The following is a 117,605-nucleotide window of genomic DNA, read 5'->3' as shown; positions in this document are numbered from 1 at the left end:
TGGGATAAGCAAAAAAATCTTTTTTCTTAAACACTAATTTCAAGAAAAATTCAAGAAAAAAATTGCTTGCCCCATTGGTAGATTTGTTTGCTTGTTTTATGCACAAAATCACTTAAATTTAACATTAACTTAAATATTTTTTGTCTAAAAACTAGTCTTATTTTTTTGGGCATCTTGCTCATCAAGAAAAAGCATCTTAATCTAAGAATTTTTAGATATTTTTACCGAAAACAAGACAAAAATACTAAGATTTTTTTTCTTGAAAATCTGACTTTCTTAGTATTTTTGGCTTGTTTTCAGTAGAAATATCTAAACATTCTTAAATTAAGATGCTTTTTCTTGATGAGCAAAATATAGTTAGAAAATAAGTCTAGTTTTTAGACAAAAACTGTACAATGTAAGTGAATTTGTGCTTAAAACAAGTAAAAACATCTGCCAACGGGGGTGAGAAAATTTTGCTTAAATTAAGTGTTTAAGAAAAAGAAATCTTATTTTCAGATTTTTTTCCCACCCCAATGGCACAGAATTTTGCTTGTTTTATTGTATTTTCTTAGGTCATTTTGCTCATCAAGAAAAAGCATCTTAATTTAATAATCTTAAGATATTTGTACTGAAAACATGACAAAAATACTAAGAAAGTCATTTTTGCAGTGTAAGTCGCACAGGTATTGATAGATTTTTCTAAATATTTTAACCAAATGCTTTCAAAAAGTGGTGGGGACAAAATCAGCCATTTCAAAAAGTGGTGGGGACATGTCCCCAGCGTCCCCAGTGTAAATGACACCTATGCGTCAAATATTCCGTTCCGTGAAATAAAATGACTCATTCCGTGGAATAGATTTTTGGTCATTCCGCCCACCCCTACTCTACACTGAACCAATAGGTCTCAATCATGGTAACAATAAACAAACATCATTCTTTCAAAAATAACTCTAAATACAACATATAACTAACATTAATAACATAACAGCAAACATTAAAGTTATCTTTTTTATCAATATAAACCAAAGAAGTGAACATGCCGCAATGCATTGGTTTTTATTGTTTGTTCAGATTAATTAGCTTGGCAAGTTGGGCAAACGATTTGGATACACACTTAAATATCTGTATAATATTTGTTAGCAGTGTGATTATGCTTATTTTATTTGGTAAACACAAAATTATAAATTGACACCCTTCAACAAAAAAATATTTGTTCAAGTTACTTTATTATCTTTGTTGGAAGAACATTTTGAAGTTTGATTTTGTAGTTTTGGATACATTAAATGATTGTCTAATACTGTGAGTAACTATTAGGTCATGTTGTCTAAACATCTGTTCCCTCATGAGATGACCTGCTACTTGTAAAATAAAACAGCTTAAAGTAGGGTAGAATATGACTATGGAGTCTTTATCTCAAGTTAGTGTTTTTTCAAGGCTTTAGTGAACTTTCAAAATTACTCTTTCCAAAATATTTTATGAAAAATTACTGAATGCACCTTGAAACACAATCACTATTTGGATTATTTAAGTGTTGTTTTCTTTCTTGTTTCCCATTCTTACTCATTGTCTATGACTGTTCCTCCTCCAAATTCTCAAAGGGCTATTACAAAATATTCCTGGAAATTATACGATATATTGTTCATTCAGCCTGTGAGAGGCTTCGGATGCTAACAAAATGCCACAGAAAGGCTTAGATCTTAGCACATCCCTTACACTGACCTCTCTTCTGTCTCCTCTCTGCTGGAACACACACTAACACACACTGAGTGTTTAAACAGAGGAAATCCTCTTTTCCCGTTGGCTGAGTGCATGTTGACTCACAGAAGGACTCCACTACACTCCAGAACTGGGGTCATGCAGGGTCAAAGGGCATGGTCCCTTATTCCCCCTACACGTACAGTGCGTTCCCGATGTCTACATCTTCCTACTAACACATGCTCACACCACATACACCCGCTTACAGAAACAAGAGCAAACTGGCAAATACACAATGGTCTTGTTGACCCACACGTGTTTCTGTTCATCAGGGTGGATTTTCAACAAATTATTGAATATTTTATTTTCAATCAGAAAACACTTTGCATGTTATTATCTGGCATCCCTGGTGATAACTGGTGGGCACTGCTGATAGGATAAGCAACAGAGATCTAGCGATTCTTTACCACATGAAATGGTCAAAGCACATGTTATTTTGTTTGTTGCATAAGTAATTTACCTGTTTTTTTTTCACTTTTGTTGTAAAAGTTTAATATATAGTATTTATACTTGCATTTAGGCATGTTAAATTATTATCTTTATTTATTTTTCCAATGTTTATGGTGTCTACCCTTGCGATTTGGTGGTGGTGGATGTTGCCTGGAGCCAAAATGCAAATCCACACCTACTGTCAAAGTTAAATGGTTTCATTAAATAAACATTGTTTGCATAAGGTCATTTTTTAGTGATTTATTGTATTATTAATCAGTTACTAATATTGACTGAGTAAGGTAATGCCAAAGATTGAAATTGAAGTGAATGAAAGGAAACGTTGATTCTCCTAATCTCATACTTACATTATGAGACTTTAGCTTGGATTTTAGAGGCAGGGTCACACACAGTATTGTTTCATTTATCATACATGATATATGGCTCTGAATCCTTTATGAACAAAAAGGTCTTTGGAGTGCATTGGAAATGGTTTACCCTTATGATTTTGCCCCTTGTGAATTTTCACATAATTCCAAAACCAGACTGAATGGCATAACCCCATCAGATGCATTATCAAGTCACATTTAAAAGCTTTTTCTAACAACTTCCCTCTTTATGTAATTCTTTACATTTAGATTTATGCATTTGCAATACACTTTCATCCAAAGCGACTTACAGTGCAGGCAACAGCATGCCTATATTTTATCAGTAGCCTATGTGTTCTCTGGAATCAAACCAATTACTTTTCCCCTGCTAACGCAATGCTCTACTAATTGAGCTACTTCTTGTCAGTTGGATACACACATGGCCCGTTATAGAAGCCATTCATGCATGTTGTGGTCATTCATAACTTTATCAAGTGCGTTAACAAACAGCTTTGAGCGTGCAGTGTATGCATGTATTGAGTTTTTGTGAAGTGAGGCGTGACGTCAACACGCAGTTACCTTGCCGCAAGGGAGGGGGGATTAATCTGCGCGTGCATGCGTGTGTCAGGAGAGAGAGAAGCGCGTTAATCTCCCGGGAAATGGGAACGTTTGGAATAAGCGGTACCAGCCAGCAAGCGCGCTCTAATATTCCAGTGGAAGTGTTTCCAGAGAGAAAGAGAGAGAGAGTGAGTGAGTGAGTGAGTGAGTGAGTGAGTGTGAGAGAGTGAGAGAGAGTATGAGGCCAGTACTCAGGATGAGCCTGCGCTTTGAGGCTGTAAAACACTAGACCCTGAGGGCATTCTCTGAGGTAAGCTCCGGTCTCTCATATTTTAACAGGGTTTGACGCCACAGTGTTAAACTCCGCTTTATCTCAACAGTGCATCTATTTTCGTGACTGAAGTAGCGCGCGATAAAGGTTCGACTTTCCGCGAGCAAGAGAGAGGCAGAGAGGTCTCGCGCTCTGTTCTCTGCTGTGACCGTTGCGCTTAAATCGGCACACACAAACACGAGAAGAAACCTGTCCTGAGGTAAATAATGGAGACCGGGCCCGGGATTATCATCGGTATTAGTCGGGACCTGAAAGTGGATAAATTAGCTCAAAGTAGTTTTCATGACTCCGTGCGGCGTTTTGACAGTCACTTTTGAAGACATATAAGTGTCTTGAAGCCATTAAAGTTTATACATTATATTAAAGATACATTTAAAGATGTGTTGAATGCAAATATTAATATATTAAAAATTCAATATATTTTCTGATGCATTCCCTCTTCCAGCAGGCTGCAGCTAATCCTAAATAAACACCGACCAAAAAATAAACCATTGGCTTGCAGCAAGTTACTAACTACTACTAAAGAAACTACTTTAGGACAGTTTTGTGTGTGTGTGGCTGTTTTGTATGCGTGCATGGGTGTGTGTGAGAGGAGAGCTACTTTATGAGGGGAGTTAAACAGGTTTGTTAAATGTCACACCACATCTGCTTTTACTGTCACCTTCTCATAAAGCAGCTATTGTATTTATAACAGTTTCTAAATACGATCTCACCTACATGGAACCAGCGTAACATCCTGAAGTTTTGTATAGGCAAAGGGAAAACTGTTTTTACCGGATTATTGGTCAAATTTTAGTGAGCGTGTGACTTTTACAGCTACCGGCTCGTTTTAGGAGAAATCGGTTGTCATTGTTAAAGTGCTCCTCTTCTAAAACAGATAGCAGCTATGTTTCCTGTGTTAAAATGAATGAGAAGCATTGACCACATTGGCTATTACCTGCTGTTCCTTATTAAGTTTTTAAATTCATTAACATGCATTTATCTAACTGTCTGTCTTTCTGCCATGGCTGTCTAGATTAGTCATTGTTGTTCTTTTTGTATTTAAAAAATCTATCTATCTATCTGTCTATGTGTCTGTCTGTCTGTCTGTCTGTCTAGAGGGGTTTAAACTCCTGTATGGGGATTTTGTAGAACCCTATCCAGGTTCATTTAAATATGTTAAATATCCTAATTTAAATGTGCACCGTGCCTCACCCTCTGCCATAAGTGTCTCCTTCTTTCATTTAAAGGCTGACTTCTATCGCAGCACTCCCTCCACTGGAAAACAGCTTGAGCATCTCGCGCGAGGGAACAGTGAACTGTATCTGTCGTACTACTAGAGGTCTTTACCAAATAATCGGACGTCCTGCTAAGATGCCGCGACGCTGACGTTCCTGCCCCGGCTGTCGAACCGGACCAATGATGTTGACGATGTCCACACGACCCGTGTAGCGCAAAATTCTCTAATCACTGGACTTTAACGAGAGGTTCCGTTGTGATCTTCGCTCATTCAAACTTCAGATGGACTACCTTTACACTACCCTGACCAGTAAAATGAATTGGATCACACTTCTGCTGGCCGGCTTCACTTTTTGGAGCAAACTGTCAGTGCACTGCTTAGATTATGATGACAGCTATGAATATTACGAAGAGGAGAAAACAGAGACGATAGATTACAAAGATCCGTGCAAAGCTGGTAAGAAGCGTTTTTTGTCCCATTAATGCTTAATGAACATCTGATGTTTGTTTAATCAGAAATTTAATCAGTCAGTAAAAGTATGGACAAGTGTGTGTGTTAATACCAAACTTTAGTTGTTGTCTTCTTCACATTTGAATGCTACGAGTCTCGTGGCACACATTAAGCTCCATGCAGTGCGCGAGCGTAAACGTCGCTTCTTTCTGTGTGTTTTCCGCTTTGTCTTGACGGGGACATGTCGCACGACTCCTCCTTCAAAATGACGGAGCTTTAATTCGGTTTCTCCCGGGATGATCCAGCGGCTCGCGAGGCCACGTGCGCTGCGCTGTCATAAGCCAACGCGCCTCCCGCCCCATCTGTCCGAGCGCACGTTTGTCCGTGCAGGTACAGCGCTGCTGCTGCAAGCTGTTTACTTTTTAATGCAACTATTGTAGTAACCTCCAAATCCATGCCCTGTACTGACAGCTGGCAATCAGTTTATTTATTGTTCAACCACCCCTTTAATTCTAAATGTGCATTTATGTTTATTATTATCTAAGTACAAATTCTAATCGTAAGTAAATAAATTAGCCATGGATGGCTTTACCCTAGTTCAGGGGTTTTCAAACATTTTGATGTTAGGGACCCTGTCCCCTACATATGATGAACCTTTAGCGTGGGACCCCTTTCCTAAAATATATATCCACTTTTTTTTATAAAGAGAAATTTAAACTGTGTAGTAATTGTGATGATATAATGGCTGCAAATTGTTTACAAACTTAAACGATTTTCTGGGGACTCACTGGAACATTCTAGAGGACCCCTGAGGGTCCCTGGACCCCAGTTTGAAAACCCCTGCCCTTAACCATAGTTTAACAATGATATTTTTTGTAAACCCATATTAACCACGACAAACATAATCATTCTGTAAAAAAAGATTACTAGTCTGTACTTGACTATAGTACAACGATGGTTAATTTGCATAAGAGTGGTAATGCTAATATGCGTGTGAAAGTGTATGTACAGGACAGGTCTGGTTGTTCTTGTAAGAAACATTTTTACAGATATGGTGATGTATAAAAAACTGTTTTAGCTGGCCCTTCCTCAAATAACGTTTAGTTATAAATTTATTATAATTATGTTTGTGAAAGAATTAGGTGTAGAAGTAGAGATAATAGAAAATATTATTTGTCTTGTATGAAAACAAAGTCTATAAATTCTATGAAGTCTAAAAGAGTCTAAAAGTGTTATGTCTGTTTGTACAGCAGATAGTTGTGCATATGTTTGCATTTAACTTTAATGTAGTGTATATATAGTGTAGAGATGGTATAGGGATTATATGCATTAAAATAGACAGTAAAACTAACTGTAAAATTAAAAAATCTGGAGTGGCATATACGGTATAGATCCTTTATGTTGAAAGTGCTTAATAGAGATGATCACTAGGCCAGTAATATGATTTGTTTTTTCTGTCCTCCTTTTGATGTGTGTGTTTGTGTATGTGTGTGTGTGTGATGTAAACTTCACCTAAAGCAGAGCAGATGTTTAAATGCACACCCATACAGTTACAGTTACAAAGTTTTTCTTTCTCTCTTGTTAAACACACAGACTTAGATACATAAACTCCCTCATGTCTGTCTTTCTTCCTCATTTGCATTGTTTATATGGGAACTATAAATTTGATAATTTGTGAATGTGTTGTCATTGTTTCCATGTGAGTGCATGTCTGGGTTTATATGTGTAGGAGGATTATTACTTTTAGGGAGGACCTCTGTTTCTCCAAATTGTAAAATATTTTGCCTAGACATTTGACAGCCTTGTTGATAGCAGTACTACAGGGAGAGGGTGGACAGCATTTATTTCAAAACCTTTAAGCAGATGCATAAAACACATTCTTTTATTAGTGGAGTTCTGATGTCTATCACACACTAATACAATCACACTACTTAGAGCGAAAAAACAGCCTTTAATATTAACATGTAACCTGCTCCCTAAAAATGCCACAGTACATCCAAGAAGACTAAACAAATTACTTATGGTAATATCTGAGATATAATAAAGCTAAAGCCATGCTCATCTGCGGTTAAATTTACGAGATACTCTTGCCAGTGCCATGCAAACATAAATGTCTACTAGCAGTCATTTTTACCCTTTAGGGGAAAAGTTTGTGTTAAAGTGCATGAGGATCTGTGCATCGTACCAGATGAAATGCTGACAATCCAAAAACCATCCAAGTCATTGAGCGTTTTCGATCCGCCTCTCTCTAATTCCAACGTTAGCCACTCTCATAGCTGATAAAGCATTTTACTGACTTGTAACATAGTTTAGCCTGGCATTAGCATATCATCACTGTCTTAATGTTTTAGTAGAAATAGCCATGCTAATTGAATGCAAGGCGTCAATAGGCGTCAAACAGAGGGATATTAAACCTTCATCAGTCATATTTAAAGTAGCACACACATTTTCTAAAGCAAACTATAATTCACTGTTGTTCTTGACATTGGCTAATTGTATGACCTATGAGCTGTATAGCCAATACAGTCTCCTGAAGATGCGTATAATAGCCTATATCATTTTAAATTCCATGAATTATGACAATTTTTCTATTATTCAGTATTTTCGGTTAATGGGACAAATCAATAAAAGAAATACATTTTATCTCACAATGATTGCAAAACTGGAAACTCGCATGTACACACATGCACACATTTATTTCTGCATGTTCAACGTACACCACTTTCATAAGTTGCTATTAATGGTTTGTTTTGGTTGACATAACAGAAGGCTATTAGGTTCATTAATGAGATAAATGCATTGTATAGGACCTCTGTTCTCGTTTACAGAAACCGGGCGATCTATTGGTTTCAATAGGTCAGTAAAGGGGCTAGTTACATTATACAGTCATTAGGTGATGTTATCTGTTTCTGTTATCTTAAGACATTGTAAACTTAACGACACTGTTGCCACAGAATAACCAATCTTTTCTGATTATGCAAATTCAGCCCACGCCTCCTTGTTTAAGCAAGAGAAACATAAACAAACCTGAGGGAGTGCTTAAGGGGCAAATGCACAGAAAAGAGAGAGCTGATGCCCTTTTTCTATCTGTCTCTGTTAATGACACACACACACACACACACACACGCACGCACGCACACACACACACACACACACACACACACACACACACACACACACACACACACACACACACACACACACACACACACACACACACACACACACACACACACACACACACACACACACACACACACACACACACACACACACTTATAGTATTTACAATTCCAATCAAATGCTCTCTGTACTTCACTTTTTCTTTATTACTGACACATGTTTGCTTTCTTCATTAGTAATTTATTCCGGGTAGCGTTGGATTTTGTGGGGAAGTTGTTTATAGTTTTCTAGTTTATAGTTGTGTGTGTCATAATCAAGGGCATTGCACACAGCACAGCTTAATGACAAAGATCTGTTTCTTGAGCTAACATCACTCGCACGCATGCACACAGAAACGCACTCATTAATGCCTGAACAGCTGGTCAAATTAATGTGCAGGATGGTCTCATGACAGTCTGACAGCAGTCTGATCTCTGAAGCTGGGTTGTATTATTGGCATACTCTCCATTATGTGTACAAACTGTAACTGTTTAGTTTTAGTTAGTGTATGAGCAGTCTGTGTGTGGGCGTGTTGTCCTGATGCTACCGTCACAACTTTACAGTGTTGTGGTCTAACATCTGTTCTTGAACATACAGATTTCTGGCTTAGGGCAGATGAGATTATTTACATGCATTTAGATGCGCTTTAAAACTTTAGCTTAAGTTGGATTAAAGCAATCAGACCTATAACGTGTCAAGTAAACACTTAATCCATATGAAATGCTTTTGTGAAATCTGACTAACAAACTTAGGATAATGCTAAAACTTCACTTTGGCCAGCATGTGTAAACATTCATTAACATACAATTAGATTCGCCGTGGTGCACATGCTCCGATGTGACGTGCCTCTGCGTGTTATGCACCTGCTCTGAAATGAGGTGAGGCGTGATGTGTAAATATTCAATTACCCATGGGTCATGTATTCTTGGACAAAAAGAAATAGCTCAAAGCTTGACAAACAAAAACGTGGTTAGATTGATTACAACAGCCTCAGATGTTTACAGATATAGTAATGTAATTGTGTCTGTATCCACTGGGAACATAATTTGTGTATGATATATGTCAGATTCACTTGCATCTGTTTATATTTGACCTTGCATGTGTGTGTGTGGTGGAAATGTGGTTGGTCATCTTGCTGGTGTTCTTGAGAAAACAAAATGTGAATATTTGGCTGTGTGCTTATCTTATGGCATTAGAGTGCACTAAACACATTTCCATGTCTTTGTACACTGATTTCCCTGTATGTGTGTGTGTGGGTGTGTGTGTGCTTGCATGTGTGTGTGACGAGTGTGGGAGCTCACTTCATTCAGGCACTTATCTCTTCCTGGTAGCCTGCATCCTGCCACTTAGCTTGAGTCTCTCTCTCTCTCTCTCTCTCTCTCTCTCTCTCTCTCTCTCTCTCTCTGTCTCTCTCTCTCTCTCTCTCTCTCTCTCTCTCTCTCACACACACGCACACATTCCCATTCATAACCTTTACAAAAGAGGGCTTTTATTATAAAACTGTGCACACAGCAAAACAGGGACAGTGAGTAAAAGGAAAACCTTTAACTTGTAGTTGTATTGTATGCTTGTCTGTTCTCTTTAATGTTAATGTTTGGGTAGAGTGTGTGGATGAACATATAGGCCAATTTCTCTATGTATGTGGATGATAAAGTTTAGATTATTAATGTTTGAAATTTTTGCGTTTAATATCGGGTTCTTTTGGTATCATTACCGGTATAATTTCTAATATATTACATAACCTTGTTACATAACCAGCTAACGACAACTTTAGCAGCAGGAAAAATGTGCATTGAAAAGTAAGGATACCTAACTCTTTATGTTGATAATTTGCCTTTTATATTTATGTAGAATTACTTATTACTATTATTATAATACTTACCTAATTAAATACTTTTGTTTATAATAGTTTGATAGATACAGCTTCTTGATGAAAGTGCCAAACAATTCAATATGCTGATGATATTTATCGTTTTGCCCCAAACTTTCTGTGTCCATCTCTAAACAGCAGCCCATCCTACACACGTGTCACAGTCATCAAGATGTTGATGCCGTATTCCTCAGATGTTATATTCATTATGTAAATATTATGTGTGTATAGCAATTTTTTTATGTTAAGGTAGGTACATTTATGTACACCTCTTTAATTAAAAGAATAAGAACAATTGTAGACTATTTACACATTTGGTAATACAATGAGGTAATATAAAGTAGGGCTGTCAAAAGATTAATCGTGATTAATTGCATCCAAAATAAAAGTTTGTGTCTACATAACATATGTGTGTGTAATTATTATTTATGTATAAAAACACTCAATCATGTGTATATTTAAGAAAAATGTGTTATATTTATATATAAAATATTTATATTTATATATCATATAAATATATAAATGTATATAAAGTATTTAATGGCAAATATTTCTTAAATATGTACATGAATATATATATATATATATATATATATATATATATATATATATATATATATATATATATATATATATATATATATATATATATATATATATATATATATATATATATATATATATATATATATATATATATATATATATATATATATGCATAATTTACACACACATATGTTATGTAAACACAAGCTTTTATTTTGGATGCGATTAATCACGATAAATCTTTCCACAGCCCTAATATAAAGCTAATAAAAGCTCCCATAATATAAAAATAAGGTTGGAATTATTTGCTTGCAAACCAATATTTACTATTTAACACGGAGCAATGACAGACACAATAACTACATACACATGATTCTTATCACAGTGTATTATTTTGTCACTGTAAGGAAAGAATACATTTACAATGAATCTTGTCACATGTTGTGTGTTATAAAATTCTGCCTCAAGTTTCCAAGTTAAGACATCCATGTTAACTCTTTCACTGCCAGCGTTTTTAAAAAAAATGTTGCCAGCCAGCGCCAGCTTTTTTCATGATTTTCACCAAAGTTTAATGCCTTCCAGAAAATGTTCTCCTTTAAATATATAAACATACAATATACCAAATGAAAGAACAGACCCTCTGCTTTCAAACAAAAAAAAAAAAACGTTTCATCCTACCTTCAGTGGTTCTTTTGTAATCAGCTTTTGAATATGGGTAGGTTTCTGCAAAAACACCACATTTTGAGCAAAAAGCAGAGATAATTAAATTTTTGTGACAGACTTTTCATAGAGATCCCATTCAGAGCGATCTTTAAAACAGACACGGATATGCCGCCGCTTGCCATAGGGCAATACTTCCGGGTTTAAAAAGTTGCGGAAGGGCGCCACCTGGTGGATAATAGCGGTATTGCGTAAAGACGGAAAATCTTGTCATTGGCGGGGAAGCGTTTTCTCTTAATTGACGAGATATCTCGTCAATGGCGGTGAAAGAGTTAATGTTATGATAGAAATTATCCATGTTATAACAGTTCACTGTATTTATAGTTTTTCCACATAACTATTAATTAGAATCCATTTCAGGATACAGATTTACATTTTTCCGTAAACAACAATATTTAGGAAACATAACAGCTCTGAAAATGTGTCATGTGTAGCTTCAAGTGCAATTCCCTTTAAAATAGAAATAAAGAAACACTTAGTTGGCAAAGATTATTATTAACCATTAGTCCAAAATTATCAAGTCTAACAAATATTAATAGCTGACCTATGTTCTAAGCTGGTGCATTACAGAGACAATCTTGAAGCCCATGTCTCTACTGTCTAAGGAGCCAATCACACCAAACACGTTTATGGCAGTTGCAGGCACCTTTTTTGAATGATTTTCTATGGGCATTGAGCGTGATGTGCGCTGTTTATGCACGCCGAACGCCTTGCGGTTTTTGCTGCATGCTGTACCACGCGTTTTTGAAGAAGCGCTCTAAGCGGAAAAGCGTATGACATCATTTACGTTTTTTTATTGTCCAATAGAATGAGGGGAGAGGCGGGCTTTTTGTTGTGGTGACGGAAGTGTACAGTTGCTTGTACTGTTTACTTGCACTGACCACGTTAACTTGCAACCTCATAATGCGATTATAATGGGATTTGTGCAGTATTGCGATTACACTTTACGTCATATAAACTTTCATTTGATATTTTGTATGTTTAGATATTTAAAGAACATGTTCTGATAGGCATTAAACTTGTGAAAATCATAAAAAAATGCTGGTGCTGGCTGGCAACTTTTAAGAAAAAAATGCTGGTGGGGAAAGAGTTAAAGTGACCAAAAAAAGGCAGTGCGGCGCCTTGCGTTTCCAAGTGTTTAAAATGCGTTTTGGTGTGATTGGCCCCTTAAACAGCATTGGCACTAATGCTTTACGGGCAGAAACATGGCAAGACCACAGCAGAACAATCATCATTATAAGCATATATAAGGCAGCTTAAAGGCCTCTGCTTCCAGCTGCAATTCTTTCGGCATCCCCCCTCCCCCTCCCATCTCCTCCTTCACTGCTCTCTTTCATCCTCTGTGCAGTTTTGTTTGGGGGGGGGGCTGGGGGGTGTTGAACTTGGGGCTCGAGCCCCGGCCTCTGGTTCACTCTCTCTAAAGGTTCAATGCATAGGTTCAGAGCTCATAAATTCGTTTAGGATTATCGTTAAGACCCTAGACTGTAAAAAAATATGGACGTAGTGTCCGTGACGTCACCCATTGGTTTGTGAAGATCGTTTTTGAAGCTTAAAGTAGGCGTTGCCTGCCTTCACCATCTTGGCCATGCAACACCGTGAATCACTCGCGGACAACCGAAAATGGGTAAAGAGGCCGGACATGGGTAAAGCTAAGGTAGCTGGTTGCTGAAACCACGCCCGCCAAGTTCGATTTAAGTGACAGCAGTGGCTGTTCCCCCTTACCTAAGTGGCCACGCTCTTAATTATGCAGAAGTTAAAGGCTTAATATAATTTAAACGGATGAGTTACAAAAAAATTCTACCCCCTCACAGTTGTTATAAAGGGCAAAATTAGCTTTACTGACCAATAGGGGTGTGCCGGTTTCAGAATTGGTGATGACGGTTATGACATGAGTCAAATGTGACGGTTCGTAACATAACCGTCTGTGGGGGGCGTTTTGCCCGTTTAAATGCTTGTGGATTGACGCGAAAGTGTCATTTTACCATAAAATCATGAATGTGATGCCAAGTGTGTTTTAAACAGTAATGACTTTAAGCAATTTAACAGAGAGCAATGAAATATTAAAAAAAAAACACACACTGTTAACAGAAGACTGCGCTGTCACTCTCTGCTCAGCATAAATGAATCCTCTCTCATCTATTTTGATAATCTTCAGAGAAACAGATTTAATTGTGTCTATATCTGTCATTACATGGACCGTAATGTGGATTAAAAAGCGTCTGGAAGAGGTTTTGCTCATAAATGCATGTAAAGTAAAGTAATATGAACTTGAGATTTTTATACTGTTATTAAACTGCAAAGTATGCGCTGCAAACGCAGCCGACAATGGCCACGCGTGGCAAACGCTCTCCACATACAGTACGCGCTGTTCAGTGCTCACACCTGCGAAGACAACCGGCGTTTGAATAAACAAGACACTGATTAGCTACTTACTCTACGTTTATTTAAAATTTACAGCAAGACAAGCAGTGAATGTGCTTTCAGGAGAGTTAGTAGATTAGCACGGGAGGATTTGAACTTGAAAAGCGGAGTGTACTAACGCCTTTCCGCGGTTAAAACAACATCCTTCTTATGGTCATTCATGTTTATTTGATGCTATAAATTAACTAGAAGGAAGAGATGATTTGAAAGGTGAGACTTTGTTTAATATGTTAAACCTCAAAAGTAACTGAAAAGTAACCTGGTCTGTCCTGTATGTCAGCGCGTTGTCAGTGTCTGCCCCGCTCTGTATTTTTCACTGCGTGACAACATGGTGGGGCGTATAACACAGAACAACTGTTTTTAATTAGTATTTAAAAATTCTTTATGATAAAAATGTTTTTTAAATATGTTAATAACACGGTTTTGCCGGTTATAGAGTTCTAATGACGGTGTTCAACTATAACCGTCGGTCTCACGGTTATATAATGACCGTCACAGCCCTACTGACCAAAAACAATGTTTGCACCAGGCTGTAAACATATTATTTTCTACTGTAAAGTTGGCCATTTTTAACATGGTGGTCTATGGGAATTGACTCCCTTTTGGAGCCAGCCTCAAGTCAATGAATTGCAGTTTAAGTCACTTCCGTATTGGCTTCATCAGAGAGATCGGAAGGTTGCCCCTCAGTTAGACTGAATGCGCAAGCAAGCTAGTGAATTAGGTTAAATGTTCGCTACGTCAGAATTTATTCAGGAATTTATTCTATCCCCCATTATTCACATGTTCAAAACACACCTTAATAATTAAATCGGTACTGCTCAGTAAAGAATCTGTGTTCTTCAAATTTCAAGTATCGATCGTAAGTGAAAATATGTTGTACATCTTTTAGCCGTATTTGTGTCAGACATGTAGAGAACAGAATTACCTGCATGCCGGTGACATTAGCGGTCGACTTATGCCGGCGGAAGCAACAGTACACTGCTTCGACTAAAAAAGGAAGATACGTGACGCCATGTAAAAAGGCACCATTGAGCTTAAACATTTATAAATTTAACTTTAAAGTTATGCAGTTACGTCAACATTAACTTGCCTATTTACATAAAATTTATATTTCAAATGTTTGACAACATGTAAGATGGAGTGATAGTCAGTACATTTTTGCTTAATGAAAACGTTTTCCAGGAGCACTTTGGCCTCACAGCCAGCCTCTGAAAATTCCCAAAAATTCCATTGTTGGCACTATGGACTATTTGTTTTGGAGTAGGAAAGCATGAGTCAGCGATCCGCACACTTCCTTCTAGAGTGCACTTCACTAATTAAACAGTTACGGCTTTACACATCCTGATGTGTGAAAAGGTGCTTTGATGAACCGACAATATTTTGAAGTCCTTCTTTTACACACACACATTTTTGAAAGTTGAGGTGATGAATGACAGTGATGTTGTTGTAGTATAGTCTTTTAAAAATGTTTTTGTTTATAATTTGCAATACTATGTGCACATTAACTCTTTTCCCCCAGCGTTTTTTAAAAAAGTTGACAGTCAGCGCCAGCAATCTTTATGATTGTCACAAAAGTTTAATGCCTTCCCATATGTCGATACTGATTATTTCAGACCGATAACTGACATTTTGAACCGATATTTCTGGTGAGAAAGTTAAAATTAATTACAAAATTAAGACACGGGCTCTGACAAAACTTTCAATGCTTTGAAACGTTTTTAATATTTTTTAATATATGTATATATATATATATATATATATATATATATATATATATATATATATATATATATATATATATATATATATATATATATATATATATTATATAATAGCTAAAACTATTCAGTTAATCATCTTGCACATCAATGGATTAACTATCCTATGGATATAACAATTAATTTAACAATTTGAATTTATATATTAAATGTAAATCATTTAATTGCCTTCATAGCTTCATTGTGTATGTTGTTGAAAAGACCGCAAATGTTTTTGTAAAACTATAACATTAATACCCTATTATAGGCAAACTTAGTTCAATAGCCTATTCCTTAAATATATAGTGGCCAAGAAAGGCATTTAAGCATATCCGTGTGTGTATCTGAACATTCATGTGTAATAAATATGTTGCGAAAAATGGCTCACTTGCGAGCAGCTTGAGAGACAGCTGTGTGTGTTTTTGTAAATGACTTTTGATAGAGATCAGATTAAAAGAGATGATCAAAACTAGGGCTGTGCAAAAATATCGATACAGTTAGCTATCGTGATAATATTTCCACGATAGTGTATCGATATTTCAATCTCTGGTATCAATATAAGAAATTGCTAATCCCTCTGTGTGCGTCAAATGACCTCCTCTGCCGCTGCTGAATTTATCGCTGTTCAGTTGTCTGTCAAATACGGCCTTTCGGGCAATGTCTCAGAAGTAAGCGGGAGTGAGAAAATAGCAGAATATTTTAAAAATGCCTGCAGCTTTAAAAGCCGACGTGTGGAAGCACTTTGACTAAAAAAAAGGAAAAATAAAAAATCAGCTCTTTTTTAAATTTTTGATAAAAAAATTACAAAGTATTGCAATGTATCACAACATGCAACGCATTGTATCGTATCGTGATACATTGTACTAGGGATGCTAAACAATTAATCGCGATTAATCGTTAGCAGAATAAAAGTTTTTGTTTACATCACATATGTGTGTAAACTGTGTATAATAAATATGTATATATATAAATATGAACATGTATAATTTTAAGAAAAAATGTATATATTAAGTATTTATATTTATATATAATATAAATTATACATAAATATACAAATGTATATACACATGTAAACATTTCTAAAACATATACATGCATGTGTGTACATTTATTTATACAAAGTTATTATACACAGTTCACACACATATATGATGTAAACAAAAACTTTTATTCTGCTAACGATTAATCGTGATTAATCGTTAAGCATCCCTACATTGTACCATGCCTCATGTATCACGATATGAATCGTACCGTGAGGCCCTTCCTAATATACCCACCCCTTATCAAAACATACACAGAGTTTTTACTGTTTGGCCTTAGAGGATGCTTCCAGGTTGGGTAAGAGCACCACCTGGTGGATAATGGTGGAAATATGGATTGCTGTAAAAACTTGTCATTGGCAGGGAAGCATTTTCTCTTGGCGTGGGAAAAAGTTTAAGCAAAGATAAGTACAGTTTACAAACATCATTAAAAATTTTTTGTTTTGGTCTGGGACACATTAGCCAATTTTAAATCTTAAATGATTAAAATCATAACAATCCACTGAATGCTCATTCTAGATGGGTATTTGACCAGACTGTTAGACCACACATCTAACAATTTCAAAGGGACACAAGATCACACAGAGACTTATAATCAAATGTGATTTCAGAAAAAAAACATGCTGTGATAATTCCTACCCAAACTACTATTAAGGTCATGTACAAGTGACTGTTTCATCAATTAGCCTGGAACTTTATTGTCTTTTCTGTTGATCAGGTGTCAGGTATGAAAAGATGTTATTGGTTTGGGTGCTTACATGATTTATGCCATCTGAAAAATAAACCAGAACGACAACACGTGACGTCAGATTATCATCATCAGGATACAAATGTGACATCAAGCAGTTACTGGAATTTTTTTTGGATGCACCTGTTTTTCTGTGAGTATGTCTGTCGGTCCTGGATTTTCCTGTGATTAAGCTTGCAGGAATGCCTGTTGGGCTGTCACCCAAGATGTTTTGCGTCATGTCTCTCTGACATGTGGCTCAGATGTCATTGACAAACAGAAACGCCCCACTTATCCATCAAGTCCCATGATATTCATCCATAAGACTCAGCTGTATGTTTCTGTGATTTTTATGAGAAAGACTTTCTTGGTATTAATCTGACATCATGGTCATGAAGCGTCAACATATGGTCATAAGCCCGAAGCATGTTTGTTTTTTTCAAGCATGTGTTCATCATGGCCTCCTTCCAAAAGTCTCTTACCACATCTGTTGTCTCCTGTGTACATGGAAACAATCTGTGTAATGAAACTGAAATAATTGACAAAATAATATAAGTGATCTGTTTTCCGGTCTCCATTAGCAAACAACAGTTCCACACACCTCACATATAACTTATCATAAGCTATATTTCCATCCACCTATTGTTATGTGCATTTTGGAGATGCGCATTAAAAACGCTGGATGGAAACGCCAAGATGCACATAAATAAAAAAACATACTTACAATTGAGTTGGATAAATTACTTATTCGATAAGAAAACGCGCTCATGAACTATAATGGAAACACTTCTCCGGCTGCACGCTCTAAGGTGATTATACACAATAATGGTTAAATACAATGGCTTTATGCTTTTCTTAATGATGTTTAGCTCCAGTTTATCAGAAAGTGATGATTTTGCTCTTTTCAGATCACTGGGTGGAAGCGCATATGCTTTATTAGCAAATGTTTAATGTGATATAATTATATGCAAAAGTTTAATACGCAACTTTGGATGGAAACATAGCTATAGATAATTCCATTAAAGTTAAGATTTTATTCAGTTAAAAAAGCATACAAAATGCATAGCACATGCAAGTGTTAGGTAAAATAGTCACTAGTCAGTCAGTCAAATCACATCTTGGGCTTGGTGAAATGCATTCTAGGATTGCCACAGCTGAGAATATTATTATGCTGACTACAAACTTCTTTACAAATGAGAATTGCTTTATAAACATGTTTCTATTAACAGCCTTGTTTACTCAAATTCCATGGCCATCTACATGACACTTAAATCATTAAATGAGACAGTGAAATTGACTAGGCCTTGTCCAGGATAACCACATCAGAAAGTTGCATTTGGATCTGCATCATTACCTCATGGATAATCTCTTATTTTTATGCATATTTTTATCACCACACCCAGATTACACAATCCCCCTGAGCAACATTAACCTTGCAACAGAGATTAACATTTCATGTTTGCCAAAACTTGTTCAGAACCATACAGATGTTATAGTCTGAAGGAGACTTTTTTCTCATATGCGAGCAGTCATTATTGAGTCATTATTGAGCATGTCATTTGAGTTTATGAAGCAACTAAACTATGAATTTGATTTTACACATATCAGAGAGTACGCGAGCAAATCTTACATCGATTATGGTTAATTAAATGATAATGTGTAAGGTCATGTTAACGTGTTTTTCTTTTATTGGGGAAAGCCCATAAACGATTTAAGCTAAACACATGATTAACACATGTACAGTAGTTTTTCCTCATGACCCTGATTTCGTATAGAATGTGAATACCTTAACCGGCTTTCTTGCAGTTTTGTTCATGTGTGCATGTCTCCATGTGTAAAAGATAAACGTTACAAACGGAAGTAAGCATAAACTAATGCATAAAAGTCTGCTCTTAACTCGGCAGTAAGCAGAGAAACTGTGAAAATGAAAGCTCATGTAAACAGATTTCCAGACAGTTTTTTGAATGACTAGAGGTATTAGGGGCCGTTCACATGTTGTGCCTACAAAAGCGTGAAAAACGGTAGGCGCGTTGGTTGTCACATGACCTGCGGTGCACTTGTGTGCAGCGTTCTGAAAAATTGAAATGTTTTTAACTCGATGCGGTACGGATGCGCCTGGAAAAAACGACTGTGCCACACCGCGTGCGTATCGCGACCACATCGCTTCCACTATGAGCGAACATAATGCGCACCTATTTTTGAAATAACGTGTCAGGAATCCGTCGGAAGAGAACCCAAGTGCAGACGATGTCGGTGTTAAATAGGAAACACTATTAAACACACAGGAAAACAAAACCCACGTGGGGGCAAAAAACACTGAACAAAAACTTTCACAAATAGACAGACTACACTAGACTAAAGACTTAACACAAACTGGACTGGACTGACTAGATATAAACACTAGACTTGTAAAACACGACTTGAACTGACACAAACAGTACAAAATGAACCAGCTCAGGACTATGGGCACAAAGGGATTAAATAAGAAAACAAAACAAGATAACAAGGGGAAAACAGGTGAGGGGAATAAACTAATGATCAAACAATTAACAGGGAGAACAAGGGTGCGGAGACAAGAGACAAGACACCGAATTCATGTGTTATGACCTTGTGTATCAAGTCATGTGCCTTCACATAGAACATGGGACTGCCAGAACCCTGCCATAACGACAAATATAAAAAAAGACGAACTTCAGTGCGCAAAAGACGAGTTATGTGAATAGCCCCTTATACTGCAAAAACCTTTTTTTTAATTAAGCATGAAGTTAAAACAACTTGGTTATGCAAGTCAATTCAAACTATTATTTTAAGTTTTGACTTGTGATAAGTTGATGTAACTTATAAAAACAAATTGAAGTTGTTTAACTTAATTTGTTAAGCTAAAGTAACATAAAAATATTTGTTGATAATGTTTAACAGTGTATAGGCAGTGACGTCAATTGAGAAACCTAACAAATCTCCAAATCTTGTGTAGACACAGATTTCTGCATAGATACAGTAGTTTATTGATTTGCATATACGCATGCATAACCAATAACCTTCTATAATAAACAGATTTTTTATATAGTTATCTGCTTATTCTGTGCACTCATTGTCTTATACAGTTTACAATCTTACGCTAAACTGGTGTCACTGTGATGGTCACATGCTCATTGTAACCAGCTCAATTCCCTCCTTACAGTTCATAATCAATTCTTAAGTACAGCCCCTGCTCTGGGTTTATTGACCCTCCTTATTAAAGTTATTGACTGGTGCTAAGTTAAGATGTGCAGTCAGTGGCTCATTGATGTTAAGGGAATAGTGATTGCTGTAGCAGTGCTTGACTTCAATGCCAGACTTCCTGAATCAATGTACCAATTCAACACAATGACTTTTCCTTTGCGGTCTGAGGCACTTTCCTTGTTCACCTAGAGACTTGATACTGTTCTTTCAAACTGTCTTGGCTCACTTTCAGGGCTCTTGACTGCAAAGAACCCTTATTTTAACTTTAAAGTTTATAATTATTCATTAGTGACAAATGTGCATAACACTCTGTATGTTGGATTTTTGTTAAAGGGACATTCCACTTTTTTATATGCTAATTTTCCAGCACCTGTAGAGTTAAACATTTGATTCTTACCATTTTGGAATCCATTCAGCTGATCTCCGGGTCTGGCGCTAGCACTTTTAGCATAGCTAAGCACAATCCATTGAATCTGATTAGACCATTAGCATCCCGCTAAAAAATAACCAAAGAGTTATTTTTCCTATTTAAAACTTGACTATTCTGTAGTTACATTGTGTACTAAGACCGACGGAAAATTTAAAGTTGCGATTTTCTAGGCAGATATGGCTAGGAACTATACTCTCAAACTGGCTTAATTATCAAGTACTTTGCTGATGTAACATGGCAGCAGCAGGCGTAGTTAAATAATGCAGTGGCCGAAAATAGTCCCCTGCTATTGAAAGTAACCAATTTATTTAAATACTGAATTTTTTACACACAAAACATGAAAACATGTTATATTGCACACATTAAACACAATCATAGCTTCTATATTTATCTGATATTCAAAAGATTAAGTTAAACTGGTTAAATTCAATCAGAATGATGCTTACACTGTCAGAAATTATGCTGTCACTGGGTTGGTACCCTTCAAAATGTACACCTTGTACATATTAGTATCTAAAAGGTAAATACTGGTTCTTCTAAAACACAAATTGATACATTAAATGTACTGTACATATATGTTCAATTTAAGCACTGTCCCAATGACAGCTTTTGTACCTTTTTCCTGACAGTAGCCTATACTATGAAATAATAAAAAAATACTGTAAGGACAATTCAGTACACTCTTGTTGCATTCATTTCATATTTTACAATATAATTATATTTTCCAGTATTGTGTCCTCTCTGCATATTTATTCAAATATAAATGATTTGGTGATGTATCCACTCATTTATTTTGGGGGTTCTTAAACTATGGGCTAGGCTTATTGTTTGAAGTCTGTATGATAGGTTCAACCAAGAGAGTCAAAAAACAAACTGTTGTTTTTGTAAATCAAATCAAAGTTCATATTAATTGGCGCCAATAAGCCCGAGCAGAATCATTTCATTGGAGCTTTTCTATGCTTTAGAGCAGGGGTCCCCAACCTTTTTTTCACCACGGACCGGTTTCAGCTTAAAAAAAAATTCGCGGCCCGGGGGGATTGGGTGGGGGTTGGGGTCGCTGAGTTGCTGTTCAAACATGCTGAAAATCCTCCTTTTCGAAATTTACGTTTTAAACGGAAGTAAAGATAACAACCATGCATTAGGAAATTAATAATTGCTTTATTTAGGCTATAGTATATTTTCTATAGACGTGTAAAACCATATTTTGGCGGATTGTTTTTTACTTTCATTGTTTTTACTAGTTTGCCTGCCCATTTAGTCTTAGTAATTAATGGAACCTAAACGAACTTGGCTTGCTGTTCTCGAAGGCAGCTCGAATCTTGGTCGGGCTCGAGACCCAATTCCAAGTAACAGAAGAGAAGAAAAATGCAGTGAAGGAGGAGAGATGCCAGAAGAATTGCGGCTGGGCACGGAGACTCACGTTTACCATGATTAATGATGATTGACAAGTTTAGGTTCCTTTCAAACCTACGTTAAAAGTGTAGCCGTTAAAATATTATTAGCCTAATAGTTTATTTTGATCATGGTGCTACGATCGATGGATAATTCAGAAGTTGTTTTAAAGAAGAATAAAAGAATTACTTTTCAGTCATTTGCGCTGTCACACATTTGAACGTCTCCGCATATGTACATCATTGCGACGTACATTTGCAAATGATTCATAAAGTCATACCTCCGCAATTCTTTGATCGATTGTGTTTTAGAAGTACTGTATGCTCAAACTCTAATGACAGCAATGTGATCGCTGATGCGCTGGTAGAGAGAGAGGCGGAGAAAAAGAGAGAGAGAAAGTGGAAATGATTGATGTTATTTGAAGTCGGCTCTTACAGTACAAAATACCCGATTAAGCTATTACGTGGCTATTATACACATTGTTTCGGGACGTTCTTGCGACCCAGTGGCAACTTGTCCACGACCCAGTACTGGGTCGCGACCCGGTGGTTGGGGACCTCTGCTTTAGAGGACAGCTCACAATAATTAGAAGACTTTTTCCTGGACGTACAAGACATTTATTGTGTCATCCTGTAGTAGACTCCCACAGACGAATAGAGTGGGGTTAGATGAGTGCTAATATTAGTTCTCTATGAAGGGTGTGACCCACAGGGGACTCTGGCTATATTTAATTGTGATACTGAGCACAATCACAGATTCAGATTGAACATTGTGTGAGGAATTAATGGGCGATGGATGGATGCTTGTAAACACACGTGCGCAGCACATGCACAAGGGCAGCATGCATGTCAAAATGGAACAATCAAGATAGCCTAAAGCATAATTCTTATTGTTTATTGTTTCATATCAAGGTTGAGGAGGATGTGAGCTGCCAAAACTCTCTCTCTCATGCGGACACACACAAACACATGGCACAGTTACCAAAAATGATGTCCTAACAGCCATCTTTGTGACCTCTTTGTTAATAGGCTAATTTAAGGATGCCATGATTGTAGCTGAATATTAGCAATGTTGGAGATACAACCATTGGGAAGATCAGATCTTGAAAGAATATACACATTACTTGGCATCAGGAACAGCCAGCTTGCTCAGCATCTAAGGGCCGTATACATTGTCTCAAGGGAACTTGTGCGTGTGTGAGAGTGAAGGGCACATTGACAAGCCCAAGATGTTAACTCTCATGTTCACTTGTCGATCAATTGCGTATGCAGCAGCAAACCCTAAATTAGCATCAGTCAATGGTACAGGACTGATCTCAGATCTGAGTCTCAGAGTAAAGGTGTCTGCCAGACCATCAATCCATGTTCCCAAAGAGTTTATGTTTGTGTCCTCTAATTATATTGTTCTCTGTTTCCTTTCCAGCTGTATTTTGGGGAGATATTGCCTTGGATGAGGAGGACTTGAAAATGTTTACAATCGATGGGACGATAGAGCTCACACAGCAGTCACATGACAGACAGGGACACACGTCTGGTAAGATGCATTATATATCACATTATATTTCTGTCCTTATTAAAATCATTCTTTGTAGTCTGATATTTTCAGAGAGTTAATATAGTTCACTTAAGGATGATTTTCTGGGCAGGGTTTAGATAAAGCCACGACTAGGGCTAAGTTAAATAAGGACATGTAAGTAGATTTAAAAACATACCTTACAAAAACATTACTGGTGTGCAACTTGAAACAATATAATGTCAATGATATATTTTAGGATATGTCAGTGCAGACTGTTTTCAGTTAAGATAGCTCAAACAAGCATTTTTGTTGTGGACTACACTTGCGCCCTGTCTTGGAAACCACCCCAGTGGCAAAATGTTTGATAGTGGGATGTGAGTGCAAAATGAGGGTCAGTAAATAATGGCAGAATTTTTGGGTGAACTATTCCTCAACTGTAAGATCTGTCACACAATCTCAACTTTCAAAAGAGGTTAATAGACTATACAAATTTTCTGTGTGACTTCTAATGCACATGTTTTTTCAGCTGAGTACAGTGGCAGGCACACTGTAGACAAGGTTAAAGCTGCAGTCAGCAGCTGCTGAGGGTTGTGTAGAACAACAATGAGTGCATGTACATGCACCGATTATGCTTAATAGACTGATAACATGTGGGGTCATGTAAATGCGTAAACCGTTTTTTTTTTTTTATCAGGTTTATAAGCAAAAACCAATCAGCACAGATTTTTTTGGTCATTACCCCAATTTCTCATGACATGTAAACACCTTTTAGGTACAGTTTGTAAGGTATTTGCAGTAAAATATTCAAAAACCACTAGTCCAGTGTTATATATTTTCTCCAGCTATTTACTAACAACAATATATCTAATGTTTTCAACTACTTGTAAATTATGAGAAAATTGCCATTCTAAACAGTGGCTGTTTCTCAATGTCAAGGATACTTCCTTGGCCGGACTGTTTCTTAAAAGTCACTTCCTTCAGAGGCTAGGTGAGGCTCCTCTTAAGCATTCGGAGAACACGTTAAATGGAACAGGCTAGCAAGTGCACGTCATTGCGTCAATGAGAGGTGTGCTTTCGGTGCTGCGCGCATAGGATTGTGGGTGATTTCAGCGCGCGAAGAGCGCAAAGGATACACTTATGCATCCTTTCCTGTACATGGGATATTTCTCGAACAAAGGACTCAGTCCTTGGCTGAAATTCCGAGGATCCTCGACATTGGAAAAGTCCTACGACGGACGTCGATGACGTAGAATCCTCGAAATTATGGCTTCCGAGGATTCTTCCGTGACATTGAGAAACGGCTAGTAACACAGGGCAATGTGGTCCCCTGTCAATGACGTTAATATTCACGTTACCCTTTGTTACCGCCTTTACTGACGTAGAAACCACATGACAACAGTGTAGTTGACAAATGTGAAAGTATGCGTTAGTGTAGCGTCTGTCGGGCTACTCGCTTGTTTATGGTAAGTAGACTTTTTGTCAAAACACTTAATTCCAGCGAATTGGACTAATACTGTAACATCTATGACTAACAATTTCGTTTTTTGAACATTACATGAAACCTTACATAATGAAATAAAATGATGTCATCATATGCAACATTTATAAAACTTGATTACTTTACCTCATCTTTTGATTTCTCGTTCACGTCTGATTGATGGCCATCAGCGGTAGGGTTGTGATAATGCATTGCGTTCCCCATTAAAAATACCTGTCTGAAATCGATTTTGTGCTTCATGCATAGTTTGTGCATGTACTATGGCTCTGTGATCAGTAGGAAGTCCTTATCAATCTAAAATCGTTTATAATGTGCATTTAAAAAAGCAACACTTGTCAAACTCAATCATTCAATATATTATTTTTTTTTTCATGAAAAACCCGAAACAATCTCAAGAACAGCGATATTAATATGCCTATAGACATTTCCTGGAATATCGTGGCACAAATGGCGTTTCTGCATGAGAGCGCCCTCTGGCTTTTGGATGTGGCGCATTTCACCGTAATTTATTAAAATTCATTTATTAAGAAAACGGCCATTTGCACGATCAATCGTCACAGCCTTAATCAGCGGATGAGTTTAAGACAAAAAATCTGATCATTCCACGCTGCTTCAGAGCCTCATTAATCCACGTCATTGTTATTGTTGTGAAACTTGTGATCATGCGCCTCCTAGCGGCGGATTCTACAAATTGTATCTTAAACTGGCTTTCTCACAGTTTTCTTCATAAGGGCAAAGTAATGCATAAAATTTGGCAGAGAAACTGAGAAATTAAAAGCTTATGTTACATTTACAGGTTCTGAAAAGAAGACATACAACAGTACAGCTTAAGACAGTTATTCCGTCTGCTTTTTTAAACGACTTGTACTATAGGCGGCGATGTCACAACATGCAAGAAACCTGACAAATCTCAAAATCTCATGTTTATTGCTGGTTTATTGATTTGAATGTAAACACATGAAAACCGTTTTCTATAATAAGTAGATTTTTGATAGTTATCTGCTTATTCTGTGCATGTAAACGCACTCAATGACTCTTTCCACAGATCAAGGTCCAACACTGGAGCTTCTGTTTGTTTTGTTTGACTCAGTCCTTGAAGCCACCAATGTTTTTTTATGGTCCTGATGTCATGTCTAAAGTCAGACCTTCCTTCGGGCGTTACAGTAATGGCTCTGTTTCTGTATTTCACCCTCCACACACAGGCTCAGAACAGCCTCTGTGGAGTTTGCTTTTAGGATTAAATCTGACTTTATCAGTCCGAGATGCTGAGGTGTCAAAAAGAGAGGATAGATGTCTATAATTGTGTTGTGGGCTGTGGGTAATATGAAAGTCATATTGAAGTTGAATAATGTGTAGGGGACATTGGGAGTTTATAGCTTTAGGTGATTAGACTTGATAAATGCTCCTGTCTCAACTCCATTGCACCCTCAGCAAACAACCCGTGTGTGTGTGTGCGCGCGTGTGTGTGTGTGTTGCAGACGTCTATATTTGGTGCAAATCATTGATTTTTAAACAGCCTTAATTGACTAAATCAACAATATGTGTTCATGTATTTCCCTATTGCACTATTTTAAATTAAGCTAATTACAAGTCAGAACAGTGTCAATCCACTGGTTTGTGCAAAAACTGCTGCTAACAGATACTTTCTAGGAAAGAGCCAACTATACAAGCCAAATTCACCTCACTGGGCAACAGCAGCGTCAGCAATATCACCTCGATCCCTCGAAGTCTTTGGCAGCAAGAAGAAGGAAGTGAGACCAAAAGTGGCGATAAGGATTGGGCTTTGTGTTTCCGTCCTTGGGTCATCACAGGATGTGCCACCAGGGCAGAAGGGCAAACTGCATCAGGACCTAGAATAGCGAGAGAACCGATGCATGTTCAAATCAGTCAGGACAGTTCCTTCTTGGAAATTTCCAGATTTATCAGGATTCTGTTCAGAATCTGTCCACAACTAACACAGTGTATACCAGTTAGGGTGTGTGAGTGTGTGTGTGTGTGTGTGTGTGTGTGTGTGTGTGTGTGTGTGAGAGAGAGAGAGAGAGAGAGAGAGAGAGAGAGAGAGAGAGAGAGAGAGAGAGAGAGAGAGAGAGAGAGAGAGAGAGAGAGAGAGAGAGAGAGAGAGAGAGAGAGAGAGAGAGAGAGAGAGAGAGAGAGAGAGTGCATACTGTAAATCCCTGAGCTCAGCCTTTTCCTGCATCTTCAATTCAGAGTTTTGTTTGTTCCTCACTTTCCTGTCCACATCAGAGCAATTCCATAGAGAAAGAGAGAAAGTAAGAAAGAAGAAAGAGAGAGAAACGGTAAATGGAAAAGGAAGAGAGCAGAGGAACACAGATGTGTGAATAGAGATGTTCAGTGAGAACCCTGGGAGTGAAATAAAAGAGTAGGTGAGATGTTGAATGAGGGAAAGGTGGTAGGATAAAATAAGTGTCTATCTTGGCTCAGTCAAGGTCCAGCTGCAGGCAAGGTTCATGTAACATTATGACAACATTAAAGGAAAACACCACCGTTTTTCAATATTTTACTATGTTCTTACCTTAAATTAGACTAATTAATACAGCCTTATCTTTTTTCAATGCATGCATTTCATCTTTGCACAGCAAGTTGTGAATGTGTTAGCATTTAGCCAAGCCCCATTCATTCCTTAGGATCCAAACAGGGATGAATTTAGAAGCCACAAAACACTTTCATGTTTTCCCTATTTAAAGACTGTTACATGAGTAGTTACACAAGTAAGTATGGTGGCACAAAATAAAGCGTGACGATTTTTTTAAGCGGAAAAAATGAGAACTATATTGTATGGCGGAAGAGCACTTAGTTTGCAGCACTTTGACCTCAGCATGCATGTTACTACTCCAGAGGTTGGGGTGCTGCAAATTAAGTGCTCTTTCGCCATACAATAAACATTAGTGCTCTTCCGCCATACAATAAGCATTAGTGCTCTTCTGCCATACAATAAACATTAGCGCGTACCTTCTCAGGAGCTGTTCCAAAACTGATACGAACTGCTGACTCTGTAGTTGTCTTTAAGAATCATCTAAAAACTCATCTCTTCTGCCATTACCTCACTTCCTAATATAGGACTTACTATCTTTCTCTATTTTTCCTGTTTCTTCCTAAAAAAAAGACTAACCTGTGTTGGACTTGATATGACTATTTCCAGTGCACTTATGTATTGCTGTTCTTGTGTTGCTATAATTGCTTTTATTGTTTACCCCATTTGTAAGTCGCTTTGTGTGGCTTCTAAACTCATCCCGGTTTGGATCCTAAGGAATGAATGGGGCTAGCCTAAATGCTAACACATTCACGACATGCTGTGCAAAGATGAAGTGCATGCATTGAAAAAAGATAGGGATGTATTAATTAGTCTAAGTTGAGGTAAGAGCATAGTAAAATATGAAAAACGGTGTTGTTTTCCTTTAACACTATTAGCCAAACCAGTAAACTAAGTTTAGTAAACTAGCAAACAAAACTTACAAATGAAGCACAAAAATATTATTTGTTATTTCAGTGCATTTAGATTACAGGTGGGTGCTCCTGTGGATCAATAAATAAAGCATTGTGTTAGAAATATAAAGGTCATGAAAACACACCCGTAGTGATGAAAAAATGCATAGATTGAATTAATTGTAAGTTGCTTTGGCAGAAAAATGTGTAAATGTAAATGGTTTGTAAAAACATGCAGATACTGTTGCGGCAATTTAGTGAATTCGTCTTTAAATATTTGCATAATACTCTTATGTATGTTTCTTTCTTTCAGGTGGTCTAGAAGAGCACAATCCTAGTAAGAAGAGAGGCTCATTATATCTTTTGCTGGACAGAATACGACGGCTAGGCTTTGGTGAGTTCACCTTTATACTTGAACAGACATAGCGCTGTGATATCACCTAACAGCACCTGACACATCACATGGCAAAAACTACTGTACTGTAAAACACTTTGACATAATTTAAAGAGACATGTTTGACACAAGTCAACGTTTTGTTTTTTGTCACGTATTCAAGTTTCTATACGCAAATTTGTTTTATAAACCATTTCATATCTTTTTATAGTGAATTATTTCTGGTATATTAAGTCATATTTTATCATATTTTATTTGAAATGAAAAGATCATCCTGTCTTTAATGCCATGCACTTAAATTTTATTATCCCCTGCCAAGGAGGAATCATTGACTAAAATAAATGGCTACTCAATAGGAAATTCCTTTCATTTTCCCATAGTAAATAAATGACTCTTATGATGCATTACCAACTGTATTTACTGTGTTAAGTTGCCAAAAATGTTACAGATTTTTTGCATGCCTGTTTGACCAATTGTGAGTGTCATAAAATACATTAAACCCAATGTATCTTTGTAAGGTATGTTATCTCAAGCAATTTATTATTTTTTGTCTTTTTACTAATGTTTTTTACATTGGAATGATTTGCATAGTGCAGTCAAGGTTTAACCTTTAAAGAGTAAACCCTCAAGAAAGTCTGCCTAATTTTGAAAGTGAGACGTCTTTCGGCAGTTTAATATCTCCCATCTCTCATTAAACGAGGAACTTTGATATTTGATTTGATAAGGCTGATATTTAGAGCCTAAAGAAAAGGTTTAATATAAGACTTCTTGTGAAAATGTAAGTGATAAAAAAGAAAAAAGTGAGAAAAATTAGTTTGATGTTTTAAAGGGGACCTTTCACAAGAGTTTTTTAAGATGTCAAATAAATATTTGGTTTCCCTAGAGTACATATGTATAGTTTTAGCTCAACATTCCCCACAGATATTATAGCATGTTAAAATTGCCACTTTATAGGTGACATCATAAGGGGAGCCAAATTTGAATAACCTAATTTTTCACATGCTTGCAGAGAATGGTTTACCAATTTAAGTTACTGGGTTGTTCAATTTCAATGTCAATAGAAGCACTGGGGACCCAATTACAGCACCTAAACATGAAAAAAGTCAGATTTTCATGGTATGCCCCCTTTAAATGGTTAAATTTCTATCTCTATGATGTAGAATCATGGCCTGTAAATAGCAGTGAAGATGTAAAGCCAAATTCTAAAGCTGGAGGAAGAAGTGAAAATGGCGTTAAAGGTGTGAAGTCTCGAGTGCCTCGTGCTGCTACATCCCGAGCAGAGAAGATTTGGCCTGGAGGAGTCATCCCTTACGTCATAGGTGGCAACTTTACTGGTAAGAGACCAAGGTGTGTGCATGTGCATACCCTGTTGGGCATGCTTGTATACGGATATTGTAATAACGTGAAGATTTTTTGTGTTTCTTAGGTAGTCAGAGGGCTATGTTGAAACAGGCCATGAGACACTGGGAGAAGCAAACGTGCGTGACCTTCATTGAGAAAACTGATGAGGAGAGTTACATTGTTTTCACCTATAGACCATGCGGGTGCGTATCTGTGTTTTTCTCCAAGAAAATAATAATGAAAATTAGATACATACATGTCCTTCATCAAAGCACACAGGAAAATTTTTTTTTTGCTAAAGGAGACTTCACAGACATAATGAAATTTCTAGAAAAATTTAAATGGACACAAATTGGTTTATATTTAATATATAATCTATAAAATCAGTGTGAAAATCATATCTTAGAATCTGATGACAATTTAGAGTTTATGAGCTTATTGCAGATAGGTATTTTGGCAAATTTGAGAATAGTTTGTGAGAGCTCTTTTGAAAGTTTAGAAAAACATGTGAAAGCTGAACACATCACACTAAAGAAATCTCATTCGATTTTTCATTCCTTGGACACAGAGATTTGTGTCTTGACTCGTGCTAACACGTATTCAATGTAAAAAGTATGAGCGAAACTCAATGAAACACACACTTAGATACTCAACTTTCATTGTTATGTGAGTGTATCCTGTAAGGTGTGTGTGTGTGTATGTGTTTGTTTGCGAGAGCAAGGGAGTGAGTGTCGGCTGAGACGACTGCAGTCGGCCTTGCTTTCCTTCCTGCCCCGTTACCACGGTGAGCGAACCGCCTATTGTTCTTAGGAATGGAATCCTAACAGCGTGTTAACAAGGAAGAGAGCGAGAAAAGGAAAGACGGAAATCACATAAGTCTAGATAAACATTTTGGCAGCTTGGTGTTGTTCATATGTGAAACCTTTGCTTTTGACTGATCATGTGATCACATGAAACGTTGTTGGATTTGACACATGAACCGATAAGTAAAAAAATGTAACCACTCCCAGAAGTGTTATCAGTCAATGAATGTTTTTCAGTTGTGTATACGGATGGACATTGGGGATATGCAAGGTCTTTTTAGTAAAGGTTGGATTGAGAGGTACTGGTGGAAAGGGCACAGAGAGGTGAATTGAGATACTGAATCAGATTCAGAGATTACAAAGAAAAACACCATTGACAGAAGGGCAAGAGTAGATTATATCAGAGCAGAGAGCATTACATAATATCATCTACCACTCATATCTATTATAATAATCAAAGTACATCAGTCGGCAGTGAAATACTAGACAGGCAAACATATAACAAAGCCTTTTGTATGTAAAAGTGACTGATCTTGCATAAATCTGCATTAAATGTTAAGATTTTGAATGTTGGATGTTGCATATGTGTTCATTTATTAACAGGCTACATTCAAATTTTAATTTAGGTTTTAGTATAACTTCATTTTACGGATCTCTATTTGTTTATCTGTGTGTGCAATCCAAACTATCGTTGGCTATGAAAAAAGGGATTAAGGTTCTAATCCACGTTATAAATAGACCAACCGGAATTTAGATTACTGCTTTGTGTTTGAGTGTGTGAGACACCTAAATGAAGACTGTTAAGATTTCATCTGAATTCCTCAAACTTTGACTTCACAACCTTTCTTTGGCTTAGCAGGTGTATGTGTTTTAGGATTAAAGGGACTACGCACCGTGTCACTTTTAAAGGTGCAGTGTGTAGCTTTCAGCACCATCTAGCAGTGAGATTGTAAAGTGCAACCAATGGCTCAATCCACCGTTCACCGAAACGCATAGAGAAGCTACAATAGCGCCACAGGACAAACATGTTGTTGTCTAAGACAAAATACCGTAGTGACAGAACAAGCTCTGTAGAGCAGTCTACTGTAGAAACATGGCGGCACAAAATGGTGACTTACATGTAAGTGGACCCGCAGTCTATGTAGATAAAAACGTCTCATTCTAAGGTAATAAACACATGTTAGTTCATTAAGTAAGGTCTTTATACACCACTGATAATATAGGTATGTATATTATAGTGCATTTCTGTCATTAGATCCTTCTAAAAGTTACACACTGAACCTTTAAGTATCTGTAGATAAAAATAATAGAAGTCTATGGGACCATGGCATGCTCAAGATGTGTATATCTGTGGTAGGCATGTGGTAAACACCTTAGGCCTGTTTTCCACATTAAGTTAAACATAACAACATGGTATGGCATCTGACAGAAACATGCATGTCACTCTGTTTTTTACCGTGTTTTATAGTGAGTTACAGTGATTTTACTGTTAATTAATTGTTTACACCAGTTTGCTCTTTGCAGAGCTGATACCATCTATTATATATTAGAAATTGCAACATTAACCCTTTCCCCACCATTGACGAGTTATCTCGTCAATTAAAAGAAAACGCTTCCCTGCAAATGACGTTTTCCTGGCGAGTTTCCTATCCACTAGGTGGAGATCTTATCCAACTTATAAAACCCTCTTTTGCAACCACCTCTTTTTGTCCCTACCTTTTAGCTATGGCCAAATCGAAGGGTGGATCCTTAAAAGGATGCAGCCTCCGAAGTCCACTCAGCACACTGAAATCCATTGTTGGGTCACCTGATGTTCCCTACCTCAGTGGTTCTTAAACTGGGGGCCGTGAGATGGTGCCAGGGGGGCCCCAGTTTTATGACATTTTATAAAATACATTAATTTTTCATAAATTCTGCGTAATTAAACAAAACAAAAAAATAAGGCTACTAACCAACAACACTACTTTGTATAACTTAATATGTTTTGTTTAATTAAAAATAAAAATTTTAGAACCGTTTTTTTGTCATAAATTTTCTTTGGGGGGCCGCAAAGGAAAAAGTTTGAGAACCACTGCCCTACCTATGTCCCTGTCAGCGGGTCACAGTAGAGACATTTCTGACTTATTAAAATAAATATTGAATACAATTTTTTATTTTAGAAAATATGACACATTTATGCGGATTCAACTAAATAACAGTATATCAAATTAACCAACCAGAAATATGCCTGTTGACGTGGACAAGACCGACATTATCATAATTCCTCCCGCTTGGACTTATAACCTGTAAATTAACTCCCGTTAGCATTGCATTGTAACTGAATCTTTCAAACATGGTAAGGAGCGTTACATCCCCTTACAGATTAGCTGGCCAATCAGGGACACAGCGCTTTTCAGATAGTTTTGTACAAAATCAATGCGTTTGAGGAAAGCAGTATATCTGGAGCTACAAAAATGTACGGTATATGAAAAAATAATGTGTTTTTAACCATAAACCACGCAAACACATTGTATTATACCAAATACACAAAATAACATTGTTTTTTTAGCAATGAAATAGGTGCACTTTTAATGCAAAACAATGTCAAGGACCTTTTTCTGGCAAATACACACTTGTAAATTATTTTTTTTTGTGTGTGTGTGTGTTTATTTTAAAATATACGCAATGAATCTCGATATAACCCCATCTGTGAAAAACCTTTCGTTCTATAGACGTTTTCATCGGATGCATGTGCGTTGTCGCGGTTAAGCGTTTGGACGGAACTTAACTTCAAAGCTTTTGTCTCTCTAATGCATTTTTTTGCACTGGCACATAATCAGAAGTGAACAATGTGTGCTTATTTGTCGTTCAGGAAAAAACACAGTAAGAATCCGAGTGTTGACCTCAGGTTACCCTAAACACAGTTAATCGGCTCTCATCATTTCAAGTCACCCTAGCTCACCCCACAGCTCACCGCTCACCACCCCCTAATAACATCCATCACATAATCATAATCTGCAGTGTACACAAGTGGGATGAGCCAACATGTCAGAGTTTGAAATTTTCCCTTTTTTTTGATTCTCAAGGTGTTGCTCCTACGTTGGTCGTCGCGGCAACGGTCCCCAGGCAATATCTATCGGAAAGAACTGTGACAAGTTTGGCATTGTTGTTCACGAACTTGGCCATGTAATTGGCTTTTGGCACGAGCACACGCGACCTGACCGAGATGATCACGTAACTATCATCAGAGACAACATCCAACCAGGTAATACGATAACCATGACTTATGTTTTTACTGTTTATTCTGTCAGGTGCCTTCTAGTGAGATACAACCATGAGAATGCAGTTGTCATTCTTGTTTCATAGTGCTACATACGGTACACACAGTGTATGTTCATATACAATACACCATTTAGTTATGAACAAGAAGGACAACCGCATTTTACATTCCATGTGATTTATTTTTAATTTAGTTTATTTACAGTAGGTATTCGAGTTGCTCCTGTTAAGATGTTGTGTGAAAAGAGCAATTCATGTGTCAGTATCTGATAGTAAATACTGATATCAATTCCAAAGATCTGTATGTGTATATACTCAGGTCAGGAGTATAACTTCATCAAGATGGAACCAGGGGATGTAAACTCTCTGGGTGAGCCGTATGATTTTGACAGCATCATGCATTATGCCAGAAACACTTTTTCCAGGTGAGACTTTTACTTCTTTGTCTCTCTGTGTCAGATAACAAAAAACAACTCGGAGAATTTCACACTTTGTAATTGAATTCAGACGTCTCTAGACAAATGATCAAAATGGTTTTCCATTGTATTTCTCTTCCCTAGAGGAATGTTTTTGGACACAATTCTTCCCTCTCGTGATGAGAACGGTGTTAGGCCGGCTATCGGCCAGAGAACTAGACTCAGCAAAGGAGACATATCCCAAGCCAAGAAACTGTACAGATGCCCAGGTATGTTTGTGCGAGTGAAAATGAAAGATGACACAGGGTGTAAACTAAAAGAAGATGATCTCATTTTATGGGCAGAGGAAAGTATCCCTAGATAATATTGTGTGTGTGTATGCGTATATGTGTTTCCTTACATGATATCATTTGTTTTTGTCGGTTTAATGATGCATGTGTGCTTGAATCTCACTTAGAAGAGGGAAGAGGGCCACCCTGAAATTTCAGGGAAAGAGAGCATGGTGGGATACTCTCGTTGTACTGTCTGTGTGCAAGTATGCGTGTGGCATTAGTGTGTGTTTCTTCACTGCTGTATTGTGTATTGAGTTCACGCACTTGTGACGATTGTGTTTATGTGCGCAAATGCATAACACATGACCTATTTTACATACAAAGACATTTACAACTTTACAACTCTCAAAGGAATAGTTAATTATTTTCTCTCATGCGTCATGTCAACCTCATCCACTTCCATGGAAAAGAACAGCTTGGACAATATACTGTTCTTTTAAATTTCATGGGAAAAAGTGACATATTCAGATAAACTATTCTCAAGAGAGAGTTCATATCTTTGCTGTTACATACAGTACAGACTGTCAATCAAAGTTTAGTCTAGAATAAGAATGGTTGTTTTTCATCACAGAGAGTTCACCAAGCCAAAGATAACAGCTTATCTGACGTAATACTCGAAACAGCATGGTTGTGTGACTCTGAATCTTTGAAATCCATACTCAAACGCATCTCCATATGCAACCGCTGTCCAATTAGTTGTGATGAAAAGCAGAGGCCTTTTAAAAGTTTGGCCAACTGCTACATCAGTAATTGGGAGAAACGTTTGGCAAATGTTTGCAGCAGATTTAGCTTCTCCCGAACAGAGAATCTGCTCTTCAGTTTTGCCGCGTTTGGCTCCCGAGATCTCATTAGATCAGTCAATAGGTCTTTGTTACATTATTGTGTGTGTGCTTTCCCAAGTTGTGAGGTTGAATAACTTGAACAGCTGGTTATTTTAAAGAAAAACTTGAATAAACTTTAAGTTAATGGTATGAATAAAAAAAAATCATAAATTTTATTGACCTTCTGACCCCATGTCTGTTACCTTGTTATTTGTACTGAACCCACTCATTTATCATATTGTCTTATTTACTCCAGCATGTGGTGAAACGCTGCAGGACTCAGTGGGGAATTTCTCATCTCCAGGATACCCAAACGGATACCCCTCGTATACACACTGTGTGTGGAGGATCTCCGTCACACCTGGGGAGAAGGTAGGACACCGCTGCTGTTTGTGACTTCACAAAGGTTCATTGCACAGCTCTCTATGCGTTTGTATCTGAAATTTGCAATCACTTCTTTCTGTAATAGTATTTGCTCAATCCGTAAAAAGATAAAACACTGGGGCAGTACTCTCCAAAATGGTACACTGTATACCCCTATTTATCACTAGAGGATGCATACTGGTACAGTAACCTTCTAAGACCTGGATGTCCATATACGTGGACATAAATTTTTTTTTTTTTTGCACCACAATACTTAATTCTGTGTAACTGGAACCTGTTGTACACAAACGTGGACAATTACACTGCTTTATGTTCAAAGAAACATGGATATGGTTTAGGGCTGTCAAAAGATTAATCGTGATTAATCACATCTAAAATAAAAGTTTGTGTTTACATAACATATGTGTGTGTAATGTGTATAATTATTATGTATATATAAATACACACACATTCATGTGTATATTTAAGAAATATTTGCATTTATATACTGTATAAACATTTATATAATTTATATTATATAGAAATATAAATATTTTATATATAAATATAACCAATTTTTCTTAAATATATACATGACTGTGTGTGTTTTTATATATAAATATTAATTATACACACTACACACACATATGTTATGTAAACACAAACTTTTATTTTAGATGTGATTAGAGATGTTCCGATACCATTTTTCTCTTCCCGATACCGATTCCGATACCTGGGCTCAGGGTATCGGCCGATACCGAGTACCGATCCGATACCTGGGTGTGTCTCTGTATAATATACAGCTGTACATACTACTAGCCCTGTATGAATGGATATAACTGTTTTATGGTGTGCTTCAGACTTATTCCTGTATAAAACATGAACAAATACATACAGTGAACTACAGTACTTTTATTATCTGAAAGACATTTGACAGTAATATTTATTTTTGCTATGAGAAAATCAGCCACAAATCTAACACTGTAAACTGAAAGGCTGTTTTAGGTTTAGAATAATTGGAAAAATCTGTGGAATTCTGCGGGATGGTTTTAAATTAAAGAATTTAAGCTATTAAATAGTACAAATTTGCATCTAAAATAATTACTTTTTAAAGGCTTACAATTAAAATGAATACACCAAACCAATGAGTCCTCTGAATTAAACTGGACCAACATGAACCAGATAATGTGCATGTCAAGATAGAATTATAGTTTGTAGCCTACTGTATATAAAATGACATATATTATTGTTTATATATAGGCTATTATAGCAGAATAAAAGCTTGTGTTAATACGTTCTTATTGTGAATTAAGCACTTATGAAGATAATTTCATCATTTTTACAATGCAATGTAAACTTTATATTAAACATAACAAGAGCATTCGTCTTGTAAACTGATTTGAAATGATGGATGTGCTGTGCTGACTTTCGCGTCACATAGACGACAGAGACAAGTAAGATCTGCGGTAAAACTCAGTGGTAAGTTTTATTTAATCTCATATATCAAACGGTTCATACTCTTATCATTAAAAACAATCACAGCAAACAGCACGCGCAGGGTTCATGTACTTGTCAATGCTGCTCACAAATGCATGAGGGTATGTATTTTTGCTTGTTGTCAATGACATCTCAAATCTCAAGCGCGGGGTATGTGTGCTTGTCAATCACGGGCATTAAATCTGCGGGCGCGGATTCTGTTGAGACATGTCGATGTTTTATTAGTCTGAAATACTTACAAACAGCAGACATACGGCTGCATGCTTTCATTTCTCCGCCGCTCTAAGTAAAAAGTGGTTTCGTCACGCATGAGGTAACTTCCTGGTGTTCGCATTCAGAGCAGAAGAAGAAATGAGTTTCGCTTTGCAGCGTTAGCTTTAGTGTAAGCTATAACGGGCATAACTAGATTTATTAAGAAAATGGTATCGGATCGGTACATGGGTTCAAGTACTCGCCGATTCCGATGCCAGAATTTTTTGTGGTATCGGCCGCATTTCCGATACTGGTATCGGAATCGGAACAACTCTAGATGTGATTAATCACGATTAATCTTTTGACAGCCCTAATATGGTTATTATATTTATTGGTTCTTCCTAAACCCAAAATAGCTGGAAGAAATCTGAAAAAAAGACAAACCAAAGCTTGGGTCTTAGGAGGTTAAAGGTATTGAAGAGCTCAGATTCAAAAGCCGTCAAATGTCACTTTCATTAAAATGAGATGATGATATTGTTTGATGCACATATTGGTTTGTCAAATACTTCCGGTTCAATTCCGCTTAATCCCGACCTCAGGCAATTCAGAAATACCATTTAGTTGGCAGAATATTTTATAGATATATAATATTTTCATAAGATCCCCTAGGGTCAATGTTAGGTTGACAGAAGCTGATGCTGTCGGGAGAACAAGCAACAGCTGGCATTTTTCGGTCTCCTGAGTGCCTCTCGCGTAAATTTATTTGATTTTTAAAGCTTACGTTTCTTCCCCTCCACAGAAAACCACCACATGTTTATCAATGCCATCGAACGTACTATTTTGTTTTTGTTTGTTTGTTGATCACGAAGTACAAAGTAGATGAGAAAAACTAGGATACAATACAGATTTTTTTTTTTTAATGCCGTTTATCGCGTTTTGGAACCAAACTCTTAATATTTGAACGAATGTGTGCGCCTTATTCAGAAAGGACAATGAAGAGTGACTGGAGACTTTTTTTGCAAGTACTTGGTACTAGTGGAGGGTACTATCCCAGTGATAGCTGCTGTTATATTTTTGTAAAGTGTATGGTTTTAATAAAAAAACTGTGGGGTTTGCTGTGCATGACAGCTGTGTGCTGCTCATTTCAGATAGTGTTAAACTTCACCACTATGGACCTGTACAAGAGCAGCCTGTGCTGGTATGACTACATTGAGGTTCGTGATGGATACTGGAGGAAAGCACCACTGCTGGGTACATACAAGAACCTTAAATTTTCTGTTATACTTTTTATGTGCTTATGATTCGACGTCTTGTGTGCGTGTGTTTGTGTGTGCAGGTCGCTTCTGTGGTGATAAAATTCCAGAGGTTTTGGTCTCTACTGACAGTCGGATGTGGATTGAGTTCCGCAGTAGCAGCAACTGGGTTGGAAAGGGATTTGCAGCTGTCTATGAAGGTGTGCTATTGTGCTACTATTTCTTGTAGTATTGCCTTGGTGTTTACTTTTAGTGTGGGAGTTCACTCTAGTTGTAATTGAAGTGAACAAATGTGAACAAATTTTGTAGTCCCTAAAGTATCCAGATCCAGAAAATTGGTTCAAGCTCTGAACAAACAGAGTAAAATTATGCTGATTTGGGATGGAGGGGAACTGTTGAAATTACTGTCATTGTTGATGTAGACGGCTGTATGTATACACTTGCAAGATGATCAGGCTCCTTCCGACCCTGCTTTCAGAAGTTGATGTCAACGTAAAAATCTAATTTACAATGTCTCACTCTCTCTTTAGCGATATGCGGAGGAGAGATTAACAAGGACTCGGGACAAATTCAGTCTCCAAACTATCCAGATGACTACCGTCCATCTAAAGAATGTGTGTGGAGGATAACTGTGTCTGAGGGCTACAGTGTGGGCCTGAGCTTTCAGGTCTTTGAGGTGAGATTGTTCTCCCATTGTTTCCAGTCTGCTTATGTCATGTTTTTTGCTTTGCTTTGGGGCTTTCACAGTCTCAGAGCATTCTTCTCTCCCTCTTTTCTAATCTTTTCATTCTGATAGAAGTTCTGTTAGGCTGACTTACTTTAACGTTTGTGTTACACATGCACAAATACGCATCATTGACAACTTGATTTAACTATAATGCTGCAGATGTGTGAGCAAAAAACCAACACATTTGGTTATTTACACTAAAGCATCAGAATGTTGTTACAAGCCGCAAGCATGCATGTGCACCATTGTATGTATCAGTAGGTCAAAGGTGTTGCATTGTTCAAGGGCAATGAAAACACACTCTCTCCCTTTGCATACACACATTCACACTTTCTTTTGCACGCATAAAGTCTATAAAGAGCAGGACGTGCACCAGACCCCGAGAGCCTGGCATATAGCGCACACAGAGAGACGCCTGAGATCCTGTGATCCTGTTTTTATTGGATTGTTTCCTAGGCACTGACACCTAAAGTGCCGCTGACACGCTAAAGCCATTTACACATTATGTGCATATGTGCAGATTGAGAGGCATGACAACTGCGCGTACGACTACCTGGAGGTAAGAGACGGTTTATCTGAGACCAGCCCTCTGATTGGTCGATTCTGCGGCTATGATAAGCCCGAAGATATTCGCTCCACCTCCAACACCCTCTGGATGAAATTTGTGTCGGATGGGACAGTTAATAAAGCTGGCTTCGCTGCAAACTTCTTTAAAGGTGAAAACACACAAACATATTAGGAATTGGGGCTGTTTGTTTAAAGGAAAACACCACCGTTTTTCAATATTTTACTATGTTCTTACCTCAACTTAGACAAATTAATACATACCTATCTTTTTTCAATGCAAGCATTTTTAATCTTTGTACAGCGTCTTGTGAATGTGTTAGCATTTAGCCTAGCCCCATTTATTCCTATGGCTCCAAACAGGGATGAATTAAGAAGCCACCAAACACTTTCATGTTTTTCCTATTTAAGGACTGTTACATGAGTAGTTACACGAGTAAGTATGGTTGCATAAAATAAAACTTTTGTTTGGAGTCAATGGAATGAATGGGGATAGGCTAAATGCTAACAAATTTAAATATCTGTATTAAATTGCTGCGACTAAACTGTATTGTGTTGGACCCTGTTTATTAAATGACTTTACCCGGTGTATGTGTGTCATAAAACAGAGGAAGATGAGTGCCTGAAGCCAGATAATGGGGGCTGTGAGCAGAGATGTGTAAACACATTAGGAAGCTTCAAGTGTGCCTGTGATCCTGGATATGAACTGGCTCCTGACAAGAAGAGCTGTGAAGGTATGAGTTGTGTTTGTGTGTCTATATGTGTGTGTGTGTGTAATCACACAGGTGCTTCCGTCTTCCCGTTTCAAACAAATCGGCGGATGCTCAGACCAAATCGAAGTGTTAAGGAAAACATCTGCAGTCAACAGAAAAACAACAGGAACAAACAGCACCGCATACTTGCGTACCTCAGAAACAACACAATTTCTGTCCTTGCCCAGCAAGCAATAGCCGTCATTTCGCCATCTAGGCTAACTATAGACCCAATGTACTCCAACAATGAGTAATCCACTTCTAGCCAAAATAACCTAAAACATGTTGTTTTTGCCAAAAAACTTCTTGACTGTGTTTGCACGGCTATTAGACATGTTTTAAACATAAACATTGCTTACTGGGATATTAGAGGACAATGTTTTGCGGTCTTACTAAAATAACATAATCACCATCAAAGCACTCTTAATTTATCTTTAATAGAAAGCTTATTATTGATTAGGGGAGAGTGGGGCACAACTTAACGCCTTTTGGCTTTGGCTCAATCATTCAAAAATATTTGAGTTTGATTAATTATATTTTTACACAAGCAACACACACATCTCTGCTACAAATGAACATTTGGAGTTTGTTTCTAGTCCTTACCATTCTTGGACAATTACACCAAACGTGACAGAAGTGCAAACATTACAACGTACCCCATAGGTGGGGTTAATTGTAACAGGCAGGGGGTTAGTTGTAACATTTGCTAAAAATTAAGTTTGCAGGCAAATATTTTAATACTATTTTGTCTCTATACTTGAAGTGGATATTGTTTATATATCTGTCTATAATAGACAGGTATCCACACTGTATTCATTCATCAAGCCCTTTTCTTACAATAGTTCAATTATAAATGGATACAAATGTCTAAATATGTGAAAAAAAGCAGCTCAACCATGATTAAATTTTTTTAAAATGTGGCCCAGTCTGTAATAACCATACTACAGTTTCAAAAATCAAATTCTGAGATAATGAGCATCAAAATCTGATTTTAGCCATTCATTTCATTGTAATTTCAATCTTCGACGTGACCTTATTCAATAAATATTAAAGATATGAACAAAAATACATTTGACAATAAGACAAGCACGTTTATTTTTTTGGCAGCCAGCAATCATTTGTGTGTAGTCTATTTAAAACTACGGCAAGAATTACGCTAATGTTAGCGTTTTCATATCGTCAGTGCTAAGGGGTTAGTTGTAACACAGCGTTACAATTAACCCCGCTGGGTGAAAATATTTTCAAGCCCACTACAAAAAGTTGCTAAGAGCTGCAGACATATTTCAAAACAATGCTATGTTTTAGTCAACAGGACACTGATTAATATGACATAGCATTGGATTTGGTATCTTACACACCCAACTTAGAAACCGAAAAAAAAACAAGTGATGAAAACATTTACTTACATGCCACCAAAACACTCGTTCATCAATAACTCTCTAGAAAACATTACACATTTCCAATAATTTGCGGGAGATCGTCTTTTGGCAGCGTGAAAAAATACCGGAAAACCAAATGCTCAACCTTGTGCAACAATGTAAACAGTCCGTGTTACCACTTACCCCTTCATTACTTTTTGCCCCGCACACACCTATACAGCCAGAAAACTAAAGGCCGAGCATGTTTCTCATTTGTTCTCTTTCTTTCAGCTGCATGTGGAGGTTTGTTGACCAAGTTGAACGGCACAATCACTAGTCCCGGCTGGCCTAAAGAATACCCCCCAAATAAGAACTGTGTGTGGCAAGTGGTGGCTCCAACTCAGTACCGCATATCCATTCAGTTTGAAACCTTTGAACTAGAGGGAAATGAGGTGAGAACACAGCGTGAGAGAATGTGTATTTGTTTTCATAGCACGCATGAAGATGTATGAGCGTATTATTCATGTATTTCATCTGCGCAGGTGTGCAAGTACGATTACGTTGAGGTGCGGAGCGGCTTGTCATCTGACTCTAAACTTCATGGGAAATACTGCGGTACAGAGGTTCCTGAGGTCATTACCTCCCAGTACAACAACATGCGGATCGAGTTCAAATCGGACAACACGGTCTCCAAGAAAGGCTTCAAGGTTCACTTTTTCTCTGGTAAGACCGACCACCTTTTAGCTATGTTTTGCCATCTTCATCAAAGCTCGCTTGTGCCGTGTAAATGATACTTAGAGTGTAAATTCTGAAAGCTTTTTAAACAGATGACTGAGATGAACAAGAAGTTATAAGGGTTTGTTTAGAAACTCTTGGGAACAGATTGTAAAAATGTATTAATCCAAAGGCTGGAATCCGGAATTATGTTTGCTTTCAAATCCTTCCTGTGCCTGTGGTTTTTGATGTGGTTTTGATATTGTACTATTACTGTATTATTATTATATATTAAAGGGATAGTTCACCCCAAAATATTAATTCTGTTATCATTTACTTACTCTCATTATGTTACAATCTGTATAAATTTCTTTGTTCTGATGAACACTGAGGAATATATTTTGAGACTTTTTATTTTGTGTTCATCGGAACAAAGAAATTTATATGGGTTTGTAACAACATAAGAGTGAGTAAATGATGACAGAATTTTTATTTTTTATCTTATTTTACAGTTAAAGATGCTTTAAGTGATTTCATCATTTTTTTCTTTTACCACTGAATCTTAGACCACCACCATCTCTTTAACCAACCACATGCCCTCTCTCTAAAGACAATCAATGTAAAGTCAGTAAACCATACTTGTCCAAGAGGCAGCAACATTTATGACTGGCTACTTTTCAGAAAATAATTGCTTACAGCTTCATTCCAACCGGCACTTGCTATTAGCCAAACCACAAACAGAGGCTACAACCTGATTAGTCATCTGTTTGTATTTGGGCCTTCATGGTATATTTCTGATAACTGGAATGCACAAATGAAAGCTTAACGCACAGATGTAGAATGGGTACCATGTATCTGCAGTGTGCGTGAGTGAGAGAATAAGCTCCTAATGAGTTATAATAGTGTCTCTCTCATTGTCCGGAAAGACCTGAGGGTTGGATTTTACTGGCTCAGTGCCGGCAGACTTAGGAAGCTCCCTACAACGCTCCCACACACACCTCACCAGTGTGAGAGATTGAGCCCAGGAAGTTCAGAACTGGATAAAAGACAAAATTTATTTATAGTGTAAAAAGTGTCTAGAGAGTGTGAAAAAACGCACTCCTCGTACTGCTTTATCGCTTCTGTAGCACTGGAACTGTGAATTGACAGACAGGTTTTGAAGGGAGTAGAATGTATTGCAGATGTTGCAACAAAGTTGGCCTTTTTTGTTATCTGTTAATCCTTTAGGACATAATTTAGGACATAATAAAGCATATAGACCCTTTTACTGTTTGTATACAATGATGACGTGGCAGCGTATGCGCGCGCATTTAGGCAACGGAAGTATCGTAAGAATCAGCAGTGAAGCAACACAAACAGTAAGTTATTTTAAAAAAGTTGACTTTATGAACATTTTCAACACAGCTACCAGATCCGTGTACTATAGTGGAGTGGATAGAAGACGTTAGCAGATGGCCAAAAATAAAGTTGCCAGATACATATATACGTATATTAGTATATTATATTTGAGCAACCAAACGCAACAACCAGACAATTTGATGCTGGGAAACCGTTTTAATAAACGTTCTGAGTTGCTACCACGTTAGAACCAATGGGGAATAACACTACTTCCGTTGCCCAAATGCGCGCGCAGGCTATTTGATCACGTGAGCTGTAAAAGGGTCTATACAAATTAATTTTGAAAATCTCTTAATCTAGTCAGTTTTCTTAAAAATCCAGATAATTTACTCACCACCATGTCATCCAAAATGTTGATGTCTTCCTTTGTTCAGCTGAGGAGAAATTATGTTTTTTTTGAGGAAAACATTCCAGGGTTTTTATCATTTTAATGGATTTTAATGGACCCCAACACTTAACAGTTTTTTCAACAGAGTTTCAAAGGACTCTAAACGATCCCAAACGAGACATAAGTGTCTTATCTAGCTAAACAAGTGTCATTTTTGTAAAAAAAAAATGCACTTTTAAACCACAACTTCTTGTCTATCTCTGGTCATGTGATGCGCCAGCACGACCTCATGCAATACGTCATCACGTCAATTAAGAGGGACGGATGATGTATTCGAAACTACGCCCCAATGTTTACGAGGACCGTTCCGACGTTGTTGTATGTGTAATGATACTAATTAATGTCTTTGTGTCAGTTTATTGTTTAAAATGGTCTGCAAATGTGCGTTTCATATATGTAACACGTCACCTTTGTACGTCACTATGCAATTACGTGAGGTCGCGCTGGCGCGTCACAGGACAGGAGATAGACGAGAAGTTGTGGTTTAAAAGTGCATATTTTTTATTTTTCTTGTTAAAAATGACAATCGTTTCGATAAGACACAAATGCCTTGTTTGGTATCGTTTAGAGTCCTTTAAAACTCTGTTGAAAAAAACTGTTAAGTGTTAAGTGTTGGTGTCCATTAAAATGAGAAAAATCCTGGAATTTATTCTCGACTGAACAACAAAAGACATCAACATTTTGGATGACATGGTGGTGAGTAAATTATCTGGATTTTTTTTAAGAAAATTGACTAATCTTTTAAGGATTCTTATTTGAAATCTCTTGATCTTATGGTGTATCATGAAATTCACAACATCCTCCTTCTTGCTCCCATTGAACTGATGGGTCATCCCTTGTCTTTTTTTTACCACAGATAAAGATGAATGTTCAAAGGATAACGGTGGATGCCAGCATGAGTGCATCAACACTATCGGCAGCTATGTGTGTCAGTGCCGCAACGGCTTTATATTGCATGAGAACAAACACGACTGCAAAGAAGGTATGTACTGGTTCTCGCAAACAGTAAAGATAATAGTGGCCAGCAGAAGGGTGAGGGTAGTCATCCGGTAGTGAAGCGTCCAGCATGTGTAAGCATGTACTCTGTTGATGTGTGCTACAGTACATTTTGCTGAGGATGAGTGAAAAGCCACAGACCTTGAAAAAAACTTGCAACTCTCTCCTCAGCATTTTAGATGCAGAGTAATGTCATTTCTGGCCAATCTTCAGCCAACAACTTCTTTTCTTTCCGACTCTAGTTTGTCTCTTAACCATCAATAACTGTCAAGATGCCATCATAGTGTGAGTCATATGTATTCATGCTTTTAAAGGGGCCATATCTCAAGGAACTGATTCGATCATTCCAGTCTGACCTTCGAGTATGTACGACACATTTTGGCTTGTTTTGTGAACCTGTCACGCTATTAGAGGCCATTATTGAGGGATGGGGCAGCTGTTGTATAATTGAAACTGTATGTTTGCTCACAGCTCAAACACAGTTTGCAGCAAAGCACTGTTTTTTCAATTTACACGCAAAAAGAACATTCACACAGATGTCTGAAAGGTATAGGACAGCAGCAAAAAACAACCAATTTAATTCAACCGACCCACTTTATTTACAGATGTATGTACTGCAGTGGCGGCCGAGGACTTCTTTTTTCGAGGGCGCTCGATGCGAAGTTCATCACAACATACATGTAGCCCGTCATGTGTATGGTTCCTTAATTTAAAATATATGTTCTGCGCATTGAGAGATGCATCACGTTTCTTTTCAAAATAAGTGCCTGCTGCAGATGCGTCTAAAGCAGGGGTCTTCAACGTTTTTTGGGTCGGGGACCCCTTAGATAAGAGAGGCATGGAGCAGGGACCCCCTTATACTAAATGTGTAAAACAAAGATATTTAACTAAGCAGTAAGGTATGAGAGGCTGCCTTTTCGTATTAGGCACAACGCAACGTGGAGTAAAGTACAACTGATGACCAATCAGAATCAAGGACTGGAACTGTTTTATAAATAGAAACAAACCATATTGTCACACAGCCATACTATATTAAAATGCATAATTTTTTTGTTAAAGTAGATTTAGTTTTTATATTAATATAATAATAATAATAATAATAATAATAATATTGTAGCCTCTTATGGAACGGCTGAAAATCCACAAGGGGGCGCATTTGTTCCTCAGACGTTGCACAATAAACATGACATCCGAATATATTCATTATAAATCGTGAATGAAAAGTGAGATTCGAACGAATGTCTGTTAGTGAACTTATTGTATACACTATTTATATCGTAATTCGGTCAGAAACGTCAAGATTGTGAGATGAACAAATCGTTTTGGATTAAAAGGCTTGGATATTCCATTTCCTTGGACTTTTGGGGATTTATGAACAATTTGTTTTGGACAATTTTACCGAAGCGGATAAATGAAAGATTTTGAAGGTAAGTAAATATCCTAAATCGGCGCCGCCCGGTTCAGGTAACTAACAACTACATTACAGTTTTATGACTGCTAAAAATCATATTATGCTTTCTGTGTGCGCTTATTGGAATCCCGAAAGTCTAAGCTTTACAACGATGTGCCGCATGACCGTATATTTTGAAGATTTAATGCTTCAAAGTTACAATGACGTAATGCAGCCTCACGTGCAAGGGAGGGGGTGTGCCGTGTACGGCACAGTGTTCCTTATCAGGTTAAGGTATTTGCAGTGTAATATATTTTAATTTTACTGTTAATTGGACAAGGGCTTTCAGTTTATAAAGAAGACTGATCATGGTGAATGGCACAAAGACTCTCTATTCTGGTGGGGATAGAGGTTGTGCTACTTAATAATTCTGAGGTCTGTTGCCTTTCTCGTGTATCATCATTGTCACGAGTTTAAGTAACGCAGGTTTATTTTCTGTATAGCTTCATATCAGACTCCGGAGAACAACATGCAACGAGTCCGAGCGCATTTCTTTGGGGAAACTTTTTGAGAGGCGGATTTCAACCTGACTATGAATCTTGCACAAAGCACCATCAAGGCGCGCGTTTCATTAATTTTTAAATGCGAGCGATAGTTTTGTCACAGTTTAAAATGCAGACGCGGTGTGGTGTCATTTGCCTGTTGAATTAGCGCTTTAAATCTGAACCACGTGAAACACCCTTCCAAGTTCAGAAATATAGATGAGACATCATGTCGCACTGATTCTAAAATAACATTCAGAAAGACACACATAAGATTTACCTGTTTTATGATGACTTTTCTGTCGCTACTGCTGCTTCCTGAGTGGACATTTACAATCTTTAGATATTTTATTTTGGTCCGCTGGCTAAACTGAACGCGCGCCTTCAAACCTATGCGGCCACGGACGTGCACAACTTAAAGGGGACATGTAACGTTTTGTACATATATTTTACGTTTTAAGCAAAAAATAGCTTGTTGTTGAACATCATTTGGCAGACCCCCTGCAGTTCCGTCACGGCCCCCCTGGGGGCCGCGGACCCCCGGTTGAAGACCCATGGTCTAAAGGGTTTATGATAAAAGAGACGCTTGCGTTTGCCAGATACTCGCATAATCTTATGCATAATCAGAGTTTACTTTTAAGGGAGTGTCTTGCGTGTATTTTGTGAACGTGAGCGTCTCTTTTATCATAAACGGTTTTGACGCGTGTGCAGCAGGCACTTATTTTGACAAAACACATGATGCACATGGTTTACATGAGGCAACAAACACATATTTTCGCACACTAATTTTGCACTTAATATACTAAAAGTTCATCTTTAGTACTTCTTAAGGTGTTGTTAAGATCATCTAAGTGTACTTCACTGTGCTATTTTGAGACACCATGAATATGAACTAAAATGCACTTTTAACATACTATTTCTGTATTAAAAAATTTATTTAATTAACACTTGTATTAAACTTGAACTCAACTTTCATACAAAGATGTTAGAAGTTTACTATAAGTGGTACCTAAATAAATTTTTTTAAATACATTTTTAGCACATTTTAGTTCATATTTATGGTGTCTCAAAATAGCAAAGTGAAGTACACTTAGATGATCTTAAGAACATCTTAAGAAGTACTAAAGATGAATTTTTAGTATATTAAGTACAAAATTAGTGTGCTAAAATAAAGCACTTTAAGTACACTATGGAAGTGTACTACTTTTCCACCTGGGACTAGCCGCTACTAATGTACCATACAAAAATATGCATAAAATAAAAACATATGTAAATGTATAATATAGCTACTTTAATATATAACAATAAGAAAAGGTAATGAAGTAAGCATTAGTAATGTAAATGAACAATTTGTAAGCCAGATGCTAAATTCAAATTCTATAAACTTTTAGCAAACTTAATACCAGTCCATCTTGCTTTTAATTTTTAAGATGCAATTTAGGAAACGTATAAGCACAATAATAAATTACAAAACTTTGTCCTTATAGTCTTTGAATTTTATCAAACGTCTTTACATTTTTCATTATTTGAATCATGACATGAATGCAATGTAAAAATTCATTGTTGCACTTAAATTTAATTTAATGTACTTGAAATTACAATTAATTTCAACTTTCTTGACTAGTGAGGAGTGGCTATAAATTATAAAAATAAAGCTGAAATAAATAATTAAATAATTAAACTTAAATATATAGCAACTCCTCACTAGTCAAGAAAGTTGAAATTAATTGCAAATTCAGGTTGATTAAGTGGACTAAGGATTTTGTTACAGTGTGGGTGTTTGTGCAAATGATAGTTAAGAGTTACATTATAACTACAAAAAATTAGGTAACAAAAAGTGTTAAAGACATCTTCTTTTCAGCACTGTAGTTGTAAAAGGGCATCGGTTCTCTAGATCTCCCCATGTTGAAGCATTTATATGGTCTGTTATAGTCAGACAGTGTCTCCCACTAAACTGCGCCTTCGTACAAGCACTGTCAACCTTTAGCGCTGCTCAGCCCTGCAGGCCTTTTAACATTTTTGTGGGCTTTAGAAAGTTTAAAGCAGTGTGTCTGTGTGTGTGTGTGTATTTCTCTTTGAAAAGAAAAACAGCTAAACCTGAGGAGAAGAGAATAGAGATATTACCCTTTGAGCTCCAGAGTCAGGGTCAGGAAGTTAAACCAGCGGCATCCAGGAATACACACACACACACACACACACACACACACACACACACACACACACACACACACACACACACACACACACACACACACACACACACACACACACACACACACACACACACACACACACACACACACACACACACTTTACTGTCTCAAGGCTGGCTCACTGATTCTGATTTTAAACATCTGGAGTTTCCCAAAGCTTCAAAGTCCTAATCCTGCTTCTGTTTTCGTTTTTCTTTGTGCATGTGCATGTGTGTATGTATTTCTTAATAGCCTCTTTCTAGCAATACTGTACTGGCTTAGCTAGTAACTTACTAGAATACATACAGTATGTTAGATCATAATAGCTGTAAAGAATAATTGTGTCTGAACCAGGCATGACACATACTATAAAGCTACATTAAATCTGAGATTTAATCACAGCCAGCACAATTAAGACATGGACAGGACATCATTTTGGTCACTTGGTATTCATTTCTGTGGGGCCTAATAGCTCAAAATCACATAACTTTGCATTAAAGTTATGTTCATCAGTTATGTAATTTCAAATTCTTTGTGTACAGACAAATTGCCTGGTTATGATAAAGCGTAACAGAATCAAAAAAGCCATATGGCATCTTTAACTAGAACATATGGACCAGTCAGAATTTCTGATTGGCTCCTCTCTCTTCTCTCTGATGATGTCGCTGTAAATATTGTTGATTTAAGGATTTTTAGTAGACAGGAGCACCACATACGGCATAAAGTAGCTCATAGGCTGATATAAATTACTTACAGGACAGAGTATAGGGGTATGGGGGTATACCAACACTGTCAGCAAAGAAGGTACAAAACTGTACACATTGAAATTTTAGGGGTACAAAACAGTTAACTGTACTTTTATAGGTATGTTATAGATCCATAAGGTACAGTAATGTACCCAAAAAGGTACAACATTGTATTATGTTTAGTATACCTGTACAAAACAAAACCTTACGGTACCACACTGGTAACAGAAAAGGTGCAGTTTTGTACCCTTTTTCCTGACAGTGTAGGATAGGGCTGCATAACAATTAATCGCGATTAATCCATTGCAGAATAATATTTACATCATATATGTGTGTGTGAACTGTGTATAATAACTTTTGTATAGATAAATACATACACATGCATGTATATATTAAAAAAATTTTTTACATGTGTATATAAATTTGTATATTTATGTATCATTTATATTATATATACATATAAATACTTAAAATAATATTTTTTTCTTAAAATGATACATGCATGTTTGCATATTTATATATACATAATTATTATACACAGTTCACACAAATATATGATGTAAACAAAAACTTTTATTTTACAATAGATTAATCGCGATTAATCGTTAGGCAGCCCTAGTGTAGGAACACAGACAGACATTTTTCAAAGTAAATGTAATATATACACTTTTAAACACACCTACACTTAAACCAGTAGCATCTCAAGCAGCAACATTAGTGTTTTAACCGCATATATGTATGATACCAGAAAAAAAGCACTGAAAATACATTTGTTTAATAATGCACACTGACCTGATTTCAAGACAGAATAATAAAGGCTTAACCAGACTTAGGTCTCATGTTTGTGTAGCATGTGTAGTGTTTGTGTGTGTATGTATAGTACTGTACAGTGTACAACAAATACATAAAATGTTTAGTGTTGTCCAAAAGTCTAAAACCACTCATGAAAATGCCTTGATTTTGCATGCATTTTCATTACAAGGGTTCAGCTAAAAAAATGCAACTAACTTTCTTAGTATGTCCTTGTTTTGCTATCTGACACTTTAAACTAGTGCTAGCATGGCATGAAATGTTTGTGTGAAACTTGATGGCCCATGCTATCCCAGCATGATCTGAGAATCTTCCAGACAGAATCTCGTATGCTTGTGACCTTGTATACAAAATAGATGATGTGATTAATGTGCTTACAGTTGATAAGTAACCTATAAATTATCCTTCATTTCAAATCATAACTTTAATTATCTTTAAATCTTTAATAATCTGCTTTAATGTTCAATGTGGTCTCAGAATTGTATTACCTGCCGTACAGTACGTGGAGCCCTAGAGTATTGTTGTCACACTGTATTAGTGGAGCTATTCATAATAGATAAGACAAAGAGAGGTCCTCACACAAAAACACATGTACACTCCGCAGGGTTTGGTGAAAATGTTTCTTTGGCCTGATTCCTCAAGGTCATAGCAGGTTAGATCACAGCATGCATCTAGCTAGATCTCTTGTACTTGTGTTTGCACACACTCCAATGTTTTGCCCCAAAGTTCCTGGGGAATATTTAAATAAGTCTTTTTTTTAGGAAATCCACTTTAGCTTCTTCAAAAGGTGAGTCCCAGGTAAAGGAATGAGCCCAGGTAAACATACTTAAGGTTAAGCAGTCTTTCTGGCAAAGTATGCACAAAGTCATGTAAGGTTGCTACTGAGCCAAATGCATATTTGAAATATTGTAATGTTGTTTTGACTTGCAGTCAGTTCTTGCCAAAGGATTAGGCTTTCCGGATTTTGCCAAGTTAGAGGTACTCTTGGGTCAACATCATTGTTGACCCTGGGACAACATTTCAATCAACCAGTCAGATTTGAGGGATACGTTTACAGTTCATGTAAAGTTTATGCTTACATCCACGGTTAGGTGCACCATACCTATAATTTCCCTCTGATTTTTGAGATAAGTTAGGGCTTGGTGTAGGCATGTTGTTTTTTAACACAAATGTTGTTTTAGGGTCACCCAAAAACATCTCTAACTTGGCAATATCAGATCGAACAAAGAGTTATAGGTCTGCACACTAAAATGACTTATTGGTCGAGGCTGACCTTTGCAACGTAGCTTTGCAACACTGATTATTTATGCCATTGTTAACATATCATTTACCTTCTCTTTTTTCTGTTTAACAGCTGAGTGTGAGCACAAGATTCACAGCGCCAGTGGAACCATTAGCAGCCCCAACTGGCCTGACAAATACCCCAGCAGGAAGGAGTGCACATGGGACATCACCGCCACCCCCGGTCACCGGGTCAAAATCGTGAGTGTTTACATATGTGTGTTCCCCATCACTGTGCAAGATCACCATTGGCATTGTGTCTGTTTTAGTGTGGAGTGTTAAGGATCATGCATGTTATGTTGAACATTTTTATTTTTATAAGCATGTTCCAATAAGTCATCTTTTTCTGGGTTGGTTCTTTTTTAAAAACATTTCTTACAATAACATTTAATTTACACACAATGTCATTATGAAAACAGAAAGAAGGCCATACTACATCACCGAAGTGTGCATGAGTGCCACTATGGGATTCACTAAATGCACATATTACTTGTGTGTGACTAGTCCAGTGGGTTTATCTGTCATTCACAGTTTATACTATAGTTTATCTGGAAAGTTCAGCGTTTGGTTCCCATACATTTTGTAGGTGGAGAGAGGCAGTGAAACAATAATGAAGGCTTAAAAAGGCTCTTTTTTAAAATAATCAATTAAAAATACACATAACAGTGCCTTTCTATTGCAAAGCACCCAACCCCACTGGTTGGGTCCGGTCAGTTCACTTTTGGGGGCTTTTCCACTGGGTACAGTGCATAGTACCTGATACCTTTTTTTAGTGCCACCTTGGTTGAGGTTCCTAGTGATCTGAGCTGATACTTAAACGTAACGTGAAAACACTGTAGATCACTGATTGGTCACAGAATTGTCACTTTGTCATGTGAGACGTGTGATAAACGCAATGTGCAAACATCTATTTGTGGTGGTTAATTTAGATTTTTTTGGCAGACTGACAAGTAAATGAATGTTTGGAAACACTGCTTCCCAACGATGGTCCCTCTGTTGCTCGCTCCCACTTGTATGATGTCACAGCAGTAGGCAGTGCAAATATAACAACACGCCTATAATCCCTCCCACTCTGAAGTGGTACTAAACTCATTGGAAATGCTACACTGCAAAAATTTACTTTCTTACTTAGTATTTTTCTCTTGTTTTCAGTGAAAATATAAAAAATATCTTAAATTAAGATGTTTTTTCTTGATGAGAAAAATGACTCAAATGTAAGTGATTTTGTGCATAAAACGAGCAAAAAAATCTGCCAATGGGGTAAGCAAAACAAATCTTGAACATTTTTATGAAACACTAAATTCAAGATAAATTCAAGAAAAATTAGCTTACCCAATTGGCAGATTTTTGTGCTTGTTTTATGCACAAAATCACTTAAATTTGATATTTTTGGTCTAAAAACTAGACTTACTTTCTTGGGTCATTTTGCTCATCAAGAAATAACATCTTAATTTAAGAATTTTTATATATTTTACCTGAAAACAAGACAAAAAAATAAAAAAAATGTATTGAAAATAATTTTTTGCAGTGTAGTTTTAGACAAAAAAATTAACTTTAAGTAAATTAGTGCTTAAAACAAAACAAAAATCTGCCAATGGGGTAAGCAAAACAAATCTTGAACATTTTTATGAAACACTAAATTCAAGAAAAATTCTAGAAAAATTTGCTTACCCAATTGGCAGATTTTTGTGCTTGTTTTATGCACAAAATCACTTAAATTTGATATTTTTGGTCTAAATACTAGACTTACTTTCTTGGGTCATTTTGCTCATCAAGAAAAAGCATCTTAATTTAAGAATTTTTAGATATTTTTACTGAAAACAATACAAAAATACTAAATTTTTTCTTGAAAATCATTTTTTGCATTGTAGTTTTAGACAAAAAATAAACTTTAAGTAAATTAGTGCTTAAAACAAGCAAAAAAAATCTGCAAATGGAATAAGAAAAATTTTCTTGAAATAATTTTCCTTTTTTCATAAACACACAAGTCAAAACTATACTTATTGTCCTAAGTCATTTTGCTCATCAAGAAAAAACATCTTAATTTAAGAATGTTTAGATATTTTACCTAAAAAACAAGACAAAAAAATAAAAAAAAATTTCTTGAAAATAATTTTTTGCAGTGTAGTTTTAGACCAAAAAAATAAACTTTAAGTAAATTAGTGCTTAAAACAAAAAAATCTGCCAATGGAATAAGAAAATTTTTCTTGAAATATTTTTCCTTTTTCATAAACACCCAAGTCATTTTGCTCATCAAGAAAAAACATCTTAATTTAAGAATGTTTTTATATTTTTACTGAAAACAAGACAAAAACACGAAAGTCATTTTTTGCAGAGCCAAAGTAAAGTGAGCTACCACGACTATGCAATAGAAAAGCGCCATAAGTGTGCCAAAATGGTTGCTTTAGGTTGCTAATCGCTGGTTTACTGTACACACTACAGCAGTGGTTCTCAAACTTTTTCGGCGTGCGGCCCCCTTGGGTACGGTGCATCCCTTCGCGGCCCCCCCAAAAGAAAATGTATGACATAAAACATTCTAAAACTTAAACATTTCAATTAAACAAAACATATTAAATTACACAACGTATTGCTGTTGGTTAGTAGCCTTATTTTTCTTGGGTTTCATTTCACAGAATTTATGATAAATTAATGTATTTTATAAAATGTCATAATACTGAGGCCCCCCTGGCACCATCTTGCGCCCCCCCTGGGGTCCCCGGCCCCCAGTTTGAGTACCACTGCACTACAGTATGTGCTACTTCTGTTTAATTGTCTTTAGATCAAACCCAGCAAGCCTTTACACTCGGTACAAACATCTCTCCTAACAAGCAAACAAACTCTGGCTATGGTCAATGACAGAAACCCGGGATGGAGACACAACAACACACACACACACACACACACACACACACACACACACACACACACACACACATAATCCTATTGTGTCCATCTCACGTTCACACAAATAATCCAGCATCACACACATTCCCTCACACTCGTTCTTATTTGCATAAACACACACACATAATCTCTTCTAAATCCAGCACGTGCCCACATAAACACTTACATATGCATGAGTGCTCTCTGCTCCGTATCACGCAGACATACTGGACACTCTCACACGCACCATAAAAGTAATCCACTGTACCTAATAAATCACTTTAAAAAAAATTCTACGCAGATGTTTCCTCTAGTTCATATATAAATCCACTATTATGATTTTTATATATTAGTGTGTCAAAGCAAGCATGTCAACAGGCAACTATGGCTGGGGTTCAAAGTGTATATCTCATTGGTCTCTGGATCTGAGTTTTGGATCTCAAAGTAATGCTAAATGGCTGTCATCTATCTGCTTTAAGATCTCAGGGAGGGAAAGCTAATAAAGTCACTAAAAGGATATTTATTGTTTGTTTTGATTAGGGAATAGTATTGTTATACATCTCAGCATTTACAGAACATTCTCAGAATTTGGAGAGTAAGCGGATCACCTAACTTTTATTGCTTTCTGTGTGTTTATCTGTGAAACAGCTGGCTTTTAAAATAATGCAGTTGGTTTAAGTACTAAAGAGACAATGGCTTAATAAAAAAAGAGTTATTTAAACTCATGGAGAGGTTCAGGGATTTGTACATGGTTCAATACAACCCAGCTTGAAAGTTTGATAAATGAAGTTCAGCGAGCCAGATCATTTGGCCTCTATCTTGGCAATGCCCCTGGGCACTGCTTGAATTGGGAAAGAGGGATATTTTCAGATAGCTCTGTGTCAAGACTATGTTTCAATAACATATTTCAAACCAGTAATAAAATGAATGCATACATTTTTCTCAGAAAATAGGGTACAGTATAGCTACAGTTTACATGCCATGTAAAGATAAAACATCCATCAGGGATGCTTGCCTCTTTTAACTAACAGATGGGACTGCCATATTGAGTGCCAGATGTGTTCAACTTATAGCTTTAGGTTATGTGGAGCTGTGTGGCTGTCAATAATTCATGATGGGACATTCTTTCCTCCGGTTCATATTTCCCTCCTGTTTGCAGTCTTTCAGTGAGTTTGAGATCGAGCAGCACCAGGAATGCGCCTACGATCACCTGGAGGCCTTTGACGGTGACTCGGACAAGGCGCCAATCCTGAGCCGCCTGTGTGGCAGTAAGATTCCCGAACCACTCGTCTCCACGGGCAACAAGATGTACCTGCGTTTCATCTCTGATGCATCGGTGCAACGGAAAGGATTCCAGGCCACACACTCCACTGGTAAGCATTGTATGATATTTTGATTGAACCATACCTGATGTGATTGAACTGTCATGTTGGTCATAGAAGCAATCCTCATGGCATCCTCGGTTGAACAGAGCCCTCTAGTGGATCATTACTGAATTACATGTTAATTAGAATTACATGTAAGTATAGCTTATCCTCAGTTGAACTTTATGCTCACTTCGTTGAAAAAAGGTATAAAGATAAAATGTGACATTAAAGCGATGGGATATATCAAAGTTAAATATCAAAATTACCCCATGGTGTACTCACCCTCAAGCAATACAAGATACATATGTCTTTGGTAAATGCTTTTTCATGCGTATGACAGTAGAAAACAGGGTTTAGGGAACAACTTCTGATTTTGCAACCTAAATGCATCCATCTTTCAAAGAAGTAATCCACATGGCTCCAAGGGGTTAAAAAAGGTATTTTGTGGGTAATCAATCCGATTTTGTAAAAAAAAACTTACTATAAACTTTTATAAATAGCTTCCGGTAACGACACCATCTGGGATTCACTGTGCAACGTACCTATAGCAACAATTCGCTCACTAGGCAGTCTCTCGTGAAGTCCAAAATTTCATTGATTTGACCAAATTGCACCGATTACACACATAAGACCATTATTAACCCCTTGGAACTGTGTGGATTACTTCTGTGAAGGACGAATGCAATTTTGGGGGGTTTATAGTCAGAAATTGTTCCCTGATCCCTGTTTTCTACCATCATAAAGCTTGGAAGAGCAAGGACATTTACTGAAATAACTCCAAATGTGCTCGTCTGAAAGATTATGTATCTGTCCGATGTATCTCGTATTGTTTGAGGGTGAGTAAATCCTTTACACTGCAAAAAAATGAGTTTCTTACTTAGTATTTTTTTCTTGTTTTTAGAAGAAATATCTAAAAATTCTTAAATCAAGATGTATTTTCTTGATGAGCAAAAATTACCTAAAAAATAAGTACAATTTAAATAAGTACAAAAAATATACAATTTAAGTGAATGTGTGCTTAAAACAAGCAAAAAATATCTGCCAATGGGGTGAGAAAATATTTCGTGAATTACACTGCAAAAAATTATTTTCAAGAAAAAAAAATCTTCGTAGTTTTGTCTTGTTTTCAGGAAAAATTTCTAAAAATTCTTAAATTAAGATGCTTTTTCTTGATGATTAAAACAAAACAAGAAAAAAAGTCTAGATTTTAGACCAAAAATATCAAATTTAAGTAATTTTGTGCATAAAACAAGCAAAAAAATCTTGAAAATTTTTCTTAAACACTACATTTAAGAAAAATTCAAGAACAATTTGCTTACCCCATTGGCAGATTTTTTGCAAAAAATCACTTACATTTTATGTTTTGGTCTAAAAACAATTTTCTTGGGTCGTTTTAAAAAAAAAGCATTTTAATTTAAGAATTTTTAGATATTTTTTTACTGAAAACAAGACAAAAATACTAAAAAAAATGTCTTGAATTTTTTTTTTTTGCAGTGTAGGTGTTTAAGGAAGAAGTAAACTTATTTCAAGATTTTTTTTCTCACCCCATTGGCAGATATTTTTGCTTGTTTTAAGCACAAATTTACTTAAATTTAATATTTCTGTCTAAAACCTAGACTTATTATGCACATCAAGAAAATGCATCTCAACTTTTAAAAAAAAATGCTCATTTTCCAGGTCCCCTAGAGTTAAATATTTGATTTTTAGCATTTTGGAATTGATAGATTTCCGGGTCTGGCGGTACCACTTTTAGCATAGCTTAGCACAATCCATTGAATCTGATTAGACCATTAGCATCGTGCTCAAAAATAACCAAAGAGTTTCAATATTTTTCCTATTTAAAACTTGACTCTTCTGTAGTTACATTGTGTACTAAAATAGTCCCCTTGGTAACTTTCAATAGCAGGGGATTATTTTCCGGCACTGCGTAATATCATTGCGCCTCCTGCAGCCATGTTACTGCAGCAAATTCCTTGATTATTACACCAGAATGAGAGTATAGTTCCTAACCATATCTGCCTAGAAAATCACAACTTTTCATTTTCTGTCAGTCTTACTACACGATGTAACTACAGAACAGTCAAGTTTTAAATAGGAAAAATATCGAAACTCTTTGTTTATTTTTGAGCGCGATGCTAATGGTCTAATCAAATTCAATGGATTATGCTAAGCTATGCTAAAGTGGTAGCGCCAGACCTGGAGATCGGCTGAATGGATTCCAAAACGGTAAAAATCAAATGTTTAACTCTACCGGAGGTGGAAAATTAGTATATTTTACAAAAAAGTGGAGTGTCCCTTTACGAATTTTTAGACATTTGTACTGTAAACAAAACAAAAAAGTCATTTTTTGTAAGGTTTATTTAAGGGGTTTCTTTACAAACTGAATTTACAAAGTGCATTCAAGATATACATTTCATCATGTTTGTTCCCTGGGATTTAAACCCATGACCTTTGCAAATATAATTCCCAATCAGCTGAGCTACTGTACAGGAACACCTAAAAAATTTCCATATTATTTTTGTGTGTTTATTGAGAGGTCAGTTATGTTGACATTGCATTGGTAAACTGAGAATATATTATAAATCAATGATCAGTAATAAAACCGTTTGTGTGTGTAGAGTGTGGCGGCAGGCTAAAAGCAGAAGCACGGCAGAAAAACCTGTATTCTCACGCTCAGTTTGGGGATAATAACTACCCTGGACACATGGACTGCGAGTGGATCATCACAGCAGAGTCGGGTTACAGCATCGAGCTCACCTTCACCACATTTGAGGTAGAGGAGGAGGCCGACTGCGGGTACGACTACATCGAACTTTACGATGGCTACGACGCCGAAGCGCACAAACTCGGACGCTTTTGTGGTTCTGGGGTACGTGAACTTTTGTGAGTGTGTGTGTATTTTTGTTAATACGTATGAGCCTGTAACACCAATGCCTGATCTGTCTCTCTCTCTCTCTCTCTGTTTAGCCCCGTGAGGAGCTTTACTCTGCGGGAGATGCAGTGCTTATTCATTTCCACACCGATGACACAATCAGTAAGAAAGGCTTCCACATCCGCTACACAAGCACAAAGTTCCAGGAGGCATTGAATACGCGCAAGTAACACTTCAGAGATACTGAGGAAAGGGATGAAATGTTACAAGAAAAAGGAGAAAACGAACTCCAGAAAACTCTTAAAACTATCGATTGATTTACGTCAATCAAACACCATGCCGTGATGTGTTTACTGCATTGGATTCGCCTCTTTCTAACCTATGTTCAGTCATTATGGAAGTGCTGTCATTTTGTCTCTAAACAACACCAATCGCCACTCTTACTGTACTGTAGGTGTGGGCTAGCTCCGCCCACTGGAGCACAGAGTGGTGTCCTAAAAGGATCACTAATGTAAATCCCTCTTTGGACCTCTGAGCAATCCCGGAACACACTCACACATACAACAGTTTTTGTTGGCTCTCTATCCTTCAGATAAAATGTGACATATTAGGACACACCAACATTAGGAGCCAATAATGAAATATTAATAGGACTCATGTGTGTGTGTGTGTGTGTTTGCATGTCTTGTGATGTTCTGGACAGCATGGGAAGTCTGGCTGCTGATGCTACACGGCACTGTACCTCAACTAAAATATGTATGTGTGTGTGTATATATGTGTGTGAGACAGCGTGAGAGGCCTTTAAATACCAGCCTGTTGATCAGAACTCATTGAAATGGTTATAATTTTAATAAAATTATTCTAATTTTCCAATCCACTAAAATGGGACAAGAGTTAACATGTAACCCAATAAGCTTCCTTGCATCTTTGTAGCCCAATGATTATGTCTGCATTGGGCATAAGTGAAAGCGTGTTATAATGTACCAGTATCATATGCCGCTCTTCGACAGAACCTGTGGAACTCACAGAAATTTACAAACAGGCACCGAGGATCTGGAAAAGGCCTACTCACGAGCCAAAGTGCTTGTTTTATGTGCGAGTAAAAAGGAACGGTTGATAAGTTGGTGAAAGGCGGAATACTGTTAAAGAAATCTGTGTTTGCGGTGACATCACCTGAAGAAGAGAGAAACGGGAAATGTAAACAGGAAGTGATGTCATAAAGCCTTGCATAATATGTCTGTTACAGCTGCCACGCTTGTGCGCTTTATATGCACTTAACACAGACGAAAAACAAGACTGTGTGCTCTCCAGTTATGAACTTTGCCTCAAATGAACCTGTGAGCAGTACGGATGAAGCTGTGTTTGAGTAACAAGACTTGACAGAAAGCTCACTCAAACCTTCCAAGGGATGCTATATTTCCAAATGAACCTTTCCCTCTTGGAAAACGACGGAGATAGCAAGGCAATCACTGTTGAAGGGAATTTCTATGGTGCTTATGTGCAGTGTCACAAAATAGTGACGGTCCCGTGAGGCAGCGCTCCGATCATTCAGTGAATGTGTTGGTGTAATGGAGAGTTAGCGGTGAAATAATGTTGCTCATCAACACAGAAAGAATTGAATAAACATCTCACAGCATTGACAGCACTAGTGTTGTGGACGAACAATTATATTGCCTTAGAACCAAAATGTACATTCTTGCACATGATGATGTTTGAAATGATTATATTTTATTTGATATTAAGTTTAAAGAACTTGAAACTTCACGTAAAAACTAAAAATCTTGACAAGGCTGACCTGAAGTCGTCCTGTACATTTTTACCATAACCGAACAAAACAAAGTTACAAAAGTCTTAATGCTTTAAAGTCTGCAGTACGACTGCCTGAACTGTGATGGTATGTGTGCATCTGTGCGTCTGAGTGTTAGACAACACAGGTCACGTGACTCTGCTGTTGTTCTGTATGTGCCAAGCTCCTGTTGTTTCCTCTGTAGGTGAACTATGACTTATGACCATGTTACACAAAATTTTATTTTCCTGTTTCATTATCAGCCTAATGATGAAAAAGGAATCTCTGATTAAATTCATGTCAGGTCAATAATACTGGTCTTGTTCATTCTCTCCTATGGTCTTTTCATCAAGCTTGGGCAGAAAATCTTTTCGAAATCATACAGGAAATGTTTTTATTGCATAATATATACAAAAAAAGACTGATTTAAAGTGGGGATATCATGAAAATCTGACTTTTCCATGTTTAAGACTATAACTGGGTCCACAGTGCTTGTATTAACCTAGAAAATGTGAAAAAAAAAACAGTAACTTAGTTTTGGTAAACCATTAGGCTTGTTCGACTTAATGTGGAGAGAACCGACAGCCGGATGATGTTTAAGTACTGCAAGAACGATTAGAGAATTCATACAAAGTCTAATTTGGTCTCTCTCTCGCGGTACTTTGACGCCATCCGGCTGTGGGTTCCAGCGGCGCCGCATGAATTCGAACAAGCCTATTCTCTGTAAGCATGTGAAACAATACGTCATTGAAATTTGGCTCCCCTTGTGATGTCAGAAGGGGATAATAATAATATTTCATCATGCTATAATAAATTATCTATATCGTATTTTTAGCTAGAACTTCACATACGTACTCTAGGGACATCAAAGATTTATTTTACAACTTAAAAAAGTCTTGTGAAATGTCCTCTTTAATACTTTTTGTCTATGTGTGGGTGCAGTATGCATACTACACATGTTTTCATTGTCATGTGACCCGTATGTGTGTTTAACTATGACCTCTGACAACATCTAAAAAATAATTAATAATTAATTAATTAACAAATTAAATAAGATACACCTAACCATTGCTCACACTTGAAAAGAATCACCCAGTTTGCAGTTATTTTATATTTTTAAGTTATCAACTTTTTGAATTTTGCAGCACCAAGCTCTAGTGGCCTTGGTAACAATGTCCATCCGATGGGTATTGAGAAATAAGTAGACCATTCTGGTATTTTTTGCCTACTGTCATGTGCATGCTGGGACTTCTACGGTTGTGGCCAGAAGGGATACAGATTCGGCCAAAATCTCATCGGATGAGCGCTGTTTTCATCGGAATCCTACCCCTAAACCCAACATTTTACAGGATTTAGGCTGTAGCTGTAGCTTATCAGAACCTCTGTTTTTAATCTTAATTGTACTACGTAATCCTAAACTCAGCATCACTCGAGATTTGGCCGTAGCTGTATCCCCCTTAAGCCCTTTAGCTTCTCAATTTATATACTGATTTTTGCCTACTACATAGTACAAGTACATACTACATACTACTACATACTACAAGTAGCCAATTTCGGACGCAGGTATAGGCCGTTTCTTAATCCAAAGGTGGCATCCTCTGTGGATCACATATGTAGGCTGTCATCAAGGTTCATTTAAAGAGCACCTATATGGTCAGATTTACATTTTTATATTTCCAATGTTGTGTAAGTGTGTAGTAGTACATGTTAACAATATGCAAAAGGTACAAACCCCAAAGTAAACAATGACACGAGTTATCGTCTCCAATGTAAATTTCTTTTTTTTGGACTACAACAAACACACAGAGTGTAGGCAACAGTTTACTTCATGGGCTTGTTGTAGTCAAGACCGACATGATCATAATTCCTTCCGCTTCAAACCACTGTTAGCATTGCATTGTGACCGAAGGGCAACCTTCCGATCTCTCTGACGAAGCCAATAGGCTATGGAAGTGACTACACTGTCAGAAATAAAGGTACAAAACTGTACCTTTTCTGTCACTGGGGCTGTACCCTAAGTTTCCGTTTGGTATCTTTACAGGAATACAAAACAGAATGCAATTTTGGGTAGATTACCGTACCTTAAGGACCCTACATTGTTAGAAAAAAGTCAAAATATGTACCCTAACTGGGGCAGCACCCTTTAAAAAGGCAATTGTATGGACCATTTGGTACAGACGACGTATGCAGCCTACAAATCCGACCTTTTGAGGCTGCATTCTTTGGATTGAGAACGGCCACCCTTAATTCAAGGCCATGAATTTCTGTATCTGGGCGGAAGAGGGCGCCCGCGGCTCTTCTGGCGCAGTTTAGTTTGCTCATCCACGTGTATATTAAAGTAGTTTTATTTTTTTCGAGTGAAATACATACAAGTTAAATAAATTTCTATCCCCAGAAATATGAGCGATGAAGTATATTAAATATTATTATCATTACCTAAACATGTTTTAGGGACAGAGTGAAACCTGGCAATTCTTTCTTTTTGTATGTCCTCGTTTGTAAAATATTGATTATATATAAATAGTAAAAAGGCCTAACGTGAGTTTGTGTGTTGGGCTTAAGTGGATTACACTGTGGAGCCTCACATGAACCAGATGGTTAAGGTGAGGTCTAACACCTTTATCTGCATGTGCCACACACACATACAATCACAGGCACAAAGACAAAGAGTTTCCTTTAAAAAAAATACCGTAATTGTTTGTCAAATATTTTTTTAAATGCTTGTATAATTGTCCGATAAGAATTCTCAAAAATATCTACGGATAGCAATAACACAATTACCACCAGGTGGCGCCACACTCTTTAAAATGAATGAATAAGACACGGACAACGAAAGATTGAAACGTAGAGAAGGATTAACTCAGTATGAAAAGGTTTATAAAAGAGGATGCAGAACAATGTAAAAAAATAAATAGTGTAATAATAAAATATCTGCTAAACAGCTTAGACTGCAGAATTTCCGTTTACCTGGCTGTTGTTACCTCACGATCCAGTGTAGTTGGTGGGGGCGGTACACCGGAAGTTGTTTTGCTAGCCTAACCGTAATAAAAAAAATGTAGACGATGAATATAAACACGGTGCAACTGTAGGGTAACACAAACGACTTGATGTGTGTAGAAAGAGGTATTGGTTGCTCTTTGATGTAAAAGATAACCACACACAGGTGACCGCAAATCATTAGGTTTCAGCATTGGATTGCTTGTTCTCTGTCATGGACTCTTCCTGTTTAACCCTCAAGCCAATTCCTACTGTAGATATGGCGGCTTTATTCAGATTTTTCCTCTACATTAATAGGCATTTACATTAAATTTGCATTTCTTCAATTAGGAGATGCTTTTATCCAGAGCGACTTACAAATGAAAGCACGTTTAACATCTTGTCTAACAGGCCGCGTTTGATAGTAGACATGAACCTGGAAAAAACGCTTTTTAAGTGTTTCGTCATTATAATAATGTACAGGGGTTATAACATTCAAAGCTTATTCAGCTGCATCAGAATTAATGTACTGCAGCAGATTTGTAATATCTTTCTTGCCTTAACTTACTCCTTCTGTTTTTCTATTATTCAATAGGTGAAGGATTTAAATTTGGCAGCAAAGTATGGAAAAACTAAAATAAGGTATGTTTTAAAACAACTTGTCTATATCATACCATCTCCTTAAGAAAACATGTTTTGATACTCTCATGCACCCTCAGGGGTGGTTTCCCGGAGAGGGGTTTAGATTAAAACAGGACCAGGCCTTAGTTATATTAGGAATTTTAAGTAGTTTTTACAAATATACTTTACAAAAACAATATTGGTGTGTCTCTTGAGACAAAACAATGGCACCAATATGTGTTAAGATACTGTACGTCAGTGCAAGATGTTTTTTTAACTGGCGATATCTGCAGGCCAAAGCAGAGGATCCAAGCGCAGTGATGTTTATTGAAACATACAATAAGGTTATTCAAACACATAGACAAATAAAGCAAAACATAAACAAAACTAATCCAGACCAGAGTAATCCACATATGACTGACAAAAGACAATATATACACATGGGTAACAAGATAACAAGACACCTGGGGAGACAGTCAACGTGCAACCAATGAACAAAAAAACTACAACATGACTACAAAAACACAAGACAGGAAACTCAAAGCAAACTAAGGCCCTGTCCCAAATAGCACACTCCGGACTTGTGGATTTCCTAAGAGTCCATACTTAGATGACATCATTTATTGTAGACCTAAGGGACCCTTGAGAAAAATGCATAGAAAGAGAGATGGTCAAAAGTACTTCTCTTTTCTGTCTGTGAAAACTTGCAGCTGAAGTATTTTTTTGTGATTGACTGTTTTTTACATAAAATCATCCAACATAATGTAAAAAAATATATGAAAATATAAACTTGATGTCTTTAATCGTTTGCCCGGCACTAAATATTAATCACATTTAATCGCATACAAAAATAAACGTTTTGGCCGAATATACACTCACCTAAAGGATTATAAGGAACACCATACTAATACTGTGAACTGCCGTAATTCTATGTGGCATTGATTCAACAAGGTGCTGAAAGCATTCTTTAGAAATGTTGGCCCAGATTGATAGAATAGCATCTTGCAGCTGATGGAGATTTGTGGGATGCACATCCAGGGCACGAAGCTCCCGTTTCACCACATCCCAAAGATGCTCTATTGGGTTGAGATCTGGTGACTGTGGGGGCCATTTTAGTACAGTGAACTCATTATCATGTTCAAGAAACCAATTTGAAATGATTCGAGCTTTGTGACATGGTGCATTATCCTGCTGGAAGTAGCCATCAGAGGATGGGTATATGGTGGTCATAAAGGGATAGAAATGGTCAGAAACAATGCTCAGGTAGGCCATGGCATTTAAACGATGCCCAATTGGCGTAAGTGTGCTAAGAAAACATCCCCCACACAATTACACCACAACCACAGTGGTAACAAGGTATGATGGATCCTTGTTGTCATTCTGTTTACGCCAAATTCTGACTCTACCATCTGAATGTCTCGACAGAAATCGAGACTCATCAGACCAGGCAACATTTTTCATTTGTCTTCAACTGTCCAATTTTGGTGAGCTTGTGCAAATTGTAGCCTCTTTTTCCTATTTGTAGTGGAGATGAGTGGTACCCAATGGAGTCTTCTGCTGTCGTAGCCCATCCGCCTTAAGGTTGTGGGTGTTGTGGCTTCACAAATGCTTTGCTGCATTCCTCGGTTGTAACAAGTGATTAGTTCTGTCAAAGTTGCTCTTCTATCAGCTTGAATCAGTCGACCCATTCTCCGCTGACCTCTAGCATCAACAAGGCATTTTCGCCCACAGGACTGCAGCATACTGGATGTTTTTTCCTTTTCATACCATTCTTTGTAAACCCTAGAAATGGTTGTGCGTGAAAATCCCAGTAACTGAGCAAATTGTGAAATACTCAGACCGGCCCATCTGGCACCAACAACCATGCCACTCTCAAAATTGCTTAATCACCTTTCTTTTTTCAATTCTGACATTCAGTTTGGACTTCAGGAGATGGTCTTGACCAGGACCACACCCCTAAATGCATTAAAGCAACTGCCATGTGATTGGTTGATTAGATAATTGCATTAATGAGAAATTGGTGAGAGTATACACACACACATACACACACACACACACACACACACACACACACACACACACACCAATCACCAGCCACTTTATTAGGTCCACCTGTCTGACTGTTCCTTAACGCAAATTTCTAATCAGCCAATCACATGGCAGCAACTCAATACATTTAGGCATGTAGACATGGTCAAGACGATCTGCTGCAGTTCAAACCTACGGGCTGGTCTGAGTATTTCAGTAACTGCTGATCTACTGGGATTTTCACACACACAACCATCTCCAGGGTTTACAGAGAATGGTCAGAAAAAGAGAAAATATCCAGTGAGCGGCAGTTCTGTGGGCGCAAATGCCTTGTTGATGCCAGAGGTCAGAGAAGAATGGCCAGACTCGATTAATTGTTTGCCCAGCAGCAAGGTCAAAGATCAAAATCATTGGTGAAATCAGACTTAGATGCTCCTCATCTCATTATTAGATTGTGATACTTCAGCCTGGATTTCACAGACAGGGTTAAGTATATGATGAATATAAGAAATTAAATTGTAAAAGTGTAGATGTTTGCTGTTCAAGATAACCGTTGCAAAATAGTATTGAGTGAATAGTGGTTTGATATTTAAATTCGATTCATTGTGTTGTGATTTAACATCTCCTTTATATTTTTACTGTCTTTTTTCCATCCATCATCGTCTCTGTGTGTGTGTGTGTGTGTGTGTGTGTGTGTGTGTCTGGTTGTTTCATTAGTTTGTATTGATGAATGTATCAGGAGATTTAAGTGGATGAGTTGCATTGATCTGTGCAAAACACACACACGTCACCTCCATAAACAACACAGTTTCAGAGGAAAACAACTTCTTTTTTCAGCCTCTCTTTCTTCTTCCTCCTCATTCTCTCTCTCCCTCCCTCCCCCTCCTCTGAGCCTACATCTTTTTAATCATGATCATTGTTATACTATTTTTTTTTTTTTAAGTCTTTTATCTTTCCTGTAACTGGAAGGCACCATTATACCCACACAATCACTTGCACTGATTTCAGGAAACAATCACTAATTGTCCGTTCTCACGTTTTGTCGTAGTTTCAGTTCTGCGTACTTGCTAAATATGTAGGTTCCCACAAAGAAAACTTAACCCAATCTCATCTCATTTGCAACTATTGCTACCATATTATGAAATAGCTAAGATTGTACAATATCGTAGGATAACCACGTTTAGTATGATCTGCCAGTCATAGTTAGGGCTCTAAACCTTCAGTGTTTTTTTTTTTTAAATATAATATTTATGTAAAATTCACATTGTATGAATTCATACAAATTAGCCATCTTGTAACAGTCAGTTTTTTTACAGTATTGTTAAGTATGGCAGTGGGCAGCCATCACTGCAGCGCCAGGGGAGCAATTGGGGGAAACGTGCCTTGCTCAAGGGACTTGAACAAACAACCTACAGGTTACAAACTGACACTTTAAGCATTAGGTCATGACTTACATCTAGTTATGAATTCAAAGTTGTTTTTGTAAAGACATTAAGCTTAAACAAATAGGAACAAAATAGACCTAAGTATTTACCTAAGGTTTTGCAATAAGCCAAACCCTATTGTACTGTATTGCGTGTCTGTCTCTTTAAGCACTCAGAACTAAACAAAATGGCACGTGTCTTTAAGTGTGCCATCAAGTAGTTACAAATGATAACTCTCGCTGGTCTTATAGTCTTTGGTTGCTAAGCGATGCTCAAAATACTTTATTACCCAATGCAATTTCACCTCCATCACTTTTCTACTGGAACAGTAGACACACAAATAGATCAATATGACCCCTAGGGAAGATTAAGGGCAGTATTTTGCATTTACCGTAAAATCTCTGTTGGCTTAAAACATATTTAAAACCTGTTTTGATAAAAACTGCACAGAGCGAGGGGAAAAAACAACGAATCGATGCGCAGCTAGAAAGTGTTGCGTGGCCATGTGACCACTTCATTTTTAATGGGCTTCTTAAACGCTGATATGGGCAGGAAAAATCCGCCAGCTTCCTCCACACGAGATAAGAGGACAGTCATTGATCGGTGCTAATGATTTTCACATTAAATCAGAGAAAAGGACAGAGACAAAGAGACAGAGGGAACGAAGATGAGGGGGAGGCGGGTTTTTTTTCTTCTAATACAACTGTGGAAATGACGCATAAAATATAAACCAGCCAGCAGCAATGTGCAACTAGTTGGATAACAAGCTTAGCAAGTATAACGGAAAATACTACTTTAATATGTAATTTTACTGTTTAAAGTGAGGATGTACTGTTACTATGTTCCTGTGATGTTATTGTTAGTAGGACATATTTAACATAGGTGTATCCCAACATTAGGTAAAGTTTACTTATTTTATTGTTACAAATTAATATTACATTCTGTTGTCATCTGAGTGTACCATTATATATCTTGTGTTGAAGCATTTCAAACGATACTAAACAAGACCAGTTTCAGATACTTTGTGCATGTAAAATGTATACAGAGAATGAGGAGACTGATTTCTGACTGTCTGGAGGTGTGATCTTTGAAAACCAAATGTGGTCTCGGTGGGAAGTCCACTGTGAATCGTAGAGAGTTGTTTTCCCGGGCACCCACTGTGCACCCATGCTGTGTTCTTTGGGGAGGGGCTATCTTTATTCAGGAAATTGGCCTTACAGGGTGATGACATCATCCTATCACAAAATATACGGATTGGATGTACATCCAAAACCGCAAGGGTGTTGTGTTCAGACTTATCCATTCTAGGACCCAGGTTCTCAAAACACCAGATCTGTCTGGATGAAACACAAATATGATACAAAATTTTTATGCATACAGGTACACACTGCTGCGTTCAGCTCCGACAAAATGCTCCACAACTGAAACGGTGGTGTGTTGAACACCTTCTTCTGATGATGCAAAACTTGCAACTACGGCAGCTGAGAAGGTCATCGTTTGTGAACCTCTCTTCACACAGTAATTCATGCTTGTTGTCTTCTCTTGTCTTTATGTGTCCAATGAAACGGTCCATAGACGCTTTTTTGTCCTTTTGAGCTTGAGAGCATTTGGTTGCTTTGAACTGCAATGGTAAAACTACGTAATGCTTCTTGAAAAAAAATCTACTTTTGTGTTTCATAAAATATTTGAGGATGTAGAGGATGATGAGGGTTAATGACAGAATGGTTTGCTTTTAATAATAAGTTACTTAATTGAAAGATTGTACAGATGTTCTACAGTGTTGCGGACCCACATGTACATGGTTGTCCAAATTTAGGTTACTTCTCAACGAACTGAGCCTTAATGAAAACTTAATTTAGATCAATGCCTTGGGTAAATCCAGGGAAATAAAACTGGTATTAATTCATCTCAAGCATGAAGAGTCTTTGATATAAATTTTTTAAGATGCTAAAAATGAGTTCCTCGGTATTTCTGTGAGTATATGGCTTGAATTTTTAAAGCTTCAGGGTGAAATTGCTCCAGTTTGTTTGACGTACAATTCAACTTTAGAAATCTTGTCTGAGACGAACCACTGAATGTTTAGTCTAAGCATTGTAGATGCACCATGTGCATGTGATTTCAATCCGAAACGGGCAATATTTTGGACATGTAGGACAGGAAGGGGAAACGCTGCTAAACGAAAACATTTTCTGTTTATCCAGTTGGTTCCTTGTACATAGCTGCTGACAAACCGCATACCCATGAACACACATTAGCACGAAAACGTATACATTCATACTGCACGTTACAAAAACAGTAACATGTTTGTCTAGATCACATGTGCTATACACTTTGGTTTACCTTGAGTCAAAGATCTAACTTTTCGCAGGTCATTGATTACTTTTTATCATTTACTACACATTACATTATATTATTAAACGGCCTGGTTTCACAGACAGGTTTAGTTAAAGCCAGGACTAGACCTTAGTTAAATTAACATCTTTAAGCATCTTTTTTTAACATGCCCCAGTAACGAAAAAAAGACGTTACTGGTCTGTATCCGGAGACAAATCAATGGCACTGACATATTTTAAGATCTGCCAATGCAAGTTATTTTCAGTTGAGACAACTCAAACATCTGTTTTAGTCTACAGACTAGGCTTAAGCCTTGTCTGTGAAACCAGGGGTATATTTAAGTTCTGTAAGAAGTGTACTGATAGAGAAACGCACACAAATACACAACCTTATACATTTACTGACAGGCCCATCTTATGTTTTAATGATTAAACTAGTGTCCAAACCCTCAGATGTCCCAGTTTATGAGTGTGCGTGTGATTAAGAGTGTGTATGTGTGTGTGTTGTGTGTGTGTGTGTGTGTGTACTGATGAGGAATTGTGGCACATAAAATATTTAAATTGCATTTATACATAATGCAACACTAACCAGACAAGACACATCAGCTTTCTCTCTCTATTTAACAAGCAGGCAGGCACGCACGCACGCACGCACGCACACACACACACACACACACACACAATAAAAATAATAATAAATAAGCAATAAAAACTCATTTCTGGTCTGTGTAACTTTATTTCAGCAAATTATATGTATACTTAAAAAACACATCTGTACGATAACAGCTGGACAGATGACAACACTGATAAAGTTTTCTCTGACCTCTTTAACTGATCATCAATAACTCATTAAACCGAATAACAGGCTTCTTTAGAAAACACCACAATGTCCATATAAGGAAATCTGTATTTTCATAAGCACATTATGAAATAAAAATCTGACACAAAATGCAAAAGCACTGAGAAGAACAAGGAGAAGAACACCATACGATCTTTTGTCTACAGTAACATATGCAAACAAACTAATCATACTGACTTTCTCCTATAGACCAAAGCAACAGTGAGCGCATGAGGCTAAAATCTCTCTTTTTTTTAGCTTCGTATGGCAGTCAATAGTTCTACATTCTAACTCTAAATATCTCCTCTTTTTCACTCAGCCTCCATTCCTCCATGTAAATGTTAAAGGCACCTCATGCCCAAAGAGACAGCCGAAATTTTTCTAAGGTAAGGTTTGGTGTGTTTGGGTGTGTAAGAGGGTATTTACACAAAGTATTTTTGTAGACGTACACTAGACATTACACTGTTTTTTCAATGTCATGCCATGAGCATTACTGTAAGTCTGTTAACATAACATTCATTTGGTATGACACTTGTAATTCAACACTGTCACAAAAACATAATGCCAAGTTTGTTCTCTATTACACATCAAATCAATTTTGGCTGATTACATCATTCTGCATTTTTAAGTCTTTATTAAGCTGCGACCAAACTGTGAGGTTAAATAAAAGTAGGTACATGATTATGCAGAAAGTTTTTACTGTGTTTCAAAAAAGACTAAAAAGAAATTTTTTTATTCTTTGGACCCTATTAAATCATCACACAGGAGACAAAATGCAATAAACCATTGTGAATCCCTCATGCTATTATTCTTTGATAAATCTTGCAAGGTACGAACTTTAAAACACAACTTCAGCATATAAACATGTGTTTTGTCTGTGTCGTGTTCATGTGCATGTTTAGAAGTGCAAACCCTCATCGGTTGAAGTCCTTACCAAACCCATTCTGAATTCCAAGATTTGTTAATACACTTTGGATCGATATAAGAATTTCTAAGAAAAATGGAATATGGTTATCCAATATCGGTATTAATTTTGTACAAATATTACACAGCACTGGGTAGATGAACCCTTAAGTAATGTTAATATTCTGTCAAGGTCACCTAGAAACGTGCTTTTAGACCAAATGAAAGTCTGTGTTTTATTTGGCTCCTCGTTTGTAAATCAAAATAAAATTGAAATTAAAGTGGAAAACAGTTTACGACAGGTCCCCATACTCATCCGTATGTTCGTATTCATCTTCATCGTCTTCCATTTCCTCTTCATCATTTAAAACATCACCATCCTCATCATCTGACAGCAGCGAATCACCGCTGCCAAAATCTCCAGAAGCCTCCACTGCTGAAAGGAAAGAAACAATTCAATCGTGACGATTCAAATATGTATGCTGTTGTGTTTTCCGTGAAACACAAAATAACATTATGATGCAATGCAATGACAGTTCATAGTGACAGTTCCAAAAAACATTAAAGGTCAAGTGCCAAATGTTCCTGGAGCTTAATTTGGTAGAGCACAGTGTTAAAGGGTACATATCATGAAAATGTGAAAAAGAAAAACCCCAGTAACTAAGTTTGGGTGAACCATTCTCTGCAAGCGTGTGAAAAAAAGGTAATTGAAATTTGTCTCCCCTTGTGATGTCAGAAGGGGATGATACCGCTCCTTAATCTGCACTTTATAACCACGGCACTGCCATACCCAAACGGCACATTTTTGCTCACATCTACAAAGTGCCAATTTTAACATGCTATTATAAATGATCTATATGGTATTTTGAGCCAAAACTTCACATACGTACTCTGGGGACACCAAAGATTTATTTTACATCTTAAAGTTTTGTGAAATGTCCCCTTTAATTTGTAGAGCACATTGATAATTGGTAGAGCAGCACAAAGGTCATGGGTTTAATTCCGAGGTAACGCACACATTGAAATGTAGAGCTTATAATGTACTGTAAATCGCTTTGAATAAAAGTGAAATGTAAATACCTGTACGTTGCTAAAGAAGCCTTTAGGTCATGCAATAACTTTGTATGGGAACAGTTAAAGTCCTTGAAAAGTGATTTCGGAAAATAGTTTCTAAACACATTTATAAATGTTAAAAATGTGTTGATGAAAAGTGTTACAAAGTTACAAATTATTTGGGGGCGGGGCTAAAACGGTGGCTCGATGACACACTGGAGCTAACACAATCGCAAGCATCAATTCAGGTTGTAGCTGTATTTGAAAGTTTAGAGCAGGGATTCTCAAAGTTTACATTCAAAGGTCCAAATCTGAATTCCCATAATTTTCATAGGTCCGGAAAAACTTTATGTAAATCATTTGTTTATATAACAAATCAACACAAATAGTTTGGGAAAAACATAAGTGTATTTTGCATTTAAAGTAAATAAAAAAATAAACACAAGAAATATGCCAAAAGTAACCAGGTGCAAAATACAGAGCAACCTAATTAGAGAAATGGCACAGTTTGTGTTTTCCATCATATGCATAAAACATGGCAAAAAAAAGTGTGGTTGGTAGGCAGAGACACTGAGCAAAATTAGTGGTGCACCTATAAATTGGCTGATGATGCTTGCTATGCTTTTCAATGAATTACGGTGAAATGCCGCTACATCCAAAAGCCAGGGGGCGCTCTCGGACAGAAACTTAATATGCGCTGCAGACGAAGAACCAGACACACGGAGCTCCAGGAAATGGCTTAAGGATATATTTATATTACTGTTCTTCAAACCTTTTCAGGTATTTTCATGATAATAAAGAATATGTATAAGATTATGTTTGACGAGTGTTGCTTTTTTAAATGCATGTTTTAAACGACTCAAACCAACAGTGATTGGTAAGGACTGATCAAAAGCCGTAGTACATGAAGTAGCTGTGCATAATATCTGGGTGTGATGGCTACAGCGTCACACAGGAAATTTTTAAATAACTTGTTTTATTTTCGGACCAGGAATACTCTTAAATCTAAAAATAAAATAAAAAATAAACGAATGGTTTACAAGTTTAATATGCATTTGTAAAATAGCAAATGCACACATTTAATCAATCACATAGACATTAATGCACTTGTAATATGAAGTGGACAGCCCCTCTGCCCCCCACTACTTGAACCGGCCCTATGAGGCAATGTTATTTTTTTTATTGTTTTTTGGAAAGTAATAACACGTTGCATCTGGTATTTTGTTGATTTTTTTAAGTAAAAAAATTATATTTAGTTATAAAATTAACTATATTTGCCGAATCTTCGTTACCTGAGATGCTCAAGTTTTCAAAGAACGGAGCAAACGATAATTTTTTTGTTCAGTGTAAGGACTGTGCAGTTTGTATTATATGTAAAGAAAGTGTGGCAGTTTTCAAAGAATATAATCTGTGTTGGAGGATGAAAGGCAGACTTGGCTGCACAACAGAATGTATTCGTTCTCCAAACTCAGGTAAACCAGGCTGTTGTCCGAGCTAGCTATAAGGTAGCTCACCTACTAGTTACCCATGGAAAGATGTTTACTAATGGGGACTTTGGCTGTGCCAGGCTAGTAATCTCTACTGCACAATGAGGCCTGCTGGTGATCATTTTTGTGTGGGTCATACAATTCTATGTTACATAGCTGACCCGGCCCCCCATCACAGTCAGGAACGATAATGTGGCCCCCAGAGAAAAAAGTTTGGTGACCCCTGGTTTAGAAAGACCGCAGCTTCCCGCGAGTGGGCGTGGTTTCAGTGCCAACAGCGGACACGCCCCCAGCGTTTGATTTGCTACTTATTTTTCCCAGATTTTGAAAACTTTTTTTATTTATTTTATTATTCAAATTTGGCTGGGTGGATAACACAATTTTCTGTGGTGTGACAAACTCAGAACACATACAGTATTTAGTAACTTAGGTTATTTATTTACATTTATGCATTTGGCAGACGCTTGTATCCAAAGCGACGTACAGTGCATTACAAGGTATACATTTCTTTTAAGTCAGTATGTGTGGTCGACCCCCTGACCTATACAGGATCACAATTTATAAATGTTTAAAAAGACAACTCTCACCACAATCAGCAGACCCTTGGGTGCGCGACCCTGCAACCTCATTTCCATAGCGGTCGACACACCAGCATTGCCCACTGCTGCTATGACACTGATGAGGTCTATAGAATCCATCTTCATCACAGGAAGGCATATACGTCCCTACATACACAACACATATCAGAATCAGTCCTGGTGTCAGGAGACTAATTACAGATTCAGATCAGATTCAATGCAGCTAAAGAGAGTCTGAGAGTGAGAGAGAGAGAGAGAGAGAGCGCTGATATATTCAATGTCAGAAAACATTACAGTCACCTCTGAGATCTCTCTGTCTCTCACTCACGTTCACTGCATTTCAACTTCACAGCTTCTTGCCACACAGTCACCACAGTCAAACATTTTGTTATCTTTCTCTCTTTATGGTCTTTTTATAATTCAGTGCTGGAAGCTATAGAGCCGTCACTGCTCGTTGTACTCAGGGGAGAAACAGCAGTTAAAAATATCCTGCTTTTCATGTCCAATTTCCCCTCATCACTTTCTCCTGCTCAAATCAAATACACGACCTCTGGAGAAAGATAAAGAAACTGGCAGCGATTTCTAGTTTTAATGGAATTAATGTTGCCTTTCCTCTTATTGTTTTAACATCCTGGTGTTATTTGATGACTTGTTTTTGATGTAAAATTAAATTTTTTTAAAGAAAAGGGTTTGTGATGTTTTAAAATAGTGTTCCTTGACTTAAAAGTCTATGTTTTAGAAAACGGCATTACCTAATAAACAGTCACAATCACAGTAATCAAGGCTCTTATACTCTATTGTCAGCATTATTAATATATTAAACAACAATTAGGCTTAATTTACATTGGAGATCAATATGATCCGTCTGCCTGACTGTCTGCCCGTCTACTGTATATTTAGAAGCAGTGTAAATGTTTGCTCTATGAAGGAATATGATTTTATTACCATTTTGTTTACTTAATTTTAGATGTGCTGCATTTGGGAATCTATATATGTATTGATAAATTTATCTACACTGTAAAAAAAATCAGTAGAAATTACAATGTTATTGCAGCTGGGTTGCCGGAAATTTACCGTAGATTTACGTTTATGTTATTTACTAGCAAGAGTTTGTTCAAAGTAAAATAAATTTTAAATATTAACAAGTCTTTATCTTTACAGAATAAAACTGTACAATAACAGCCTCATGCAAAGCATTCTGGGAACCAGAAATCATCATCAACCTTTTTCTGTTTTTGCTTCAGATTTTGTTTTCCAGAATGTTTTGCTTGATACAGTTTTTTTGTTTGTTTTATTCTGTAAAGACAAAGACTTGTAAATGTTTAATGTTCATTTAACTTTGAACAAACTCTTGCCAGTAAATAACATAAATGTAAATCTACGGTAAATTACCGGCAACCCAGCTGCAATTTCTACGGAATTTTTTTACAGTGTACATTTTTGTACGTTTCTTTGCTATTACCAAAAATATGGTAAGACAAATGTAATTGGATTTTAAAGTCAATTTTGTGTGATTTACTCTTTTCTAAAATCATCTTACATAATGTAAAGAACATTCTGTAAAAAATATAACCTTGATAACTTTTTTATTGACTGATTAAGGTCATGTCAAAGATTTAAATCAACAAGAAATTCAACTTTTATGGCCCTAATCTTAAAATTAGATTGAGACTTTAGCCAAGATTTTAGATGCAGGGTCAAATTCGTATTGCCCGATTCCCATAATATTTGAAGGAACACCACTTTTTTTTTTAAATAAGCTCATTTTCCAGCTCCTCTAGAGTTAAGCATTTGATTTTTACTGGTTTGAAATCCATTTTGATGATCTCCGGGTCTGGCGGTACCACTTTTAGCATAGCTTAGCATAATCTATTGAATCTGATTTGACCATTAGCATCGAGCTAAAAAATGACCAAAGAGTTTCGATAGTTTTCCTATTTAAATCTTCTTCTGTAGTTACATTGTGTTCTAATACTGACAGAAAGTTAAAAGTTGCGATTTTCTAGGCCGATATGGCTAGGAACTATACTTTCATTCCGGCGTAATAATGAAGGACTTTGCTGCCGTAACATGGCTACAGGAGGCGCAATGATATTTCACAGCATCCGAAAATAGTCCCCTTGGTAACTTTCATTAGTAGGGGACTATTTTCATTGCGCCTGCTGCAGCCATGTTACGGCAGCAAAGTCCTTCATTATTACGCCAGTTTGAGAGTATAGTTCCTAGCCATATCGGCCTACACTGTAAAAAAATACTTTGCTGCCTTAAAATTTTTGTTAAATCAACTCAGATTTACAAGTCATGTCAACAGAGATGAGTTGTCACAACTTATAAAATATAGTTGAGAAAAGTCAACTTAATTTTATAAGTTATAACAACTCAGCTGTAGTTATAACAACTCACCTCTAGTCAAGATAAATAATAGTAAGTTGAAATGACTTGTAAATCCGAGTTGATTCAACAAATACAGTGTACGATTTAACTACAGAAGTCAAGTTTTAAATGGGTAAAATATCTAAACTTTTTGGTTATTTTTTAGCGTGATGCTAATGGTCTAATCAGATTAAATGGATTATGCTAAGCTATGCTAAAAGTGGTACCCCCAGATCCGGAGATCAGCTGAATGGATTCCAAAATGGTAAAGATCAAATGTTTAACTCTAGAGGAGCTAGAAAATGAGCATATTTTCAAAAAAAAAGTGGAGTGTCCCTTTAACTCCCCAAAGGTGTTTAGGCTTGCCAGTATATCAGTTATCATATATAGCAAAACATGCTGTCCATGTGACTGCCACCTACTCTCTGTGAGAAAAATCCCAAAAGAAAATGCACTCACCCAGTAATTTCTTCACAACTTGCTGTTTGAGGATGCTGGTGATCTCTGTTTGGCAGGGAGCATCTGAAACGCATTGATTTCAGATGAGTGGTCTGCTCATTCATCTAAGGGTCACTTATCAAAATCACGCTGTTAATTGTCTTTCATTTATCTCTGATTGCTTATAAATGAAAAAATGTCATAAGTGTTAAGTTTTTAGGTTACTGAAAAGTAACAATGTTTTAATAGTTTCAAAGAGATGCATGTATGTGATGAATATGCTTGGCGTATGTGTACATTTACCCTGATATTTCTGAAAGCAAGCACACCACTCCTGGCTGGATATTAGCTTGTTTTTGTCCAGGTCACATGAGCTGAGAAAGGCTTTAGTGCAGACATCACTCTTCTCTGAGCTCAGGCTGGACAGCTCTGACTGGTCAAGCTCAAGGTCAAAGTTTGTGTCCAGTCTGGAGAACATCCAGCCCTGAGAGTCCTTACAGAGGGGCAGCTTACTCGTTTCTATCTCTAGACATACACAGAGAGGGAGAAAGGAAGATATTTTTTGTGGTTGTTTAATTGTATTAGTCACGAGTAATAAAGGCTGTAATTTGTTTACTGTCCAATGTATCAGCTTGTGCTTACTCTTCTCTGGCTTCTGGAGCTTCAATTTATTGCTGCGATTGCCATTCTCATGAAGAACTGTGATCCAATCTCTTAATCTGCTGACCACTTCAGTCATTTCAGCATTACCGCATTCTAAACATACAGTACAATAGAAACACAGAAAGTACACACGTACTGTAAATCAAACAATCTAATAGTTTGTGCTAGTATGTTTGTAACAAGTCATCTAACAATTTTAATAGATCAAATATTAATTGAATCTTAAAATAGAGAGACGTCATTTACATTGTTTCTTTAAAAAAAGAATAAAGAAAGTAGTTGAGAAACATCTTTGAGGTGAAGTTCTGCATAGTATGTGATTCAGGAGCTGTTTACACAATGCCACTTTCAACTAAACTAAACTTTTTGCGCGCTTTGGCCATTTATTTAAAGGACAATTATGTTTTTGTGGGCCTGGAAACGCGAAACTTTTGTGGTTTTCAAAGTTTTAGAAAAATTATAATGTCTACACCTAAATGTAATGTAAAAAACATAGTCTTTATGTAAATTTACACAAAAACCTAAATTTTTTTGTTTGAAAGTGTTTTCAAAAGTTTGCATTTCCAGGCCCCAAAAACACAATTGTCATGTAAACGAATAGCTAAAGGTAAAAAAGTTTTTAATTGAAAGGAGAAGCAACTTTCAGCTAAAGGGCCCTATTTTAATGATCTAAGTGTGAGGACTCTGCCATAATCTGGTTTGGTAATTATATCTAGTTGTGTATGGCAGGGTCCTGACAGTACAATGTTTTGTGTGGGAGAACGTGGTTTTGATATTGTCATATCAGACCACGTTTTTCCCATGTCTTGTGACTTTTCCCCGCTCCCTTGTATTCTCTTGTCATTGTGTGTTATTTTTTCCCCTCTCCCTTGCATTTTCCAGTCTTTGTTTTTATGTCTTGTTTAGTCTAGTGTTCTGTTCATGCATATATATATTTATATATGTTTATATATATATAAATATATTTATGGTTTTGTCTTGTTGGTACTGTGGTTGCCTTGTGTTTGTATGTGTTTTACAGGTTCACGTGTGCTTCCCTCACAGGTGTTCCTGTTCAGTGTGATTGCCTCCTCTCGTCTTCCTCACCTGTTGCTTGTTATCCTCTCGTCTGATCTGTGTATTTAATCCCTGTGTGTCTAGTGTGTCTTGGCAAGTTCGTTTGTCAATATCAGTTTGTTAATGTCAGTACTGTGTATGTACTCGCCCGTTACTAGCTTTGCTAGTTTCTAGTTTAGTCTTGTTGTGTGCTTTTGATACGTCTAGTTTGTTCATTTATTGTTTCCCTTATTCTGTACTCACTGCTGCCCAGGAATCATTCTCTAGATACTGTTTCTGTGATCGCTGGCTGTTATAGAGACTGCTTTCTCCATCTTCCTGTTTAAGGACTGCAGTGCTATCTTCCAAGTTGTCCACCGCTCTGCTCTCCTCCTCAGCTCCGACTGCCAGTTGGTTGGGCGCTGTCCAGCGTACCCATTCAGGGCCTGCAGCCGCGGTCCAGCTTGGCTGGTGTATTCACCGCGGCATTGGTTCATCTCACCCTGTTTCCCCTCAGAGGATCATTTACCCCGTCAGTAAGCAGTGGAATTAATTAACTGTTGTACTATACTCTCTCCCACCGTTCGTTTGTCTGGCCGGAGCCCGAACGGGTGTGGCTTGTCTCCCCAGTGTCTGTGTGTGCTCCTCGCCCTAGCCGTCTGCCTCGGAGTGGCCTTTGCGCCCAGACGTGCCATTGTCTGTTTACATTCATTTTCTGTTAAATAAACATTTTTGTTATCCGCACTGGGATCCATTTGCCTGTTTTCCCCCACCCTAACAGTACGAACTTGCCATAACTGGATCCCGCGGAAATGGACCTATCCTGGTCTGACTACAGAAGCTGCCAAGCGCATGTCCTGTTCGGCCTCCGGCAGAAGGGGGCCAATGTGAAGGATTTCGCTATGGACTTTTTGAGATCTGCCAAGTACTCCGGCTTCAACGAGGCAGAGTTAAAGGTAATTTTCAACAGCTGCCTCGACAAGCCCCTCACTACGGCAGAGCAAAGGACCCTGAAACCCCTGGGCTTCCCGGATACAGTGGAGTACTTGATGAACCGTGAAGAGCCAGGGGATTCTACTGACACACCTCATCCTGTCCCTTTGCCTTCCATCCCGGAGGGCTGTGTTGTCGGGGTGATGACCCAGGAGTTCTCTGCGCCCTCCACATCGAGTCCGGTAAGCTCCGCCCCGCCAGTCAGCCTTCGGGGTAAAAGAGAGCGAAGAGTGTCCTGGGAATCTGCATCGGAAGGGTCTTCTACCGAGCCTATCGTTCCCACCACACCACCTCCTGCCATCGCTCTCACTGCACCGCGCCCAAAGAAGAAGAAGAGGAAGAAGGGCTCCTCCGCTCTTCAGCCAGCTGCCACCCCTCAGTCCGCTGATAAGCAGCAGCCTCTGCCTTCGCCGGTGCAGCCTCAGCCAGGGTCTATCCAGCCTGTGTTGTCTCCGCAGCCGCCGGCTGCGTTCCCTGTCAGTGACCCTGTGTCGTCTCCGCAGCCGTCTGCTGCGCTCCCTGTCATTGATCCTGTGTCGTCTCTGCAGCCGCCCGCTGCACCCCCCGTCATTGTCTCTGCCTCGTCTCCGCTGCCGTCTGCAGTGGCTCCTGTGACTATTCCTGTCTCGCCTCCGCAGCCGTCCGCTGCGCCCCCTGTCACAGTCTCCATGTCGTCTTCGCTGCCGGACGCAGCGCCCCCTGTCACTGTTCCTGTTTCCCCTCAGCCTGTAAACCCTGACCTAGTTGTTCCTGCCTTGCCCCAAGCTGTTTCCTCCCCACGGAACCCTGTTAGGCCTGCCCGGCCTCCACGTACCCAACCCTCAGCTACTCCCCGGGGTCAGAAGGCTCGCCCAGTTCCCAGTCCCATCCCTCCTCCTGTGAACGTTGTTGTTCCCCCGCCCCCCCTCCCTTGTTTGTTGTTCTTGTTGTCCCACCCGAATCCTCTAGTTGTTCTGTCTTGTCTTCCCTTGTTAGTAGGGATGCACCGATACCACTTTTTTGGAATACAAGTACGAGTACGAGTACTTGCATTTCAGTACTTGCCGATACCGATACCGAGTACTTAATAAAAAAACATGATTTAAATTTACAGGTAACAGCTTTAGTCATATAATTTAACCAAAAAACAAAGGACTAGTTTTCCAGTTTGTTGTAAACTCTGCCTCTTGGACAACACAAGAGAGATTAACCCCTTACACGCCGCTCATACATAGACATTTCTCAGACCATGGTATCGATTCCAGGTATCGGGGGACTTTTAACGAGTACGAGTACTTTAGAAAATGTTGTATCGAGGCCGATACCCGATACCAGTATCGGTATCGGTGCATCCCTACTTGTTAGTGTTTGTCATGTTTTCGTGGGTGCTGTCCAGTGTCCAGTCTGTCTTGTCCTGTGTCTCTCCTTGAGGGCCGCCAGGTGGCGTCCCTTGAGGGGAGGGTCCTGTGAGGACTCTGCCATAATCTGGTTTGGTAATTATATCTAGTTGTGTATGGCAGGGTCCTGACAGTACAATGTTTTGTGTGGGAGAACGTGGTTTTGATATTGTCATATCAGACCACGTTTTTCCCATGTCTTGTGACTTTTCCCCGCTCCCTTGTATTCTCTTGTCATTGTGTGTTATTTTTTCCCCTCTCCCTTGCATTTTCCAGTCTTTGTTTTTATGTCTTGTTTAGTCTAGTGTTCTGTTCATGCATATATATATTTATATATGTTTATATATATATAAATATATTTATGGTTTTGTCTTGTTGGTACTGTGGTTGTCTTGTGTTTGTATGTGTTTTACAGGTTCACGTGTGCTTCCCTCACAGGTGTTCCTGTTCAGTGTGATTGCCTCCTCTCGTCTTCCTCACCTGTTGCTTGTTATCCTCTCGTCTGATCTGTGTATTTAATCCCTGTGTGTCTAGTGTGTCTTGGCAAGTTCGTTTGTCAATATCAGTTTGTTAATGTCAGTACTGTGTATGTACTCGCCCGTTACTAGCTTTGCTAGTTTCTAGTTTAGTCTTGTTGTGTGCTTTTGATACGTCTAGTTTGTTCATTTATTGTTTCCCTTATTCTGTACTCACTGCTGCCCAGGAATCATTCTCTAGATACTGTTTCTGTGATCGCTGGCTGTTATAGAGACTGCTTTCTCCATCTTCCTGTTTAAGGACTGCAGTGCTATCTTCCAAGTTGTCCACCGCTCTGCTCTCCTCCTCAGCTCCGACTGCCAGTTGGTTGGGCGCTGTCCAGCGTACCCATTCAGGGCCTGCAGCCGCGGTCCAGCTTGGCTGGTGTATTCACCGCGGCATTGGTTCATCTCACCCTGTTTCCCCTCAGAGGATCATTTACCCCGTCAGTAAGCAGTGGAACATTTTGTGGTGTTGTGGAATTAATTAACTGTTGTACTATACTCTCTCCCACCGTTCGTTTGTCTGGCCGGAGCCCGAACGGGTGTGGCTTGTCTCCCCAGTGTCTGTGTGTGCTCCTCGCCCTAGCCGTCTGCCTCGGAGTGGCCTTTGCGCCCAGACGTGCCATTGTCTGTTTACATTCATTTTCTGTTAAATAAACATTTTTGTTATCCGCACTGGGATCCATTTGCCTGTTTTCCCCCACCCTAACACTAAGCGCATTGGCTAAAGCGCACGGCGCACAGTCTAAACGGCCATGTCCGAATCCAAAAAATGGTTTGTGTGCCACACAGTCTAAAAGGGTTGTTCCTGTTTTCGTTATGAGTCATGGGTGTGTTTTGGGCGTAACGTGCAATAAACCAATGAGAAATCATTCCCATCCGCTTTAAAAGCCAGTTGTGCTTGCGCCATGCCAATTCCCTATTTATATTTTAGAAATTTGTATACTGAAAAACTAAGTGGAGGAAGAAAACCACCAGTTTAAGATTGATGTTAAAAAAATTTGTTTTTTCATTTCTTTTGAAATTTTTATTTTTTATATTAAAATCTTTCAAAGTTGTTTTCTTTTAGTCATGGAAGTAAAATTAGCAGGCTTTTAATTTCTATAAATGAATGGATAGCCATCATGATCAGTGTAATAAATTTTTTTATTTACAAATATGCAAGAAAAGGTTTGTACTTAGAAAAAGGAGTTTACAAACTTGTGGAGAGCTGAAACCTTTCAGCATTCAGACAGCGCCTTGAGTGTTTTGAAAAGCATTACATTAAAAAGGTTCTTATCTCACCATATCCACATGTACAAAGTCATCATATAATAAATCCATGGGGTAGCATTTAAAAAAAACATTGAATTATTTACCAGGAAAGAGGTGAAGCAGTTCTTTACGCATTATAACATCTTGTAATCAGTACTCAATAATAATCTTTTACAATTTAATCTTTTAGTTTTTTTATATTAAAACTAGGGATGCACCGATTGGATATTTTTGGGCCGATACCGATACCGATTTAAACAGACAACTTCTGGCCGATACCGATGCCGATACCGATATTAAACACTTGTATACAATACTTTACAGTTGGTCTATAGCTACTTTATTTCTGCATCAAATTATTTTTACTGAACATGGATTGGATCTAATTAACATTCAACTCATCAACATAATAAGAGAGGCACAAATTAAGCTAAAACAAATATAATAAGACAGCATGACAACCTTCAAAGGTGGTTTTTTGCTATTCAGCTTTTATTTTATTAACAACATTAACTCATTTTTTACATATAATGGATTTCTTTATGCAGTAAATTAATAAACAATCGGTATCAGCCTTTCTCGTGCTATTGCCGATATGCCGATGGTTTCAAATTCATCAAAAATCGGCCGATAAATATCAGTGGCCGATACATCGGTGCATCACTAATTAAAACGCTTGTGTGCTGCTGGACGTTGTCGTCCTGTTTATAGGCGCATATTAGGTCTACTAACACGCTCATTAAATAACAAAAACAATATTGCGCCATTGACTTAAACCAGGTTTTAGTTGGTCAATGGCGTAGTCTAATTTAGTTGCCTCAAAATAGCAACATGCCAACAATGCGGCTGAACACACCTCGTTTTCAGACCAAAACGCCCATGGGTGCAAAACTGGGCGCAAATGCATTTGCTATTTAAACAACATGGCACTTAACGTGAAAATGATAATTGCGCCGGGTTGAAGCCAACAAAAGACACTTGTGTCGCGCATTGCGCTAGGTGTATGATAGGGCACCAAAACATTTTGTGCATTTTGGCTATTCATTTAAACGGGAACAGTGTGTTGGGGTCCTGGAATTGCAAACTTTTGAAAAAGCTTTTAGATGGTTTTGAAAAATGATACTGCCTACATCTGTACGTAACGTAAAAACATTTTTGAATCGTCATGTGCATATATTTATTATTTCTTTACAAAATGACATCACCAACTACTAGCCTGGCCCTAATACAGCATTTTCAGTGGGATTTGTCATTTTTGTGGATCCAAATGAATTGTTTTGATAATGAAAAAATTTGCATTTTCATGTAAACATACTCTTATTTCTTTTTGGTTTCTCATTTTTTACCTTGATATTTTTAACTTAGCATATGCAAGAAGCTTAACAAATCGACCAACTTAGACAGTAGCCCAGATCTCCATAAACCGAGAACTGCTAGCACCAAAAGCTTCCAGGCGCCTTGCTTGTGATCTAGAAAACTGCAAGGCGACAAGTAACTGTAAACCCCACCAGCTCTTTCAAATTTAGCCCTTAAGTCCAGTTAACCTTTAGGGTGAAAAGAGCAATCCCTGCTATTGTACCGTGGCCAGTACATCTCTGCCTGCTGACACTGTGTGCCTGCTGTTCCTGAAGCTCATCTGGTAGATCATGGGTTTCATTCCCAATGAGTGTACGTGAACTGCGACATGAATAACCAATTGCACTGTAGTGTAAGTCGCCTTGGATAAATGCATCTACCAAATTCATAAATGTGCTATTAAACCCTAAGCTATTCAGTTATAATGGATCACATCAGCATAACTGTGCCTGCTGGTGAAATTTATATTTATCCAATGTATAAATAATTTCCAATTTACTTTGTTAAATGCATTTTATGCACCACATGACACAATAATTTATTTCAATTTGTTTTGTTTTGATATGTTCATTAGATTTAATAGTCTGCATATAGCGTTTGGGGATGGTTTGGGGATTTGATAAATCTAGTTTTGCTGTAATGAACTAATGGGCGTAACTGATTAAATTTTCAAAGCTAGTGCTTCAGACATCTGCAGTGGTTGTAGGGTGCACTGTGCAGTACAGGAAGATTGAGTTTTTATCTGAATTTAGAAGCAGGTGCGAGGGGGCTACAGTATGTCAATATGCAGTGCCCTCCATACGTATTGGGACAGTAAAGACAAAGAATGTGTAAGATGAATATGAGGTTAAAGGGACATTCCACTTTTTTATGCTTATTTTCCAGCTCCCCTAGAGTTAAACATTTGATTCTTACCGTTTTGGAATCCATTCAGCTGATCTCCGGGTCTGGCGGTAGCACTTTTAGCACAGCTAAGCACAATCTATTAAATCTGATTAGACCATTAGCATTGCGCTAAAAAATAACCAAAGAGTTTCGATATTTTTCCTATTTAAAACTTGACTCTTCTGTAGTTACATTGTGTACTAAGACCAACGGAAAATTAAAAGTTGCGATTTTCTAGGCAGATATGGCTAGGAACTATACTCTCAAACTGGTGTAATAATCAAGGACTTTGCTGATGTAACATGGCTGCAGCAGGCGTAGTGATATTACGCACTGCCCGAAAATAGTCCCCTGCTATTGAAAATAACCAAGGGGACTATTTTCGGGCAGTGCGTAATATCACTACGCCTGCTGCAGCCATGTTACATCAGCAAAGTCACTGATTATTACGCCAGTTTGAGAGTATAGTTCCTAGCCATAACTGCCTAGAAAATCATAACTTTTAATTTTATGTCGGTTTTAGTACACAATGTAACTACAGAAGATACTTGAACTACTTTGGTTATTTTTTTGCGCGATGCTAATGGTCTAATCAGATTTAATGGATTGTGCTAAGCTATGCTAAAAGTGCTAGAGCCAGACCCGGAGATCAGCTGAATGGATTCCAAAACGGTAAGAATCAAATGTTTAACTCTAGGGGAGCGGGAAAATTAGCCTATTTTCAAAAAAGTAGAATGTCCCTTTAAAGTAAAGACTACAATTTATTAACATTTGATTATGTTTTAACAAATACATGCTTTACCAGCAAAGAGCAACAACCTTTCATTGACTTATGCGTGTTGTCACTAAATGCAAGATTCAGACTCCAGAAGCAATGGATCAAATTGATACCACATATTCTCATGTGTAAACAATTAAAGCATCAGGACACAGCTCATCACTTAACACTCGTGAGCCAATTGGCTTAATATGCTGCTCGCATATTAGACAGAGGAATTTTGTCTTTATTGTCCCAATACGTATGAGGGCACGAACTGACATTAATCATATTCACATCTGCTTGTCTCTGTTTCTGCTGGAAACAACTCACCAGTACATCACTCATAGATTGTCCAAATGTACAGTTAACGTTGAATTTATATGGATTTGATTCTTCAAAGGCAAATGCAGTTTAAACCACTTAATAGAATTAATGTGGCACATTTTAGAAGGAAATTAGCAGATTATGGCAACCAAGAAATCTATTAATAGGCAAAGCAATAAAATAATTATTGCTACTGTCAAACATGGATGTGACTTTACTCTGATTGATAAAAAACATTGATCCTTAAAGGCGCCCTAAGCGAATAATGTGCGACGTCACTTCCTGTTGATGTTTGAACTGTTTTCAAACAGACAGAGCGTAGCTAACTCCTCCCCCTCCCCCTCCCTTCCGTGCTTTCATGAACGCGCCCAACCCCCACCCCCAAATCCTTCTTGTCGTTTATTGGCTGGAATACTTTGTTTTGTTTTGTGCTGCTAGGTTTGGCCATTTGTTGATATTGCCGTTTGTGAAGCCTGGGCTGTCTACAGAGATCGCGTTTTTTTACAGTTTGATCAGCGGACAGGCAGCAAGCAGATAGTGAGGAGATGTTTCCGGTATGTAACAAAAAATGTTTTATGGTCTAAAACGCTTCAATTCGCTTAGAGCACCTTTAAGCCATCTGTAATGACCCTATTATAACGTGGCATAAATAAGCCACTGGAGAAATAGTCAACAAGTTAATATTTCAAAAGTCTGATTTATAAGCGTGTTTATGTGCTTCCAACTTACAGCTTAAAATAAATCCACTGTGACGTTAGTTGAATGATCTGAAGTCACTTTGAGCGATAAGCTGTCATTTAAACCTTTTGATGACAAAGGCAACTGAACAGCCTAAGGAATAGCAGCTAAAGACAGGACTTATGTTCATTGGTATAGTAATGAAAACACACAGTACTTAGCTGTCACACACACACACACACACACACACACACACACACACACACACACACACACTGGAACAGCAAACAGTTAATAAGTTTCCAAAGGGATGCAGTGAGATGATGCCTGGCAAAGATGTACTGTATTTAAATCTTTTTGCAAACTGAGAACAAGAGAGATAAGGGATAAACTACTGCTGATTTATAACTACGAGATTTTTATTCAAATTTATAAATCAATAAAAAATAAGATTTAGAACTATATTTGGAATAGCATACTGTCAGAAAATGGTCAAAAAAATATCTCTAGCTGCTACTGGGGTGGTTCATTTAAAAAAGTATACCTTTGCACCTAAAGAGTTAGTAACTCAGAGGTACATATTAAAGGTGACATAGAATGATTGAACGGGGTATTTATCCTTGTTCTGTAATGTGACATGTAGACAACAAAATTTTGGTTGGGTCTGTAATGCCTTAGAAGCTTCCTAAACACCTCTCTCAGAAAGCTATATTAGGGTGGGGGATTTTTAACGCCTGGTTTTGCACCTATTTGGGATCCCTTCGGGCTTAACTGGCAACCTCATTATGAAATGCAAGCACTTGACACTGATTGGTTGCCTTTGCTGCCACTCAAAAGAATGTAAACTTTGCCTTCAGAATACGGACAGACCAAATTTTTACAGATAGAAGAGCACACCTCGGAACGCGACTTGCCATTTTGCCTTGAACTTCACAAACCTGCTGCAATTTACTTTGCAAAAGTTGTCACTGGGGCGTTACCTTTTCAAAAAGTACACTTTCGTATCTAAAAGGTATACTGGTACCTCAAAGGTACATATTTGTATCAAAATAGTACATATTAGGACCTTTTAAATAGGTACCGTCCCAGTGACCACTTTTGTACTTTTTTCTGAGAACACAGCCTGCATCCCACAATGCATTGCCCTTAAATTTTTCTTGAACTGACATTGCATTCATTCATCTGGTCAATGCTTTAATCCAAAGTGAGTTACAGTGCATTAAGGGCGCACTCACACTATCCAAACCAAACCGCGCTGGGGCGCGTTTGACCCCCAAAGCCTGGTTTGTTTGACTAGTGTGATTGCTCTGTTCCGTGCCTGGGCGCGGATTGGTTTATTCAAAAGGTGAAGACGTCAGTTGCGCGACCACTCACCTTCATCTGCCTCCAAAAACCTTTTGATGCGAGCAGCGGGGTTACGTGAATGTCCGAGCTGCGCACGTGACAGATCAACTAAGCAATATGATGACATCTGAGAGGGCTGTCTGTAATTGCGCACCAAACGACTCCGAATAAAAAAACACAGACTTATCATCACGGTGGGTTCCAGTGTTAAGAGAACGCTTTACTTCCTGCTTTTTTCAAAACAATCGCATCTTAATGACGAAAGCGCGCCCGGACTCGGATCGATAAAAAGTACAGTGTGAGTGCGTGCACCTGGGGGAGTAGGGAGGGGTGACAATCGCGCTGGGGCTTGGTTTGGTTTGGTTTGGATAATGTGAGTGCGCCCTTAATCTATACCTGTGGTATGCATTCATGACTTTTTTGTTGCTAATGCAATGCTTGTTTAGCAACACCTTTTTGAGGTAAAATAAATCTTTGGTGTTCCCAGAGTACATATGTAAAGTTTTAGCTCAAAATACCAAATAGATAATTTATTATAGCATGATAAAATTGCCACTTTGTAGGTGTGAGCAAAATGTGCCATTTTTGGGTGTGTCCTTTTAAATGCAAATGAGCTGATCTCTGTACTAAATGGAAGTGGCGTAGTTGGATAGTGCAAATTAAAGGTGCTCTAAGCGAATTGAAGCGTTTTAGACCATAAAACATTTTTTGTTACATACCGGAAACATCTCCTCACTATCTGCTTGCTGACTGTCCGCTGATCAAACTGTAAAAAAACGCGATCTCTGTAGACAGCCCAGGCTTCACAAACGGCAATATCAACAAATGGCCAAACCTAGCTCACAAAACAAAACAAAGTATTCCAGCCAATAAACGACAAGAAGGATTTGGGAGTGGGGGTTGGGGTTGGGCGCGTTCATGAAAGCACGGAAGGGAGGGGGAGGAGTTAGCTACGCTCCGTCTGTTTGAAAACAGATTCAAACGTCAACAATAACTAATGTCTCGCAGATTCGCTTAGAGAGCCTTTAAGGGTCAGTATTATCCCCTTCTGATAATTTTTCTTGACTAATTTAATATATATACACACAACTGGATTAGAAATGGATTAGAAATGGAGAAAATATTTTTTACCCAAGAGGGAAATTAAATGCCACAAACATACAATGTAACGAGATGGTTACAATAATGTAATATGCTATTATTAATGTTTATTATTGCACAATGCGTACTGTTTCAATACTATGCCGTATACAGTGTGTAGTATTTTTTTCCAAACAAAGCCAATCTGTGTTTGCACTGTCTGTGTAGAAATGAATTGCATGAATGGTGCGTGTACAGTACCTTTCTTCTCCACTAAACTCTGTGAAGGACAGGGACACTGTCCTGGACACTTTACAGAAATCTGCTTTCCAGAGATGCAGGCTTGATACTCTAGTTTACACTGTAACATGCACACAAAAAAGCAGAGATCAGATAAGTACTTTGTTGATAAGGATAAATCTCTTAGTTGAATAGCTCTGTGACACACAACTGTATGAAAAGCTATTTTAAGGGTAAACACAAATAGACCTTGTGCATAAAAAGCATTGTGTGTGTGTGTGTGTGTGTGTGTGTGTGTGTGTGTGTGTGGTGGGGGGGGGGGGGGGGGGTTCTGGATATAATTGTGAAGACTTCACAATTGGATTATATTAAATATTAAAAATTATATTTTGGTGTGACAAACCATTTTTATTGTATACAGAATTAACATCTTATGCAAAGCAACAAACAATGCATTTAAGCTTTACATATTTAATGAGAACTTGCAATCCTGATGAACTAAATCTATAACATCTGAGCTAAAGTAAAACCTAATAGAGGTCCACACTGATTTATAATCTAATGTCTGTTTGTGTATCATACCTTGGTGGAGTACGTGTGTCCGTCTGTTCCACATACAGGTGAAGGATGGACAACTGGACACGGCTTGCATTTCAGTAGTGGCGAGTTTGAGTTCATGTCCTTTATACTGCACACAAAAAAAATGGGCTCATGAAAACACACAATAAAGACCAACAATGCTGACCGACGGTAACAGACTGTTTTTGTTCCTTTCTTTTATCACCTATTTTTTCTCTCTCTGTTGAGCTCCCTGCCAGCCCTCTTTAATATCCTCTTTTCATGTCATTTGTGTTACAGTATGTTAACACCTCCAGTCCCCTTCCTGATTACTTTCATAACAATCAGTGTTGACAACTGTAGCATTGCAAAATCGAGGTCAGTGTGTGCCATATTTGCACCTTGTTTGTACAAACAAACGCACACATTCTCATAAGAACAAACATGGAGTTTGGCAGCAAGGTTTCCCAGTTTGTTCTGGCATATCTTGACTGGGTACAGACATAAAACTACCCTTGTTATGCTGCATACACTTTACCAGCGAATGAGGTCGTTAGAAGACTCTAATTCTGGTTATCAAACAAATGAGTACCATCCACTGTAATAACTAGGGATGCACCGAATCCAGGATTCGGATTCGGATTCTGCCGAATACTGGGCTTTTTGACGGGGTTCGGATTCGGCCGAATCCTAGATTTTTTTTCCACCGAACCGAACCCTAGGCTTGCGCTACGCAGGTCGACGTCACGCGGCCGTTGATTACACACATCGGGTGCTGACGTGGAGATGAGCTTTTTCTTTCGGTGAGCCTTGGGGGCTGGACACACCAAAACTTTTAAACACGGCTGAAAACGCCTTGAGGACACCAAATTCCAGCTGTTTTTCAGCCGAGCGCTTGGTAGCTGTGATGCTTCAGCTGTGAAGCCGGTTGGTTGCTGTGGTAATCTCCCGCCCCTCCTCCACTGTAATTGCACGGCCGTGTGAAACCTGACATTGACGAGCGGAGCTTCTCACTCAAAGTTAAATATAGTTTTCAGCGCGGAGCTGCTTGCTTATTGTAAAAACGAGCGTGTCGCAACGCATCGCTTTCATTATGCATAGGCTTATGGTAATTGTCAAAATAGTTTTTCCACCTTGTCATCGTGGCATAATGTACAGTTAAAATTAAATAAAATGAAAAATACACTGCTGTGGACGTTGTATAATTCATTAATGTGTTTTACTGTGTTAATGGAATAAGGATGCGAGTAGGATTCGGTATTCGGTTTCGGATTCGGCCGAATCTTAAACGGTGGATTCGGGATTCGGCCGAACCTAAAAAATCTGGATTCGGTGCATCCCTAGTAATAACTGACCAGAGACGGATGACGTGAACTTCACTGCTTTGTTCTCATTGGTAGTTGCTTACAAAAGTTGCTTATCATTTGCATAAAGTTAAACTTTTCAGAACTTTGTTGCAGCGCTAGACATGCCCCTTTTGGTCACCACTGTCACTTTGCTATTGCTAGTCAGAAGTCTGAACGGGGCATTACAGCTCAAAAGCTTTTGTCAGATTTAAAGTGGACATGAAATCAAAACTGACCCTATTTACTTTCTAAGCAAACATTACTAGATTTGTCGTGAACAATTCAGCAATGCAAATCAATTCATGAAAATTTGTAGTATTTAACAAAATCTGAAATTGTACTTGGTTTAGATTAGTGGGCACAGTCTTCCGGCAATAAAACCGCAGTTGGAAGCATAATGGTTATTCAAACTAAGTGGTTCCTAAGATTTTAAAGTCCCACTGGGGGAAAATCAGGTTTTTATTGTTGTTTATTGTTGGTGTTTTTAATATGTTTTAAGACAAGCCACGGGCAAATTCATTATTTAACATCATTGTCTCTAGTTTTATGAAGAAAATACTCAGTAGTCTCATTTCCGTGGTTTTAAATCAACTTGGTTTCCAACGTCACAAACATTTAACCAATCATATCAACACAGCTGAATGCGTAGATCAGTAGTTAGAGTTATAGATATCGGTATGTATATATAGACTGTAAAAAAGGATGGATGATGCCCGTTCGCTCTCTTCCATTGGTGAAAAGTGAAGCCGTCAGTGTCACGATTCGGCGCTGACATCTTGGGTCTTGAGTCTGCGCAGTAGAGAATTCGGGACCAGTCCTGCGCAGTAGTGAGCAGGAAGTAAAGCCGCAGAGCAAGGCCCCGCCCTCACAGAATGCGCATATCTTATAGCAGTAAACAGCAGTAAATAGCTAACTAAAAACCAACTTATTTTAAAAACAAACACTTGAATTTAAATCAGTGTGATAAAAACTACAGTAAATGACAGAAACCAGCTTCGGAAAAAAATAATTAAAGTGTAATTAAAATGTTTAGTTGGTCTCAAGTCCCATTGAATAACATGGGGAGGCGAGGTTTATGACCTATACTGGGACCAGTCACTGGGGGCCGATCGAGATGTTTTGGCTTCACTTTTCAGGGCTTGTGCGGCACACTTGGTATGTATTGTGTTAAATCGAACTTAGGCTTTATGTGTCTGAAACTGCCGAATGTAGCATCTATTTAAATTTGTATCTATGGTCCGAGGTGGTGCGAAAAAGTAGAGGCGGGAACTATATATATCACGTGAAAAAAGGTCACGTGATTTCCGGTTAGGGAACATACAGTAGGGACCATCGATGCTCACTGGTTTTTGCGTTGCATTGTGGGAATTTTTAGGGAACGAACGTTCCAGTGCACTGAACGGATTTTGCGATTGAGACAGCCCTTAAAATGGCCAACTCCCTGATCCGTGCCCTGACTACTGAACAAGGGAGCTGATTGAGACAAACGCATAGTTTCAGTAATGAGTAAGAGTCCAGTAAATGTGAGTCAGATTGTGTGGGGTTGTTTTACCTCATCCTGCGTTGACTGATACAAGTTGGTGTTTGGTAATCTTCTGCCACGCACACTTTATGGCGGCCACATTTAATCTTGAGGCATGGATCTTTGGCAGGGTCAAGAGCTGAAAGGCACAATTTTTTATAAATGTATACAAAAATGAAAACAGATGACATGTGAGAAGTGAATTTAATAAACATTTTACAAATATTTAAACATTAATAAACTTAGCTTTAAACTAGCTTTGCAATCTGCCAGCTAATCAGCTTGCACATTAGTGTGACTGAAACTGATTGGCTTTCAGGTCATTTGTAGCCAATGTATGCTACCTCTTCTGCTAAATAGCCTTAAATAGTCTCGTAGGTGTGCTGTAAGCAGTATGGTGCGGGTTGCTATCACAGCTCTAACAATCACCCACCTCCACTCCAGCTCCACCTGCCTATAGTCTATCTGTTTATATGCCATACATTGCAGTATGTGTGGATTAGTAGGTAAGTCTTTATACTTCCTTTGCATCATTCCACCAAGACCAAATACATTGACATGTTATGACTATTAAATGTATCTCAGTTAAGTACAACAAATATACATTAAAGAAAAATATATACATCTACAAATACATAATCAAGATTTTCCTTTGTGTGGGTGTGCTTGTACAAATAATCCTTCTAGTCCTGTTGAATGATCTGAAATATAATGATGCAGAAGCTAATGCCCTGTGACTAAAAGAAAGAAGAAAATACAACACTTCTAATGCCATTAACTCCCATTTATAGTCTTAAGAGGCTGACACACATCTCGCATGCATACTTATCTACCACCTTACCCTTGACAAAACACATACACACACAAACACACTCTGAATGCTCTCTGACCTCATGGTAAGAGCCTTAGTCAAATCCTGCGCAGGCTTTAAAGCTTATCTAATCCAAATCTCCTCAGTATCCTCTGATTCCATTGTTCTCGTGTGTGCGCCATTGATTCGCGCATCATCATGTTTGAGTGTGATCTGAATTTTTTTCTTTTAATTGCGCTCTTTTCGACTTTCTCGACGTGCTATCAATAGTCATTTGCATAAACATTAAACCCGTGATGAATATTCAAGGGATTTCTAATGACTTTCGAATATGCATGATCTCGTAGAATCCACTGCACACTGAGAGCTCGATGTGAAAGAGACTCCCAAAAAGCATTTTTCTCATTTTCTCAGATTGATGTGCTGTGATGATACGGGTATTAAACCACAGCGTGTGACAGTAAATTATTACCACAGCTAAGCTCTTACATATGCCTGATTAACATCCACTCAACGTTGATAACCTGCAAGACGGTGAAGCTCAAATGACCAGAGATTCATGGTATTTCATTTAAAATGACTTTGTACTGTATTTTCATGTCATACTTTCTTATTATTATTCAAATAAATTAATTTCCACATTTAATCCCATGTCAGATTTCCTAGCTCATTAGGTTTTTTCTGCACATCTGTATAAATACATTGTATATACGTTAACTACTACTACTGTGGCTGTGTTAAGCTGAAATACTGAATAATCATTGACGTTAAATGTTTTGGATATTAAAGCTAACATAACACATACTGTTTCTGCTTATCTCATGTTAATCTTCAGTACCTATAGAGTAGTATTACTTCAATCATATATCCAAAGAGTTTTTCTTTTTATCAGATTTATAAAAGACAGATCAGTACCGATTCTTTCTGAATAAACGCGAGCTCCTGGAGGCGTCCCGCGGGCGGAGCGAGTCACAAGCAAGCAACACACACAAAACATTATCCCACTATCTCTGGATAACTTATGATTCATTACATGTTTGTGTCATTTACATTATATGCACTTACACGCTTGATGCAGTTTTACTTACCACCTGTGACACATGAAAAAATCCAGGTTAAACAAACACACCTGTGCAACTCTGCTGCCAGCACGGATAAACAAGATTTATCCATTGTTTCCATAAGGCTGGGTTCTTTGGGAAGCTGAACAAGCTTAAATTTCCCTCACAAACAAAAAACACACTTCTCTGGTTATGTTGATTTCGTGTCAGCTCTTGGTCGGTGTGTGCATGCGCTATTCAGGTTGAAGTGCCCATATAAGGACTTCCACTGTACTTTCTGCACTGAAATTGCCCATTAAAGAAATAAAGCAAGATTGTTATGAATGAATCTTTCAGGTTCAAAAAAAGCTTTCTGAAACTTGTACAAACCCTGCCGAAGTGCATTTGGAATTTGTCTATGTTAAGCATGAGGAATCCAACTCTTAAACTGTGTTAGTAACTCAGAATGCATGAAATACCTTTAGACCCGTCCTTTGAGTGGGAAAAAATTTATATTCAACATAAAAAATCTTACCTTGATCGAATGGCTTTCCGGGGCTCCATGTCCCTGGTTCCTAACAAAGAAAACAGCTGATTAAATTCAACAAGTTAAAATTTGTGATCCTGCATTTACCCTCTTTGAACTTTTGTTTGCTAAAAGTTTTACATAATGTAACAAGTAAAGATGCATTGAAATTTTGGCCGCCTAAAATGACATTATTGATTTTCCGGTCTAAAAACGTCGAAAAGTATAAACCAAAAATAAATGACGTACCTCCACCTCTCCCATCAGTGCTTAGCACTCAGATTTCACTCCCACAGTGTGCAAATATAAAAAATGACACACAGTGATGCTCCACTGCCCATGATCTCATGTTAATGTTTCTCTAGCGTGGAGGATGATGTGCATTGACACTTTTTTTAATGTTGAGCTCAAGTCCACCCATGAAATGTAAAAAGCTCTCAGATTAAGCTGATAATGTTCAGCTGTTCTGTAATTAATTAATGATGATAAAGTTTATAATTTTGTAACTCATTCTGGACTGTTATGGTGCAGGTGCTGATGTCACTGATGCCAATTTAAGCCCGTTGATATTAGCAGAACAGAGGCTTACTGCCATGCTGTGTTTCTCCTGTTGTTTTCAATAAAATGATTGTGTATCATAATTAAATGTAGTATTTACAAGGCTGATGAGTTGTTGCATTACATTACTACTGTTTTAAATTTAATCGCTTTATAGATTTGTACGGTATTTAGATTAAAAAGCGTTTGTTTAGTATAGTTTTTTTCGGTGTGCATACTTTCAAAAAAGTTTCATGGTTTTATTGTAGTTCTTCCAACTCAGATTTAAGAAATTAATGAAATTGAAAAGTCTAATATTAATACAATTATACAAAAACATTTTCGGTTTTCAGCCAGGTGCATCCAGATATTTTTTTCAGTGCATCACTCTTAGAAGGGATTTATACATCTTTTGCATTAAGCTTTTAACACATTATGTGTAATTTTAACACATTATGGGCCCTATTTTAACGATCTGAAACGCTAGTGCGATGCGCAAAGCGCAAGTGAGTTTGTGGGCGGATCTTGGGCGCTGTTGCTATTTTCAATAAGGGGTTGGTCTGAAGTAGGTTCATTATTCATAGGTGTGGTTTGGGCGTAACGTCAAATAAACCAATCAGAACGCTATACAACATTCCCTTTAAACGCAAGGGCGCAAGTTCCATGGCGGGTTGCTAATTATTATGACGGATTTACCAGGCGCACGCCAGGAGCGGTTTACAGCCGAGGAGACCGACGTTCTTGTAAGAGCAGTCAAAGACAGAGAAGTTGTTTTGTATGGGGATAGGAGAAACCCGCCCAAATCAGCGTCGGTTAAACAGGCGTGAGAGGAAATAGCCACAGTCTCATCAGCTGGCATCCCCATCGTTGCGCCAAACGCTACAATGATGTCAGGAGACGGGGGAATCCCAAGCTTGCCAGCATAAATCGGGCACGCCGTGTAACGGGAGGTGGATCTGCCTCTACACAGACGCCAGCAGAGGACATCGCTGCGTCCACCCTCACCGCTGAAAGGTTTTGGGGGCTTTGAAATCGGACCCAAGAAACGCAAGCAAGGTCCAACCCCAAAGTACTCTTACAAATCAAGTTCATATACATTAAGGTTTCTTATGAAAACATTTTAATTATTATTTACATAAAATAAACGTAATACAGCCACACAACAAACTTATGAAAATATTTTAATCGTTATTTGCATGAGAATTTTTTAACGCAGCCACACAATAAATACAAACTATCACCACAATGCTCACCACATTGATTTCCCTTATCTCGTGTGTTAATATTTTTTATTGTAACAATTTATGATTTGCAAAAATAACTGTTGCATCTGTGTAGATTAGATGCAAAGTGTATGCGCGTTGTGCACGCTATACATTATGGTCAAGCATGCACCCTTAAAATAGCATAATGAACAACGTGCAACGCGCCACTGACTTTAAACTTTTTTTTCTGGTCAGTGTCGCAATTGTTTTTTGAAACTGCAAAATAGCATCAGGGATGGTTTGCGCCGGAACACGCCTCTTTTTTGCTCTGAACCGCCCAGGGAGCGCAAGTTCATTCCCTAGTTTGCCGACGTGCGTCTGTGGAGGGAAAAACCCGCTGTGCGCCGGTGCAAAATACGAATGATACATGCGTCACTGACAAAGTCAATTGCGCTGGGTGCAAGATAGGGCCCTATGTGTCATTTTGTGTTGAACTTGTGTTAAAATATAACACAAGTTTTGTTAAAATGTGTTTTTTCCAAAAATAACACAGAGATGGATGGATTCAGGGACAACGCATAGTGTGTTGTCCCAGAATCAATACTAATGTGTTGTTTTTAACACATTCGTTCTAAGAGTGTAGTAACAACAGTACACTCAATGCACACATTATTATATCATACAATGAAAGTGTTTAAAAGCATGATGTAAACTTGAAGAAACAAACAAATATACAATAAACAAGATTCTCCAAAGGAATAAATAAAAGAAAGGGGGAATCATACAAACCTCAACTTCCTTATTGTAGAGAAAGCATTTAGGAGAAAACAAATAAACAACAAATATTAGACAGAACAGTTAACACACACACACACACACACACACACACACACACACACACACACACACACACACACACACACACACACACACACACACACACACACACACACACACACACACACACACACACACACACACACACACACACACACACACACACACACACACACACATTCTGGTTTCCATGTTTTGTGGGGACATTCCCCATTCCCTAACCCCAACCTACCCCATTCCCTAACCCCAACCATCTCAAAAACCTTTCTTGTACCTTAGAATTTCAATAAACATCATCTTGTTTGATTTATAAGCTTGTTTCCTCATGGAGACCTCACAATGTCCCCACAAGGTAACAAAAACACTGGTATTCCTATCTTTGTGTGGACAATTGGTCCCCACAACGTGATAATTACCAGGTACACACACACACACACAGCTATAAAGTTATAGAAATATACACTGTAAAAGATTTCTGTAGAAATGACAGTATTACTGGCAACTAGCTGTATAATTACAGCTAATTTTTTACAGCAAAAAACTGTTATGTATTGCGTTGGTTCATACTGGAATGTTTGTTTGCCTTTAGATTTATTGGTCTACATTTGTGTTCTTGTTTAATTCATTAGGATGGTTAATATGTCAGTTTCTGTCAAATTTCCAGCAGCGACTCTTAGCACCATATGGTGACACACTCACGCACATATACGGTACAGAACGCACATAGGTACGAATATGACTTGGCAACTGTCAGGCCCTCTGCAAATAAAAATTCCCCGCGCTCCTCTGCGTATGTGGCATGAATGCAAATGCATCTCGAGACAAACAGCACCACATGAAATCTATTATAGACTTTGCAATATTTTTCCCTCTCACAAAAAGATCTTTATCAATCTCAGCCTTGCTGCGTGTAAACATTGTCATTGTTCTGCGTCCTCCTGTTTAGTGCCTCAATTTCAGCATGTAAACACACACAAGCTACATTCAGATCTCTCGTGACTTTGTGTAGTTTACATGGAGCAGAAATGTTGAATGTTGAGTTTTAAAGCAAACATCAACAGAGCTACACTATAACTTATTTACAATAATATAAAACAAATGATAAAGAGCAAATACACTTAAACCTCAGTAAGAGAAACCATACGATACAATAAACATTATACTACTGTATATATCTTTCAGAAAACCTTTTTACAAATATCATTGTTTTATGTAAGAGTCTTCTAGTGCAAGTACTGTATACAGTATGAATGTATGTGTGTAGGCTGGTAGTGCTCCATTAAGGCATCAGATATTTCTATAGCTTTTAGGTTGAGAGTTTTCTGTCTTTCACTATTGTCTGCTGGCTCACATCTTTCTAGCCGAGAACAGAAACCGCCTCCAAACCATTGTAAAGAGCTGGCCTAAAATCGCTAGAGTGGGTCTATTATGTCTATACTCCTGCTATGAACAGCAAACCAGCACAGGACATTATGAGAGCAATCAAAGAAGATAGCACTGAGCCATCACGTGTTTGTGCAGTGCCCTTCGTGTGAACTACTTACTTCGACTATTCACTTAGACAAAATGTCATATTTTATTATTTCAAATACATTTACCACACTGTAAAAATACAGCATGAAGTTAAAACAACTTTGTTTTGCAAGTACATTCAACAAAACCAAGTTTTCCATCAAGACAACAATAACTGGCAAATAATATCAGCCCTTTGTTAAAGTCATATAATTGGCCTTGAAACAATCAAAGTAATGTAGTCATATTACATTAATGTCATGTGTTTTTTTTTAGGTTAATTAAATGGCTATTTGTTCTTGAATGCTACACTAAAAAAAGTGTTGTATTTACGTAATTCAATTATAGACAATGGTTCCACATGATTGAAATCAGGTGTCTTAAATTTCACCACGGGCCTGTTGAATCCTTTATTCTGATTGGTTGAGAAAAGTGGTGTTGATTATTTTTCTGTAAAACGCACACCTAACCTGTCTTAACTCTTTCCCCGCCATTGACGAGTAAACTGTGGAGTAAACTCGTCAATTAAGAGAAACCGCTTCCCTGCCAATGACGGGTAGTTTCAGCTTTCCGCAATATCGCTATTATCCACCAGATAATTCTGCAACTTATAAAACCCAGAAGTATCAGCCTAGGGCAAACAGCTGTATGTCCATGTAAGATTTGATGATCGCTCTGAATCTGATCTCTATCAGAAGTCCCACACAATGGAATAATCTCAGCTTTTTGCTTAAAATTTTGTGTTTTTAAAGAAACATATTTGAGAGGTGATAAAAAGAGAACTAATGAAGGTAGGATTAATTTTTTTTGTTTGTTTAAAAAGCAGAGGGTCTGTTCTTTCATTTGATATGTTGTATGTTTATATATTTTAAGAAGAACATTTTCTGGAAAGCATTAAACTTTTGTGAAAATCATCGAAAATGCTGGCGCTGGCAGGAAACTTTAAAAAAACCCCCGCTGGTGTGGAAAGAGTTAAAAATAACCACGAGAGCAATGTTTGTGGTAACCGCGGTATAAGCGGAATAATTGACTCCGGTCTATTGAATTATTTGAAAATAATGCACACCCGCAGTGTGACCGTACTCCGCTTTGTGCCGCATTACCATCTTGGGTGTGCATTATTTTGAATAATTTAACAGCCCATCATCAATTATTTCTAACATACAATTAACATTTTACTGGTAACATGTTAAGTTAATTTTAAGAAAACGAATTTCAACCATGTAGAACCAGTCTACAATTGAATTACGTACATCCAACAATTCTTTTTTCAGTCCACCATAGAGTGTGTCCATATGTGGTTTTACCTCTACCACATTATGGTCTTAGTCTGATGATCCTCTTTGGGTGCCCAATTGCCCCTCTATGACTAATACAGTCATACTGCATTGTAGATTCTAACCTGCATGATACGAGTGTGAATGTGCAAATCTGATCATCAATTTCATTTATACTGTAGACATTCAACTACATGAAATTACAACCTTTCCCAAGCGTCAAACACACAAACAGATTAGCGCAGTCTGGGAACTCTAAATCGTGATTATATCCTTTATAATGACATTAAGGGCATTTCTCAGCATGCAGAGGGCTTTCCTTGGGTATTATCGGAAGGCTTTCAAACATATTTTGAATAAACAAAAAGAAATACAGTGATAGTTTTTACAAAATATTCAAGTTGTTATCATCACCATACATATTTAGCATATTTAGGAGCATGCCTGTGTGTGTGTATATATAAGGCCAGCCAGAATTGCAGCAAGGTGGCTGTTCTCTCATGCGGAAAGTGCCGGAAGCATCTTACCCTTCTGACATCATTCATTCTTTATGACTCTCTCCCTTATTCTCTCTATCTATCTGTCTGTTCTTCACACATGTGCCACAAACAGACACATGCAATTATTCAAAGAAAGCTAAATATACATACCATTATAACATCATCAGCCTGTGGCACCAATAATGTGTCCTCACCAGTCGTGAGGCAATAAAGTAACAAGTGATTAAAGCGATCTCTTCTGTGTCAGGAAAAATCGTGATTGGAACAAAGTGACCCCAAGTCATTCATTTTTAATGAGAACTGGACATAAGTGATGACGACCATTTGCAGGGCAGACAAAGTAGAGGAGAGGTCAACTTTATGCAAGTGATGCGATGTGGGTGCGACCAATGGGAGTGCAGACAGTGATTTGTGATCAAAATGAGACAAAATGAGTGACAGGGTATTTAGTCTGGGAAAAAAACGTGTTGATACTTAAATGAAAGGTAATTAAGACATGAAAATGTCTCCTGAGCTGTGAAAGAGCAACCTCTGAGCAATGATATTTTCCTCTGGGTTTTGCCAGCTGCTGTGTCAAATTATGTTAGATTATGTGTATTAACAACATTAAGTCTGCATGTGTTTGTGTGTCCTGTGTAGATCGTCCCAAAGGCTATTTTCATAAACAAAGTTTCTCTCTTTCTCTCTACATTAGCTCAAGGCCTGAAGCAGCCTGCCAACCTCTATTCCATTAAGAGGACAAAGAAAAGAGGGAAAATGAGAGAACAAAGCAACAGACATAGAGACAAAGACACCGGGGAAAGAGAAAAGGGGAAAGAGAATCTGTAGTTATATTATTTAGTACAAGACAAGTTATATTCTTTTGTCATATACGGCGTGTGTGTGTAGGTTCAAAGAGACATTTTTCAATAAATGACAGTGATCATAAGGAGTAATGCACAAATTGTTCAAGGCATGGGAAATTGCTAAATGTTTTTTATTCTTAGTGGTATTTTACTATAAAATTGAACCATGTTGGTTATATTTTTGTAGGTAAGAGCTAATAGTCTTTATAGGAGGATTTGTTTTATTGCACTATTCAAAATATATTTACAGTCCCTCACAAAAACATAATTTAGAAGCAAAAACCATTCCAGGAACAAGGGGAGATTCTAGGATTTCAGCTTACTATCTCCTACATGTAAATCAGAGTTTTGTCTCAACCAGTCTTGTTGACCATAATAAGTGATAAGTGATAGAACATTTTGTCAGTGTCACTTGGTTTCTGTTTCTATAGCATTGGTTGTGTAGTCCCGCTCACTGTGAAATGTCACTGGTTTAAAAACGCACTCCACATTGCTCTATAGTAAATACCAAATGTCTTCTGATTGGCTCTAAGTTTCCCATGCAGTAGTTTTGTCCAGAACTTACCGAAACTAAACATAGGCTCTCAATTCCAAGAGAACGGACTTGCGTTCTCGTGAAGATCGGTCTTGCCAGGCGACTTTGAAAGAACGAACTCAGAAGGTCGTGAGAACACAGAACGCACTTGTGAGAATTGAGATGTGTGTGATCTTACTGTTGATCACATGATTTCCCCAGATTCAACATCGCAACATTCATAAAGTGACAAACATAACATTATCTACATTGTTATATACATTACTTTATTTTTATTATGTCATTTTGTAATGGAAAATAGGTAAATATACCTTGTCAGGAAATAATAATATAATCTAAAATAAGAAACTCAATTAATGCCAATGAAACATACATTTAAATTTCAAATTTGCGCTTTTTATGTATTTAATACTTAAATTGTTACTTAAGGTTTACTTTAACTCTTTCCCCGCCATTGACGAGATATTCCGGCTTTCCACAATACCACTATTATCCACCAGGTGGCGCACTTCCGCTGCTTATACAACCCGGAAGTAGCGCCTCACATGAGAGAGAGAGAACTCCGTGTATGTTTTAAAGATCGCTCTGCCTCTAATCTCTATCAAAAGTCCTTCACAAAAATTTTATTATCTCAGCTTTTTGCTCAAAATTGGGTGTTTTTGAAGAAACCTACCCATATCTGAGAGGTGATAAAAAGAGAACTAATGAAAGTAGGAGGAAACATTTTTTGTTTGTTTGAAAGCAGAGGGTTTGTTCTTTCATATGATATATTGTTTGTTTATATATTTAAAGAAGACAATTTTCTGGAAGGCATTAAACTTTTTTGAAAATCATGAAAAATGCTGGCTGGCCTTTTTTTTTTAAAAACACTGGCGGTAAAAGAGTTAACCAGCGTCTCACTCTCGCGCGCGCTGTGCGTTGTGCACAAGGCCGCCTTAATGCACGGGCTAACCTGGGCTGAAGCCCAGGGGCCTCCCAAGTTCACGTTCATATTGTTTTGTAACTTGTCAGGTTATCTGTCAATCACTCTAACTGCACGTTACATGGCTGCTGATTGGTCCGTGGTAACTTACCGTGAAATAAAATATCAGACGTAACAGATTGTTCTATTTCGCGTAATATAATTAAGTGCGCGTTGTCAACTTGGCATTCCTACATGTTAGACTGAGTGTGACAGAGAAACGGGAAATAATCCACCAACGAATGAAAGAGTAATTTCAGAAATTTCATTATAAGCACTGAGGTGCAGGTCTCTCTCTCTTTCGCGCGCGCTCGCTCGCTCTCTCTGTGTTCGCGCAGCTGGGTCTCTGGCATGCAGAAGTCTCTCCAACTGTGCGCAAGATACTGTGCCGGCAAATAAAGAAAGGAGTTCCCGCACATAATGCTGTTCGTTGTTATAAAGTTTAAGTTTACTCGCGTTTATATCAGTGACGCGTGCGCAGCTGGAGCGCTGTAGTTTGACGCGACGTTAGCTCACAGTACACACATCTGTTGGTTTAGAAAGACGACGCAACGGTAAATGTGCAATTCAAAGCGCGACAAGACCATCGCAAATGATCATCCCCTGATAGCACCATTCATATTTATAATCTCCTTATCTAAAGATCTTATATACAAGTATGTTCCCTGTGTGTTTTGTGCATATTTATACGTGTTCGTTTTACATGCGTAGTATGCATAAATACTAAATACAATGCATACTATATCTTCAATAGCCTACAAATAACTGATTAAAAAACAAGATTCTGTCTATAAAGACTTATCTTTTGTTAACATTTGTTCTCGCGTGTCCTCGCGTGCTTTAGTGTATTACAGTAAATACAGTAGTAGTTTCGGCCATTAACGTGTTGTTGATTGTTTTCGGGCGTGGCCAACGCCAGGAGAGTATTTAAACAGCAGTAAACAGTTCAGTCTTCAGGTGAAGCAGTTATCAACAGGAGTCCACAGAAACGTGTAAGTGTATTTGATTTTAGACTTGTGAAGTTTTAGCGCAGTGTCGTTGCTAAGAAACGCTCTCTTGTTTACCTTTGTCTCACGTGCTGCAATCCGCGTTTGTTCTTGCGTGTCCTCGCGTGCTTTAGTGTATTACAGTAAATACAGTAGTAGTTTCGGCCATTAACGTGTTGTTGATTGTTTTCGGGCGTGGCCTGCTGAGTTTCAGCCCACATTTGAAGCACTTATAAAACCAGTCAGTCCACCGCGGCAGCGGTCGCGTGCAGCCCTCGTCGTGTGAAGACCGAAGAGTGTAAAGACCATCGACTCTACCTGCGCGACTCCACCGAGCAGGGACACCGACTGGGCACTTAAGTATTGCACTTTTTGTACTAACTTTTTCTATTTATCTATTTATCTATATAGCACTCTTTTTCCTCTCTTGTACATTTCCTATTCTTATAATTTTACTATGTGCTTTCAAATCTCTACTGACATTACAACTCTTAAATCTGTTGTATCACGTCGCCGTGGGAGAAATATTAATAACCTCCGCACTCTCCCACCTTCCACTATTGCCTCACTCTCTCTTCCCATTGGCTTATGGAACTGCCAATCTGCTGTCAACAAAGCAGATTTCATAACTGCCATTGCCTCACATTCTGGCCTTTCTGTTTTAGCACTTACTGAGACATGGATTAAACCAGAGGACACGGCCACTCCGGCTGCCCTCTCCAACAACTACACTTTCTCACACAGTCCTCGCACAACAGTAAGGGGTGGAGGAACTGGTCTGCTCATCCCAAAGGACTGGAAATTCCAACAGCAAACCCCCTCATGTGACAGCAACTCTTTCGAATCGCATATTGTTACTATCATCCACCCTACTAAAATGCATTTTTTAGTTATCTATCGCCCCCCAGGTCAACTTGGACACTTCTTGGAGGAGTTAGATGTACTTCTGTCTTCATTCCCTGAGGATGGTACTCCTTTAGTAGTACTTGGTGACTTCAATATCCACCTGGAGAAACCACAGGCAGCTGACTTCAACACCCTGACTGCGTCGTTTGACCTCAAGCGAGTCCCTACTTCACCAACACACAGGTCTGGTAATCTTTTAGATCTTATCTACACACGCTGTTGTTCCACCTACCACACCCAGGTCACCCCACTTCACACATCTGATCACTTCCTAATTACTCTCGACCTCGACCTGACTCCCCCTGTCGCTACATACGATCCCCCATTGGTCACGTTCAGGCGCAACCTGCGCACGCTCTCTCCCTCCCGCTTATCCTCTGCGATTGTTTCCACGCTGCCCGCTCCCAGCCAACTCTCTCTGTTAGATACTGACAATGCCACAGACTCACTTTGTTCCACTCTTACATCCTGCTTAGACACATTATGCCCTCTGACATCTGGACCGGCCCGGGTCACACCTTCTGCTCCTTGGCTAACTGAGGTTCTCCGTGAGCATCGCTCCACACTCAGGTCTACAGAGAGGAAGTGGCGCAGATCGAATGATCCTTCTGATCTCTGCCTCTATCAGTCTCTTCTTGCCTCCTTCTCCAAGGATGTCTCCTCTGCAAAGACCCTATACTACCATTCAAAGATTAACAACTCACCTGACTCTCACACTCTCTTCAAGACCTTCTCTACCCTTCTTTGTCCCCCTGCCCCTCCACCTTCGTCCGACCTAACGGCTGATGATTTTGCTTCCTTCTTTGTGAAGAAAACAAAAACTATTAGCAGTCAGTTCTCCGAGCCGCCGCTTCTTGCGCATTCTCAAATCCCTGAGACATGCTCCCTTCCCTCCTTCTCTCTCCTATCCGAAGCAGATGTTTCCAAGGTCTTGGGTTCTAATCATCCGACTACCTGCCCGCTAGATCCCATACCCACCCATCTCCTCCAGGCCATCTCTCCGTCTGTTATCCCTGCTCTCACTCACATTATCAATTCATCCCTTTCCACTGGCACCTTCCCTGTAGCATTTAAAGAGGCCCGGATAACCCCGTTGCTGAAGAAACCCACTCTCAATCCTGCTATGCTAGAGAACTACAGACCCGTTTCTCTACTTCCCTTCATTTCCAAGACTCTTGAACGCATTGTGTTCAACCAGCTCTCCACTTTCTTCACACAAAATAACCTCCTGGATAGCAATCAGTCTGGATTCAAAAGTGGTCACTCCACTGAGACTGCGCTGCTATCAGTCATTGAGGCCCTAAGGCAGGCAAGGGCAGCCTCCAAATCATCTGTGCTGATCTTACTGGATCTATCTGCAGCTTTTGACACCGTCAATCACCGCATCCTCCTGTCGACTCTCATGTCTATGGGTGTCACTGACACAGCGCTTTTATGGTTCAAGTCGTACCTCTCAGATAGGTCATTTCGGGTATCCTGGAGAGGTGACGTCTCCGAACCCCAACGTCTAGATACCGGGGTCCCTCAAGGCTCTGTGCTTGGACCGCTGCTCTTTTCGATATACATGACATCCCTGGGCTCTGTCATTCGGAAACATGGCTTTTCCTACCACTGCTATGCAGACGACACTCAACTCCACTTGTCGTTCCACCCTGATGATCCTACGGTTTCTGCCCGCATCTCGGCATGCCTGAGGGACATCTCACTCTGGATGAAGGATCACCATCTCCAGCTTAACCTTGCGAAGACAGAACTGCTTGTCATATCATCCGAACCAAAGATTCAGCACAACTTTTCCATTCAGCTAGGTTCCTCGACCATCACGCCTTCCAAGACGGCCAAAAACCTGGGAGTGGTCATTGATGATCGGCTTAGCTTCACGGAGCATGTTGCCAGCACCGCTCGCTCTTGTAGATTCATCCTCTACAATATTAGGAAAATTAGACCTTTCCTAGATGAGCATGCTACGCAGGTCCTGGTCCAAGCTCTTGTCCTGTCCAGGCTGGACTACTGCAATGCGCTACTGGCAGGACTTCCAGCCTGCACGACCAAACCCTTACAGATGATTCAGAACGCAGCGGCAAGAGTGGTCTTCAATGAGCCAAAGAGGGCGCACGTCACTCCTCTCTTTGTCAAGTTACACTGGCTTCCTATAGCAGCCCGCATCAAATTTAAGGCTCTGCTCCTGGCCTTTAAAACCACCACTGGGTCAGCACCCCCTTATCTTCGCTTGCTTATAGAGCCTTATGTACCCTCTCGATCACTGCGCTCTGCCACCGAGCAACGACTTGTGGTACCGTCTCAAAAAGGGAAGAAAACACTAACGCGTACCTTCTCAGGAACTGTCCCACAACTGTGGAATGATCTGCCGGTCGTGACACGATCAGCTGACACTGTAGCTGTCTTTAAGACTCGGCTAAAAACCCATCTCTTCCACCATTACCTAACTTCCTAATTACAGATTTACTATCTTTATTTAGTTACCCTTCTCTTTATCTCTTTCTCTATCTACCTTCCTCTTTATCTAAAAAAAAAAAATAAAATAAAAAAAAAATAAAAAAAAACCTACTAACATACCCTTGGCTATGTATATTGTGTTGGACTTGATGAGACTATTTCCAGTGCACTTATGTATTGCTGTTCTTATGTTGCCATAATTGCTTCTATTGTTTACCTCACTTGTAAGTCGCTTTGGACAAATGCGTCTGCTAAATGACTAAATGTAAATGTAAATGTAAACATTAATGCATTTTCACTTTAAAACTAACTTCTTATATTTTTTAAACTGTGCTGAGCATTTAGTTAGTGAGTGGCAATTTTCTGCAAATTTGTATATTCCAAAAACTATATAAACATAAAGCTTATAAACATATATACTCTCACACATTTTGGTTTTATTTTCACCAAGTTGCTGTGTGTGTTTGTTAAGTGTCTTGTGTTTATGATCAAGTGGGCTCAGTGTTATGTTAATAAAGATATTATGGTGTTTTCTGGGTCAAAGAGGGAAAACTCACTGTTTTATGTATTGAAAGAAACTAATGCATTATGTGATGTAGATTACCTAGATATTTCACTATTTTTTTTAAATGAGACTATAAATTGAGGGTATGGGGGGCCTCCAAAACCTCTCAGCCCCAGGGCCTCACATTAGGTTAAGGCGGCCCTGGTTGTGCATAGCACTTCCTTCCTCCACTCAATGCATCCTCGATATTAAGAACACATCCGGGAATTTTCATGCGCCCTCTGTATTTGCGTTCTTGAGAATTGAAATTGAACTTCAACGGCTAATGATGACCTAGAGTGAGACAGCAATAGATTTTTGTAGTGACCATTTTGTGTCATGCCAACTTAGGACTTGGCATTGAAGGGGCTTAGCTCCTTACCTAAATGTGACCCTAGACCAGTGGTTCTCAAACTGGGGTCCGGGGCCCCAGTTTTATGACATTTTATAAAATACATTCATTTATCATGAATTCTGTGTAATTAAACCTTAAAAACTAAGGCTACTAACCAACAGCACTCATGGTATAATTTAATATGTTTTGTTTAATTAAAATGTTACCTTTTAGAACAAATTTGTCTTAATTTTCTTTGGGGGGGCCGCGAAGGAATGCACCGTACATAAGGGGGGCCACACACTGAAAAAGTTTGAGAACCACTGCCCTAGACCACAAAACCAGTTGTAAGGGTCAATCTTTTTTTTTAGATTTATACATCATCCTAAAAAAATAAGCTTCCCGTTGAAGTATGGTTTGTTAGGATAGGGCAATATTTGGCCGTGATACACCGATTTGAAAATTTGAAACTTGACATCGAAAAAATACTAAATATAAAGAAAAACAGCAACGTATATTAATGAAAAGGTCTGTTTTAGCTCACTCTATATACTGGCTTACTGCTGTAATGACCTTTTTGACTGATTAGTAGAAGTTGTACGATTTTACATAAATCAAACTTGAATAGGAAATCCCAAAGGAACTTATTTGATATATTTACGGTAGGAAGTTTACAATAATCTTCATGGAACATGACCTTTAAATAGTATACTAATGATTTTAGGGTGATAATTTTGACCCATGCAATGTATTTTAGGCTTTTTCTACAAATATACCTATGCGACTTACTACACAAATATAAAATGAATATATGAGGAACTGATTGCTGAGTACTTGGACCCGAATACAACCCGAATGTTGCAGTGACATGGTTCACAGACGACCCCCCCCCCCCCCCAAACGTGTGGTTCAGTTTCTTACTTTTTACATACTTTCCTAATTTTTAATGTTTCTTTTGCCAAAAAAGCTTGGATGAAGTTAGAGGGGTTTGGAGCTTAAAGGATAATTCCTGTATTTAAGTTTGTTTGGGATGAAATACAGTAATGGACACTGAAATTGGGTCGTGTCTTGACTTTTTGACTCGTTTAGAAGCGTCTCTTGACTGCTTCAGAATGGAAGTCAAGGGCCATGCACAAACATGTCATTAAAACAACACTTAACGTTCATTTTCAAAGCTGTGCTACTCACCGAGTGGTTTGTGGTGTTCCTTGATGATTAAAAACAAGTTGTGTAGCGAAATACAGTTTCTGTCGTGTTTTATTTGGCATTTTGTAAAATTCCATTGACTTCTCTTGGAAGACTCATTGCTCGCTGATATATCACTCTGCCACCGGAAACGGAAAATGGGTCTGTTTACATGTGGTTGTAGTTTTTTCGCTCGGTTTCTCTCAGATGGCTCAGAAGTTGAGCTCGATTGTGACTGTCTATACGCTAGACACTGAGTTCCATTAAGCATCCTTGTACGGCAAAGTGGTTGTCGCCATCAAGTGGTCGGGAGTGTGCTAACGCTTCAGACTCAAATATAGAGCGGAAGTATATACGCGGTTGTGAGGTATCTGAAAAAATTGTTCCACTATAGCAAATAACACGGATTGAAATCATACATTGTGCCGATATATTAGTTTTTAATCATCAACGAACACCACAAACCACTCGGTGAGTAGCACAGTTTTGAAAATGAACGTTAAGTGTTGTTTTAATGACATGTTTGTGCATGGTCATTGACTTCCATTCTGAAGCAGTCAAGAGACGCTTCTAAACGAGTCAAAAAGTCACGACATGACCCACTGTCAAAATTTCAGTGTCCATTACTGTAGTTCATCCAAAACAAACCAGAAAGGAGACTCAAAGTGTTAAATACCGGAATTATCCTTTAAGACAGTCAAATTTGTTAAATACCAATGAAATGACTAAAATTACATTTGTGAAAATAAGGCATTTCAATTACTGACTAATATGTATACAAAAGAGATATCCCGCACACATTCAATTACTGACTAATAACCTTTTCATTGCCATTAAAAGTGAAATTACTGAACCCAAACATGATCAAAAATGCTAATTTACATGAAACATGTCAGATGCAGGGTTTGTATCTGAACTCCTCTTTTCTTTCTGACAATTTATTTAAAAACTAATTCAAATAGAATCTATTTGACAGCAGATGTTTTCCTAATGGTGGATTATTTAGTGGACTTAGTCTGTAACTTTTTGTGAGATCCAGTCAGTCCCTTCTGTCATTGTGGTGACTCCCAGATCTGACAGGCAGCCTCTCATTTCATACCAAAGTAAACACATGATGGGTGAGTGGCCCTGTCGCTCTATAAGAGTTAACCGAGCGAGTCTTCCCAAGTTGTGGATTGATGCAGAAATTCTCCACACTTTCTTTCAGTCTTCTCTTTTGACATAAGCCTGAAGTTGATAGAGATGACAGAGAAGTCAGAAGTGCTTGTTTGTGTATGTGAGAGAGAGAGCCCGGAGATGTTTGACGAAAGGGATGATTACCAATGGCCATTTTCAGCCTGTCAATCTCACAAAGCCTCACACATACACACACATCACCGATCAAAGGCCTGACAGCATCAACCTACATGTACCACGCACACATACACACACACGCGCTGTCTCAGTGCTTAGATGTGATTGGGGGTCTGTGATTTTAGTGCTCGAAGGATTTTGGTAATTGCTTTGCTGTAAGGGCCAGTTGATTAAAAAAAATCCCATCAAGCCACGTTGGCTGAACAACTAATCTGAATAAATCACTTTCTCTTTACTGATGGCTTAAAGCGTCACATGGAAAGTGTAATCTTTGATGTGCCTTTCAGAGTAAAAGAGTAATTGTGTGGCCTGGATGGCTTTTATATTGAGGTACATGTGTACTGAATTTAATTTGCCTTAAAGGCACAATGCAAGATGTTTGCATTAAAATATACAAAAATACTAACAAAGTTATAGATTCTTCCCACATGTGTCTTGGGTTATTCCAAGGTTGAATCCACAGAATTTGCCTTTAAAAAAAAATAATAATTCCGCTCCTTTTCACGAGATCGCTTGTTAATGCCGTCATGTTTAGAAACCAAATTCTTGGCTGCGTCTGAAAACTAATGCTGCGTTCACACCAGCCGCGATAGAGGCGTCAAGCGCAAGTGATTTCAATGTTAAGTCAATGTGAAGGTGCGTTGATGTGCGTCTGGAGGTCTCGCCGCGCGAATGAGGCATTTAGCGCGGCACAGTAGAATTCCGTCTCATTCAATTGTCTAGTTCGCACGAATGGTGCGAATTTAGTGTTGCCGCAGGAAACGCGTGAGTTGAAAATTTTAAACTTTGGTGGAAAAACGCACCGCATTAACCAATCAGGAGCTTGCTCTAGTAGTGACGTGATTGCAGGAAGTGGGTGGAGTCGCAGAAGTCCCTCCCATGACGCGAATTTCCACGTGAATGTCTCGATGACTAGAATTTCACGCGTGAATGAAGCGAGTAAACTCAAAATGTTCAAGTTGCAAACTAGACGCAGTAGACGCAAATTTGATACCTCAAACGCGGCTGGTGTGATCCCACAGTAAGGCAGCTGGGTTCTTGCCTCGCTGCCTTGTGAGGCAATGACTTTGGCGGCATGAAGGCAGCTCCAGGAAATGCATTCAGACAGCTTTCATAGGCAGCGTAACAAAGTTCTGTTTGAAATATAAACGGAGAGCGTCTTTGTGATAACTAACCCATATTTGAAAACTAAACTAATTTCAATGCTAATACTAATTTCTCGCTAGAAATGCAATCAAAAGGTGTTAAAAGTGAAAATAGTAGTTTATTTTCACTAAATTTGTGCTCCGGCTGCTTTCTTGGCCCCTATTTTATTTTTTCGAACTCAACCAGGCTGGACCAATCACATTCGCTGCGCATGCCCACGCATAGAATTATGCTACAAGACGATGAAGGTATTTCAATAGACGGAAAGTTAACCAAACATTGGATTCAGACGTGCCTTGATGCCTTCGATTGCTGCCTCCGAAGGCAGCATTTTAGAGATTTCGGATGCAGCATTTGCCTTTGCTGCCATAGAAACCATAGAAGTGTTTAATGTCATGTGGCACTGTGCAGATTGATTGGCGTATGACATCAAACTATCTTTTGAATCGCTCTTGCGATAGTTTGATGTCATAGGCGGGGGTTACATTTTGATGTAGCGTTATAAAACTTGTTTTTAATGAATTATCCATGAACATAATTTGCGAGTCCTGTTGGATCACTTTCTATTGACATTGAAGGCTACAACTCCCATGGTTCCACGCTCTTTATCAACATCATCAAGCTGCGGCCATTGTTGTTTAGCAACCCTTAGCGCTGAAAATTACATTAGCATTGAAAAATACAAAATGACATGCCTTTAATGATTCTGTAAGCTTAATAGATTTTTAGCTTTCACAGGCATGCCAATAAGACAGATTGAAACTGATTATGCTATTTGACTGAATTTATAAATGGTGAACATTAGAAGTAGAAATCTCTACTATCTCTCTTTTGGTGTTTGTAATCAGGTAGTAAAATGATTTCTAATTGGTCATCATCTGTGTGGTAGACCAGTATCACCCATGTCTTCACTACATCCCTTTTTATAAACAGCTTTATCTCAAATGGACACACAGGAGGAAACGGAAGTCATCTGGTCCAGATTATATCATTAATGCCAATTTACTTTATTATCTTTCTTTATAAAAGACCTTTGTTGTGGAACACAATCACTTCTTGATCTGGTTGTGCAGAGACTATTACAACTTACATTTAACAGAACATACAGTAGATAATATGCATGTGTATGCAGACGTCAGATCTCCACTGGGGTCGTCACAAAGAAGATGTTTTGGGATACAAGGTTGGTTAATGCTAGACCCATGCCAATGACTAAGTAAGGTCAATGATAATGTAGTATGTCACCAAGTGGATTAGACTATCTTTGTCTAACACATGCACAACACGTATAAAACAACAACAAAGCAGTGCATAGAAGAACCATTTTTGTTTCCTCAAAGAAACTTTTTAGGCAAATCTTTTTTTTAAGAATCTTTACCACTACAGAGAGCCTGTTTTGCAATAAAAAGCGTCTTTATGAAACCACATACACTCCATCATCTAATGAAAAGTGTACGTAGGTGAAAATTGTATGCTTTGTTTGTAACATACACAAATTTCTTTCAAATGCATCTTCCATAAAAAGTGCTCTGACTGATGGATGCAAAGCCTAATATACTGTAGCTCAAAACTTCATCCTAATGTTTTAGTACATGAATGTTTAAAATATTTGAGCCTTCTGTCACTTACACTCTTAATAATAAAGGCTCTTAATAGACTTCTTTGCTAAAAAGCTAGAAGCATTTTTGGTTCCCCAAAGATCCTTTCAGGGTTATTCAAAAAAACATTTCTTACTTTTGTATAGTTAGTACCTTTTCCCATGACACGAACGTTTGTTTATTTAGTAAAAACAACATCTTTATGGAACCAAACAGCCTGACAAAGAACGTTTAAGAACCTTTATTATTTTTCAGAGTGTAATTGACTGTCTTCTCGTTTAATACACATAAAAAAGCACAAAATAGGATTTAAACAGTGCGTAACTCAGGCTTTACACAGGCCAGACTGAATCATATGCTTCCTCTCAGTTAAACGTATTGTAGTTACACGAGTCACACATTTGAAACACTCAAACAACCCATACAGACCGAAATCAATACAATTATTTTATTGGCTGTGACTCAAAACCTCGTGAGCTGCCTGCCTAGACAGCATCGAATCGAACGCGTCTACGATAACCAAAAAAGCTGTCTAGGTAGACGTCTAACTAGACTTTAAGAAAAAAACCTGCCACTCACATCTCTAAATTTGTCCCATCTCCCGGTCAACCATTTGTCGTCCAAAAAATTGTCGTTGCGGGCAGAAGCTCCGGCGATGAGCAGCGCGAGCGCGCACACGGCGATCAGCACACGCATCTGCATCGAAACAGAGAAATAAACACTCACGCGCACTACATAATATTCAATTGCGTTAATAACATACAAAATAACGCTTACAATAATCCGTTATGCGTCACCTTCACCAGGAAAATATACGCGCTGTCATTGACTGAAGATCTCCGTGCTGAGACTCAATTGATCTTCACCAACCTCTCTCTCTCTCTCTCTCTCTCTCTCTCTCTCTCTCTCTCTCTCTCTCTCTCTCTCTCTCTCTCTCTCTCTCTCTCTCTCTCTCTCTCTCACCCACTCTCTCCCTCGCTGAAGCGTATGCTCGTGAAGGCGGACGTGGGCACGCGTTCTTCCTGCGCGCTTGTTTCATATTCAGTGTCCAATCCTGCTCTACTTACACAGGGAGTATATACGCACATCTATTTGACAAAATTTTCAATAAAATACTGTTTTTAACGAATTTAACTTGAATTGTTTTCTCTTTTCTGTATGGGGACGTGGGCTGTTAATTTCATTTATAAATAATGTGCATTAATTGAAATAGTTTCTATCATCTATGGTATACTTGAATATTTCTAATTTGAT

The 117,605-nt window shown here is 38.1% G+C and overlaps 2 protein-coding genes across 4 annotated transcripts; one reads left to right on the top strand and one right to left on the bottom strand.

The window, feature by feature from the left end:
• The first annotated feature begins 3,236 nt into the window (after nt 1-3,236).
• On the top strand, nt 3,237-62,584 carry tll1 (tolloid-like 1). The gene is made up of 22 exons (XM_065275004.2): nt 3,237-3,402; nt 4,653-5,098; nt 23,802-23,912; nt 29,150-29,230; nt 30,391-30,564; nt 30,657-30,774; nt 34,440-34,618; nt 34,952-35,057; nt 35,193-35,317; nt 36,458-36,573; nt 39,402-39,504; nt 39,590-39,706; nt 40,037-40,182; nt 40,754-40,949; nt 41,406-41,531; nt 43,199-43,359; nt 43,450-43,630; nt 46,264-46,389; nt 53,438-53,565; nt 57,407-57,620; nt 60,233-60,483; nt 60,582-62,584. The coding sequence occupies exons 2-22, from the start codon at nt 4,924-4,926 to the stop codon at nt 60,714-60,716; spliced, it is 3,069 nt and encodes a 1,022-aa protein (XP_065131076.2). The 5' UTR covers nt 3,237-3,402; nt 4,653-4,923; the 3' UTR covers nt 60,717-62,584.
• A 9,786-nt stretch (nt 62,585-72,370) lies between these two features.
• Nucleotides 72,371-117,285, bottom strand: spock3 (SPARC (osteonectin), cwcv and kazal like domains proteoglycan 3). 3 transcript variants are annotated; one of them, XM_065275013.2, is made up of 11 exons: nt 117,129-117,285; nt 116,931-117,047; nt 97,643-97,682; nt 95,287-95,395; nt 92,413-92,518; nt 91,852-91,951; nt 79,967-80,080; nt 79,628-79,849; nt 79,346-79,408; nt 76,523-76,660; nt 72,371-73,831 (listed from the first exon to the last, which is right to left on the bottom strand). In XM_065275013.2, the coding sequence occupies exons 2-11, from the start codon at nt 117,045-117,047 to the stop codon at nt 73,689-73,691; spliced, it is 1,152 nt and encodes a 383-aa protein (XP_065131085.2). In that variant the 5' UTR covers nt 117,129-117,285; the 3' UTR covers nt 72,371-73,688. The 3 variants fall into 3 exon arrangements, with proteins under 3 accessions (XP_065131085.2, XP_065131084.2, XP_065131083.2); XM_065275012.2 differs by having other exon boundaries at nt 72,371-73,828; XM_065275011.2 differs by lacking the exon at nt 117,129-117,285 and having other exon boundaries at nt 116,931-117,053.
• Between the last annotated feature and the right edge of the window lie 320 nt (nt 117,286-117,605).

The sequence above is a fragment of the Paramisgurnus dabryanus genome, chromosome 4 (assembly GCF_030506205.2).
Source record: "Paramisgurnus dabryanus chromosome 4, PD_genome_1.1, whole genome shotgun sequence".
NCBI classification, from domain to species: domain Eukaryota; kingdom Metazoa; phylum Chordata; class Actinopteri; order Cypriniformes; family Cobitidae; genus Paramisgurnus; species Paramisgurnus dabryanus.
The sequence above is the reverse complement of the archived record's forward strand: the minus strand, read 5'-3'. Positions and strand labels throughout refer to the sequence as shown.

Excerpts from the sequence above, each read along its gene's own strand:
- spock3 (XM_065275011.2), bottom strand. The coding sequence starts at position 117,053 with ATGCAGATGCGTGTGCTGATCGCCGTGTGCGCGCTCGCGCTGCTCATC. Across the intron at positions 91,952-92,412 it reads GACACACGTACTCCACCAAG|TGTAAACTAGAGTATCAAGC; the intron begins GTATGATACACA and ends TGCATGTTACAG. Across the intron at positions 79,850-79,966 it reads GCTCCAGAAGCCAGAGAAGA|AGATAGAAACGAGTAAGCTG; the intron begins GTAAGCACAAGC and ends GTGTATGTCTAG.
- tll1 (XM_065275004.2), top strand. The coding sequence starts at position 4,924 with ATGGACTACCTTTACACTACCCTGACCAGTAAAATGAATTGGATCACA. Across the intron at positions 39,707-40,036 it reads ATTTGCAGCTGTCTATGAAG|CGATATGCGGAGGAGAGATT; the intron begins GTGTGCTATTGT and ends CTCTCTCTTTAG. Across the intron at positions 43,631-46,263 it reads CAAGGTTCACTTTTTCTCTG|ATAAAGATGAATGTTCAAAG; the intron begins GTAAGACCGACC and ends TTTTTACCACAG.